Below are 144,179 nucleotides of genomic sequence, written 5' to 3'. Positions count from 1 at the left end.
ACCCTACATCCATTTTGAATTAACTCCCTGTTCCCCCTAACCTCTGCGCTGGGCAGTGTGTACTCTAAATTTCTGTCTCAATGAGCTTGTATATTCATCGACATTTTCTTTGTAGTTATTATGGGACTTAAATTTAACATCTTAAATCTGTAATGGTCTCATATTCTTGATACCAACTTAACTTCAGTAGTATACACAACCATGTTGTTATACCTCTCTATCCCCTCTTGGTGTAGTTCTCATCACAAATTTGCATGTTTATACATTATAAGTATAAAACCACTGATTTCTCATTAAAGTTTATACATTTGCCTTTTAGATCCTATGGAAGTAAAAATGGAGTTATAAATAAAAAATGCAATAGTAATGGCATTTATATTTACCCCAGTCATTACCCTTACAGAGGTCTGTATTTCTTGATGTGGCTTCTATCTGTTGTCCTTTCCTTTCAATCTGAGCAACTCTCTTTATCATCTCTTGTAGTCCTGGCCCCATCATGACAAACTCCCTCAGCTATTTTTAAAATCTGGGAATATCTTAATTGCCTCTTCATTTTTGAAAGACAGTTTTGCCAGATATAGAATTTTTGGTTGGCAGGTTTTTTTTGCTTTCAGCACTTTAAACACATCATCCCAGGGAAGCAGATTTGGCCCAGTGGATAGGGCATCTGCCTACCACATGGGAGGTCCAAGGTTCAAACCCAGGACCTCCTGACCCACGTGGTGAGCTAGTCCACGTGCAGTGCTGATGCGCAAGGAGTGCCGTGCCACACAGGGGTGTCCCCTGCATAGAGGAGCCCCACACGCAAGGAGTGCGCCCCATAAGGAGAGCCACCCAGCATGAAAAAAGTGCAGTCTACCCAGGAATGGCACCACACACATGGAGAGCTGACACAGCAAGATGACACAACAAAATGAGACAGAGATTCCTGGTGCCACTGACAAGAATACAAATGGACACAGAACACACAGTGAATGGACACAGAGAGCAGACAACTTGGAGGGGGCAGGGAAGGGGAGAGAAATAAATAAAAAATAAATCTTAAACACACACACACACACACACACACATATCATCCCACAACCTTCTGGCCTCCATGGTTTTCAATGAGGAATCAGCACTTAATCTTATTGAGGCTTCTTTGTATGTGACATGTTGCTTCTCTCTTGCAGCTTTCAAATTCTCACTATCTTTGGCATTTAGCAGTTTGATTATACTATGCTGTGGTGTGGTTCTATCTGACTTTATCCTGTTTGGAATTCATTGAGCATCTTGGATGTGTATTTTGTCTTTCGTTAAATTTGGAAAGTTTTCAGCCATTATTTCTTTATTTTTTTTTTAAAGATTTATTTATTTATTTATTTATTTTTCTCCCCTTCCCCCCACCCTGGTTGTCTGTTCTCTGTGTCTGTTTGCTGCGTCTTCTTTGTCTGCTTCTGTTGTTGTCAGCAGCACGAGAATCTGTGTTTCTTTTTGTTGCATCATCTTGTTGTGTCAGCTCTCGTGTATGCAGCACCATTCCTGGGCAGGCTGCACTTTTTTTCACACTGGGCAGCTCTCCTTACGGAGTGCACTCCTTGCGTGTGGGGCTCCTCTACGTGGGGGACACCCCTGCGTGGCACGGCACTCCTTGCGCACATCAGCACTGCGCATGGGCCAGCTCCACATGGGTCAAGGAGGCCCGGGGTTTGAACCACAAACCTCCCATATGGTAGACGGACGCCCTGACCACTGGGCCAAGTCTGCCCCCCATTATTTCTTTAAATATCCTCTCTACCTCTTCTTCTGGGACTCCCACAATGTGTATATTGATACACTTGATGGTGTCCCACAGATTCCTCAGCTCTTTTCACTTTTCTTCATTCTTTCTTCCTTCTGTTCCTGAGATTGTATGACTTCAATTGTTTTATCTTAAAGTTCATTGATTATTTCTTCTGTAAGCTCCAATGTACTGTTGAACCCCACTAAGGAATTTTTAATTTCAGTTACTGTGTTATTTAGCTTTGCTTGGTTTCTTTTCATAATTTTCATCTCTTTATTGATATTCTGTCTGTATCATCAGTCATTTTCCTGACTTCCTTTAGTTCTTTGTCCATGTTTACCTTTAGCTCTTTGAGCATTATTAGGATCTTATTTTTTCTCAAGTCTTTGTCTTGTATGTCCCAGATTTGGTTTTCTTTATTGATGGTTTCTAATGCTTTAATATTCTCCTTTGCCTGGGCCACCACTTCCTCTTTCTCTGTATGTATCATAATCTTTTGTTTAATTCTGGACATTTTGATATTATAACGTGTTATCACTGGAATTTGGACTCTGAGGCATCTGTTCCTTAAGCTTGTATCCACTAGCATTAGGACAGAGCATTCCTTGATTGCCAGGAGTTAACAAAAAATAAAAATGGAAAAACAAAACAAAACACATGTTTCCCAGACTTTACAGATTGACTTAATAAGTGCTCTCCTTCAGAGCTTATCCATACAAAGAGCTTAAAGGATATCTCTAGACCAAAATGTAGTGGCCTTCCTGGTCCTCTCTGTGCATGGGTCTTGTCTTACGCATGTGTGTGTGATCCTAGGAATCCTCCTCCTTACATGGATATGAATATCTCCCCTTCCCTAAGAAACAATTTCCTCATGGTCTCAGGCCCTGCACTGTATATCCCACAGCCAACAACCCATTTCCCTAGGCAACATGGCTTATCTACTCTCCAACAGCTGTCTGTAGAAAAGCTCTGTGAGCTGCCTTCTACATGTAGGGTAAGTTCTGGGATAGTGAGTCCCTCAGGCCACCACCAGACAGATTGGGCCAGACAAGGGCTGGACAAAACCAATATGTGCATGAGGGTTGCTCTGCTTCCTCCAGAACTAGAACCAGGGATCAACTCATTGGGACTGCAGACTGGCTCCATGCAGAGCCAATAAGGGGAGAGGGAGGAGCCAGCCAGGGTGTCAGGATATCCTACCACTTTTAAGTAGCCTTTTTCTTGATTTGGTGTTTACCCTGACATTACAGTCTTTTAGCTGTTTTCTGGAGCTTTGAGAAAGATGTTTTGCTAGTTCTTGCTGCTTGTTTAATATTTCTGTGATGGGGCCCTGAAGTGTCTCACTCTGCCATCTTGATCAGGGAGGGCTATAACTCTTTCTGAAGTTTAAGAAATGAACCTGAGTTCTGCATCCAGTAATAAGAATGGATGTTAGAAGGAAGTGGATGTGCCTTAGGCAACTGAGATCCTGCCTACCACATGGGAGGTCTGGGTTTAGTTCCCAGTGCCTCCTGGAGAAGACAAGCAAGATGGCAAGCTGATGCGATAGGCTGGCACAGTGAGCTGATGCAACAAGATGATACAACCAAGAGACAGCAAGGAAACACAATGAGAGATGCAAAAAAAGCAGGGAGCAGAGGTGGCTTGGCAATTAGGTGCCTCCTTCCCACATCAGAGGACCCGGGTTCAGTTTCTGGTGCCTCCTAGAAAGAGAAGACCAGCATACAACACAACAAGTGGACATAACAAATGCTAACAATGAGAGGGTGGGGAGAAATAAATAAATAAAATAAATATTTGGGAAAAAAAAATGGATGTTAGAGACACTGCAATCCTCCTTCATTCAGATCACAACTTAACAATATTGTTCTTGGAAATTAAAAAGAAAATATTATAAAATCTTTGCAAGATAATGTTAAGGACATCCTCTAGAAATCAGAACAAGAATTGCAAGGAAATAGAAAAGAAGATAAGACCAGAGGGTCTTCCCACTGGAGCAAATATGAGTTTCGGGATTTCCAGAAAGAAAAGAGCTGTTAGGATATGAGGAGGAAGGAGCTGAGAGCAACATCCTGTAGTTATATGGGAGGAGGCAGGAGGGAAGGGCCAGATACCTCCTGGTAGATGGAGGCTGAACAGAGCCCACCATAACCCAGGTGGAACAATCTTTCTGCAGGATCCAGTAATGCATTTTAGAACATCATACATTGAAGATAATTTGAACCATTAGCTGCATGAAGATATCACTCTGGCCTGGTGGATACTACAGCTTATGTGCATATTGTTTTGGATTTGGGACTCTTGATTCACAAGTCTTAAGATTGGCTTAATCTGACTGCCCATGAGTATGATCTCAGGCTGTGGTACATTGGTGACTCTCCCACTCTGAAGAATATGATCTCCGTGATTGCGCTTGAGCAAAATAAAAATTTTGAAAACAGAGATGTTTTTTATTGCCATTAGACTGGGACTTCAGATAATGGATCTTTTCCTTATTTCTAGTCATAACAAGAAGGGGATTGCAGATGTCAACATTTATATGGAAGAAAATAATGATGATTATTTGATTGCTCTTCTTTGATTTGTCATCTATGCTGCTTTGCAGCTATTGTTTAGGAATTAGGAGACCTCTCTCTGCTGAGTATGTTATTTAATCACCTAGTGCTCTAGTCATTGATGTTCCCATCTCTATTTTATATATAAAGAAAATAAGAGTCAAACAGGCAACCTGACCTGAGCTCAAGACCCGATAACACAGTGCTGAAGAAGCAGATTGAAGAAAGTCATCAGATTTGGAGGATGAGAATACTCCAAAGAAGGACGAGCTGGATGACCTTAGCTAACATTGACCATGATAAATACAATTTCTTTTCCATGAGCCTTCTACAGATTTCTCTATCCATTCGGGTTTTGTCCTTCACTGTCCTCTTCCTCATTTTAAACAAATAATCATTTTACTTTAGGACAAAACTACCCTCTTTCTCTTAACAAAACTGAAGTGGTATCATAATGGTAAAGCATGTCATGAGTAGGAGAATAGAACAACCAATAGAGTGAGAGTTATCTATGGGATTAAATAATTAAATCAGGGATAAGATCTCAAAGTATCCAGAAAAGGGTTCTGCCTGAATACTCCTTTGCATAATCCCTGTCCAAAGGTGGCCTCCTCTTGCAATCCTAGGTTGAGGAGCCTAGGGAAGTTCCTTGTGCACTCCCCACTAAGAAAACCAAGGAAAAAAGAAGGGGCTTTACAGACGAGCCAAAGAAAAGTCTCTTTCTTTGAAAAAATCAACTCCTTACCATGTTGCAACAAACAAAAGTCAGGAACACTAGATTAAGACTGACTCACTGCCATGGATCCCAACAGGGAAGGACAAAGGGACTGAGAAAGTGATATGAATACCTGAGTGAAGACAGCAGGATCTTAAGGTTGATCCACACTTCAACTGAGATATGGCACCAAAAAACTCAAATAAAAGCAAATCTGGACTAGGCAAGGAGAGACTTTATTCAAAAAGACTATTGCTATAGGGGAAAGAAACTATCATAATAGTGGAAAGGGGACTATTGCAATAGGAAGGATGCCTTGACCACAAGATCAGCAAACATCTCAAAGGTCAGGCAGAAAACAATTTTCTTTTATAAGGAGGAGTAAGCAAAGCTAGAAAAAACTGGGTGTCAGGAGTGGGATGAGTGGGTGACCTCATCAGGCAGCTGATCAGGGAATGTCTTTCTTTGTGGTCAGCCAATTTTTAGGAGGGGTTGTTAAAAAAGGGCTGTTCTGCTTTTGATGCTGGCGTAGGCTGAAGGTGGGCCAAAATTCAGGGGTCTGTCAGGTGAGAGGCCTGACTAAAATTTGGTCAAGTCAAGTTAGAGGTATTTTGTCCAGATTGGTTAGTGAGGACAGACAGTTCAGCTAATCACTTATGAGACAAAGAATGGGAATTTGGAGGGTCTGGGTCTTGTCTTAACCAAGGTAAACAAAGGGTTATTCATGAGTTATTTTTAAGTCATATGGGGAGTGGTTATTCTTTGAAATAAACCATTTCCCAGAAATGATGGGGAGGGGGATTTCTTGACAACTGATGTTTTTCAAGAGCACAGGACTCATGGGAACTTCAACATTGTCATCCCCTGCAACTCCTTTCTCTTCTTCTCCTATTTTTTCTTTGACAGCAAGTTTCTGAGTCACCATTTTCCTAGGAGTGCTCCACCAAATTCATTTATTCCCCATCCTCACTCATAAGGGCTCAGTGAGTGTGAGTTATTGTTTTTATCTTCCTGGTACCAAACTGAGGACAGAGCCTGCCTACATCACCCTATCATTGAAATAACCTGATAAGGTGGGTGGAGGTGTTTTTTTTTCCTTTAGGCAGTGGGGCCGGGGATTGAACCCCAGACCTCACATGTGGGAAGCCAGCGCTCAACCACTGAGCTGCATTGGCTCCCCTGAGTTGCTTTATTAATTTGTTTGTTTATTGATTTGTTTTTCTAGGAGGCTCCAGGGACCAAACCCAGGACCTCCCATGTGGGAAGCAGGCACTCAACTGCTTGAGCCACAGCCACTCCCAGGGTAGAGGTTTTAATCCCCGTTTTATAGATGAATAAACCGAGACACAGGAAGCGTGAATATTACGACCATTTCCACAGAGGTTTGATTCTGAAGCATTCCCCAGGATCTCCAGAGTGGGATGCTCGTTCCCCAGGGACTATAAAGGTGACAAACTGAGTGTAGTATGACAATATTAGAATTTCTATTTCTATTTAATTTTATTTTTAAAAATTTCTGGTTTGTGTTTTATGATATACATATTTCCAATAGTACACGGATAGGATTTATAAATAAAAATACATATGTATTCAGTGGCTACTAAAAAAATTTTTTTTTGAGGTACTGGGGATTGAACCTGGGACCTCGTACATGGGAAGTGGATGCTGAACCACTGAGCTGCATCCCCTCCTCTACTCAAAAATTTTTAACAGGTCTAAGTGTAAGATATTTAACAATTTTGAAAACCCTGAACTCTATCTTCTCTCAACCATCCATTAAACTGGCAGCCGCTGGTTTATTAGTTTCTCTTTTGAACTTTTGCTTCAGCAGAATAACACTCCACTGTGTGAAGTTTACAGCGAGGTGTTTCCCACCCCTCCCCTGGATGTAGTACAACACCTGAGTCAGGTGACAGACAGCTGGGGCCTTAGGAATGAGATGATTTAATAAGCATTTACTCCCTTCAATTTGCATCTTCACATTATTTCAATAACTTTGCCTAATTGTCCATTTTCTTTCAACATTTCAGATAGGCAGATGGGGCCGGTGTTTAACCTAATTTGGGTCTGAACAATTTGAAGTTAAGTTTAGGGGCATCGGGAGGCACAGACTTGGAATTTTTTAAACTTAGTTTTTCAAAAGAGGAACTGGCTACAAGCCAGAAGGCATGATTCCATCTCTGTTCTTACCACCTCAATCCTACAGTTGCCCTCTAATGTATGATACAACCCCAAGGTCCATGGCATTACTCCCTACCCCACCCTCGTGTACGCTTTTCCATGAATTATTTCAATATCCTCAAGGAAGGGAGACCAACATGCTTGCAAGTAAACAAGCTGCGATAGCCTGATAACGTATGTTTAAAAATTCGTTTGTTTACATATTTTAAAAGCAGGGAGAAGTCACAGTAAACAGGGAAATATATATCAATTTGAAGAAGACCCATATAAACATGGAAAAGAATTGTTCAGAAGAACAAAGGATAATATAACACTGAATGAGTCGTGTCATTTTCCAAGAGAATAAAACATTACAGGTAGGTTGAAATTATTTTAAAATTAAAAGTTTAAGGAAAAAGCCCATTAAGATTATTTTTTTGTTAGTCTACTGTTTGACTCTTAAGACATCTGACATAAGGTTCTATTGATTGTGGAGGGGCTGAGCCCCTCCTCTGGGTTATTTGAGCTCCTGTGTGGGTATAAATATCTTTTTGTTATAATTTTTTCCACCTGTGTCTGTCAATTCCTTTCCACTTGCCTCCTCCCGTGACATTCTGTCTCATGTTTCATCACAAAGCTCTAGGCTAGTTATTAATAACAGCCCAGTTAGCCTCCTGATCTATCTAAGAGCATATGGTGTTTTTCACAAAAGTGAGAGATCTGTTGTTCTCATCCCCTTGACTTCGGATTTCGCTTCTTGAACTCCTAAAAGGTAAGTTTTTATTTTAAAACATGGGATATTTTAAAATGTTGATGTAGGAGGAAAGCTTAGTGTGACTCTTGTTTGCTTCCGATAGAAGGGGAATAGAGTAGGTAAAACTTATAGAGACCACAGAGCCTCTTTCCATTCTCTGCAGTTCAGTATCCCTCCAATTTTTATAAAGCTGATTGTAAGCTAGGTTAATGAATTAGAATTTCACTCCTTTCATTTCCTTCCGCCTAAGTAAAGGCAGGGGAAGAAGCAAGGGATTAATAATACATAAATTACTTGACCAAGCCCTGTGGCTGCAGTTTGGTACTCTCATCTCCTTCTGTTTCTTCTCCAAATAGAGTTTCAGTGATTTCAAAGAGAAATTTCACCTGTGGAAATACGTATGCAGGGGAGTGTTGGACAGGACACTTGGGCTCCTGGTAGTTTTCCATGTTTGAGGTTCAGATCAAAGAGGCCACCATCTTGTTTCACAAATCCATTGCTTGCTTGATTTTTAGCCAGAAGCTTTGTCTTTGCAGCTTTCTTTATAATGGTTGCTTCTGAGAGTCCTGCAAAGTAGGTCACTGTGTTTTCTGTCTGGAAAAGGAGGACCCTGAAGCCCAGAAATGCCAATGCCTTGCTCAGTCTGGTGAGCAGACCTGAAACCTGACACTTGAGTCCTTCTTCAGGATTATGGCCTAATACAGCTTCTTGGTTTTCTTGTTGTTGTTTTGGGGGGTATACAAAGTCAATTTTTTTAAAAAAATTTACATTTTTTAATTAAAGAAATTGTAGGGTTACAGAAAAATTATGCAGAAAATAGTTTCTATGTGCTCCCTAGCACCCAGTTTTCCCTATTATTAACACTTTGCATTAGTGTAGTACCTGTGTAACTACTGATGAAACAATATTATCATGATTACGCTATTAACTATAGTCCATAGTTTACATTAGGGTTCTCAGTTTGAGTTGTACAGTCCCATGGTTTTTTAAAAAATTTTATTCTAGTAACATATATACAATCTAAAATTTCCCCTTTTAACCACGTTCACGTATATAATTTCATGGTTTAGTGACATTTACAATGTTGTGCTACCATCACCACCATCCATTACCAAAACTTTTCCATGATCCCAAACAGAAACTCTCTGCCAATTAAACAATAAGTTCCCATTTCCTATCTCCACCTCAGACCCTGGTAACCTCTATTCTAGTTTCTGGCTCTTTGAATTTGCTTATTCCTTCTTACCAGTGAGATTGTATACTGCTATCCTTTTGGGTGTGGTTTATTTCATTCAACATGATGTCGTCAACGTTCATCCATGTTGTTGCATGTACCAAAACTTCATTTCTTTTCACAGTTGAATAATAATATTAAACATATGTCTAACTCTCTAAATGTACATCAGGTCTCTAAATAAAATGTGTAAAGGGGGCATCACAATGCATTGGCAGGGACCAGATGAGGTCCTGGCATGGAGCCTTGGCTTGGACCACTTACAAGTTGTGTCAACTTAAACTACTCAGCTTCTCTGAGCCTCAGTTTCCTCACTTGAGAAATGAGAATAATAACCTGTTTTACAGGGTGGTGGAGCTTACTCACACTGCATATAAATGGTCATGTATAGTGACTGATATTTTAACACTCCTTAAAAGTTCTTCATTTGAGTTTTTCCTGCGTCTTCCTGTCCTCTCTCTGTTTAAATTCAAGTCTATAGCCTCCAATATGGGCTTTGATGGGAAACATTACCCTAAACTTTAGAGACAATACTTGGCTTATTACTAGCTTTTAATAAGTTCATCTTGTGATGGTGTAAGCCAGGCAAATTCTGAGGATGGATGGATGGATTGGAGGATGGCATATAGTTAGCAATTCAGGACATTAAGTCTGCATCTGAAGATCCATGATGATAGGGACCCTCAAAAACAATTTCAAAACATAAGTTATTATTGCTCTATTATGAGCAGAGTTCTAAATTTTTTCTTTTGGTTTTGTGTTCCTATGGCTGCAAAAGACAAGTTTCCCTCCTGGCTACATTAAACTCTATTCTGTGTGTCTGGATAGGACAGAAAAAAGGGTTGTCTGAAAGAGTACCTGATTCCTGAAGTGTGTCATCTGTGTAGAGGGTTGAATTGTATCTCCCCAAAACAAATGTTCAATTCCTAACCCTTTGTACCTGTGAATGTGACCTTCTTTGGAAATAGTATCTTTGCAGAAGCAGTCAAGTTAAGAAGAAGTCATTTTGGATTAAGGGAAGGCCCTATATCCAGTGACTAATGTCCATACATGAAAAGGGAGATGTGGAGACACAGGGAGACATAGAGATTCCCAGTGAAAGCCTGACATGTGAAAATGAAGGCAGAGATGGGAGTGATGCTGCCACAAGCCAAGAAATGTCAGAGATCAACAGAAGCAGGCAGAGGAAAGGAAAGATTCTTCCCTAGCTCCTTCAGAAGGAACATGACCCTGCTGACACCTTGATTATTTTTAGGGGGCCTGAGGATTGAACCTGGGACCTCGTACATAGGAAGCAGGCTCTCAACTACTGAGCTACACGTGCTCCCCTACACCTTGATTTTTGGCCTCCAGAACTCTGAGAGAGTAAATTTCTATTGTGTTAAGTCACTAGTCTGTGCTATTTTGTTTTGGCAGCTCTGGGAAACTAATACACTCTAACTAAAGAGATAAGGTGGGATTTTTTTTTTTTCTTTACAAGCTTTAATTCTGCAAACATTTAATTCTAACTATGTGCAAGACACAGTGCTAGGTTGGCAAGAGGACAATAAGCCAATAAGGGGAAATAAATCATTTCATGAGAAACTCTGACCAAAGGCAGAATGGGTTTGTTCCACAGTCTGTGAGAATACTATAGGTAGACATAACACCCAAAATTTATTATCCATTAGAATTCCTCTTGGATGGTTTTATGTTCTGGGAAAGTGTTCACTTTGTTCCGTACTTTTCAGGGCCCCTTCTTGTGTATCACCTAAGTAATGAGCTTGTGACTCACGGAAGAACAACACTTAAAGGTGCACTCCATTCTTCCCTCCACCCTCTACCCCTGTGTTTATTGAGCACCAACTTTGTTTCAAGTCCTGTGCTAGATGCTGCTGGTATTTGTTTCTGACCCAAAGGAGAGCACAGTCTTTCATTTAACTTGAAATTCTTTTTTCCAAACTACCCACAAATCACACTTCCCTGGCTTCAGAAATCAAAGCTGCACCTTAAAAGAGGATAAAAACTTGCCACCAATGAATTTATGCAGAGGAACATGAGTTGCAGGCTAAAAAAGTAGCTTAAAAGACTTTACCAAATGTTTTATAGAACTCAAACAGGTCCAGAGATTCTCCACTCCCGTGCACTTCCCAATCCCCAACCCGGATGACACTGGTTTGGGTATCTGCGTTCTGCAGTTGAAAACCAAAACCCCAACCCAAAAGCAAACACCTTCAGGCCCCCTTCTGCTTCCTCATCCCACCCGAATGACAAGCATTGGGTGGCGCCACTGAGGTGAGGCGCACTGTGCAAGTACCAGAAAGGCAGTGCTCTGAGCAGTTTACCAGGCCTTGTGAAAGGGCAGCTGTGAATCATGGAGAGGCCTGGGGAACTTGGCAGGGAGAAGGTTGATAGCATCTTGATTATTTTGGTTGCAGAAGATTTCTTAATGTTAAGTGACCATAACTGAGAAATTTATGTCCTCTTCGTGTCAATGCAGTGTCCTGTCTGGGGTATGAAATCTCACTGTCAGGAGTCCTGATAATGGATAACTAAGAGTACATATTTGTCTGTGTGTAGAAAAATAGTTCTTTCTAGGGCTAGAATGTTTACTTAAAATATTTGAGGCACAGGGTGGCTTTGGAGGGCCCAAACTAAACAGGTGTTGACATAGGAAGACAGTATGAGAGGTGCAGCCAAAGAGCAGAAGAGACACAGAGTGACTACCTGCTGGGTCCAGGGCCTCCACGGGTCCTGCAAGTGATCGGGTGGATGCCAGGAGGTTGACAGGCAAGCAAGGTTAACGCCCTGTCACCCGCATGTCTTGGTGTCGGCCTCGGCTTGCCAGGGCATTCCATCTTTTAAGAACCATTTGCTTCCTCTCATCCATCTGAGCCACTCCATCCTTCTTAAGCTTCAGGGAAGTGACTGTCTTTCTGATTCTGCTGTTTCATCGTACTAACCACTATTTATGGAATATTAGGCAGTGCTCTGAGCTCTTGGTTTGCATTTTCACCAATCCTATGATACTGCAGTGGCTAAGGCTAAGGCTCTGAAGCCAAACAGAGCTTCATTCAAATCCCTGGTCACCACTTACGAATTGTGTGACCTTGGACAGCTTATTTAAACTCCTTAGGCTTCAGTCTCTCTGACTAAGGAAATAGCAATATTAATGACAACCTTATAAAGGTTTATGAGATTGAAATCAAAGTGCGTGGAGCAGACATGTCTTGACTTTAGTTACTAATAAAATTCTTTCAGCTCCCTGCAAGAGAGATGCTATTACCTTGTTCTACAAATTAGGTAACACTTAAGGTTAAGTGCCATAGAAATAAGCCAGCCAGAGTCAGGATCTAAAACCTAAACCCCACACCCTCTCTGCACTCCACCTTGCTGACTGATCATCTGTGACAAAGCAGATGTTTTTGGTTTCAAAGTCCATTTTTATTAAGTCCTGTGCCTTGTGAGGGTTACCTGCCAAATATCTGAGTTCTCATTTGTGAGTTCCTGTCTTCTGGACTCTCTAGACTTACATTGGCCGGAAGCAAAGCTGTTGAATGGTGACAAAGATAGAATCTCTTCAAATAGCCATGTCTGGTGAAATACAGAACCCAATTTCTCATAAATGCCAAGATATTACTGAGGCAATTTTGAGACAGGCACTGGGGGAAAAAGTAACCATGTGACCTCAGACAAATTACTGTACCCCTCTGGATGGTATTTGTTGAATGAGAATTACAAAAGCTAAATATCTTTTCCAGTGTCTCCATTTATTTACAATTTCAGAACTTTCACTACTGTGGTTTTCCTTAGTTTGAAAGAGAAAAGCTCCTTGAAATCATGTCCTAATTAAGGAACAAGGCATAATAATCAAGCTGCAATCATTTAAATGTAAAACCATAGGCCCTTTATTACTATTCTTACACAGGAGAACAAGCTTTCTTTCATGGAAGGCTCATGTTATTGATAAATTAATCCCTAGATATATATTAGTAACATTTCCTCCCTTTCATAATTGAACTTTGGTCAGAATCCAATGGGACTTTAATCAGTTTTGTGAATGCAACCTAAACTCAAATCTTAGAAATTTGTAGAATACACAAAATCCATTTGCCATTAAATATGCCTGAGTTTCCAGGTTAGCCTCCCAATGACTCAAGCTTGAGAACTCTTAAGTCTCGCCACACCAGCATCCTTTTCTAGAGTCTGGAGAGAGCAAGTCTCCACTATTCCATGGACACTAGAGGCGTCCCAACAGGACACTCATATCCTTGAACCCTGTAGAAGCTGTGCCAATTTTTGGTTGCCTTCCAACAACTTGACTTAGTTCCCTAATTACAAGCAAAAAGCAATATAAAAGCAAAAACAACAGCAAAGCATAACTTGCACATGATTTCTCAAGTTTCTAAATGATCATTTTATGGAACATAAATTTTACAGCAAAGTGAGACATTTTCCACATGGAGGTAATTAGAAAGCACCTGAATTTGGATTTGATTTGAAAAACATTTACTGAGAAAAATAGAGTTGATTTATATTGCTTCTCTTGCTGTTTTTATCACTGGAACAAAATGAACTTTCAGTCTTCAAAGAAAGCTTCTGCTTTAAGTACACTTATTAAGTTAGCATTTGCTGAGAATTAACTATTGACAAAAATATGAGGTACTGGGATACAGGATAGGTAAGGTTGTCTCCGACCTCTAGTAAGTCAGCAACTACTTATGGGGTGGGACATGTAAAGAAGTAGCCAAAATACAGCATGGTGAGTGGGCAGTATGCTACAGGCAAATGGGGTTTTAATTCTGCCTGTGGAAGTCAGAATGAATCACAGAGGAGGTAAGATTCGGGTGTCGAAGGATGAGTAGGGGTTTGACAGTTCTGCATGTTTTAGGTACTTAAGGAGAACACTGAGAAGAATGATTCATTCAAGGGCTGCAGACTATCAGATAGCATGCTAGCGTGTAATTAATAGTAATAGCTACCACCACTTATTAAATTGATTACTTGCTAGGCACAAATATTGCCTCATTTAATTCTCACCCTCCCCTAGGAAGTAGTTACTATCATCATCCTCATTTTACAGAAGTGCTAATTAAGGCACAGAGAGCTAACCTCATTTGCCCAAGTTCTCATGGTAAGTGACAGACCCGAGATTTATGTCCAACAACCTCTTTCCAGAGCCTGTCCTGCTGGCATTCTTGTTATTTCTCTGTCTAGCTAATGCTAAGGGGGGAAACTTGTTAGCCACAAGTTGATCAATATTTAGAAAACAAAATAACCATAGGTAATAATAAAATAGCAAAAGATAATAAAAATAGATAATTTTTAAAAACTGCGTTTAGCTAACCTAGAAGGTGGGCTCATAATGGCAGTTGAGGAAAAGCCCATTTATAAAGGGCAGGTTGTTTTTATATGACTAAATTAACTAGTCACCTTTGTAAAGATTTTCCAGCAAATTGAAGGTTATCAGGCACGAAACCATCCACCTCATTCTTCAAAGAGCAATTCACAGATACAGAAAGGAGACACCACCGAAGAAGGAGAATGGCCATTTTAAAAAAAATTCCAGGTTGATATTTCCATTTCAGAATAGTCCATTTACATCATAATACAGAGCTTCTTAAAAGCAACTTTTCCTTTGATAGCACTGGTAGATCAGTGTGGTTGAAAGAGCCTGGCATCTGGGGATGAGTTCTGGTTATTCTCCAGGCCTCAGCGTACAATGTCAAGTTCCCTGGGGTGGTTGCTCCGCTGTGCGCGATCAGCACGTTGCAGACCCTCACTCAGTAACAGTGGTCATCGTAATTTACTTAAGGGAACAATTCAGCCAAAATGGACAGATTACAATTAGGCATCATTTTTCAACGTGTGTCTCTAGGGAAGTACTGTCAATATTATTTTGACTCTCAGATACTGATGGAAACAAGGAGTAGTATTAGCAAGTTCTCATGTCAAAAAAGAAAATATGTTTTTGAAATGTGACTCATGTGTTTAAGACTATAAACTTGACTCCAATGAAAACTGTTTTTCTTTTGATTGAAAAAGAGACTTTGCAAAGTATGTTCTGTTCTTGTTTTGGCCGAGAATCCACACCTAATAAGGGGAAATAGTAAGGGTTGAAAGAAATTGAAAAAAGGGAGAAGTCTTAGTACTGGTAATCCCTTTACATAATAGAGGTTTTTTGGTTTGGTTTGGTTTTTGTCAGAGGTCCAACTTACTTAGTGTCTCCACATTTCATAAGGTCCCAGGAGTCAGAGTGGATTTAAGAAACCATGTTTTATATAAAAACAAGATTGTAAGGATTGTGAAAGCAAAGTCTTAGAATCTGATGATGGCAGAATGAAGAACAGAGAACATATCGAGGCCCATGTTCCAGAAACCAAGGATTAGTGCTAATCTCTATTGGTCTAATTTATATTCTGGGATAGTGCTGTTCAACCATCCAATAAATAACTGACAGGTCAACTTGAATTACATTATTTTGACCTAAATCTTGATAGAGTCAAAGGAAAAAAAATAAGACAAGTTTTAAAAATTAGATAAAAGGGTATTCTTTTTATTTTTAGTACCACATTCTATAAAATAATTAATTGACCCCAGTGCCTATCCCCTATGAGGGGGAAAGGAAAGGAAAGAGGCATTTGAATGGCAGGGGGAGTTATTTACTTTCTTCTGAAGATTCAACATGAAAAACATTTGGTTCAAAATAGCCTGGAATATCCTATATCAGAGTTTGGAGGTCATGTCATTTTAGCTATGATTTTAACATACCATATTCAAGATAAGATCAAGGCCTGGACATAGCCACACTCACAGTGTTCTAGCAGACTTTTAGAACTGTGTCCTAACTTGTTTGAAATTTATTTTAATTTTCTTTTTTAAAGATTTATTTCTCTCCCCTTCCCTGCCCCCACCCCATTGTCTTCTTTCTGTGTCCAGTTGCTGTGTGTTCTTCTGTGACAGCTTCTATCCTTATGAGCAGAACCGGAAATCTGTTTTCTTTTTTGTTGCGTCATCTTGTTGTGTCAGCTCTCCGTGTGTGCGGCACCATTCCTGGGCAGGCTGCACTTTCTTTCGCGCTGGGCGGCTCTCCTTATGGGATGCACTCCTTGTGCGTGGGGTTCCCCTACGTGGGGGTCACCCCTGCTTGGCGGGGCACTCCTTGCGCGCATCAGTACTGCGCATGGGCCAGCTCCACACAGGTCAAAGAGGCCCGGGGTTTGAACCACGGACCTCCCATGTGGTAGACGGACACCCTATCCATGGGGCCAAGTCCTCTTCCCAATATGAATTTTTGATGCATGTTTTGTAAGGTAAAGAAACATAGGGACCTTTTCCCCCCTGAAAACTGCTGTTAAATAGCTTTTACCTCAAAGGACTGTTCTAAATCTCAAAGAAAGAATACTTGGTTATCTAGATTCTAGCTGAGTAAGAACTAATTATCAAAATATAAACAAAAGTGATTTGTATTTTAAATAGTCTTGAACCACAGAAAAACCCAGGTATATTAGTAAATTTGTGAGGATACAAATTTGTGGCCTTCCAATGGCTTAGGTCAGAAACAGATGTAACACCCAAGGGGAAGAACCAAACAGGAACCACCTAGGTTCCTGTTTGTCATGAGCATTTTGAAAGAAACAAGAACATGTTCTTTAGCAAATGAGATTTAAATCTTGTTTATCATATGTGTAACATACTTTTATTAAAATGTTTCCCCAATAAAGCTAATTTTCCTTGAGTTCATATTTAACAAAACAATTGGCTTGACAAAAATAAAATTAGTACAAATCATTAAATACACAGAGAGGGGAGATTAGGAGTAATGGAACCTCTTCCTTTAACTTTTTGCAGTTATATAAGAGAATATCCTTTTAAATGAAAATGCAATGCAAAAAACAAAGAAAAAAAAAGTGAACCATACTTTTTCTACCCAAACGCCATCAATATGACTACTCCTGATACTTGCATGTATTTTTCTCTGGTCTTTTACTCTGCATGTTTTATTTTTTAAATACTTCATTTGTTAAGGCTGACACATACAGAAAATGACATCAAATTTCTATATACTTGTTTAACAATGAGTTAAAAGAAATTGTCAGTGTATCTATCACCTAGGACAAGACATGAAACACTGCTAGAAGCTCCTGCTCTCCTTTACACTATCCTCCACTCTCCTGACTTTTCTGGTGGCCAACCCCTTCCTTTTCTGATACATTCACCACTTACACTGTTACTACCCATGTATGCCCCCTAAATTATGCACTTTAACTCTGATCTCAAACATCATATATATAAATGTGCTTACACTGTATGTCTTCTTTTCAGCTATGCTTTTTAAAATTCAACATAATGCTGTAAGTCTACCCTGTTGTTGTATGCAGCTGTATTTTAACTTTTATTGTGGTATACTATTCCACCAAATTAATATGCCACAATTTATTTTTCTATCTATTGGTGGACATTTGGTTTGTTTCCAAAATTGAGGATATTGTGGGTAATGTTGATTATTTGTCATTGTGCAGAAAACCAGGCATTTCTGTAGGGTGCATACCTAGGAATTTAATGAGTGGTCATGGGGTATATGTTGTAATCATATTTAAAGATTTTAAAGGGGAGTGGATGTGGCTCAAGCGGTTGAGCTCCCACCTCCCACATGGGAAGTCCTCAGTTCGATTCCTGGTGCCTCCTGAAAAAACAAAAACAAACAACAAACAAAACAAATGAAAAAACCAACTCAGGAAAGCTGATGTGGCTCAGTGGTAGAGCTCTGGCTTCCCACATACGAGGTCCCGGGTTCAATCCCCAGCACCTGATACCACAAAGAAAAAAAGTTTTAAAAATACTTTTTCAAGTGGTATTACCATTAATTCACAGCTGTAATAACCATCATTTTTAATGGATAAATAATATTCTGTGACTGAATCATAGTTTGTCTTTAACCAGTCTCCTATCATTGCTTCTAATTTTTTTTTTAGTTATAAAAATAACACTGCGGATGTGATTGGTGGTTACATCCATGTGCTTATTTTGTAGAAAATTCAAGTGTATGACTTATTCACTTATGATTTCTCTACTTTTCTGTATGCATAACATATTTCAATAAAAATAAAGTTTACTGGAGAGGAATGATGTGGTGATGGGAGGGAGGAGCAGATAGACTGCAATGAACACCTTTGAGCTTGATTTCTTTATATTTAAAGTAATGCTATTAGCATAGATTACTAGAAGGAAAATTACAGGGTTAAATGGTATAGCAATCATTTTTTATAGCCTGGTCTTTTGTACTCCTTCATTTTCTAATTTGTTCATAAATGTGATATAAGACCTTAAAGTATATAGTATTTGAAAAGCAGACATACAATCTTAGGAGAGAATACTTTTTTTGTCATGGGAGATATTGAAATATTTATACTAAAGGGTATTTAGGGGATCGTTTTTGAAAAGCATGGTGAATGTTTGCCCTACCAGGAAAATCCTAGAGTTCAGTATAACTTTGCTGAAACTTAGGATCAATTTTTAGCTATGAAATTCTGTGCTGACATTAAAGTGTCGTATTTTCCCAATTCTCCACTTTGACATCTCTATTCTGATTCTTTAATTTTAGAGTTTCACTACCTAGGCTTTCTGTTCTTCCACTTCTTCTGCTACCTTACCATCCAATAAAACCTTTCAATGTGCTTTGACACAGGAACCAAGGTTGCTAAGAGACCACCTGTGCTAGTAACAGCAGACGGAAAACTAAGGAGCAGTGCTGTCTACCACTACCTGGGATTAAGTCAGGTGAGAAATGGGTCTCTACTCACTCCTCATTCTTCCTTGCCCTCCACCTTCCCCACCCACCCTTGACTGGTGTCCCCTCACTTTTCAGTCTCTCTCCTACTGTTTCTGGAGATTGCTGAAGGTGCCCTGAGAGCACAGACAAGAAACACAAGCTGGAGGTAGAGGCTATAGGGGGTGTGGTCTTTATCATAAAATCTTTAGGCCAATATTTGCAACTTGAAAGGAAAGGGAAGTCACTTTGCAAACTCATGAATTATTCTTGATCCTTGTTTCTGAAACATAGGCAAAAGCATTGCTGAATCCAGGGAAAATTCCAGGTGTTGACTTTGCCAATGATTGCTGTATAAATGGGGGCAAAATCATTCTCCTCTCTAGGAATGGGGCAACCAATTACAAAAATTAAACAAGATTGCTAAAAGTGGAAGAAGTCACTGGAATAATTCTCATCTATCTCCTCTCTTTTTTTCTCTCTTAAAACTCAGATTGTCTTTTTGGTTTTTGAAAATCAGATGAAATATTTTCCTACTGAAATATTCCCACTTTTTAAAGGTACTGATACTCATTTTAAGTTGAGTGTATATAAGGAATTTGGTGTAAGGCTTTAAAAATTACTTGACTTTCTTTGTCCTTGACCTGTCAAAGGGGTTAGGAATGTTTTTTGTTTTCTTTTTTAGTAGATTTTTATTTATTTATTTCTCCCCCCTCCCTATATTGTCTGCTCTCTGTGTCCATTTGCTATATACTCTTTTGTGCCTGCTTGTTTTCTCATTAGGCAGCTCTGGGAACCGATCCTGGGGCCTTCCAGAGTGGGAGAGAGGCGATCATTCTCTTGAGCTACCTCAGGTCCCTGATATATTGTGTCTCTTATTATCTCTCCTCTGTGTCTCTTTTTGTTGTGTCCTCTTGCTGTGCCAGCTCTCTGCTTGGGCCGGCACTCCTGCACAGGGCAGCACTCCTGCACTGGGCAGTACCCTGAACAGGCCACCACTCTGCATGGGCCAGCTCACCACACAGGCTTGCCTTTACCAGGAGGCCCTGGTTATCAAACCCAGGTAGAGGGGAGCCCAATTGCTTGAGTCACATTCACTTCCCGTGAATGGTTTTAAACTCCCTTCCTAATAGACATCTGGTAAAATATTCCAGCTAATCACAAACGAATACCTTTTTAAATTCCAGTTTATTTTTTTTTCACAGTTTCATTAACACAGAAATGTGGAAGAAATTAAACTATATCTGATTAAGTAATCAAAACATAAGAGAAAAGACCTTGAGGAAAGAGCAAGGAAATGACAAAGGACCTTTTTCCTTTACTTTTTAAAAACTAAAAAAAAATTTTTTATCATTACCCACTTCTCTGATGCCAATAAGAATTATTGTAAATGTTATTTTCAGTCATTGGTTGATTGCAAATAGGTACAGGGTCCTCCCTGGAAGACTTTACTTTGCCTCTATTTCTTTACATTGTAAATATTAGATTAAATTGAAATAATCAGGATTACAAATGGGCTCATTTGAGGATACTTTTCTCTTTTTTCCTAGGGAGCAAAAGCATTCTGGATATGACGTGTAAAAACTGGGTCTTAATATCTACCTCGACTCCCAAAAGTCTGGAAGATGAAATTGTGGGAAGACTTCTGAAAATTTTGTTTGTTATCTTTGTTGACTTAATGTCTATTATGTATGTTGTTATAACTTCGTAGAAAGCCAACTTCCCTTACTTTACATGAAAATTTCATATTGCATACCAGTAAATAAAAATTTGTATTTGAATATGTTGAGTGATTTTAATTTGATCAACAACTTCAATTTATTCTAGAAGCTAACAGGACATCATAATTAAAACAACATAGTATATTGTTTAGCACTTTATGGTTTATAAAGCTGTCACATAAATTGACGTATGAATTATTTTTAAAAAATCTATACCACTGAACCATAAAACTTCTTGATTTTTTATTATAGTTATTATTTGGTTGATTGACTAAAATTAATAGGTAAAATTACAAGTGAAGTTCATTTTAAAGAGAAACTTTATATGATTCCATGTTTAACATACCAAGTTTAAAATATCAGAGGCATACTCTTTACATATAATATACCAATAGTTTATACCCAGTCTCTCATATACATATTTCATATGTTTGTAGGTAGATTCTTTTTTCTAACTCTGGCCTATTAAGAAGTGAGAAATATTTCTGCCATCAAATACTGAACTTGGAACAGGAATACTTAAAAAAGATTATTTTAGTAAACAAGAGCTTACAAGGAAGAAGAGAGAAAATAGGATGTAGTCTGTAAATTGATTTTCTAGTTGTGTCTAAGTGCTCTAAGTATGTTATTTAATGTAAGGCTCACAATAAAGCAGGTGTTAGTTGTTTCCATTTTACAGGTGAAGAAACTGAAACTGAGACCATAACTAGGAAATGGCAGCGCCAGGTCTTGAGCCTTAATATCATGGTGCTCCCCAAAGTAAATAATTATACCTGGATAAGACAAAAGAGGTTAAAAGCCTATTCATAAAACTCAACTGTTTTTTCCCTAGAGTATTGCTTAAATTGCACTTCATTCAAGACCCTAGAGCTATATTTTAATATTGTCCCTGTTTATTTATATTCTTCTTTCACATTTTAAAACCTTTTATCAGAAAGCAAGACTAAGTTTGCCCTTTTCTGATGTCCAATTTGCCAATGCATTCTCTTCCTGTTTCCTTAATTCCTTCATTTTCTGTCAGTGAGTGTTAAAATATAACTGGTGAACTTCTGCTTCTAAGCTGCTAAAAAACAAAGGTCTCTCTGTCCTTTAGACTGTTTGAGGTTTTACATTGGACACACATGACAAACAAAATTCTGATTTCTTCCATGTGATGGCCATCTCCTCAGGTTTGGCTCAATCACTAAGCAATGTTTCATAAGAGAGTTAATGAAGTGTGAAGGAATCTGGGACCTTTGAGACATTACTTAACCGACTCTTAACTTTTTAGTAATGTTGTATATTTAATCATAAACCAAATAGAGTTAAACTAAGAATTTGCTATAACTGAAAATCTTATTCTTTTTCTACAGTATACTGTCAAACCCTTCCTGTGGGTGTAAGGTGGCTCACTTTCTATTGCTGTGATGTGTTTCTCCCTTACCTCCTCTGTGTTAGTCAGCCAAAGAAGTGCTGATGCAAAATACTAGATATTTGTTGGCTTTTATAAAGGGTATTTATTTGGTGTAGGAATTTACAGTTACCAGGCCATAAAGCATAAGTTACGTCTCTCAACAAAGTCTTTTGCCACGCATTGGAGCAAGGTGGCTGCCGACATCTGCCGGGGTTCAGGCTTCCTGGTTCCTCTCTTTCCAGGGTTCATTTCTTTCTGGGATCAGCTCCTCTGTTTTCTTCACAAGGTCAGCTATAGACTCTCAGGAGATCAGCTCTGTCTCTCTCCCCGGGGCTTCTGCTGTGTCTAAGGAGATGTTTCTATTCCTCTGTGTTCTTCTCCTGTGAGTTCACTTCCTGGGTTCCCGCTTAAAAATTCCAAAAGCAAAACTCCAATATCAAAAGTCTCAACTCTGTTCTTTCCCATGCCTTTTATCTGTGAGTCCCTACCCACCAAGAGGTGGGTACTCAACACCCTACTGATGTGGCGTAAAGCCTTTATCATAGTTTATGATTAAGGCAGCAGACTTGGCCCAGTGGTTAGGGGGATCTGTGGTTCAAACCCCGGGCCTTCTTGACCCGTGTGGAGCTGGCCCATGCACAGTGCTGATGCATGCAAGGAGTGCCCTGCCATGCAGGGGTGTCCCCCGCACAGAGGAGTCCCATGCGCAAGGAGTGCGCCCCGTACGGAGAGCCACCCAGCGCAAAAGAAAGTGCAGCCTGTTCAGGAATGGTGCCGCACACATGGAGAGCCGACACAACAAGATGGCACAACAAAAAGAAACACAGATTCCCGTGCCGCTGACAACAACAGAAGTGGACAAAGAAGACGGAGCAAATAGACACAGAGAACAGACAACCAGGGTAAGGGGGAAGGGGAGAGAAATAAATAAATAAATATTTGAAAAAAAATAATTTATGATTAATTATAATCATGCCCAGGTACAGACCAGTTTACAAACATAATCCCATATCTATTTTTGGAATTTATAACTATGTCAAATTGCTACATCCTCTAGCTGAGATTTGTCTGAGTCTATCATCAGGTTACTGACAGAGGAGTAAAGTCACTCCCATCTTCAGGCAATTGTTTCTTTTCCCTGGAAGCTTCCAGGTTGTTGGCAACATGGTTAGAAAAGCATGGACTCTGAAGCCAAACTGCCTGGGTTCAAGTCCTGGCTACCTCGTACAGTTAGATAAGCCTATGCCTCAGTTTCCTTATCTCTAAAAGTAAGGCCTATATCATAGGATTCTAGAGAGGATGAAAGGAAGTGGCTGGTCCTTAGCACAGTGTCTGGCAAATGAAGGGAAACCTTCAATCCATGGTGGATTGCTAGATTGCAGCTCTACACTTCTTCCTGCTCTTAGAACCACATCATATTAACCTATTCCATTGGTCCAAGTGTGTGGCTGTATTCCATTGGAACTCAGGCATAGTTCTATGTGTGTAGGTCTGAATTGGTTGACCATATAGGGTTTTTTATGGCTATGCTATTTTGGGAACTGCAATTACAACAAGGTATCATAATGTGACTCAAGACAGGAAAAGATATATAACAAACACAGATCCTTTTTCAGTAAGTGATAAGTCTTAATATGCTGGTGTTGTGGCTTTGTAATTGGAAAGATGTCATTTTCATTCACTCTTCAAAAATTTACATTCCATTCCTTTTTGCCGGGCATGGTGCCGGGTAACCAGGTCAAAATGGTGAACTAAATACATTTTCTGCTCTCGTAGAGTTCATACTCTAGTAGGGAAAACAAATGAATACCCAAATGCTGCAATTATGATTGGGAGATGTATTAGGAAGAGCACGCCCAGGGTGTTATGAATGGTATGAGTGGAGAGGGGTCATCCAAGGACCACCAGCAGCAGCGATTCCTGGGAACTTGTTAGAAATGCAAACTCCTAGCTCTCACCCAAAGCTTCTGAATTAAAATCTGCACTGAAACAAGATCCCCAGGTGCTTCATTTCCAGTTGTAGTCTAAGAAGCACTGGTGTAGAGGGAAGATCACTTGACAAAGTGATAGAAATGCCTTTCTGCCCTGGCTATGGAAGAGCTATGTGACCTGTGGGCAAGTTTCTTAACCTCTTTGGGTGTCATACTCCTTCTGTGTCAAAACAAAACAAAACAAAACAAAACAAAACAAAACAAAAACAGCTTTAGGTGGCGGACTTGGCCCAGTGGTTAGGGCTTCCGTGTACCACATGGGAGGTCCGCGGTTCAAACCCTGGGCCTCCTTGTCCTGTGTGGAGCTGGCCCATGCACAGTGCTGATACGCGCAAGGAGTGCCCTGCCACGCAGGGGTGTCTCCCGTGTAGGGGAGCCCCACGCGCAAGAAGTGCGCCCCATAAGGAGAGCTGCCCAGCGTGAAAGAAAGTGCAGCCTGCCCAGGAATGGTGCCACACACAGAGAGCTGACACAACAAGATGATGCAACAAAAAGAGACACAGATTCCTGTGCTGCTGACAACAACAGAAACGGACAAAGAAGACACAGCAAATAGACACAGAGAACAGACAACCGGGGTGCGAGAGAAGGGGAGAGAAAAAAAAAAACAGCTTTAATACTACCTGCTTTGCATATCACACAGAAATACTGTGAATATGAAATGAACTGGGCTGAAATTTTTTGTGAAAATGCACAGCAGAAGGGAGTTATGGAAATCTAAGCTGTTGCTGTAAACACCAAGAAAGACAAGGAGCTGTACTGTGAGGTAAGAGACTTGTCACTCCCTTCAGTGGAATTGGAACAAGGCTGTTTCCATAAATTGCAACAACATCCACAGCAGGAATATATGTTATATAAAACATATTTCCAGTGGAGCTCTGTGGACTTTAAGAGAACTTAACGTCCATGGGTACTGTTGTAATTCATTGGATGGTGTTTCTTAACTTGCAACCCATAGATACAAATTATGTGGCCATGCCTGAGCATGGATATCTTTCTAAATGTTGTTAATTCCATGATCTCTTGGTATTAACTCAGGTGGCCCTGCATCCTTCCCAGTTATGTTATTCTTTGAAGAAATTAGCCTGAATTTGAGAATGGAACTCAGAAAATACCTGCTAGAATCCATGGTAATCACAAATGCAATACATGTACAATAGCGTGATCATGTGAAGTGATTTGCATACATTATCTAATTTAATTTCTACCAACAAGGCTAGGAGTTATATACTGCTATTTCCATTTTAGCAATGAGTAAATGCAGAGGAATGAAATAAAATGACCAAATTTACATAGGGTGCCTCAGCTGTGGTGACACAGTTAGGAAGTGACAGAAGCAACACCCCTAACTCAAAACCATCTGACTTTAGAACCCTACTGTTAATCATCCGGTTATTCTGCCTCAAATCAGGCCAGAGATGTTCATCACCTTATTGGTTCCTCATTTGGATGATAAGGAATTTGAAGGACGAGGCATCTTAATCCTACGCTCAAGGTTTCATTGGGTAAAATACAACCTGCTACATCTACCCTAAAGGTGTCATGAAGCCTTGCAGTGTGTTGTCTACCCACTTTACAGGTCACTTTTTTCTTGCAGGTTTTAGTCTGTAATCAAACAGCATAGGTATTCTCCAGTTGCTGCACTTCATTGTTTCATGTTATCAGATATAAAGTCTGGCTTGGTAAGCACACATCTCAAGTCATTGTTCTACATTCAGTATACTTGAAAATTAAGGCTGTGTTCATAAGATAATTTTAGTATGAATTTTTAAATAATTTAAACAATTTTAAAGGCCATTTTTTAGCTATCTGCTTCCAAAGAACTCACAAGCAACATGAAGGCCAATGTACCAATTACTTGGGCTAAATAATAACACCCTGTGTGTGACCAGCACTCTACAATTTATGAAGATCTTCATGACTCATTAAGAGTCTCAGATGGTGGTAACATTTGCGTGACCACTTGAACGAGATGACGTATAAGAAAAATAAGGCAGATATCCTTTTCAATGGGCAACTCCTAACCCTGGGATGAAATGGTGGATGTGTTGGGATGAACTGGTTCTGCAGAGATGGAGCCAGGCATGAGAGATGGTCTTAAATGGGTGGTGTTAGACCCAGGTTGTTTTCCTATGTTGTTCACTGTAGAACTGTTGTTTGCTGACCTTACTGGAAACAGGCCTACTAACTGAGCAAGCTGAGGGCAAGACGCCATATGGGCCAGTCTGGGCTCAGCAATGAGCCCACACTTATTTATAGACCTGCAGGAAAGGCCCCTGAGTGTGCACTCACATCTGACCTGGGACCAGGGTGAGGGAAGATTAGGGTGAGAACACAGGAAGACCTTGGTTGCCAACTGGGTTTCCAGCCTGAGTTGTTTGCCCTTTTGGCCAGGAGGTGGTTACAGTTTGTTCTCTAGATCGTCAGTGTCCCTCAACTCCTGCACAAGGTGTTATCTGAAGATATAAAAACTGACCTTTGGGTGTTCTTTAAGGAAATTAATTATGATTTGTACTATGGAGAGAATTTACTCAATAAATATTTATCAAGCACCTACCACCTATCCAGTAGCATTGGAGGCACAAGGAACTATTGAGAAACAAGGCAGGCAGGGTCCCTGTCTCATTTTCTCTACCTTCTGGTATGCTTACCTTTAGGTGGGGGAGGCAGGTACCAAAGGATTTCAGATAATGCTAAGTGCTGTGGAGAAAATAAAACAACAGTAGGGGAGAGAGAGAGTTGATGTGGAAGAATAATGCTTTAACCAGGAGGATCTGAGGAAGCCTCTCTTGAGAAGGCAATGTTGGAATGGAGAAGTGATTGTTGAGGAACCAACCAGGCAAAGAGCTGGGGGAAGAAGGAGTCCTTCTAATTCAGGCTCTGAGGTGGGCAGAGCTCAGCAAAACATTAGGAAGACGTGTGACTGCAGCTTAGTTAACCGTGGGGGAGTTAGTTTCTCAGGATTAGAAAAAATCAGCATCTACATAACTTTTCTGACATTTGTCCTATAACCTGGACGGCGAGGGAGGCTTTCTCATGGCAGAAGGCCGAGAGAACTTGAGAAATTCTGATGTTCTGTGTCCTTTGACTGATATACATCACCACTTACCTTTAACAATGAACCCTCTCTCTGGGGGTGGGAGTTTTTCATGGTTATTCCGGGCTGATCATATCTGGTCCCTAACTTCTCACAATTTTAGGCAGGACGTCACTGTATTATAAAATGAGTTTAAGAGCTGGGTTTTTAGGAAGTTTTTAAAAATCCACAAACAGATAAAATTGCATCCACTATAGTTTGTTTTTTGCTTTAATTTTATAACAGTGCCGTTGCGATGTAATTCACATATTACACAATTCATTCACTTAAAATGTACAAATTTTTAATATATTCAGAGTTAATCAACCATCACCTCAAAAAACTTTAGAACATTTTCATCATCCCCAAAAGAAGCCCTGCACCCAATGGCAATCACTCTCCATTTCCCCTAATATGTACCCTGCCTGCCCCCACTCTCACCCCCAGCCAAAGGCAGCTATGAATATACTTTCTGTTTCTATAGTTTGCCTATTTTGAACTTTTCATATAAATGGAGTCATACAATATGTGGCCTTTTGTGTCTGCCTTCTGTTACCTAGCATAATTTTTCAAGGTTAATCCCTGTTGTATCATGTATCAGAACTCCATTCCTTTTTATGACTGAATATATTCCATTGTCTGGATATAACATCTTTTGCTTATCTATTCATCAGCTAATAAACATTTGAGTTGATTCCACTTTTTGGCTACTATAAATAATGCTGTGATAAGCAATCATATATAAGATTTTGTTGGACCTAATGTTTTCATTTCTCTTGAGTATATATCTAGGAATGAGGTCATATGGTAACTCTATGCTTAACTTTTTATTTTTAGGTACCCGGGCCAGGGATTGAACCCCAGACCTTGTATGTGGGAAGCCAGCACTCAACCACTGAGCCATATCAGCATCCCTGAGTTGGTTTTTTGTTTGTTTGTTTGCTTGCTGTTTGCTTTTCTTGTTTTTTAAGAGGCAACAGGGACCTGAACCTGGAACTTCCCATGTGGGAAGCAGGCACTCAACTGCTTGAGCCACATCCATTCCCTATGCTTAACTTTTTGAGGAACTGCTACATTATTCTGCAAATCAGCTATCCCATACCTGTAGTTTTTGAAAAGGTTTTCTCCTGATTTCTAGGGGTAAAAATAACTTTTTTATTACTCTGATAATCCTCAGGATCCCAAATGTTAAATGGATAGATTATTAAAGAAAGTGAAAGCATTTGCCCCATTCCTTTGAGTTTTACAATCTTCATTTATTTTCTTTAAATCTCTATTTTATGCCATCTGGCAATCATAGACTATTATTTAGGGTCCTTGTTTCCTATTTCAAGTAACAAAGTTAATTACATAAGAAATTCCTCACATTTCTTTCACATACATTAGATCAAGTAGTGAAGATCTAATTTAACATGAGATACATTTCCACTGATGGTGATTAGATGTATTTAACTAAAATTCACTGGACACTTAATCTATGCCAGGCATCTGTGAGGTGCTGCATATTTTCCTCACTGTTTTCTACTTTAGGAGGTTCACTTTATTAGTTATGTGGCTGGAGTAATATTGCACATTACAAACAATAATTGTAGCTTATTTTGCATAAGCATACCCTATGCAGATTGCATTTTTGCCTTTTGGTATTCATTAGCTGCAGGCTTCTCCTTATAAAATATACAATTTGGGGGAAGCAGATGTGGCTCAAGAGATTGGACTCCCATTTACCATATAGGAGGTCCGGGGTTTGATTCCTGGGGCCTCCTAGTGAAGGGAAGCTGGCCCGTGTGGCAAGCTAGCCCGAGTAGGGAGCTAATACTCAGGGTGTGCTGACCCATGCAGGAGTACTAGCCCATGAAAGCTGGTGTAGCAAGATGATGCAACAAAAAGAGACACAGAGGAGAGACAAGAGACGTAGCAGACAAGGCAGCTGAGGAGGTGCAAGAGATTGAGCACCTCTCTCCCACTCCGGAAGCTTCCAGGATCAGTTCCAGGAAGGTCCCAGTGCCACCTAAAGAGAAGACAAGCAGACACAGAATAACACACAGTGAATGGATACAGAAAGCAGACAGCAAGTGCAAAACAATGAGGGGGTAGGGCAGGGGGAAATAAATAAATCTTTAAATATATATATATATATATATATATATATATATAATTTGAACTGCACTTAGTAAGTCAAACATAGGGCAGAAGATAGTCTGCATGACAGGAATTCCATTAGGTATTTCTTTTCCCACCCCATAACAATACTCATTTTATGACTTGTTTGGTAGCATATTGTAGCACTATTGGCTAAAGAACCCGTTGAAAAAATAATCTTGACCAGCCAAAGAAAAGTTGAACTAACAGCCTTGCCAAATAACACATCTAAGGCAAAGAGCTAAAACTTACATCTTTAGTTCGTTAAGACTGATTGATAGAAATGCACCCAAGTTGTAGAAATATTGGTGTGATATGGAGTTAGTGTGATGATTAGGAGTGTTTCAAGTCAACTTAGTTAAAAGGCTAATTATCAGACTTTGCTTGTAATTGATTCCGGGCACTAATGACCATCCTTGCCTGTCACTCCAGAACACTTCCTTGAAATGAATCTTCAAGAACGCAGATGTCAGTTTATTAAGACACTATTGAAAGATATCATGCATGACATTTATTTCTAGTGAGTGTAAAGTTGTCAATGATTAGAATTTTCCTCTTCTAACTATGTGTAGTTGAGGTAAGATTGGAACTCTGGTTGTAGGAGGGTTCTTCAGTATACTCCCAACAGCAAGCACCCATCTGGCATTTATTAATACTCTGTTAGGCTATTTAAGTTCTTTATATGGTTTAATTCATTTAATTTTCACAAGTGCCATATGAGGTAGCTACTATTATCCCCATTTTATGGATGAAGAAACAGGCACAGAGAAAATAAGGAAAATTATCAAGATTATACCACTACTAGGTAGTTGTGGCTCGAGAGTCTGTGTTCTTGCCTCTCTGCCTTAGCCTCTTTATCATTCAGCCACTGGGGATTTATGTTTCTTCATCTGAAAACTTAGCAGATTAGATCCTGCATTGAATGTGAGGTTGCGCTTGCTCCTCTTCAGGTCCCCTTCCAGTTCTAAGACTCTGATTCGAATTTAACTGGAAAAAAAAAAAAAGTGTTCATGCATGTATGGCTAAGAGAAATCATCAAGATACAAAACATTCTGGGAATGTTAAAAAAATACTTAGAAGCAGACTTGGTGCCTCCAAGGACATGTGGAGGATCAAGTTCCAAGGAACAAAATAGTCATTATGAGCAGTACAGAGAAGCTGAGGCTTTAGCTTGGCACATGCCAGAGTCTATGATCATCCCAAGCATGTGTACTGTGGGTCATACACTCTGTAGACTGACAAATGTAATGATTTTTTCTCCAACATCTAAGGGATGGATTTGAGAATAAGAGCACTGTTGGTGTGCTTCCATCTAAGCTGGCTGCTCCTCCAGGGTTTGACCAGTGTTTGCTTGTAGCTGCCTAAGTATCTTACCCCTTTCTTCCAATGCCTCTTTAACCTAATAATGAACTCCTTATTCTTCCTTGTTAGGACAAAGCTTCTATTATTGGTTAAATTGTGTCTTGCTATATGATATGTTCAAGTTCTAACCCCAGTCCTGTGAATGTGACCTTATTTGGAAAAAGGATCTTTAAAGGTGTAATTAGTTAAGATGATGCCAAACTGGATTACGGTGGTTCCTAATTCAATATGACCAGTGTCCTTATAAGAAGAGGGAGGTTGGACACAAAGACAGAGGGAAGAAGGCTATTCAAAGATGGAGGCAGAAATTAGAGTGATGAATCTCCAGCCAAGGAATGCTGAGGATCGCCAGCAGACACCAGAGGCTGAAGGAGGTAAGGAAAGATTCTCTCCTTTAGATTTCAGAAGGAGCATGGCCCCACTGACAACTTCATTTCAGATTTCTAGACTCTAGAACTGTGAGACAATAAATTACTATGGTTTTGAGCCACCTTGTTTGTGGTACTTTGTTACAGCAACTCTAGGAAATGAAAATAGCCTCTTTCCAGCGAAATCTTAGCATTTACTTTGCGAGGCACAACTACTTTCTATACCGTTATCTAATAAGTTTCTCACTTGTTATTGTTGCATATGATCTACGATCATGTTTTCTAAATCACAAATCAGGAAACAGTCTGATAAAAGAATTCTGTACCACTCACATCTAAGTGTAAAAGGAAAAGTGGGAAATGATTTTTGGATTTAATAATACTGGAGATTTTGGAAATTTTTATTTCCAAAACAGTAAGATATAATATTTAAAATGGGACTATTCTAGAGGACCCAGCAGAATGAGGCAGTTTCCTAATTATCCAGCAACTTTTTTATAAGTTCTAATGAGAAAACTGGAAGCCATCCTAGACTTTTCTCTCTGACTAATCCCTCTCCCCTTCAGTTACATGGTATTTCTTAGCCATTCAATTTGGTCCTCCTATCTTTATTTTATAGCTCCTGCTTTATTAGCCTCCTAATTAGTCTCCCTTACAGGTCATCCTTCAACATGTTTTCTAAGAGCAATCATTTGATTACAAATCCAACTGCACTATTCCCCTTCTGAAAACCCTTTCATGGTTCTCCTTTGCTTCTTGGATAAAACTTTACTATACAATACAGAACCTCTAGGGTCTAAACATTGCAGAGGATGCTTGTTATGCTTGGCTAGTCAGCACTCTGATTTGCTTTTGAGGAATTACCTCTTCCCACCATGTGTACTCTCAACATGCCTTGTATTCCCCTAGGTTAGAGATGGCCACATTGCCCAAGTCATACCAGTCACCTGCTTTCCTCTGGGACTTTGAATCTTGAAGGAAATCCTACAAAGATGGAGAAAAGAATGGAAGCTCATTCATTTCCTGATGAGACTGTGGAGTCCCTGCCAGCTACATCTCCAAATGCACCTGGATCCTTAGGTTCTCCAATCCGGGTGAATTGCTGATGAGATTAGGGCAAACATCAAAATAGGGGGTGCTGATGATAACAAAGTCAGGTGAAAAAAAAACAGAGCATTTATTTTACTAGCAAATTAATTTTAAAATGTTATTTTTTATACAGCTTGACTAAGCAATATAGTGGTTACGAATATGGAATCCAGAGTCAGTCAGCCAGGGTTTAAATTTCATACCTCTGTTTTTTTCACCTATAAAAATGGGGTCCATAGTATCTACCTCAAAAGGTTATTATGAAAATACAAATGAGCTAATATATATAAAGTGCTTAGCACAGGGCTTAGTGCATTTGGCCATTCACCATTTGCCACCCTCTCTACCCCAATCCATTTTCTGCTCTTTTTTTGCCCTTCTCTGTGTCTAGACCTCCTTGTGGATAGCATTTCCTGAGCTCCCTCGGTGCCTGACTTCTTCTGGGGTTTGGCTAACAGAAGGTGTCACCGGGAGATCTGAGAGCAGAGAGAGAGGTGAATGTATTTTCTCCACCCAATGTCTCTGGCAGTAACTGCATCTCTTCCTCCTCTGAGCTCCCTTCAGGTGGTGCTTGCAGTATGGGAGCAGCTCTCCCTGGCCCTGGAAAATGTTATGGTTTTCTTTCATCACTTGAGCCCCAGATGAAGTAATGGCTTCCCATTGGCCCTGGACTTTGGATGCCTCTTGTTTATACCTTTAATCCTGCCCACATCTTGTTAAATTTTTATTTTTTCTGTAAGGCTTATTCACTTGTACTATCCAGGATGAATTTTATTTCTTGCTGGAACTCTGACTAACAGGCTGTACATTTCTTAATAAATTTGAGGTAGTATTGTTATATTGAAACAAATACGGATATTGAGAAGAAGTGAGGTTCACATACTTCTTTTCTTTTTCCTCTCTCTCTTCTCTCCCTCCCTTCCTTCTTGTTAGAGAAGTTATGAGCTTACAAAACAATTCTGCACAATGTGCAGAATTCACATACATCACTCCTCTACCAGCAGCTTACATTGTTGTGGGAACATTTGTTAGATTATGAAAAAACATGATCAGACTATAACTACTAACTATGGTCCATAGAGTACACTTGGTATTTTTTCCATACATTTCCTATTATTAACTACAAGTATTACTATTGTATATTTGTTATAGTTCATGAGAGGATACTCTCATACTTGTACACCCACAGTCCATCTTCCACCACATCGTTTACTGGATTCACATAATTTAAAAAATAAAGCAGGGCACTTCAAACATACATTTCACATCCACAAAAGACTATTTTGCCTATAGTTTGGAGTTACCCACCCCACCCCCCCACCTCCAAGTACTTCAGCAGAAAAGTTTAAGAAGCTCTAAAATGTGGTTAGTGATAGGAGAGAGATGTGAATAATATTTTATGGGAGCACAGAGTGGCAGGGAGGTAAATGGGAAGAATTTGTTCATCATTTTAGATTGGTTCTAGCTGCATCAACTTCAATCTATGTTCAAACTCTTTTGGAAGATGAAATTCCTTGACTACAATTTTATCCCCTCAAGAGTATTTCTTTCCTTTATAATTTTTGTTTCATGGGTTAAGCGCCATCTTATAAATCATATCCAACAAATCTAGACTGCAGTATTTTCAATGCATTTCAGATATCCATATTGTCCAAATAAAAAATTTTCCTTGCTGAAATATGGGGCTAAGCATTTGGATTGTCAACAAATTTGGGGTAATTTGGAGCCTGTAGATAGAGTAGAGGTCATGTGCTTTCTCTTAGCTCAAGTAACGAAGAAGAGAACTAAAACCTAACATTTTGAACTGAAAATTTGTTTGGAGCAGCTGGAAATTTTGTTAAATAATCTAAGACATTTAGGCTGAGGCACATTTTTAAAAAATGGCACAGTTTCATCAAAAGATTCAATTTAATGGTCTTATGTTTATTTTAAATTAATGTTCATCTACTCCACCTGTATTTTCATAAGAAATTGGATCCATTGGTACATTTGAACTCAAAAGTTTACATTTTGGATAAACACTTTTCTTGGAATGGTTAGCACATAGATTGTATAATCTGAATTTGTAGCACACATGATTCCACGAGTGCATTAAAAACATGGGAAATGGTCTTAAACTGTCTTGGACACATGAAGGAATTTTCTCCTCCCCACCTTCAATACACTTATGGAGAACCCATAGTGCCAAATACTATGCTGGACCAATGTAAAACAGTGAACAAGCCGAGCAAGAGGCTGGACAGAGAGTGACTCTGGATTCACACTGCCTGTGGGCAGCACACTTAACCTCATGAGGTCTTAGTTGCTCATCAGTAAAATGGGTAAAAAGTAGTAGCACTTACCTGATGGGATTGAATGAATCAATTCTCATAATTACTTAGAATGGAATAAAGCCTGCAGAGTAGGGTAACAGAAATTTCAATGATCTGTTACAGAAAAACAATTACTGATAGTTCGAGCATACATTCCTTCATTAGCTCATTTGCTCATTCACTTATTCATTCGATAAATGCTCATTGAATGAGGTCCTGTTCTATTCCAGGCACTGTGCTCTAGGGAACTGTAATGAATGGGATAGGTGGCCCCTGCCCTCAGTCTAGCTGTGTAAACAGGCAATAAACACATTTCAGGTGTCATTAGTTCTACATAAGGAGCTGCAGGGGGTGCTAAGGAAACTGGTACACATGAGGGTTGTCTTTGGCCATAACCTTAAGACCATGCAACCCACATCAAAAGGATGCGCCTTGGAAAGTACGTGCACACACATACACACACACACACCTATTCAATTTTATATTTCTGATTTCCACTTTCATGAATATATAGAATGTTGGTTCTGAGCATGCTTCTCTGTAGCCAGATTACCTGGATTCAAATCTCAGCCTCACCATGGATTCAAATCTCAGCCTCACCACTCACAAGCTGTGTGATTTGGGGCAAATTATTTTACTCTCTCTAGTTGATTCTCATCATGTGATGATAATAATAGCAACCACTTTGTAGAGTTACTGTGAGCAGTGGTTAAGCTACTGTATGTGAAATGTCAGTCCTCAGGGCTAGCTCCTACTACCAGTGAGGCATTTTTCTAAGACTGAGTGAAAGGAGCACCAGCTGAGCAATCAGCCTGGCCAGATCCAAGTCCACTCCATCGCTTACTGAATGAGTGGCTCAGACAAACAACAATATCTCTGAACGTATTTCCTCATCTGTAAAGTAGAGATAACAATACTTTACCATAAAACCTTGTTATGAGGACTAAATGAGCTAGCATAGTCCTTGGCAAATACTAGCCACTCAAGGAATAACATTTATCTCTCTTCCCCCTTCTCCTAAGATTAAAAATAATTTGAACCAGTTAGTACGCTGAAAGCTAATGTCAAGAAAAGGATTAAATGATTGATATTCTAGAGAATTTCAAGTAACAGTATGAAATAGTGTATCTTTAAGGTCACTTTTGATATTTGGAAATTCTTCCTTTTAAATAAAAACTATAGGTATGAGAGGGAATAATTTATCTACTTTTAGTATTTTTGATCTTTTATCAACTAGATTGTGAGAGAATGAAATGGAATTAATAACTTTTAAATCTCTGAGCTAACTGCTCTGAAAACACTAAATTATATTTTGTTCGTTTTTTCTTTTTTTTTTTCAGTAATTTCACTTATCTTCTTCTGTTGTTTTTATTTCAAAGTGTAGTGTCCTGTGGAGGCCACCCACCAACAGGAGAACTACTGTACAAAAGAAAAGAAACTTGCAGAGGTGTAATAAGTCAGAAGGGACATCTGGTTCAAGTACTGGACTTGTACCCATCCCAGCCCATTCACTGATGCCTCCCTCTCCCTTAAACATGTCCACCTCCCCTTGGGATGTGGACACCAGAATACTTTCAGGTTAATTAATTTTTCCATCTCATTCCCTAAAGGACTGAGGCTTAGACTGTTTCACAAATTACACAGTTCTTAATAAATACTCCAACACAGTAAGACAAAAAGAAAGAATGGAGTCCTTTGTTCAGAGCACCACTTCCGTCCCAACTTTTCTTTAAATATTTTCTCCCCAGGTTTCTTTTCCTCTCAAGGGAGGTTCACTTATATATAACCTATTCAGTGACCTGCCTTGTTTCCCCTCAGTCCATCTTTGTAGAAAGTATGTTGACATCTGTACTTGTGAGAGACCCAAAGGACAGACACTGCACAGAGCTGTAAAGCCAGAAATATTTAACTTGTTTGAACTTCACCTCACAAACAGATCTTGCATCTTCACTGCACAAGGTAAAATCATTGGAGTGTAGGGAGATGGTCTAGCCGTGTCTCTGCAGCCAGCCACCCTCCTTCCCCTGGGAGATCTGGGGGCACATCCTAGCCTCTCTGGGTCAAATTCCACTCAGTAAAGTTTCACATTGGACTAGATTTCTGAGTTCCTTTGCTTGTTCAAATGCTCCTCTGAGGTGTGACTGGACAACAAGCTTTCACAAGGAGATAGGGGCAACTTTCACATTCCAGTCAGGCAGCAATTCCCTGTGCCAGGCAGCCACTGCTCCCTGAGCCAGATTTCATGCTAAGTTCTCCAGGACTTCTCGTCACTTGACTCATTACATAACAAGCTTGGCCCCCCATCCTCTGACTTTGCAACCCCTGGAATCAAGGCGTGCTTTCAAGCTGGGACCATGCCTGTGGGTGGGGAGGAGCTGGATGTCAGTTCTGAGTTGTTGGGAATGGGCTGACCAGAGGTGACATGGTCACTGGGAGTGCTGGGCACATCTTCTTTTGCAAAGAAATCTGGGAAAATCTGGTGGAGGTGAGAAGGGAGACAGAGCAATTTCAGAAACCAGTTAATGGATATAAAAATTTTTTCAAGCATAGTTTCCTTGTCTTTAAAAATATAACTTCAAATACATTGCTTGACTTAACCAATGTTTAAGATGGCAAGTGCACCACTGGTTAGGAGGTATTTCAATCAAAGAAATCACTTTCCAAAAATAGCTTTTATAGAAACATATACAGAAAAGAACTTGAATCACAAGTGTATAGGTAAATGCACCACCATAAAGTAAACCAGCTATTAATAAAAAGACAAGGTGAGAAACCCCTGGAGCATATATACCATCTCCTCTTCAGAAATAAGTTTTTGACGGTGTTGGCAACATCACGTCTCCATCTTTCTTTACAGAAACCATCCTTGGTACCACCTCCCTCTCTTACTATTAATTTTTCCCCCCTATTCTCTCTCCCTTTTAGGACACAACAAAATGATGTTGTCCAGTAATGGCCACTCTTTCCCCAAAACCTAAGAGTCAGTGAACTGGAGGAGGAGGAGTGGTATAGGGGGAAAAGGATGAACCGGCACCATGTCTGCACTGTGAGCAACCCCCACCGGGGAAGCCAGGTCCTGAGGACTTTTTGACCTCTCATCTCATGTCAACTCCATGATACAGGCAAGACTCTCAGAATCTCATTCTCATTTTCTAGCTCCTTAAGGAAACTGAGGCTCAGGGAGATTGGGCAGCTTAATCTGCACTTCTGAAAGTTTCCTTTTGCAAGGTATACGGTCTTTTTCTAGGTCAGAACTAAGGACATGCAGGGTATAGAAACTACTCATTCTGGTCGGTGGATGGTCCTGGTCCCCTTTGAGAAGCCAGTTGAAGGTAATGATGCCCCTTCCCAGAAAAATGTACATACGCAGGAACCCAGGATGTGCATACCGCTGTCCGAGGTTTCTACACCCAGCGAGCCACTGGTACGTATGGGCAGTCCCTAGGCCCTCTCGGCTCCCATCCCCACACCTTTCACCTGCGGGACAGACTGACGGTCCTTAAATACGTCCTCTCCCCCTCAGTACGCGGTGTGCACTGCGGGGGCGCCCTCCTTTCCCGCGGAGCTGTCACAGAGGGCTGCACTTGGCACCCTCCCTCCTCACTACCCAGGAGCACCGGCTCCACGAAGTTCGGGTGCAAATTTCTCCGGGTTCACTGCCATCCTCTTACTCAGCTCCGACCGGCGGCTTCGCGGTCCACGACGAACCCAGGGATAGGGGAGAACGGAGAGGACTCAGGCACATCTCTAGACCCCAGCTCCCCGCCCCCCACCTCCCCTAAGGATCCCGGTCCTTTGGCCGACCCCGCGGAGGAGCGCGGTGGGCTGCGGCGCTCAGCGGCGTCTGCGGGCGCGTGTGCGCGCGCGGAGGGGCGTCTGGTCGCCGTGGCCAGCTCTCCCGCGGCCTTGGTGGCTCCCGGCCGAGCCGCCGCACGGGCAGCGTCCTCTCTCCGCGTCGCCTGGCCTGGCCCAGCCCGGCCGGGAGCCGCCAGAGCCGGCGCAGCGCCCCTACCGCCCGCTTTTCCGCCTCCATCTCCTCCGCAGCCTCCTCCTCCTCCCCCCAGCCACCCGCGCAGTCACAACCGGTTCAGACTGGCTGGGGTGCCCCGCAAAGAAGACAGAAAGGGGGGAGGGGGAAGCCAAGGAAATAACTTCCCGGGAAAGAGGAGGAGGAAGAGAAGGTGGAGCCCAGAGAGGGGGGCTGGCTGCTTCCCTCCATGTGGCCGCCGCCGCCTGGGGGCTCGGCGGGGGCAGAGGGCGGCTGCTCCCCTGGCAGCGCGTAGCGGGACGATTGCCCAATACTCCGGTCGGGGCCGGGGTTGGGGCCCGGGATAAATAGCCGCCCCGCGGGCCCGGCGGGCCGGGAGCTGCAGGGGGAGAGCGGCGGCCGCGGTCCCCACCGCACCACCCGCCCGGCCAGCCCGGGCCACCCTGCCCGGTGCTGCGCCCCGGAGCCCCCGCGCAGAAGGGCACCCAGGTAAAAGGGCTGGAGCTCCACAGGGAGGGTCCTAGGGTCGGCGGCTTTCCCTGCTGTTCAGCCTCCCGGAGCTGAGAAGTAACTCCTCCGATTCTGGCCAGGAGGTGGAGGAGCAGGCAGCAGCGGAGAAGCTGTCACCCGCCGCGGAGCAGCTCAGAACTGGTTCTTGTTTGGGGTGTGTGCCAGGTGGTGGTGGTGGCACCCCGCGGCGCACCCCTTTATATCCCCTCTTAGTGGGGTGCTTCCCCGCGGTGACCAAGTTTTCCTGGGTGTCGGAGGGCGGCATTTTGCATGGAGTTTGAAAAGAAAGAGGGAAAGGGTCTTGGGGGAGCACGGTGTCCCCGGATAGGGTTTAGAGCTGAGCTATGCTCCGACACTCCTGAGAGAGCTGTGGGAGCGGGGAGGGAGGGTGCCACCCAAGTGGGCCCTAGTTTTCCGGAGAGCCCCAAGGCCTCCACTTCCCTGGCCTGGAGCAAGTGCTTGCAGGTGCTTTCCCAGAAGGATCTAAGATGGGGTGCCAGGAGCGGGTCTGAGGCTGTGATGAAATCTGGCGCTCTGGCCGGTTGGATTCTGCGCCGGCGTGCCAGGTTCAGCACCACCCGGGCAGCCCTGGGCGCAATCAGGAGCCCAGCTTTGGTGCCGGCCGCCGGGGTGCCTGGACACCCAGTGGGAAATGCTGGGACTTTCTTGGTGCTTAAAGCTCCATCTTTGGTTTGCCCGAGGTAACCTATTCTGGGTTCAGCAGTGCCAAGAGACTTTGGAGAGCACTGATAACCATTTAAAAACTTGGTTGTCAAAAGCAAATCAATGTTTTGCCTTGTTCTTGAGATGTCAGGTCTACCAGCACACACTGTCCCGGGAATTTAGGCAGAATTTACAGTAAATATGGTAAATTATTTGATGGAGCCAAAATTTCGTTTTTGGTCAGTTTTCCAGGACACATTAGTTTGGATGTGTTTATTTTTACCTCAAATTACCCGGATAGTAGTCCAGCCTGCGGGTGGATTCCACCCGGCCCCCTTTTCCCAGAGTAGGATTTTCATTCGTTCTGTTAAATTCTGTCAATTTGATATGTCCTAACACAGTTTTTAAAATTTGGGTCGGCCTCAGCTCTGAATTTTGCCTGGTACAGGCTGAGGAAGAAACTAGTTAAGATTCTGAAGTGATTTCAGCTTATTTTAAATAATATGTGCATGCAGATAACAGGTTTAGTAATCACATCATTGCCAAAAACACACACTCTTTGTTTTGTTTTAGGCCCGGGAAAGTAAAATTAGATAAGAAAATAGTTTAACCTGCAATTTTGCAATCACACACTTTTAACACCAGTGACCTCCAAAGAATGTCCTTCTGGGTTTTTCCCCTTTTGTGTGGGTGAAGGTGGAGTAGCAGGGACTCTCAATATGTATAGAATGAATATGGGGAGAGGCAAAGAGCCTGGGAGGTAGGTCAGGAGACTAGAACTCTTTTCTTCCTTTGGGCTTTGAAAAAGTTGTGATGATGGTGTGGTTTAGTTGGCATCTGAATCTTTATCAGGGTGGGTCATGTATGTTTAGGGTGGACTTGGTATATTTAGAGTGGGTTAACACTCTTGGATAACAATAAGACAGAAGTAATCAGACTTTTAAGCTTTACACACTCTCTCTAATGTTAAATCGTCATTTTGAAGTCTTTTTTTAAATTTTAGTGGCAAGAAAGGGTTTGAACTGAATTCATAAAATGCAATTGGGTATGGAAGGTCTATGGGAAGATGCAAAGGAAACAATATCTTGCTTGTATAACTAGAGCTTTCCAAGAATGTCTTTAATTTTAATAAAAGACAGCAAAAAAAAAAAAATATTTTGAGGTAAGTGACCTTTTCCTTGAGAGGTTCTTTGTAGATACCAAAGTATTCCCTGTAGGTAATGAAATTGAACTATACCTTAAAAGAACACATGGCTCCCACCTTCACACAGGTTAGTCTGGTGGGAAAGAGAAGTATGTATTTTATAAGTTTCTTAGGGCTGCTGTAACAAAATAACACCGGCTAGATGGTTTAAAACAAGAGAAATTTATTGTCTCCCAGTTCTGGAAGCTAGAAATCCAAAATTAAGGGGTCGGAAGGGTCCTGCTCTCTCTCATGTCTGTAGGGAAGAATCAGTCCCATGCCTCTCCTTTGGCTTCTGTGGTGGCTGGCAGTTGTGGGCAATCCTTGTCTTGTGGATGCATCTCTGCCTCTGTCTCCACATGGCCTTTCTTCTTATCTCCATCTTCATATGGTATTCTCCCTTGTGTCTTTGTCCGTGTCTTCTCTCCCCTTTTAATAAGGGCACTAGTCATTTAGGATGAGGACCCACCCTCATCCTACTAGCATGTTTAAAAATCCTATTTCCAAGTAAGGTCACACCCATGAGACTTAGGACTGGAACATGTCTTTTGGGAGATGCAATTCAACCAATAACAGCATGCTTATAATATCTACAATGTAAGATGGCATATATTGAGTCATCATGGCAGCAACATCAATGGCATGCTACTGAATGGCAGAGAAAAGGAGAGGTTCATTCAAGGTTAAGAATTGAGAAAAGTTTTGTGGTAGGTGTAGCATTTTAGCTGAGACTTGGAGAAGGAAGGCATGCTGGAACAGGGAAATAACACAAGTTTAGGCAGAGATATGGCAGATTGCTGTGTTCAAGGGAAGCTGAGCAATTTGGAGTGGCTGGAGCTTGAAATTTAAGATAAGTAAGGCTGGGAGATGGAATGATGGAATGTTCTGGAGAACATAGGAAACCATGCTGTGGTGGTTTGAAGCTGTATGTACCCCAGAAAAAAAAATGTTTTCTTAAACTTAATCCATTCTTATGGGTTAAAGTGTGACTAATTCACTCAGGGTGGGTTATAATCCTCTTATCTGGGGTCCTTTATAAATGGAATGAAGAGAAAGAGAGTTTAAGAGAGCGTGAGCTCATCATGGAAGCAAGAAGCTGAACTCAGTGAAACCCAGAAGAGAATGGAGAGACCAGCAGACACTACCAAGTGGCTTGCCAAGTGGCAGAGGAGCCTAGGTTCTCCTGCACCCAGTCTTCGGGAGGAAAGCATTACCTTGCGTTGCCTTGATTTGGACATTTCCTCAGATTCTAACCATAAGCAAATACATTCCCATCGTTTAAGCTGAATCCATTTCATGATTTTGCTTTGCGCACCCTAGGAAACGAAAACACATGCTAAGAAATCAAAATGTGATTGGGCGTTATTATATTTATACTAACAGTATTAACCCCCTGTTGTTTGTGCCAAGTCCAGTTTTGTGAGCTTCTCCCTAAAATAAGTAATTGAATACAATTTTGATGATTTTTGCTCTCCATCAGTGTTACTGAAAAAGAGTAATGTGTTCTAAATAGTCTTAAATGTTTTATTTAAACCCAACAGTCTCTCTACACCCGGACCCTGAAAATCTGCAACCTAAGGGCTTAACAATTCTTAGCTTGATTAAAACTTAGGATAGGAAAATGACTCCACTTTCCTGGGCCAATATAAAGAGTAAAGCCACTTTCTATTCTCCTTTTCAATGGTCAATAATAATAAATAGTAATAATAATAATGTTTATTAAACATTGTATGTGAAGGAAGCCACATATATTATTTTATCTAGAGAGGCATTACTTTTATCTTAGACTAAGAATTTTATCAAGATTCCTCTAAGTAAATGGTGGGATTGGGATTTGAACCTAAGCAGTCTGTCTCTAGAGCCTTCCTGTCCTTTGAACTGTTGCACTATCACAGCACCAAGGCACAATACCTGTTCACTATTACTAATAGTAGTGAAAAATTAGGCCTGGTATCTATAGGAGCAGTGTTTCTCTCTTTTTTTTTTTTTTCCTTTCTTTGAATACTCATTCCCTTCATTTTGGCTAATTTTACTTTGGGACACGTTTCAATATTTTTTTACATATTAATTTTATTATATGCTTTTTTTACTCTTGTGAACACACCCAAAAGAAACTCTTAAGCTCTTTTGAGAAGAGACAGGCTATGGGATGAGAAAAACCTTAGCAAATATGAGGTACAAAATAAGAAGACTGGACTTGCTAGATTCTCTGGAAGATTGTCAGTTGTCAGAATGCTTTTCATTATTCTCAATAGCCCCCTCTCCCCCAAATGTACCAGATCTTGTATTTCAGCATCCCATATGATTCCATGTGTCCTAGTTTTTCATTCTGAAGATGATACAGCAAATGTACTAGTTTGTATATAACAGACGAAATTGTATACTCAGATAACAGATTGGACCCTAACTAATCCTGTATAAATTGTGCAAAACATCTAATCAGTTAAATAACAGATTGAAGCTGATAGCATTGTCTGAGATTTCTTCATCAAAAACACAACTACCCAGGCCAAGGTTTGCAGGATATGGGTTGTGTGGGACAGAGATAAGCTGAAATAAGAAGCTGGCAGCACAAAGACTGATAAGAGTGCAGGACATGGGGAGATGTTTATACCACCTTGTATCTGTATCTGGCCCTTTTACTTCATATTACTGATGTTTAACTCTGATAAATCTTTAGATCATCTCATCTTTTCTCAGTGTCTGAATGGTTTACAAATTCTGCTATTTTCTCTTTTGAGCCTGAAAGCAGGACGTGGAGACAGGTGACCAACTGCTTCGAGTGGTCAAGAAGGGACCTTGATACTAGTCTCTACCTAGCATTACCTCCCTGAACCTCAGTTTCCTCATCTTTAAATTGAGAAGCTGAACTAGATTAGCAGTGGCAGATTCACATGATTTGCTAAGGTGACAGGCATCATAGATAAACAAAGCAAATTGATGGCAGGGGGGAAAGTAGCCCAGGTGAAACTCTAAAGGCAAGTCAACCTTGGTCCTCTGCTAGGGAAATATTAGGAAGTTGAAGGAACTGGAGAAAATATGCCCCGTCCAAAGAAAGCCAAAGTAACTAAATTCCAGCCAGTTATTATGTAAGAACGAAGACCCGGTATTGCCAGATCTTTTGATTTTTGAAGAGAACCCAGAAATTCAGATTTTTATGTGACATCTTACAGTTTTAAAACTTTAGCAACTCATCCAAACTTGATAAACAGACAAACAAAAAACACCAGGTGGGCCAAACAAAGTACATCTAGAGGCCAGATTTGGCCTATGGGCTGCTAGTTCGTGACTAGACAATTGCCAAGGTTTATTCTGGCTTCTGACTTCCATGATCCTAGACTCAATCCATTTTATCTCTAATCCATTTCTTCCCCATTTGCTAAAATATATTGCAGCACTTCCCATATCTGAATTATGATCTCTTTGGAGTCGCTCTTTGGGAGATGCTGGACTATGAGAGATCTACAACATATTTGAGGTCAGGGAATGTCCTTTTGCAATGGCCGTGCTGTAGATATAATTCAGAGGCCCTAGCAGTTAATTCCTCGTGTTAATTATTCCTTTCAGGGTCAATTAGTGTGGTTGAATTCCAGGATCCAGAGCTGTTTCTCTAAACCCTTTCCAGCTCTTCCTTCCCACCTCAGTATAAGATAATAAACAGCTGGGAAATCGATTCTGGTTTGTACCTGGACCAGGTGCATTTATAGGTTATGGTGTTCAAAGAAACAAAGTCTTCAGCCTGGCAATATTTTATCATGTATTCTGTCCCTCTTCTTCAAGAGAGAGCTATCATCTGGCGATGTCCTGCAATTTCAACTAGGTGATAAGTGAGGGGCTTAGCTTTTATGAGTTAATACGGCAGTTTGGATTTTTTTCAAAAGCATCTATATGGATTAAGAAAACAGAAAACAAAAATGAAAACAAAAGTAATGGATTTTCATATGATTCTAAATTATCTTTAACAACTCTGGCTCCTAGGAAAACTATGCAGTTAAATTTTTAAATGCAATCGTATTTTTAAAGCCAGGCTTCTTGGATTTGATTGGCTAGGATGCATTCTTCACTTACGTCAATATGCTGTCTCATAAACAAATGTGCCTGACTCGAACTTAAAAGTTCAAAACAGATATTGACAATAGGAAGGAAGCATCTGAGTAAATAGAACAAGAATGGCATGTTCAGAGATGTGCCTTTTTGTAACTTAGCTGACTGCAAGAGGACAGAGAACTTGGAATGGCAGTTCTGAGCCACAGTTTGTCCTTGTACTGGTCCCAGAAATGAGTCAGTTCCCTCTTGCACTTGAATGTGTTCATCATTGCAGGATGTTTACTACTTAAAAGCAAATCAGGTAGGTTCAGATAATAGTTGTCTGAGTATTAAAGACATACCATCTGATTTATATAGGTAAAAGACTTGGCTTTTAAAAACCCACTTCTTTATTTTTACCCATGTATTTGGCTAGCTGTTCAGATTCAATACTAGAAGCAGACTCTAAGCTCCATGAGGGCGGGGACCATGTCTCCTTTGCTCTGCATTGCCTTCTACATGTACTCAATGGAAGATATTTGGTCAATCATTTTAGTATACAGGGATTTAGTTAGAGGTTTTCCATGCATTCATTTATTCATTTCATAAGATTTGTTGAACCTGTACTAAATCCCAGACATAATACTTAGTGCTATAGATATAGCATAGGCCTGTGGGACAGATTTTTCGACAAATAATGACATATATTGTAATAAATGTTGAAACTGTGTTATCCAAAGTGGTATGGGTCCTCAGAGGAGGACTGACTGCTGGAGAGTTTCAAGAAGAGGAGACATTTGGGCTAAATCCTGAAGGGAAGAGAGGAGTTTGTCAGGTAGTCAAATTGGTGCACGGCATCACAGCCATCTCTAACCTCTCATGGGGACTGAAGAGATAAATGCACAGAGAAAGGAAAGAGCATGACTATGTGCTGAATCGTGAGCAATGGCTTGGGGGGCACAAGTTTGTGGGGAGTCCTAGAGAGAGATGGTTGGGGGCTGTATCACTACAAACCTTTAGATGAAAACTAAAAGTATCGACAATTAGCTGGGTATTTAAAGATCTAAATATCTGATGTTATAGCAGTAGAAACACATGGATTCATAAAGCCAGTTTTTCATTTTTACTTGTAATTTTTGAGTCACATTACACTTTCACTGACGGAAGACTCTAGGCTCCATGATGGTTGGAAAGGTCATCCTTGATTTCATAGTGCACTTATAATAATAAATTAAACAAAAATTTGTGCTTTGCTAAGAGAGAAATTGTGGGTGGTGAGAAACGACTGAAAGATTTGAAAGGCTGGAAGCAGACTTTGAGAGGATCAGATATATTGTCTAGAAAGATCACTGTGGCAGTAGCTTGGCAGATCAACTGCAGGAGGGAAAGATTGGAAACACCGGGATCCATCAGGAGGCAGTGGTGACAGTCCTGGCATTTGCAGAGCTGTTTGTCTGCAGGACCCTGTTCCTGATTGGCATGGGAGGCTGTGCAAGAAGGAACAGGGATGGAATGAAGAGGGGGTTTTCTGTTTGGACAAATGGGGATGTTTAGTTTCCAGACGAATTTCAGGAGGAAGAATTATGGGCCTGCAATCCTTAATTCTTAGTGCCAGGCAGGATGTACTCATATGTGTTCTATTCTAGTCTATTTTATATTATTTTAAACTTCATTTTAAAAGAAAATGCTCTTGCCAGCCACCCACTATTGGCTTCACATTCCATGGTGCGTTGCAGATTTTGAACGGCACTGCTCTAGGCCAACCACTTACTCCCAAAGTATAGTTTAACATCCTTTTTCCATTAAAGTTGACCGATGTTTATTGAGTACCTACTATAAGCAGAGATGTGGAAAGACTATAAAAAATATCAATTATGTGCCTTGACTCCATAATCCTAGGCTTAAAAGGAAAATTTTCAGTGTAATGAAGAGTAACGGAAAAAGGGAGGACAAATAAGTGACTAATTATAATGCATAGCAAAATGATTTAAGAAAACTAGAGGTATAAGCAACATACTGTGGAATCACAGAGGAAGGAGTCATCAGTTTTGGATCTAAAGATATACTGATTTGGCTACTAGGGCTTAGTCTTTGTGCTATTAGAGCATCAAAAAGCTTTTATTTTTTTTAAAAGATTTATTTATTTTATTTTTATTTCTCTCCCCTTCCCCCACCCCCCACCCCACCCTAGTTGTCTGTTCTCTGTGTCTATTCACTGCGTGTTCTTTGTCCGCTTCTGTTGTTGTCAGTGGCACGGGAATGTGTGTTTCTTTTTGTCGAGTCATCTTGTTCTGTCAGCTCCCCGTGTGGGCGGTGGCATTCCTGGGCAGGCTGCACTTTCTTTCGCGCTGGGCGGCTCTCCTTACGGGGCGCACTCCTTGCACGTGGGGCTCCCCTATGTGGGGAACACCCCTGCGTGGCATGGCACTCCTTGCGCGCATCAGCACTGCGCATGGGCCAGCTCCACACGGGTCAAGGAGGCCTGGGGTTTGAACCTCGGAGTTTGAGCCCGGTAAGGAGAGCCGCCCAGCGCAAAAGAAAGTGCAGCCTTTCCAGGAATGGCTCCGCACACACACGGAGAGCTGACACAACAAGATGACGCAACTAAAAGAGACACAGATTCCCGTGCCGCTGACAACAACAGAAGCGGACAAAGAAGACGACACAGCAAATAGACACAGAGAACAGACAGCTGGGGGGAGAGGGGGAAAGGGGAGAGAAATAAATAAAAAATAATAAATCTTTTAAAAAAAAAGCCATTTGTAGCTGTTGTTAACTTGGATACTTAATTCTCACTTGTAGTCTATCAACGAGTACCCTAGAAACTGTACTGTAGCATCCAGAAAAGTTTTGCTAGTTAACTATATAGCTTCCTGAGCTGGGGGGAGGGGGGAAGAAAAAAGAAAGGGAAGAAGAGAGAGGGAGAGGGAGAGAGAGAGAAGGAAAGAAAGAAATTGAAAGCAAACCTTATTTGGACTTCAGTGCCTCTCGGTTTTGTCTTCTCTTGGTAATTGGGACACTAGGGCTTTTGATGATCTAAGCCTCTCCTCCACCACTCTCCCCCAACTGAGAAGTTATTTTGCTACCTTGAACAATTAAGAGGTGACTCTGTCCTCATGAATTCAGCCTTGTTATAATTAGCATCACCACCACCGTGGTTGAAGCTTCTCAGTGTTCTGCTGACTCCATGCCTGCTGTGGAGGCTGGCTGGGGAGTCTGGCGTGGGGCCAGTGAGGCGGGGCCACTGTCTTGACACTGGTGACACTGGCCGTGAGAGAATCTTGGACTGCTCCTCCCTGGGTCTTTTCCTTGGCTGCTCGACAGCAGAAAGGTGGCCTTATTGGTGGTTGAGTAATTCTGTAGAGGCAGCAAGCCCAGGCTTGGCCATTTGGCACAAGGGGAAAGACTGGAAACGACTCTCCTGGCTGGCGCTGGTGTGTACTTGCCTTCTCTGGAACTGCAAGGGTGGAAAACCTCATTTTCTAGCTGAGACCAGTGAGCACATTTTGGGGATTTGCCACATCAAAGTATCAACTCAAGAGGAGTGCCACCACCAGTGGGACTGGAGCCAAATGCCACATGTGGAGAGGGAGCAGGCAACCATACCTTCCCTCTGTTCTCCCTCTGCACTCCAATTTGCTTAGGAAAAAAAATCATGCTCTTCTGCAAATGACCAAGTACTCTTGTTTTGTCAAATTTTGATTCTTGGGAGAGAGACGCGTTTCTATAATGCTACCACTCATTTAGGCTCATTAGCATGTTAGTTGTTAAATTTTTAGAGTCGTTTGATATACTTTCTTACATGACTTTCCTATTTTCACCAAAAAAAGGCTTGCAAATCTGCAGATAAATTAATGTATTCATCTTTAAAATTTTTTCTTACTGACAATGATCATCTCCTGCATTCTCTCAGACATTTTATAGACAATTTAAAAATTAGCTTTTACCACAGCCATCACTCCTATAAGAAGTCTTGCCATTATTTTTATTTGAAACCTAGGTGGGGTGGTCAATGGTAATTTAAGAGAGTAAATGGGTTTTGTCTTTGACAGAGGAGAGAATGAGTTAGAATTAAAAGTAACAGTTGGGGAAGCAGATGTGGCTTAAGCAGTTGGTTGCCTGCCTATCACACGGGAGGTCCCGGGTTTGGTTGTGGTGCCTCCTGGAAAAACAAAAGCAAATAACAAACAACAACAACAACAACAACAACAAAACCCAACTCAGGGAAGCCGATGTAGCTGAGCGTCAGCTTCCCACATGTGAGGTCCAGGGTTCAATCCCCAGCCCCCATACCTCAAATAAATAAATAAATAGAAAAAGTAACAAGTCAACCGCGAGCAGGTATTTGGGTGGGTGGGCTCTGGGGTATGTGCATTTGCTCAGTCCCCTCTCTGTCCTGGCCCACCCCCCAGTTGCCTCTTATCTTCTCTCCTCCCTTGTCTGAGTCCTTCCTCCACTGGCCCCAGAGGTCGGGAGATCGGGTCAGTTGTCCTTTCAGCCCATAGGGCAGTGATTAGAATCACCTGAGAAGCTTTCACAAGCAAACTGTCAGGCTCCAACCCAGAGCAGTTACATCAGAATCACTTGGGGTGGGACCTGGCATTAGGAGTGTTTAAAGCACCCCAGGTGGTTCCAGCCGTGAGAAGCTCTGTGGTTGGGCAAAGTTTTTCAGTCTGTCAGTGGCGAGCTGCTTCAGAATCCATGGTGGCTTTTTAAAGTTACAGATTCTGAAATCTTTAATCTGTACTAAAAAGACTTAGCCTTGAATCTGAAACTGAAAGGAAACCAAATCTTAATGGTAAATACCACTTTCGAATTACAGATAATTGTACTTCTGTCAATATCCAGATCTTGATTTAATGTTCTAAGTATTAAGAAATTGCTAAAGGAATACAAAGCCTTAGAAGTCCTGGATTCTAAAAGATCCAGTAACTAGTTTCTCTAGAACTTGGGGGTGAATACCTAGTAACCTTAGGAAGTGGCTGTGAGATTACCAGAAATTCTTTATGGTTAGGAAAATAATGGCTAACATTTATTAAGCTTTTTTTACTTGATGCCAGGTACTGAGCTTTGCATTTTACATCCACTATTATTCCATATTTTGGTTTTGAAAACTCAGGTTCGGAGAACCTGAGAATTGAGGAATTCGCTCAAAATCACTTGATAGTAGCATAGACTGGGTTGGAGCACAGATAAACATGTTCCTCACCGTTGTTCAATTTCTACCTTTCTGGAACCAGATACTGGAAGCATTTCCTCACTTCCTCTCTACCCCATCTTCATGGTAAAGTTAAGAGGAATAAAGGGAGGCCATCAAGCAATTGAAAATATTGTTAATGTGTTCAGGTCGTTCTCTTTTAAGTTCTTTGATATGTACATAAAGCAGTCAAAGCTCTCTGATGTTTGTTTCGGAAACCCTGAATTTACCTTTTGTTTTCATTGCTTTGATTCCTCCATGATGTTTAGTCATTTTGGCACCTGAGGAAAAACTTTTGTTCTCTGTTCTTCTGTTGTTTGAAGAGCTACAATACAAACGAAATAAGCAACACATAATCTCATGATTTCATTTTCTTAGGACGAACGTGTTTCTAGGTTCGGGCTTGGGTGTGTGTGGGTGTGGCAGGGGAGGAGAGCCATTGGCCTGAGACCGGGCCTGTGTTCCTGAATGGCCTCATGCAGATGCTGTTGGTGCTGTCTCAAATCAGGTCATACATGTGGTCATTTTAACTGTGTGAGTTTATAGCATTTTTTTTAGGAGGTACTGGGGATTGAACCCAGGACCTTGTATATGTGAAGCAGGAGCTCAATCACTGAGCTACACCTACTCCCCTAACTTTTTCTTTTGAAAAATCAGGTTTATTAAAGTATAATTTATATACAATAAAATTCACCAATTTTAAGTGTACAATATGGTGTGTTAACATACATATATAGTCAGGGTTTACATTAATTTTTAAGTAACAGCTTTATTGAGATACCATTCACATACCATTCATTTCTCCCACTTAAAGTGAACATGCGATAGTTTTTAGAATATTCACATAGTTGTGCAACCATCACCACAATAGATTTCATCTACCATAAAAGAAACCTTGTATCCATTAGCATTCATGACCCATTTCTCCTGACCCCCACCTCCAGCCCTAGGCAAGTACTTTATAGATTTGTCTTTTCTGGACATTGTGTATAAATGGACTCACGTGGTCTTATACAACCGACTTCTTTCACTTAGCAAAATGTTTTCAAGATTCATCCATGTTGTCGCATGTAACAGTATTCCTTGCCTTTTTTTTTTTAAAGATTTATTTATTTCTCTCCCCTTCCCCCATCCCCACCCCAGTTGTCTGGTCTCTTTGTCCATTTGCTGCGTGTTCTTCTTTGTCCGCTTCTATTGTTGTCAGCAGCACAGGAATATGTGTTTCTTTTTGTTGTGTCATCTTGCTGTGTCAGCTCTCCATGTGTGTGGCGCCATTCCCAGGCAGGCTACACTTTTTTTTGTGCTGGGTGGTTCTCCTTACAAGGTGCACTCCTTGCGCTTGGGGCTCCCCTACCTGGGGGGCACCCCTGGGTGGCACGGCACTCCTTGTGCGCATCAGTACTGTGCGTAGGCCAACTCCACATGGGTCAAGGAGACCTGGAGTTTGAACCATGGACCTCCCATGTGGTAGATGGATGCCCTATCCACTGGGCCAAGTCTGCTCCCCTCCATTCTTTTTTATGCCTGAATAATATTCCATTGCGTGGATATACCACACTTGGTTTATCCACTCATCCCTTGATGTACATTTGGGTTGTTTCCACTTTTTGGCTTATCACACTAATAGTATTTTTTATTTTGAAATTATTTAAACTTAGAAATAAACATCTTGGAAGAAAAGCAATTAAACAAAAACTCAAAAACATATAGGCAAATTTTACTCCATGAGCTTCTCAAACCCTTGCTTGCCTACCAATCCCCAAGATAAAAAATAGATTCTTCCAAAAAGGTGTCCAGTCATGCACAATGAAGTTATTTATAGGGATATGGATTAGTTTTTCCCAAAAAAGCCAATGAATCCCATTTTAATAAATCCTATCACTGTTGCCATTGCAATCTTCTGGAATTATTTTTCTGTCAGGTTTGGTGCTTCTTTTAAACAGCCGAATTGAGTCCTTACAAACTGCTGACTTGGCTCAACAAACTGCATTACTTGATCCATGATTACCTGCCCCACTGCCAGCCGAGACGGCAGGGACATGGAGCACAGCAGCGGAGGGACCATGGCCTATTGGATGAATTTTTAAAGTATAAACATTTAACAGATAACTTGCTTTTATACCCCTGTATTAGTCCGCCACAGGGGTGCTGATGCAAAATACCAGAAATTGATTGGTTTTTATAAAGGGTATTATTTGGGGTAGGAACTTACAGATAACAGGCCATAAGCATAAGTTACTTCCCTCACCAAAGTCTATTTTTATGTGTTGGAGAAAGATTACTGCTGATGTCTGCAAGGGCTCAGGCTTCCTGGGTTCCTCCCTTCCAGGGTCTTGCTTCTCTCTGGGCTCAGGGTTCCTCTCTTCCCAGGGCTTGCTTCTCTTTCCTCTGTGAGCTTACTTCCTGGGGCTCCAGCTTAAGCATCAAACTCCAACATCAGAACTCTAACATCAAAACCCCTCAGCTCTGTCCTTTGCTGTATCTTTTATCTGCCATACCCACCCTTGGTGGGTGGGGACTCAATGCCCTAATGACATGGCCTCATCAAAGCCCTCATCATAACTTTTTTTTTTAAAGATTTATTTTTATTTCTCTCCCCTTCCCATTCCTTTCCCGCCCCCCCATTGTCTACTCTCTGTGTCCATTCTCTGTGTGTTCTTCTGTGTCCACTTGCATTCTTGTCTGTGGCACCGGGAACCTGTGTCTCTTTTTTGTTGCTTTATCTTGCTGCATCAGCTCTCTGTGTGCGGTGCCTCTTCTGGACAGGCTGTGCTTTTTTCATGCGGGGTGGCTTTCCTTGCAGGGTGCAGTCCTTGTGTGTGGGGTTCCCCTACACGGGGGACACCCCTGTGTGGCACGGCATTCCTTGTGTGCATCAGCACTGCACATGGGCCAGCTCTCCACACGGGTCAGGAGGCCCTGGGTTTGAACCCTGGACCTACCATATAGTAGGCGGACGCTCTACCAGTTGAGCCAAATCGACTTCCCCTAATCATAATTTTAATCATGCCCAGGTACAGACCAGATAACAAACATAATCCAATATCTATTTTTGGAATTCATAACCATATCAAACTGCTTTTTTTCTTCTTTAGTATTTAATATATACCAGGAGTCTAAAACATGAATGTGGTTAAGTCCTCTCTTGACCTTTCAGGCAATCTGATGAGGGTCACCATAGCTGGAGTCACAGTTGCTCCAAAACTATTGTTTAGAGTTTATCCTCGTTTTATAGTTATTTCATATTGGAGAAAATGCTTATAGAATTGTAGATATGGATGGAGTAATGTCTTTTAAAAATATTAACATGACAGTATGATTTTACTAAGAGTTCTACTAATTTATTATTTTTTAAACAAATCAATTTTTTGTACATACTAATAAAGCATATAAGTCATTCAAAGTGTGCAATCAATGATATGTGGTATAATCACATAGTTGTGCATTCATTACTTCAATCATTAATTTTCATTATTTCAATAATAACAAACAAAAAAGTGAAAACAAATATACAAGAAAATTTATTGAATATATCTCAATACAATTGCTAAATAAATAAATAAAAAATTGTGCAATAGCCAGAAATAGCAGCTATGTATAGTAGGGGAAATGGAGAGAGTTTGAAAGTTGAAGAATTTTCTTGTTAATAATTTTTTTAGGGGCACAGTAGGGGAGTTCTTTTTCTTTTCCTCTAAAAAACATTTTGATATAGAACTAATTTTATTTGATTTTAGAAGAGAAATCATAAATTGTGCTGATTATGAAATGTAAGTGTAAAGTGACAAGATTTATTCAAGTGAGGATAATTTTTATAAAGAACTAACATTAGAGTTAATATAACTATGTTCACTAATGTAGAAATTAACAAGTAGGGTTAATTCACTTGAATGTTAATATCTTTGACCCTGAAAGAACTTTTACTATTTCAAAGCTTTATGCTTTTCCTCAATTGTTATGAAAAAAATCATTTGAGTTGGCACTTTTGTAACTGATGACTGCAATTGTTGCATTTTTTATGCTTTCAAACATTATAGAATGAAACTTCTTAAGAAATAGGAAGGTGAATGTGGAATAATAGCTGAGGTAGAAGGCAGACTCAAAAACTAGAAATGAGACCATTAGTTGTACATCTTAATTAACTAACTTTCTTATATTACTTGTTCCCCATAAATAAAATTTAAGTAATTTATATTTAAAATATAAGCTTTATTATGCCTTAAAGTATACTTATTAACCTACATTGTTATTAGAATCCCCAAGAACTGTTTACCTACATTTTGATTATTATAACACCCAAAGAATATTTGTTTGCCTGTATTTTTATTAGAATTCCCATAGAATTATATCCTGATTCCTGGGATCTGCGTTCCCAACTCTCAATGGTGGGAACTAAATGATATATGATGTGGGGAGCGAAAGTCATGGTTTGCGGAAAAGAGCATAATCAATAATGGAATTACATCTGACAGAGCAGACCTGCTCTTTCTTTTTTATTTATTTTATTATTTATTTATTTCTCTCCCCTTTTCCCCCCACCCCCAGTTGTCTGCTCTCTGTGCCCATGCTCTCTGTGTGTTCTTCTGTGTCTGCTTGTATTCTTGTCAGTGGCACTGGGAATCTGTTTCTTTTTTTTTAATGGTTTTATTTATTTATTTTTTAAGTGTTACATTAAAAAAATATGAGGTACCCATATACTCCCCACCTCTCTCTCACCACTTCTCCCACATCAGCAACCTCTTTTATCATCATGCGACGTTTATTGCATTTGGTGAATACATTTTGGAGCACTGCTGCACCGCATGGATAGTGGTTTACATTGTAGTTTACACTCTCCCTCAGTACACCCAGTGGGCCGTGGCAGGAACTATAATGTCCAGCATCTGTCCCTGCAGTACAAACCAGGACAACTCCAGGTCCTGAAAATGCCCTCACATCATATCTCTTCTTTCCTCTCCCTACCCTCAGCAGCTACTGTGGCCACTTTCTCCACATCAATGCTACAATTTCTTCCATTACTAATCACAATAGTTCCATAGTACAATATCAGTAAGTCCACTCTAATCCATATACTATTCCTCCATCCTGTGAACCCTGGGATGGTTATGTCCGCTCCATCTGTATATTGAGAGGAGGCTTAGATTCCACATGGATGATGGATGCAATTCTCCTACTTGCAGTTGTGTCTCTTTTTGTTGCATCATCTTGCTGTGTCAGCCCTCCATGTGTGCAGTGCCATTACTGGGCAGACTGTACTTTTTTCACACAGGGTGGCTCTCCTTACGGGGTGCATTCCTTGCACGTGGGCTCTCCTACACAGGGGACACCCCTGTGTGGTACGCAAGGAGCACTGTGCGTGGGCCAGCTCACCAAATAGGTCAGAAAGCCCTGTACCTCCCATGTGGTAGGCGGATGCTCTATCTGTTGAGCCAAATCTGCTTTGCTGCTCTTTAGTATATGAAACTTATCTAAATTGGAGTCAGAATAAAATAATTCCCAGTAGTATTTGAAGTGGGATTTTAAAAACACCTTTATTGAGATATAGCTTGCATACCATAAAATTAACCTATTTAAATGGTAAAGTTCAGTGGGTTTTAGTGTATTCAGAGTTGTGCACCTACACTGCAATCTTATTTTAGAACATTTTTTATCATCCCCCAAAGAAACCTTGTACCCTTTAGCAGTCATTCCACATTAAAACATCTCAAACTATTTTCAAAAGCAGCTGCAGTATTTTGATCCCCACCAGCAATATAGGAGGGTTCTGATTTTTCCACATTTATCAACACTTGTTATTATCTGTCTTTTTAGTTCTAGCCACCCTAGTGGGTGTGAAGCGCTGTCTCATTTGCTTTGCATCTCTGTAATGACTAATGACATAGACCATCATTTTATGTGTGTATTGGCCACTCATATATCTTCTTTGGAGAACATTTGAACATTTTGCCCATTTTATATATTTTAATTGAGATTTAAGAGTTTTTTTATGTGTTCGGAATACAAGTCCCTTGTTAGATATGTGATTTGCAAAAGTTTTCTCTCATTCTGGGGTTGTTTTTTCATTTTCTTGATAGTGTCCTTTTAAGCACCAAAGTTTTAAATTTTCATGAAGCCCAATTTATCGGTTTATTTTTTTTCTGTTGTTGCTTGTGTTTTCGATATTATGTCTAAGAAACCATTGCCTAATCCAATGTCATGAAGATTTACTCCAGTGTTTCTTCTAGGAGTTATCATTTTATCACTAACATTTAGGTCTCTGATCTACTTTGAGTTAATTTACATGTATGGAGTGAGATAAGGGATCGAATTTGTTCTTTTGTTTTTTATATATATATTTACTTATTTTTATTTTGGTAATATACATGTAACACAAAAATTTTCTATTTAACCATTTTTTCTTTATTTTTAAAGATGCTTTAGATTACATAAATGTTACATTGAAACTATAAGGATTCCCAGATACCCTCCCTTCTCTTCCCCAGACTTTCCCCCATGAACAACATCTTTCATTAGGGTGATACATTTATTAAAATGGATGAAAACATTTTGAAGCATTGCTATTAACCATGGTCTATATTTTACATTGTGGTTTATACTTTGCATTGTACAATTTTACAGGTTTTGACAAAATGTATAATGACCTGTATCTGTCATTGCAATATCATACAGAAGAATTCCAGTGCCCCCAAAATGCCCCATGTTATACCTATTCTTCCCTCTCCCTCCCCTCAGAACCTCTGGTGACCACTGTCTTTATATCAGTGTTATAAGTTCTTTCATTACTAGAATAATAATAAGTCTACTTTGGTCCATGGTTGCATTCCCCTCTTATGGCTGTTCATGCCTCAATCTTGAGGATTTGGGGATGGTATTACCCAGTCTACTTCCATTTGAGAGGGAGCTTAGATCCCATGGGGAAGATGGATGGAACTGTCTTGCTTACAGTGGTAGATATCTCTGTTTTGGGGGGTGGGTGTTGTCCATCATCATCCTTTTGTTAGTTATCCTGGGTGAGTCTGATGAACTGGGGGGTAGGTGTTGGCTACAACTCTGCTGAGATTCAGGGATCAACCAGCATATGAACAGCCAGAAGATTTAAGTCTCTGCGACATATATTTAATAGGTATAGTGCTAATTATAGGTTCAAATAAAAGGGCCTCAAGAGCAATGTATTGGTAAATTATAAATAAGTCTAACTGTTACATTTGGGAGATAGGTTATCATGTATTCCAAGGTAAGGTGCATTGATGGAGTACCGACTTCCTAGGTTGTCTGCCCTACCTATAGTGTCTAGATGTCTCTAGAGCCCTCAGGAGCACCCCTGTTTGAGGCACTGTTGACTGTGGCAGTCAGTGAGATTTTCCTGAGACGTGCATAAGCATAAGCTCTGGAATGACCTCCCGACGCACTTCGAAATCACTTAGCCATAAAAACTCAATTGTATTTAATATTTCCCCCTTTTGGTCTAGGTCTTTTTCCAAATGCATTGCTAGTTGGTGCTTGGTAATAATCCCTCAATGTCAGGGAGTCTCATTCCTGGGAGTCATGTCTCACGCTAGGGGCAAATTCATTCGTTTTCATGTTGACATCCAGTTGTCCCAATACCATTTGTTGAAAGACTATTCTTTATCCATTAAATTTTCTTGGCACATTAATTGAAAATCATTTGACAATAAATATGAGTGTTTGTTTCTGGCCTCTGAGTCCTATTCCACTGGTCTGTGTCTCTATCATTATGCCATTCCCACACTTGTCATTACTGTAGTTTTGTAGTAGGTTCTGAAATTGGGAATTGTGAATTCTCCAATTTTGTTCTTCTGTTTCAAGATGGTGTTTACTTTTCTAGATCCCTTGCACTTCCATATGAATTTTAGGATCAGCTTATCAGTTTCTGCAAATCATCAGTTGGGATTTTGATAGTGATTGCATTATAGCAAAATTAGGGAATATTGCCATCTTTTAAACTTTTTACTTTGAAATAATTTCAAACTTACAGGACAGTTGCAAAAGTAATGCAAAACCCATATAGAGAATTCCAACATACCTCCCACCCAGATACCCAGATCCACCAATTTTAACATGTTGCCACATTTACCATTTTCTTTTCTGTCTCTCTTCATCTATCTATTATCTATCATCTGTCCTCCTTCTATTTTCTAGTTATTGCTCTGATCACCTGAATCTTCCATGTACATTTCCTATGAACAAGAATATTCACTTATGTAACAACCTTCTGTACAGTTATCAAGTTCAGGAAATTTAATATTGATATATAGCTTACAGTCTGTATTTCAATTTTTTATGTGACCCAATAATATCCTTTTGGGAATTTTCTCCTCCATTATTAGATCCAGGCCAGGATCAGGTATTGGATTTGTCATTCTTTTATTTATTTATTTATTTTAAAAATTATTTTATTTTTTTAGCAAAAAAATTTTTATTGTCTTTTTTAAAAGATACATAGATCACACAAAATGTTACATTAAAAAATATAAGAGGTTCCCATATACTCCAGTCCCCACCCCCACCCCTGACTCCTCCGACATCAACAACCTCTTTCATCAGTGTGGCACATTCATTGCATTTGGTGAATACATTTTTGTCATTGTTTCTTTGGTCGCTCTTTTTTTTTCTTTTTACTTGTGGAAACATACAACTGCATTTTGTATATTGATCTAAAAAACTGCTACATTGGTGAACTGGTTTATTAGCTCTAGAAACTTTAATGGATTCCTTAGGATTTTCTATATACGAGATCATGTTATCTGCAAATAGACGTAGTTTTATTTCTTCATTTTCCATTTGGACGCATTTTATTTTTTCTTGGCTGATTGCCTTGACTCCTGTGCAATGTGGAATAGCAGTGGCAAGAGTGGACAACCTTGTTTTATTCCTGACTTCAGATTGAAAGCATTCTGCTTTTCCCCATTAAGTAGGATGTTAGCTGTGGGTTTTTCATAGATAGCCTTTATCAGGTTGAGAAATTTCCCTTCTATTCCTAATGTTCTGAGTGTTTTTTGTTTTTTTTTCAGCATGAAAGGGTATTGGGTTTTGTCAGATGCTGTTTTAAAAAATCAATTTTACTGATTTATATTAATAAAGCATACAATTCATCCAAGGTATACAATCAATGGAATTTGCTGTAATCATATAGTTTTGCACTCATCACTTCAATTATTATTAGAGCATTTTCATTATTTTGATAATAATAATACGCAAAAAAACAGACAAACAGAAAATTCCTACCTCTCAATCTTTCTATGCTTCCCCCACTGTACATAGCTGCTGTTTCTGGCTATTCTATCCAAAATGTATATAATCAATGGCTTTTAGTATAATCACAATGTTGTACATTCATTGTCTTGAAAATTTTAGAATGATTTTATTACTCAAAAAAAAAAAAGACTCCAAACCCCTTAGCATTCCTTCCTCAGACCTACATACAACTAATCTCCTTTCATCTTTATGAATTGATTTATATTTACATTTTATATAAATGGAATCATACAATGTGTAGTACTCTGTATCTGGTCTCCTTAACTTAGTATAATATTTATTTTTGTCTGATATTAACATTGTTTAGTATAAACTTACATTTGTTCAGATTCAAGGAAAAATGGTCTTACATATGCAAATCTACCCATATTCATATTTCATACAATATATTGAGTTTATAAGAGGGAAATCACGTAGAATTTTTCCTTTTGTGTATGGCTTGCTTCAATCAACATAATGTCCTCCAGGTTCATCCATTTTGTCATATGTTTCATGACTTCACTTCTTACTGCTGCATAATATTCCATCATGTGTATTGTCCACAATTAGTTTATCTTTTCATCTAATGGGCACCTGGGTTGTTTCCAACTTTTGGCTATCGTGAATAATGCTGCTGTGAACATCAGTGTGCAGATATCTATTCATGTTACTGCTCTCAATTTTGGGGGATATATACCTAGCAATAGTATTGCCAGGTCCTGTGGCAAGTCTATATGCAACTTCGTTAGGAACTGCCAAACAGTCACTCACAGGGGCTGTACCATTCTACATTCCCACCAACAGTGAATAAGCATCCCTATCTCTTCACATCCAACATTTACAGTTTTCTGGCATTTTTTTTTAAGATTTGTTTATTTTTCCCCCTTCTCTTCCCCTTCCCCTGCCCTGCTGTTTTTGCTGCCTGTGTCCATCCACTGTATGATCTTCTGTATCTATTTCTCTTTTTGCCTTCTCTTCTAATTTTTTCTCCTTTAGGATTCACTGGATTCGATCCTGGGGACCTCTGATGTGGAGAGAATTTCCCTGTCAACTGTGCCACCTCAGTTCCTGGTTTCTGCTGTGTTTCTCCCCTTCGTCTCTCTTTTCTTGTGTCATCATCTTGCTGTGCAGGCACTGGCTCACCATACGGGCATTTGGCTCACTGTGCAGGCACTGGCTTGTCCCACGGGCACTTGTGTGATCACTTACTTTGCCATGCAGGCACTTGGCTTGCTGCATGGGCACTCATGCAGGCACTTGGCTCACTGCATGGGCACTTGGCTCACCATGTGGGCACTAGCTCGCCACACTGGCAGGCAAGCACCCTTTCTCTTCTATTTTTTCATCAGGAGACCCCAGGGATTGAACCTGGGTCCTCCCATATGGTAGGTGGAAGCCCTATCCCTTGAGCCACATCTGCTCCCTTTCCGACATTTTAATAGCAGCCAGTCTAATAGGTATGAAATGATATCTCATTGTAATTTTGATTTGCATTTTCCTAATCACTAGTGATATTGAACATTTTTTCATGTGTTTCTTTGCTATTTGTATTTCTTCTTTAAACAGTTGTCTTTTCAAGTCTTTAGCCTATTTTTTAATTGGATAGTTTGTCTTTTTATTATTGAGTTGTATGATCTCCTATATATCATGGATATTAAACCTTTATTAGATATGTGATTGCCAAATATTTTCTCCCATTGAGTCGGCTGCCTTTCACCCTTTTGACAGAGTCCTTTGAGGTGCAACAGTGTTCAATTTTGAGGAGGTCCCATTTATTTTGTTTTTTCTTTTTTTTGCTCATGCTTTGGGTATGAGGTTTAAGAAACTACTGCCTACCACAGATCTTGAAGATGTTTCACACATTTTCTTCTAGGAGTTTTATGGTTGTTGTTTTTATATTTAATTTACATTGATCCATTTTGAATTAATTTTTGTATAAAGTGTGAGATAGGGGTCCTCTTTCTTTCTTTTGGATATGGCTATCCAGTTCTCCTAGCCCAATTTTTTGAATAGACTGTTCTTGCCCAGCTGAGTGGGCTTAACAGCTTTGTCAAAAATTGCTAGACTGTAGATGTGAGAGTCAATTTCTGAGTTCTTGATCTGGTTCCATTGGTCAGTCTGTCTGTCCTTATGCCAATACCATACTGTTTTTACCACTGTTACTGAGTAATATGTTTTAAAGTCAGGAAGTGAGAGTCCTTCAACTTTGTTCTTGCCTTTTTAAGACATTTTTTACTATTCAAAGTTATTTACCCTTCCAAATAAATTTGATTATTCGCTTTTTGATTTCTGCAAAAAAGGCTGTTGGGGTTTTTATTGGGATTGCACTGAATCTATAAATTAGTTTTGGTAGAATTGATATCTTAACGATATTTAGTACATTTATTGAAATGATTTTATTGCTTTCTGTTAATATGGTTTACTATATTGATTTTTCTTATTTTAAAACAACCTTGCATTCTTGGGATAAATCCCACTTGGTCCTGATGTGTGATTCTTTTTATACAATGTTGGATTTGGTTTGCTTAGTATTTTTTTGAGGATTTGTGTCTATATTTATAAGGGATATTGGTCTTTAGTTTCCTTTTCTTGTGATGTCTTTCTCTGGTTTTGTTATCAGGGTAATACAGCTTCCTAGAGGAAGCTGGGAAAGGTACTCTCTTCATTTATTTTTTATTTTTTGTTTGGGGGGAGAATTTGTGAAGGATTGGTATTACTCTTTAAATGTTTGCTAGAATTCACCAGTTGAAGCCATGTGGGCCAGGCCTTGTTGGAAGCTGGTTTTTCATGTTTTGTTTTGTTTTTTAAATTTCTAATTCAGTCTCTTTACTTGTTGTACGTCTATTCAGTTGATCAATTTCTGTAGTTTCTGTAGTGTCTTTCCTGGGAATTTTTCCATTTCATCAAATTCATCTAATTTGTTGGCATATAATTGTTCATAGTATGTGTTATAATTCTTTTTATTACTGTAAGGTCAGTAGTGGTGCCACCATTTATGGTGTTAATACTATGTTTCCAGGTACATACCCTGACCACTCCATGTCTGGTGAGCCATTGGTACACCTGAGGGCTTTAACAAGCATAGAAATGAATACATTAAATTTGTAGATTTTACAGCTCCTGTAGCATTGTTACTGAGCCTTTTGTATAACATGTACACACACACAAATCACATAGTAACTGATTCTTTTTCTTCTATGTAATGCTCATGGCTTATAGTCTTATTATAAGAGAAACATAAACATAAACTGAAGAAAAGTCTTGGAACCTAGTATGATATAGACTTTTGACATGTCTCACAGATAACTAATTCAAAAAAATCTCAACCTGAAGTCAACCATTTTCCCCCAGAATGTAGTCACATGATCTTTTATTTTTAAAGATTTATTTATTTATTTCCCTCCCCTTCCCCTCACCCCCCACCCTGGTTGTCTGTTCTCTGTGTCTATTTGCTGCGTCTTCTTTGTCCACTTCTGTTGTTGTCAGAGGCACGGGAATCTGTGTTTCTTTTTGTTGCATCATCTTGTGTCAGCTCTCTGTGTGTGCGGCGCCATTCCTGGGCAGGCTGCACTTTCTTTCGCGCTGGGCGGCTCTCCTTATGGGGTGCACTCCTTGCGCGTGGGGCTCCCCTACACGGGGACACCCCTGCGTGGCACAGCACTCCTTGTGCGCATCAGCACTGCGCATGGGCCAGCTCCACACAGGTCAAGGAGGCCCGGGGTTTGAACTGTGGACCCCCATGTGGTAGGTGGACGCCCTAACCACTGGGCCAAGTCCGCCGCCCCACATGATCTTTTTGGATGAAGTATTCTATTCACTTTGACCAGGTATTTTGGTAATGATATTCAAATAAAAATTTTATGTTTTTTACCTCCTTCCATATTTTGTGGGAAAAACTCTTCTGTGAATCTTTAGTGAGATATTTATAGATAAAGTTCAAAAAAGGTATTAGAGAATGATTTTAGTGGGGGTGGGATACCAAAGCAAGAGAGAACTGTCAACTGAATAAGATAAAGTAACGGTAAATCTCTGTATTTGGCAAAAAGTAATATAGTATGTAACTATATATTTCAGGTACAGAATGCTTCTGTGTTAAGCATGTTCAGTATATTAAATGTCCATAAAATGTCAAATATGAAATTTGACATTCCATATCCAGGAGGACTGACATTTTCAGCCAATTCAAAGAATTGAGGACATAACAGGATTGGAATTATTCAAACCAGAACTAAATGCAGGCTAAAGCATTGCAGCTTAAAGCTTTATTGTGAATGAAGTGTAAAAGGGGACCAAGGAGCATGTGAAGGGGTAAAATAAAAAAACTTGAAATTATGGTATTCTCAAAATAGGTCTTAGCAGATTTATTCTTTCACAAGTAAAAGAAACAGATACCAGTTAATGTAACAAAATAAGTTAATAAGGTTATGGGTATTGAGTTAGTTCATAAAATAAAATGGAAATAAATGGAAGGCAGAGAAACCAGGCTTTGGTATCTTCTAGGGATCGAGGTGGCAGGAATAGAGAGGGTCTCGTCAGATTACTACCATTAAGATGAGTCAACTCCAGATAATTTTCTTATAGTATTACATTCAAGATCCATCAGAGTCCTGGAAGATACATCCTACTGACCTCAAGTGGGTCAGGAACCACTCTATGGGTCAAGGTCAAGGAAAATGGATTAACAATCTCACCAACCCTCTAACCATTCCAAAAAGTAATGAAGACTGGCCTATTTGTGAAATCACCTTATAGACTATCTGTAACAGGTGAGAGACGGCTAAGGAATGTAGGAAACTATAGGACATGAAGCAATAAATCACTAAACAGTATTTTTTACCCAGGCTCTAGTGAAACTACATGCATATTCAACTATGAGATAGGACTGATTAGAATCTGTGAGCCAGCTCTTTATAAAAACTTGTTTTTCTAGTTAGAGTTGATACATATAAGAGCTTTGTATTTCAATGGTTTGCTCTGCCCAAACGTTTATTGTGAGAAGAGTTTCTCTGACTCCTGTCCTATATGTTGAAATGTCACCCAAGATAAGAAAAGGCCAAACAAAGCAAAGACATTTCTGTCTACTTACAGTTTTAACATGGCAAGGGAGATATACCACCTTCCCCCCAAAAACGTACTAGTCTTATTCAGAATTCTGGTGCACTGCCTGTGTGTTTTCCCTGAAGTGCTATAATTTGAGGATTTAAATGAAGGCCAAGCTCATATGCATTTGTTTTTACACAATCCTTTAGTCTCATTAGGTGTTGGGCTATTTCTATAATGAATCTAGTTTGAGGAATTAAGACTATTTTCTTTGAAGGGGATTCTGAACAGGAATTACACTAAAATTGGTATTAGTAGGACCAGAATTATATTGTTCACTTTAAAATAGAGTAGATACTAGAGAGAATAAATTTTTGATGGAGGAACAGTTCTGATTACCTCAGTGGATTTTGATATTTAGAAGTTTGAAATATTCTGTTCATACAATCATTGTTTAAGAGCCTGGGTTTTGGACTCCATAGTTATATCTTTCAGTTTTCAGTTATTAAATATTTAAAGTTCATTTATACAAAGGCCTACACAAGCAGTGACATGATTTCTGCTCAGGGCTCTGAATGCTAAAGTGAAGAAATTCAGTAAAGCCCTGGTAAATGATGGGTGTCATGATGAATGACTTAATGTCACTAAATGTCTAGTTATCTACTTAATCACATGCATGAATGGATGGATGTTCTTCCTATTGTCTATTATCTGATGAAATCACAGCCAAGGGAATGAACTTGGCAAAATCCATCAGCCAAGATCTGTTGAACCTAGCGAAAGCCTGGCATCATGAAGAGATGCTGGAGATGTAGATAAAGTAAGAGGTCCTATTTGGGAGAGGGCAGTCAGGCCTTAAGCCCCCAAATCCATTGCCATGTAAGCTGTTTTAGAATTTAGAAAAAGAAGAGAAGTTTCAATTCTTTTTTAAAGTAAATATATTTTGACAGTAAAACCTGGCCACGAGTTGCAAACAGAACAAGAAACCTCATTAATAAATTAAAAATCCTGAAAAAAAAAAAAAGGACTAACATAATCAAAATAGTACATCAACCGAGGAGGAGTTAATGTAATAAATCCAGGATAGCCCAATAGAAGAAAATATAGATTTTTTTTCCATATTAAAAGTCATAAAGAGTAAATCCTCACAGGGCCCACTGGATGGAACGGAGGAGAGTGTGGGCCATGATGTGGACCGTTGACCATGAGGTGCAGAGGTGCCCAGAGATGTACTTACCAAATGCAATGGATGTGTCATGATGATGGGAACGAGTGTTGCTGGGGGGGGGGGGGGGTGGGGTTAAAAAAAAAAAAGTCATAAAGAGAAAAATCATCTCTATACCTATTGAAAATGTATTTGATAAAATGTAACAACCATTCGTTATAACAACACATTTGAAAAATTTAGATGCTTTCTTAACTTTGTAAAAATAAATCTGTCTAAGGCCCAAAGGCAACATCATGACATTTGAAGGCATTTCCACTAAAATTAGAAACTAGACAAAGATATAGGCTCTTATTATTTAACATTACTGTTACATTAATATGTACATTTCAATGCAGAGAGAAGGAATTTGTAAGAATAAATATTAAAAATAACAAGATAAAACTTTAACTGTTTGCATATGATTGTAAAACTGCATTTTATTGGCGGTGGACTTGGCCCAGTGGTTAGTCTACCACGTGAGAGGTCCACGGTTCAAACCCCGGGCCTCCTTGACCCGTGTGGAGCTGGCCCATGTGCAGAGCTGATGTGCGCAAGGAGTGCCGTGCCACGCAGGGGTGTCCCCCGCGTAGGGGAGCCCCACACACAAAGAGTGCACCCTATAAGGAGAGCCGCCCAGTGCAAAAGAAAGTGCAGCCTGCTCAGGAATGGTGCCGCACACACAGAGAGCTGACACAGGAAGATGACGCAACAAAAAGAAACATAGATTCCTGTGCCGCTGACAACAGAAGCGGACAAAGACGACGACACAGCAGATTGACACAGAGAACAGACAACCAGGGTGGAGGGGAAGGGGAGATAAATAAATAAATAAATAAATAAATAAATCTTTAAAAAAAAAAAAACCTACTGCATTTTATTGTATATTGTATATACCCAAGAGAATCATCTGAAAATTTGCAAATAAGAGAATTTAGTAAGGCAGTAGGACATGTAATTATCACATAGATACCAATAGCTTTTACAAATACAATCAGATATTTGAAAAGGTAGATTTATACAAATGGGAAGACACATTGTGTTCTTAGATTCAACATCATAAAAGGGTCAATTCTCCTTGTTAGCTTATAAATATAACTCAGTCCCAATGAAAACACTCTCACGTTTCTTTTAGAACCGGATAAGCTGATTCTGAAGTTCATATTAAAAAGGAAATAAGAATAGACAGGAAAATAATGAAAAAGGAATATAATGATGGAAAGAGGGAAGGAATTAGCCCCAAAGGAGATTAAAATATATTTAAAAATCCTAAAAAAAAAAAAAAGATTAAGCAATTAAACTAACATAATGGTTTGTGAAAGAAAGACAGTGGGACAAAATAGAAAATCTAGAAATACAGCCAAAAATACTTAGGAATTAAAATATTTTTTTAAAAAATGTGATAACATACACACCACAGTTTCCCATTTTAACATTTAAACGTACAATTCAGTGGTATCAAATGGCTTTTAACCTATGAAATAGTGCTCAACAAAATTCATACTGTGGGAAACGCAAGTTAAAACTACAGTGAAACACTGCTTTGAAGCCAAAAATTTGACAAAATTTAAGTTTTATAACATGCAAAATTGCTGGGATCTCTGAAGCCAATTTGGTAGTACATATCACAAGTCCAAATGCACGTACCCCACTGACTCAGCAATTCTACTTTTAGGTTTTATCTAACAGATGTTAGGGGGCTGGCTAACAAGAGGAAAGCCTATACTGAAATGCAGCAGTAAGAAAAGAACAAGAAAATCACTGTGCATTGATGTGAAAGTTCTTCAAGATTTATCTGCAAGTGAAAAAGCAGGGCACATACCACTGTGTATAATATACTCCTTTTGTGTTGTTGGGTTTTTTTTTTTAAGGGAGGAAATCTATATTTGAGTTTGCTTGTGTGGATGTATAAGAAAACTCTGGAAGACTGAAAAAAAAAAAAGAAGCACTGGTCACCTGTGGAGGCTGTAGGCTTTAGGGGGGAAATGGATAGATGGGGGCTGTATACCTTTGGTCCCTTTTTCATTTTTGAACATGGAAATGTTCTGCTTATTTGATAAATAAATGAGTGAACAAAGCATACGTCAATAAGATGAGTAAAAATTAAAGAAGAAAAAAAGGCTAAGAATGCTCTCTGTGTGTCGATATGGAAAGTGAATAAAGCAAGGTGCAGAACAGAATGTACAATAGGCTCTCTTTTAGAAAGAGGAGGAAATCTAAGAATATTTGTTCATTTTTTGCCTCAATATATATGAAGAACCCCTGAAGGGATACCCAAGTGCATGAATATTATGATACATTTCCCGTTCCCCTCCCGGCCCCCTTCAGCAAAGAAAGATTCCTTGCCAGCCGCTGGGAGAGTGGTGGGCAGATTGATTTTAGCAGGCATTTCCTATGGGGGTAGATTGCCCCTCACCTAAGGTCCCACCCCCTTCCTGAGATGGCCAGCGTCCAGTGAATGATCAATACGCTGTGTGACAGGCCAGCCCCTCTCACCAAACTCAGGACAATCCCCGGTAGCTAAGACTGCATCACAGCGTAACTTCTCCCTTGCCCAGTCCTGCTTCCATCCATTCCCTTCCATGAACACTGACCCCAAGAGGATGCCTAATAAACCTCCTCCTTGCTAAGAGTTGACTTCCTAGAGAACCGGAAATGTGAAAGAAACTGAAAACAGTGATTTCCTGTGGCTGAATGAGGGTGGGAATCTGGTGGGTGGGAATAGAGTTTGGAAGGAGACTTTTCACTGTGTGAAAAATTTTTAATTATAATTTTAAAAAATTGTTTTTAACCATATACATTTATTATTATTTTTAAAATTTGTATGTGTTTAGAGAACTTTTTTTTTTGTTTCTTTAGAAAGAGATATTTTTAATCAAACACTATGTCCCACAACACCCTAAATTCGCCTCTCTTTTCTGTTTGTTTTTGTCTAGGATCTGCAGAGAAACATCTCCTCGACTTATCTTACAATGGAATTTAAAAAGCCTCCTGATGGTGGATGGGGCTGGGTAATTGTATTTGTCTCCTTCGTCACTCAGTTTTTGTGCTATGGATCCCCCTTAGCTGTTGGAGTCTTGTACATAGAATGGTTGGATGCTTTTGGTGAAGGAAAAGGAAAAACAGCCTGGGTTGGATCCCTCGCAAGTGGAGTTGGCTTGCTTGCAAGTAAGTGGATAAATATATGCCTTTCCTTATTCATTAATCATTTGATTGCATTTGCTGCATCCTTAATGCTCTACAAGGCACATGGCGCAATTTTTTTTTAAGTTTAAGACATATTTTCCTGACTTTAGTGAGATTGCAGTACCACTTTTTTCACTGTAATTAATCTGGGTGGAAATACAAGGATTCCATAAAATATTCCATCATTCATTCTTTCATTCATGTCTTCAAACATTTATTTGCTAATGTGTGCCAGGCTGTGTGTTAGATGCTGTGGGGGAAAAAATGATGAACAGCAAGCACATGGTTCCTGCCTCTAAGAGATTCACAACCAAGGGGGTGACACACATATAACCATGAGGAAAAATGGTACCTGGACATGAGCACTGATCTAGGTGCGTCTAAGGTGTGGTGGTGGGCAAAGGAACAAATAATGCTCAGAAGTCCTGTAAGCATTTCCTACATGGCTTGTGACTACTTCTCTCTGATTCAGATACGCCATTGTCTTAATTGCGTGTCTAATTTTTGTGACAACCCCAGAAAGAAAAATCGAACATAACAAAGGGTAATTCTGTGTCCACAATGACAAGGCTATTAAGGGTTGTACTGTAGTATTTTATATAGGATAGATGTGATGTATTTTGTGTGGCTGTCATTGCCACACCCACAAGTCACAGACAGCTTAGGTTATCTATTAAGAGACAAAGAGCCTCCCACCCATAGTCCACATCATCATAATGTCTCTAAAAGTAAGATTTTTGAGAAACAGTTTCATAGGATGTGATAGTGATTCCTATCTATAGAGACAACATTAGGGGATTTTCTTTTCTTTTTTATGATTAAAATCATATGCCTCTGAAATCGTAGTTTGAATTCTGCACTAATATTTAGCACTTACTTTGAATTCTTTAAGCACGTAAATGCTAAGACCCTGACCTAGATGGGATCAGAAGCCCTATGATTTCTTCTTGAGTGCTAGGAACTTGCTGTGATTTGTAGAGCAAATCACGATCTCCATGCTTATGAGGAAAAAGCCATTGAATGTGGTGGATTCTAGGTATATTTCAACTCTAAAATGATTTCATGAAAATGTGATTAAAATTCATTACTCATTCCTAGTTTTCAATATATTGTCTTCCTGGGTACTATAGGGGACTCTAAAACAAACAAACAAAAAAAGCAATTGCTGTTAATTGATGTTTTATCTTACTTAATTTTATTAAAAAAAGTCTAGAAAACCAATGCTGATCATCTGGTCATGTCAGATAAGATAACTAAACATAATTAAGCAAATGAAAATAATACTGCCATTATGACCTCAAGAGAAATAGGAAAAGTTTGCCCAGGGTTTGTTTTGAAGAATGTTTCAAGATGTAGGTTGTTTGAAAAGTCAGTGAAAAAACACATGAATGGACATCTTTACATTCTTTTCATAAAGGATGGAGTATATATATGTATAATACATATGTACAGCTTTTTGGTAAGGTAAGTTTTATATACATACATAAATACAGTTGCTCTTAAGTTCAGGTGCATATATGAATTACTTAATCTTGTCTAAAATAAAGCCAATTTCCTGTTTATCAGTTGGTTATGAGGGGTGAGGGGGCTATCCCAGGAATCTGCATTTTAACCAGCTCCCAGATGAATCCGATACAGGCCAGCCATACCATATTTGAGAAACATTATTTTCTTTACCCTGTTTTGTCCAGAGGCAACCTGGTAGGAGTTATCCTTGCTAATTCTGTGATCTGACCTCTGGAGCTTTGTAGTTGAGCAAGGCGCAGCCCAATAAGTACATTTTACAAGCAACATAAAATTTTTGCTTTTCACCTACTTGTTCCTTCAGTTTGCTAAGTGCCCTTTATGTATGTGGCTAGCATCAGCCACTTCTGTGGCTTTATCTTAGTTGATCCTAACAATGCATTGAGGCAGGTGTTAACTGTCTTCAAGGTTGAGTGCCTTGCCCATGATGTCACACACGTTTTCTAAGGAAAAGAGCTCAGGTTTTTCTAATCTGTTAATTCTATTCCTTCATCTTTAAATTAGACATAATAGCACCTACCTTATGATTGTGTAGAATGATTGAGATGTTGCTTGGCATACAGTCAGTGCTCTGTAACTATTACTTATTAGAGAACTAATCACCCATGAATACAATTACTCTCCAAAGCAGTTCCAACCAATCAGTGACTCACAAAAGAAAAAGACCCTTTAGGATGTAAGATAGAGGCACTTCTTGGAGAGATGGTGCCTTAGTTTGCTAGGGCTGCCATAACAAAGTACCACAAACTGGCTTAAAACAAGAGAAAATTGTTGCCTTACAGTTTTGAAGGCTAGAAGTCTGATGTCAAGGTGTTGGCGGGACCAGGCTTCCTTCAAGTCCGTAGGAAAGAATTTGTTTTCTGTCTCTCTTGTGGCTTCTGGCAGTGGCTTGCTAGCAATCCATGGCATTCTCTGCTCCATCTCTGTCTCTCTGCGTCCAAATTTTCTCTTCTTATAAGGAGACTTGTCATATTGGATTAAGGATGCACTCTCCTCCAGTATGACCTCCTTTTAACTTGCCTAATTCCATTGGTAATAACCTGATTTCCAAATGAGTCCATGTGCTGAAGTCCTAAATGTTAGGACTTTTGTGGGCAGATGGTTCAGTCATAAAAGGTAGATAGGAGGAATTTAAAAGCCTGTTCCTTTTCTCTGACAAACCTAGGTTTCCACAGTTGCGTATAATAGTATATAAGAACTATAAGGATATGGAAGTCTGAATGTTATACTATTATTTTAAATCTTAATTCCTTCTCCTCGAAACTTGAATGATTGAGGAGAAAATACTTCTTCTCCTCACCTGAATTGTTTGTCCAGATGATCCACAGGATGCGTCAAGCTGGGTATAAAGGATCCACCAGACCCCTGATTTATACATTATGAGCAAGACCACTTTACCATCATTAAATACTTCCATAGAGACTTCTCTCTTCTGGGGAATGCTGAGATAGAAGGCATAATCCATGCTTATAGGGGGTTTGAAATCTCGGCAAAGAGACAGAAAAAAGGTAACTAACAATGTTCCACTTCACAAATGTCGTGTACCAAGGACAGTAGCAAGGGCAAGGTAATCATTGGGTTTTCTAGATTGGCTGTGAGTTGAGCATGTGGGCCATGTGTGGGTAGACAGGAAAGGAAAGGGCAGGTCACACTGAATTCCCATGTGCAAATGCCTGGGAACTGTACTTCAGATGATGTGTTCTGGTCAAGTGAAATTGGCTGGTGAAAGGGGATTGTGCTGGGAGGTGGGAGGTGAAGGCTTGGCTAGGTTACAGAACCCAGTTATTCAATTGAACACTAATCTAGGTGTTGCTGGGAAGATATTTTGTAAACGTGATTAAAGTTCATAATGAGTTGGCTTTAAGTAAGGGAAATTATCCTAGATAATCTGGGAAAGCCTGATTCAACAAGTTTAAATGGCTTAAGAGAGCAGAGTTATGGCTTCCTTGAAGAAGGCTCAGGGAATAAATTCAGCCTGTGGACAGGGACTCCAGCTCATGCTGAAGACATCCAGCCTGTCCTTCCTGAAGGCCTGATTAAAACTTGTGTAGCCAGTTCACATAATCACATAAGCCAATTCCTTGCAATAAATCTTAAAAAAACAAAACAAAACAAAAAAAACAACTTTCTCCCAGAAAGCTGTAAATCACACATTATACAATTTTGAAAGCTGAGTACTTCACTTGCTTCAATGCACTTAATAAATCTCTTAATATAGGTAATACTGAATTTATTTGTCTGGTTGAATCCTGACTGATACAGGAAGGGCGGAAAGTAAAGGAAGGGTGGAAAGTAACTAGCTAAACTAAACTGGCCTTGCATTAAGGTTAGCCAAGTACCCTTTGGCTAGATGTCTATTGTTAAATCTGACAAGGGTGGGGCCATTTTCCAGACAAATAAGTTGCTGAAGCAGGAGGGAAGACCTTTTGTTCTGTAGCTTTGTATTCAAGGCATATTTAACACCTCCCTCGCCCCCCCCCCCCACTTTTTTCCCTTAATTACTCCAAAGGCCTTCAATTTAATCTCCTAAATCAGGAAGCACATCTCTAGGTTAACAGAGTGCCTCGGCATAGCCAATGGGCTTGCCGACCGTGTTGTGAATGCTTGCAGAGCTGGGTTTGAGCACATACGCATCTGCTTTTTACCTTCAAGCACTGCTAACTCTTCCTGGGGGACTGAATTCCTCAACACCCCTCTAGAAAATGCAGATGAAGTTCATGGTTGTAGCAGGCAGCAAGAACTATTAGTATGGAGGAGCCCATGCTCTGGGATTCCTGCCTGTATTTTCGGTAGAGGGAAGGAAACTCATGGACCCAAATGGTAGACTGTGCTAGGAAATCCTTGCTGCACTGCAGGTATACAACCTTGTAACTCCTATATTTTATTTTCCACTGTACTTTTGGCCTACTTACAGTTTCCATGCAGCAGGCCTGGCCATCCTACCACTCTTAGGAGTCTTTAAAACATTTTGGGAGAGAAGTGCATAGAGATTGAGTTTATATCCCAAAGGAAAAAGTCTGCCCCCAACCCAACCTGCAAATCAATCCTGTAAGAATTACAAACTGGAAACCTACATTATGTTTCTCTTCTATTTATCTGTCCTTTTTTTTTTTTTTTAAAGATTTATTTCATTTATTTCTCTCCCCCACCAGTAGTCTGCTCTGTGTCCATTCACTGTATGTTCTTCTGCATCCTCTTGTATTATCAGGCAGCACTGGGAATCTGCATCTCTTTTTTTGTTGTGTCATCTTGCTGCATCAGCTCTCTGTGTGTGTGGCACCACCTCTGGGCGGGCTGCACTTTTTTCTTGCGGGGCTCACATCTTGCGCATGGAGCACCCCTACGTGGGGGCGTCCCTGTGTGGCACAGCACTCCTTGCGCATGGCAGCACTGCACGTGGGCCAGCTCACCACACAGGTCAGGAGGCCCTGGGGATCGAACCCTGGACCCTCCCTATGGTAGACGGACGCTCTATCAGTTGAGCCACGTCCGCTTCCCAAAAACCATTTTTTGATTAGGGTTTTTATTTTCATTCCCTTCCTCAGCTGAAAAACTGTATCAAGCAGTTTGACTTTTAGATGGCTATTAACAGAGAATTTCGTATTTTTTGTTTTGCTTTGTGTTTAAGAGGTTGCAGTACTCAAAATCCCGATTTCTCTTCCTTTCTTCTCTCCTCACTTTGGTTTATAGGGTCACTTGTTCTCCCTAACATTCAAGTTTTTACCTTTTTTGAGTGAATGTGTCAACTTTGTGCCAAAGATGTGGCAAGGTACAGGACAGTACCTTTTAAGAGCCCTGAGCATAACTAGAAAGGATGGAACTTTTCACTTCCCAGTGCCCCACAAACCATCTGCCATCCTTAGACCATTCTTCTCTGATGACTGTGAGTTCAACCCATGATTTTTATTTCAACCAGCCAGTCAAGACTAATTTCCCCAAAGGAAGGTATCAATGGTAGTAATGACTCCCAAACAGCAATACTGCAAGTTCAAGGAAAATTTTCAACGTGGGCAAAATGAATATAAAGACAATGATGTATGTGATACCCATGTAAGGTTCCTGACTATCTTATGATGTATTCTGAAATTATGACCTCCTCTTGTTTTATTAAAATAGTAATTCTTTTATGAAATTGTTATGATAATAGATGGTTATTACATTCAATAAAAGTCTTTATTTGTTAAAATAAAAAATTAACCAACATATGAGGGAACCCCTTCCTTTTTTTCCCAGAGTAGTATAGGTCCCAAGGTGTGGAATCACTGGTTCATACTAATGGTTTACCAACTTTTGTTCCAGAGATCCCTTCTGCAAAGTGAAAGACCTATAGCATCCTAAGTAATCTCCTCCGAAAGTGGTCCCTTGATTTAATTCATCTCTTGAAACTAATCTAGTACCAGGAGTAATACCTGGCTTATTATCTTGGAGACCTTGCCTGTTATAACAAGGAGGTAAACACACAAATGTGTCATATGTTCTGCAGATTATGACTTGATGGTCACCTCCAGATATACATTGCCTCAATTGTTTTTGCTGAAATATGGGCTATTGTGGTTTAAATCTATACAAATACAGCTCATAGATATTCTAGTTCTAAGTATGGAAAAAAATAATTTGTTCTAAACTTTTAAATACCAGAATGAAAATAAATGTTATGTTTTCATTTGCCATAAACTCATACAACTACTTAATCACTATGATATTAACAAAAATGTATTTATGTTCTCTTCTTACATTTTGATTTCTAGAAAAAAATTAAGGTAGTCTTTTAGTTTGCTAAGCTGCTATCACAGATTACTTGAACTGGGTTGGCTTTTATTTATTTATTTTTTAAAGATTTATTTCTCTTCCCTTCTCCCTCTCCTCCCGCCCCTCCCCCCCCCCAGTTGTCTGCTCTCTGTGTCCATTCGCTGTGTGTTCTTCTGTGACCACTTTTATCCTTACCAGCGGCACCGGGAATCTGTGTTTCTTTTTGTTGCATCATCTTGCTGCGTCTGCTCTCTGGATGTGCGGCACCATTCTTGGGCAGGCTGCACTTTCTTTCGCGCTGGGCGGCTCTCCTTATGGGGCGCACTCCTTGCGCGTGGGGCTCCCCTACGTGGGGGACACCCCTGCATGGCACGGCACTCCTTGCACGCATCAGCGCTGCGCATGGGCCAGCTCCACACAGGTCAAGGAGGCCCGGGGTTTGAACTGCGGACCTCCCATATAGTAGGCGAATGCTGTATCCAATGGGCCACGTTTGCTTCCCTGGGTTCGCTTTTAATGATGGTGTTCTATTAACTTATAAGCTTACAGTTATGAGGCTGAGAAAAATGTCCAAATCAGTGCATCATCAGGCGATGCTTTCTTCCTGAAGACCAACTGCCAGTGATGCTGGACTCCTCTGTCACAGGTCAACGCACATGGCAGCACCTGCTGGTCTCTACCTTCTGTTCTGGGTTTTGTTGTTATCAGTTCTTGCTTTCTTCCATGTCTTCTCTTCCTCTAAATTTCATTCTCTTATAAAGGATTCCAGTAAGAGTATTAAAACCCACCCTGTATGAGGTGGGTCACATCTTAAGATCCTACTGCCTAAAAATCCTACTTACAAATGTACCAAATGTACAGGAATAGATTAACTTTAAGAACATACTGGGGTGCATACAGCTTCAAACCATCGCAGGCACTAATCGAAATACATGTCAATTGGGAAGAATGCCTGGATGACTTTGGCCTTAGCCCTATCATTGATAAACTGTGGGTTCTGCTCAAATCATGTAATCTTTCTGAGCTCCAGTTTCATCATTTTAAAAACTGAGATGTTTGGGTCATTTCCAAGGACCCTTTCTGTTCTACAATTTTTTTTTGTCCTTGATCTCTGGCATCAGGATATTTTTCTCCATGTAACAGCAGACAGCAGTGTGAAAATTTCTCTTCATTTCTTTCTGATGCTTATATTTTTTTCAAAACTTGTGTTAAGCAAAAATGTTTTAAGAATTTATCACATAATTGATAATAATATATGTTTTATAAAACAATGGTTTTGGTTGTATATGCTATGCAAATTACTCTCCAATTCTCACCTCAACCATCTACCCTCTACCCCTGCCCAATCCCTGAGTTTCCTCCTGGAGTTAACATGCATTAAAAAGCATAGATTTCCTACTTTGCAGATGAAACTTGAAACTTTTAAAGTATGCTAGTAATAATCTCTTTGTGTTTCAATTCCATTGCACATTTAAAATTTGTAAACACAGGCTCTCAGTGTCAATGAAATTTGGTAAACAACAGAGAAGGGTCATGTTTTTATGATGTCAGATATTCATGGATAATATTTGACTCTTAAAAAATCATCTCTTTTTTGAATATCTAAATATTTCTCAGTGGGTGTATAAATAGCTCAACTACTGGATGATAATGTCAGCCTTTCAAATGGATTTTCCTTTTAAAACACTGGCCCAGAATATTCCCTCTGTTTGTCATATATCAGGCTGTTCTTCAATACTGACTCGGACAGGAGGGCCTGAAATGGCAGGGGCCAGTTGATGGCCCCACAGGAAAGTGGTCGCACCATAGGCACTGAGAGCTGGATGGTACCTTAGTGGTCAGAACCTGGTCTTAATATGTGCTGATGAGACTCTCTGATGTTGGGAGGAATGTGGGGCTTGAGCAGGATCCTGGCTCTGTTACTACCTGCTAACAGTGAGACTAGATGGATGGCATAATTCCTCTGTTTGAATTTACTTTAAAAATAAATTGAAGTAAAACATAAATGCAGAAAAGTATGTATATCATAAGAGTGTAGCTCAATGAATTTTAACAAACTGAACAACCCATGGAATCAGCACATATGTACACACTGTGAAGCTGAACAGTAGTGGCACCCTGCAAATCCTGCTCTGCTCTTTTGTGGAGCATATAACTTCCCATCCCCCTATCTTGAGATCAAACACCTTAGATTAGTTTGCCTCTTTTTGTACTTTTTATAATTGGAACTCTATAGTATATACTCTTTTGTATTGGGCATCTTGTATTCAGCATGTGTAGCAGTTTGATATTATTGATGAATTCCAAGAGTAAATACTGGATTATGTTTGTAAACTAGTCTTTTCCTCTGGGCATATGAGATTATATTGAATTCAGTGGTTTTCTTGATTACTTTGTTGCAGCAAAGCCAGGAGTTCCAAGTGGCAGAAAAACCCAAAATGGCACTCAGAGAGGCAGAGGAACAGATTTATTACACACGGACCGAGAGGAGAGTCAATCTCCAAATTCTAGGCTCCGTTTTTTAGTTTTCATAGGTTTATATAGGATTTTATGTGGGATCAGCATGACTTTTGCCTATTGGCTAACACATTGCTAGGCGAAATTTTGCAAGTGGAGTTACAGAAGCAGAAGGCAGGAGCAAGGTCGCGGGCTGATTTACAGAAGCGGGGGGCCAGAGTGGTTTGTTAGATTACAGAAGAGGGGGGCAGGAGTCATTCGTTTGATATTCTCCTGCAAGGCCATGTTCTCATGGACTGATTTACAGAAGTGGGGGCAGGAGTGGCTCATTAGATATTTTTTCTGCAAGGTTATGCTTTTTATTTCTCAACAACTTAAGTCAACCTCTTGTGTTAGTAGGGGGTTGAGTCCTGGCCCCTTGGTGGGTGGGGACTCATGGATAAAAGACATGGCAAAGGGCAGAGTTGAGGGTTCTTGATGTTGGAATTTGATGCTGGTCTTAAGCTGGAGCCCTGGGAAGAGAGAAAGCCGTTTACTTGATAGTCTATAGCTGACCTTGTGGAGAAAACAAAGGAGCTGAGACCAGAGTAACCCAGGAAGCCTGAACCCTCATAGATGTTGGCAGCCATCTTGCTCCAGCGTGCAAAAATGGACTTTGGTAAGGGGAGTAACTTATGCTTTGTGGACTGGTATCTGTAAGCGCCTACCCCAAATAAATACTGTTTATAAAAACCAACCAATTTCTGGTATTTTACTTCAGCACCCCTTTGGCTGACTAATACAACATGTTTGTGAGATGCTTTCTTGCTGTGTGTAGATGCGGATCATTCTTTCTCATTTCCATATAATAGCCCATTGTATGAATATACTGAAATTTATTTTTCCATTTTACTGCTAACGAATATTTCTAGGTTTGGGCTATTATGAATAGCTGTGCTATGAAGATTTCTGTAGATAACTTTTTTTAAAAAAAGATTTATTTATTTATTTATTTCTCTCCTCCCCCACCCGTTGTCTGTTCTCAGTGTCTATTTGCTGCATCTTCTTTGTCCGCTTCTGTTGTTGTCAGCAGCATGGGAATCTGTGTTTCTTTTTGTTGCATCATCTTGCTGTGTCAGCTCTCTGTGTGGGTGGCACCATTCTTAGGCAGGCTGCACTTTCTTTCGTGCTGGGCGGCTCTCCTTACGGACGGAGTGCACTCTTTGTGCATGGGGTTCCCCTACGCAGGAGACACCCCTGCATGGCACGGCACTCCTTGCGTGTATCAGCACTGTGCATGGGCCAGCTCCACACGGGTCAAGGAGACCTGGGGTTTGAACTGCAGACCCCCCATGTGGTAGACGGACACCCTAACCACTGGACCAAGTCCGCTGCCCTGTAGATAACTTTTGGTGTAGGCATTTCTACTGCATTACAGAGTGTAGCAACAGTGGAATTTCTGGGTTGCTTAGTGTGTTGTATTCAGCTTTAGTAGGTAATTCCAGCAGGATTTGAGAGTTCCAGTTGTTCCATATTCTTGTTTATACTTGGTATTGTCTGTTATTAGCCATTCTGGAGACTTGCTTTTTAAAAATTTGGGGTAGTAATGTATACGGTGAATGGTTTTTGTCAACTCAATAAAGGCATGCTTCTGTTTGTTTTGGATGCCACATCTTGACCTCTTCTACCTGGCCACTAACCAGCTAGATGTTCAACAGCCTCCCTCAGCTGCAATTTCCTTCCTTGTAAAACAAGACTATTGAATAACCTTTGCCATATGCTAAGGTCTTTTTTTTTTTTAAGATTTATTTTTTTATTTATTTCTTTCCCCTTCTCCCCCATGCCCCCTCCCCCACCCACAGTTGTCTGCTCTCTGTGTCCATTCATTGTGTGTTCTTCTGTGAGTGCGTCTATCCTTATCAGTGGCACTGGGAATCTGTGTTTCTTTTTGTTGCATCAGCTCTCTGTGTGTGTGACGCCATACTTGGGCAGGCTGCACTTTCTTTCGCGCTGGGTGGTTCTCCTTATGGGATGTGCTCCTTGCGTGTGGGGCTCCCCTACGCAGGGGACACCCCTGCGTGGCACGGCACTCCTTGCATGCATCAGCACTGCACATGGGCCAGCTCCACAGGGGTCAAGGAGGCCCAGAGTTTGAACCACAGACCTCCCATGTGGTAGGCGGACGCCCTATCCATTGGGCCAAGTCCGCTTCCCTAAGGTCTTATACAGTTCTGCTGGCTGGGAAGTTCACTATCACTTAAATCTTATCACATGAACAGGTGCCCTCTTATGCATAGAACAGATCTGGGTAGTGGTCACTTCCATTAATCAGCAATGCCTCCCTCTCTGAAATCTAGGTGATGTGTGGAATTTAAGATAGACTTATGGCTCAGTGGGTAGGAATTCTCCCATTTGTCCTCACCTACCAGAATATTGTATATGCAGGGAGTAACCACCTTATCCCAATGCAGGCTTGCTATTCTATCTAGTCATTCACCAAGTTTATTATGATCCTCAGTGATATGACTGGAAAGATGCATGGAACATCCCAGGAGACAAAAAAATTCTCAGAGTAGGATAGTGGTTAAGAGGATGGGTTTGTGGGTCTGGGAGTCAGACTGCCTGCTTGTTTATTTCTTTTATTACTACTACAGTAGTGGCTGTTGATACTGTCATTACTGAGGAGCTAGCACTGATTGGGAACTTTCTTGTACAAGATCTTGTGATAAGCTTTACATTTGTGATATCACGAGGCCTAACAGTAGCACTATGGGCTGGGTACTATTATTATTTCAATTTTCAGATGAAGAAGCTAAGACACAGAAAGATTTAAGTTGCCTGTGATCAAATAGCTAGCAAGTGGTAGAGCATGGTACAGAGTCCCCATTTATGTATTTATTTTTTTATCTATTTATTTTCTTTATTTTTAAAGAAGTGTTAGATTACATAAATGTTACATCAAAAATATAAGGAATTTCCATATACCCCCATACACACTTTCCCCCATTAACATCTTTCATTAATGAGGTACATTTGCTAAAATTGATGAATACACATTGAAGCTTGCAACTAATCATGGTCTATAGTTTACATTGTGGTTTACAGTTTGTGTTGCATAATTTTGTAGGTTTTGTTAAAATGTGTAATGTCCTGTATCCATCATTGCAATACCATGCAGAACAATTCCAGTGTCCCCAAAATGCCCCATGTTACACCTTTACCTCCCTCTCCCTCCCCTCTCAGTACCTCTCATGACCACTGTCTTTATTTATATCAGTGTTATAAGTTCTTCCATTACTAGAATAATAATGTCTACTGTAGTCTATAATGGCAATCCTCTCTTATATTTTGTTCATTCCTCAATCTTGAGAATTCTGGGATGGTGAGGCCCACTCTGCTTCTGATTGAGAGGGACCTTAGATCTCATGGGGCAGATGGATGGAACTGCCTTGCTTGCAAATGTATCTATTCTAGTTTTTGGGTTTTTTTTAAAGATATATTTTATTCTCTCCACCCCCAGTTGTCTGTTCTCTGTGTCCATTTGCTGTGTGTTCTTCTGTGACCACTACTATCCTTATCAGTGGCACCGGGAATCTGCGTTTCTTTTTGTTGCGTCATCTTGCTGTGTCAGCTCTCCATGTGTGCAGCACCATTCCTGGACAGGCTGCACTTTCTTTTGCGCTGGGCAGCTCTCCTTATGGGGCGCACTCCTTGCGCGTGGGGCTCCCCTACGCAGGGGACACCCCTGCGTGGCATGGCACTCCTTGTGGGCATCAGCACTGCGCATGGACCAGCTCCACATGGGTCAAGGAGGCCTGGGATTTGAACCGTGGACCTACCATGTGGTAGGCGGACACCCTATCCATTGGGCCAAGTCTGCTTCCCCTGGTTTTTTTTTTGATGGTCATTGTCCATCATCATCCTTTTGTTAGTTGTTGTGGGTGAATCTGATGAACTGGAGAGTAGGTGTTGGCTACAACTCTGCTGAGAGTCAGGGCTTAACCGGCATATAAACAGCTGGATGATTTAAGCCCAGAGCCCCCATCTTTAAACTACATGATCTTACCACCCTGAAACCTCAATTTCCTCATTAAAAGACAAAGAGCATCTACTTTGGGAGGGCTGCTGTAAGAGTAAAATTAAATGAGATTGTTTCTCTGATGTGCCTACCAGAGTGTCTCACACACAGTAAACGCTTGGTAGTATTTACTGTTATTATTTTTAACTTTGTGCTTGTTATTTATTATCTATTACTGTTGTTGCTTTATGATGGAAAGTGACATCATATTGTGGGAAGGAGGTTACTGTTAAGGAAGTGAAGGTTTCATTTCTCTTTCTAGGTCCTGTGTGCAGCTTCTGTGTCTCATCTTTTGGAGCAAGGCCTGTCACGATCTTCAGTGGCTTCATGGTGGCTGGAGGCCTGATGCTGAGCAGTTTTGCTCCCAATATCTACTTTCTGTTTTTTTCCTATGGCATTGTTGTAGGTAAGGAAACTGGCCACAACAACTTTTCTAACCATCATGAGTTAAATGTCATTTCACTGATGTCAGATTTGTCTAGTTAATAGAAGAAATGAAAATGCTCACTAATCATTCAGCACTTCACCCAAAATTACTATGTTCCGGGCACAGATACTTTTCTACTTTTTGTACCTCTCACTTCTTTGAACTATCTTGTAGATTGTTTTAAAGATAAGGAACTGAAGAATTAGAGAGATCAAATATATTTACCAAAATATATTTCGTAATTGTTGGGGGTTTGAATTCAAACCCACCTAATTTCCAAACCTCTGCTCTTAACCAGCCAAATGCCATATTCAGGGTCCTCATGCTAAGCATGTGAGAGTTTAGGAGCATATTAATGAAAAATCTAGCCAATTGCTTGAACTTTTTAACTTTCCATGCTCATATACACAAACACTACATACATTTGGGTATTCTAAACTTGTCTGTTTCAGCATCCTAAATTGCATGAGCTCAATTTCGTTTCCAGAAGTAGATATTTCTGGAATACTATATGCAATTGCCTATCATAATCTTTGGTCAGGAGAATAAACCATATTGGCTCAGTTATTGTAATAAATTGTCCAAATGCTTATTTCAGAACATAGAGAATTTTGCCAAATAACAAAGAGACAGGTCCTCATTCTAGACTGACCAACTGCCCTGGCTTGCCCAGAACTGAGGAGAAGTTTCCAGGATGCCAAACTTTCAGTGCCCAAACTGGAAAAGCCCTGGGAAAATCTGGATGTATTGGTCACCCCACTGCAAACGAAGTCTGGACTCTGTAGTCCTACCCTTACCGCTTGTTATAAATGCCAGATTAGAGTATATGGTTTCTAAAATATTTCATTTTCATAAAAGTAATACTGCAGGGAGACCTTTTCATATATAACTGTTCATACAGTAAATATGGCGAACACACAATAAATACGGTGAAATCCGATTTTGTGACGAGCTATAGAACAAACACCTGGCCTCTCTGGAAGACATTAAGTACAATGAACTGAGAACTGGTCCTCAGTGGAGGTCCCATCAGCTCTGTCTCCCGTTTAATACCAAGGAAATTCCATTTGATACAATGAGGGTCATTAAAGAGATACAAACTCTATAGTTGGTATTGCTTTCTTCTATTTATTACAGTATTTTCTGTCTTTAGAATTTTGGAGAAAGGTTTTACAAACTTGACAGTTTCTCTAGATCTTTAGAAATCATTTGATCTGAATTCACTGGAATTTACTGACATCTTCCCTATCTTTAGAATAGTAATTAACTCTATTCTAACAAGGAAACCTAGCCAGGTCCTCTTTCACTCTGCTTCTGTTACAGCACAGAGCAAACTAAAAATGTACACCCCACTCTCCCCTTCCATATGTCCCCAGTCCTTCCAGGACAGGTACCTGGTACTTAGTAGGAGCAAAATAGATGTCTGTTCAGTTACACACAGTTACTTGTATCTAAGAAAAGGGTCCTGAAAAATAAATTCGTAGACATTTTTCAAACTATGTGCAATATTTCAAATGTTTATTGCATGTCCCGTTAAAATAAATTAAAATTGCATTTGCATGATTTTATTTATATGCTAATTCCTTAGAAGAGTTTGCTTTTTATATTCTGAATAAGAAACATTTTACAATGTTAGAGCATTGTATTTAAGTTTAATTTTCTCCTTATGACTGTCAGTTTACGTGGTCCAGGTATTTTTCTATCTACAGGTAAGGACTGAGAAAAATGAGGAAATAAGACCGTTGAGCATGTTCTATCCAAAGTGTCACCCTATAATGCATAATTTAAATTAGTTGTACCTCTTCTTCAAATAATATAATTCTTATTCTGTATATCCAATAATGCTATTTTGTGATTTACTGCAAATAAAAAAGAATCTTTTATATTTTTGGGCTAAGATTTAATTTCTGACCTAAGTAAAAAAATCAAGGTCATTTCATTGGAAAGTAGCTATCAATATACTATAAAAATATAGGTGTATATATAACTATAGCTACAGTCTGTGTGTGTTTGTGTGTGGAGGAAATGAGACACTGGGAAGAAGAGAAAAATGCAAGAAAGAGTGACAGCCAGAGTAAAAATAGGTAGGAATGATTGAAATTAGCCAGTGTGACTTAAATGTAGGGGACTCAAATGGGATTTATAGGAAAAAGTAGTAGGGGCTTCTTCTGTGGGGCTGTTCATTCAACAGACATTTTAAAAAATGCTCATTCTGAACCAGGTGCAGAGCTGATTCTTGAATGACAAGCAGGAAGTGGTCAGGAAGATACAGGCTGGGAAGGGTGTGAGGGTGGAGGGAGAACTTCACATGCTCAGTGGCATGAGATAACATGGATAACAGCAGTCTTTTATATTTCCATTTGATGGAATCATACAATATGGAATACTTTGTGTCTATTTCCTTTCACTTAGCATAAGGTTTTTTTTGGTCTGATATTAACATTTTGTAGTATTAACAGAGGTTTGTTCAGATTCAAAGAAAATTGGTCTTACATATGAAATTTTACCCATATTCACATTTCAAATGCAGTTTTACTATGCTACACAGTTCCATCTTACATTTTTTAGCTTTCCTTTTAGTAATACACATAACCTTAGACTTTCCCTTTAAACAACTTTCGTACCTACATAATAGTACTGCTAGTTACAAACATTATGTTAGGCTTTTACCTTTTCTGTTTATTTCCAAAGATTAACACACATCCTTTTTACCAGTTCTGCACAAGTTAACCCTCAGCTTTCCATTCTCTAAACTCATTCTATTTTCTGGTGACCCACATTTAAGTTAGTCACTCCATGAGATTACACAGTATATTTAGTTCTTAGTAGCTCAAACATATAGTATTTGTCCTTTTGTGTCTGACTTGCTTCACTCAACATAAAGTCCTCCAGGTTTGTCCATGTCATTACATGCTTTACAATTTCATTTCTTTTTACTGCTGCATATGTTCCATCCTGTGAATAAACCATAATTTTTCATCCGTCATTGGTTGATGGACATCTAGGTTGTTTACAATTTTTGGCAGTCATGAATAATGCCACTATGTATATTGGTGTGCAGATGTCTGTTCGTGTCACTGTTCTCAGTTCTTTTGGGTAAATACCCAGTAGTGGTATTACCAGGTCACATGGCAAGTACATATTTAAGTTCTGTAGGAACTGACAAACAGTCCTCCACAGTGGCTGTACCATTTCTACAGTCCCACCAACAGTGAATAAACATTCCTATCTCTCCACATCTTCTCCGACACTTGTAGTTCTTTTTTTAATAGTGGCCATTCTGATAGGTAGGAAGTGACATCTCATTATAGTTTTGATTTGCATTTCCCTAATCATTAGTGATGATGAACGTTTTTTCACGTTTGTTTTTTTTCCATTTGTATTTCTTCTTTGGACAAATGTCTTTCAAGTCTTTTGCCCATTTTTAAATCAGATTGTTAGTCTTTTTATCATTGAGTTGTAGCAACTCTTTATATATCATGGGTATTAAACCCTTATCAGACATATGATTTCCAAATATTTTCTCCCATTGAGTTGGCTGCTTTTTCAGCCTCTTTTGACAAAGTACTATGAGGTGCAAAAGTGTTTAATTTTGAGGAAGTCCCATTTGTCTATTTTTTCTTTTGTTGCGTGTAAGGTCCAAGAAACCACCAGCTGCCACAAAGTCTTGAAGATGTTTCCCTACATTTTCTTCTAGTATTTTTATGGTCCTGGCTTTTATATTTAGGTCTTTGATCAATTTTGAGTTGATTCTTATATGGGGAGTGAGATAGGGGTCCTCTTTAATTCTTTTGGTTATAGATATCCAGTTCTCCCAGCATCATTTGTTGAAGAGACTGTTTTTGTCCTGTTGACATGGACTTGGTCGGTTTGCCAAAAACCCAGTTGGCTGTAAAGATGTGGGTTTATTTATGGACTCTCAATTGTATTCCACTGATCAATGTGTTTATCTTTATGCCAGTATCACTGTAGCTTTGTAATATGTTTCAGAGTCAAGCAATTAAATTCCTCCCATGTCGCTCTTCTTTTTTAGAATGCTTTTGACTATTTGGATGTACTTTTCCTTCCAAATGTATTTGATAATTGCCTTTTTATTTCTGTAAAGCTGGCTGTTGGAATTTTGATTGATATTGTATTAAATCTATAAATCAATTTGGGTAAGAATGACATCTTCACAATATTTAGTCTTCCAATTCATGAACATGGAATGTCTTTCCATTTGTTTAGGTCTTTGTTGATTTTTTAAGCATTGTTTGGTAGTTTTCTGCATATAGTTCTTTGGTTAAATTGATTCCTACATATTTGAGTCTTTTTGTTGCTATTGCAAATGGAATTTTCCCCTGATTTCCTTCTCTGATTGTTCAATACTATTGTACAGAAACATTAGTGATTTTTGCATGTTGATCTTGAATCCTGCCTCTTTTCTGAACTCATTTACTAGCTCAAGTAACTTTGTTGTAGACATTTCAGGATTTTCTAAATATAGGCTCATGTCATCCACAAATAGTGAGAGTTTTACTTCCTCTTTTCCTATTTGGATGCCTTTTATTTATTTTTTTCTTGTCTAATTGCTCTAGCTAGAACTTCTAGTGCAATGTCGAGTAACAATGGTGACAGTGGGCATCCTTGTCTTGTTCCTGATCTTAGAGGGAAAGCTTTCAACCTTTCCCCATTGAGTACAATGTTGGCTGAAGGTTTTTCATATATGCCTTTTATCATATTGAGGAATTTTCCTTCTATTCCTACCTTTTGAAGTCTTTTTATCAAGAGTGGATGCTGGGTTTTGTCAAATGCCTTTTCTCCATCAATTGACATGATCATGTGGGTTCTTTCCTTTAATTTGTTAATGTGGTATATTAAGCCGATTGATTTTCTTATGTTGAACCAGCCTTGCATATCAGGAATAAATCCCACTTAGTTGTGATGTGTAAGTCTTTTGATATGTTGTTGGATTCTATTTGCAAGTATGTTGAGAATTTTTTGCATCTATTTTCATTAGCGAGATTGTTCTGTAATTTTCTTTTCTTGTAGTGTCTTTACCTGGCTTTGGTATTAGGATGATGTTGGCTTCATAATATGTGTTAGGTAATTTTTTTTACCCCTTTACTATTTCAGAAAAGTTTAAACAGGATTGGTCTTAATTCTTTTCAAACTGCTTGGCAAAATTCACCTTGAAGCCATCTGGTCCTGGACATGTCTTTGTTGGGAGATTGTTGATGACTGATTTAATCTCTTTAAACCTGATTGGTTTGTTAAGTTCTTGTATTTCTTTTAGTGTCAGTATAGGTCATTGGTGCATTTCTAGGAATTTGTCCATTTCATCTAGATTGTCTAGTGGTTGGCACATAGTTTCTCGTAATATCCTCTTATAATCCTTTTTATTTCTGTGAAGTCAGTCTTAACCTCCCCCCCTTTCATTTCTAAATATATTTATTTGCATCTTCTCTCTTTTTTTCTTTGTTAGTCTAGCTGAGGATTGTCATTTTATTGAGCTCAAAAAGCCAGCTTTTGTTTTTGTTTTTCTCTATTGTTTTTTTGTTCTCGATTTCATTTATTTCTGCTCTAATCTTTATTATTTCTTTCCTTCTGCTTGCTTTGGGAATAGTTTGTTCTTTTTCTAGTTTCTCCAGTTTGATTTTAACTATTCTTTTTAAAAATAGGCATTTAGTCTATGAATTTCCTTCTGAAGACTACCTTCGCTGTATCCATAACTTTTGATAATTTTTTTTCTCATTTTCATTCATCTCAATATATTTACTGCTTTCACTTGCATTTTCTTCTTTGATCCACTGATTGTTTAGGTGTGTTGTTTGTTCTTCACACATTTGTGAATTTACCTCTTTCCTGTCTATTATTGATTTCTAGTTTTATTCCATTATGATCTGAGAAAGTGCTTTGTATAATTTCAATCTTTTTATATTTATTGAGACCTGCATATGGTCTATCCTGGAGAAAGATCTATGGGTATTTGACAAGAAGAATGTATAACCCACTGAGTTTGGGTGCAACATTCTATATATGTCTGTTAGGTCTAGCTCGTTTATCATATTGTTAAAGTTCTCTGTTTCCTTGTTGGTCTTATGTCTAATTATTCTATTTAATGATGTGAGTGGTGTGTTGAAGTCTCCAACTATTATTGTAGAGATGTCGATTTCTTCCTTTAGTTTTGCCAGAAGTCTCATGTATTTTCAGGCCCCCTGGTTAGGTGCACAGATATTTATAAGTGCTATTTCTTCCTGGTAGATTGTCCCTTTTTATTAATATATAATGGCCTCTGTATCTTTTGTAACTTTTTGCATTTAAAGTCTGTTTTTTGTTTGATAGTAGTATAGTTAACCCAGTATCTTTTTTGGTTACTATTTGTATGGAGTATCTTTTTCTAACCTTTCACTTTCAGCTGGTTTGTTTTCCTGGTGAGTCTTTTGTAAGCAGCATATGGATGGCTCATTTTTAAAATCCATTCTTCAAGCCTATTTTTGTTTGGGGAGTTTAATCCATTCACATTCAATGATATTACTGTAAATGCATTATTTACTTCCACCATTTTAGTCTTTGGTTTTTATAGGTCCTATCTTATTTTTGTCTGTCTTTTTACTTTTTTGGTTACTCTTTCTGTTATTCTTTCCTCTATATTCTCCTCCAAGCCTCTCTCTCATCTGTCTTTTTCTTTCTGGTTCTAAGGGTTCTAAGCCTTCCTTTAGTGTTTCCTTCAAAGGTAGACTATTTTTTTATGAACTCTCCTAGTTTCTGCTCATTTGTGAATATTTTAAATTCACTTTCATATTTGAAGGACAAATTTGCTGAATTAAGAATTCTTGGCTGGCAGTTTTTCTCTTTCAGTATCCTACTTGTATCTTAATCTTCTCACCTCGATGGTTTCTGATGAGAAATCTACACTAAGTATTACTGAGCATCCCTTGCATGTGATGGCTTGCTTCTTCTTTGCTGCTCTCAGAATTTTCTCTTTATCTTTGAGGTTTGACATTCTGAATTGTATGTGTCTTGGAGTAGGTCTGTTTGGATTTATTCTATTTGGGTTGCATTGCCCTTCTTGGTCATGTAAGTTTATATCTTTCATGAGAGTTGGGAAATTTTCAGGAATTATTTCCCTTCTCTTCTACTTCTGGAATGCCCATGAAGTGTATGTTGTTGTTTTTTTGTATTACCTTTTAACTCCCTGAGCTCTTCCTCTTTTTTTTCCCATTCTTTTCTCTCTTTGTTCTTTTTTCTCTTCAATTTCAGCTGTTCTGCCTTCAGTATCATTTATTCTTCTATCGTTTCAAGTCTGCTATTGTATGCCTTTAATATATTTTTGATCTCACGTATTATGTCTTTTATTCCCATGACTCTGTTACTTTTTTATTCAGGTTTTCAAATTCTTCTTTGTGCTTGTTCAGTGACTTCCTGATGTCCTTTATCTCTTTAGCCATATTGTCTTTCAACTCATTAATTTGATTTTGTAAATTTGTGTGCATCTTACTGACTAGTTGTCTCAAATCCTGCATCTTTTCTGGGGCTTTGATATATTCCTTTTCTTGAGTCATTTCTTCCATTATCTTAGTATGGCTTGTAATTTTTTGCTGATGTCTAGACATTTGATTAGGGTGGTGAGTTTATAAGATGCTTGATTTTTCTCTCTTTCATATGTTTTTAGTGGTGGGAGGCTATGTGTTATTGCCATTCTTTGATTCTTTGGTTCAACCTGTTCTGGGTCTTTAGAATTGTCCCTGTTAAAGTTGCTTAGATCTGGGCCCTGGACCCAGTAATGGCTTGTATACCTGCTTTGTAGGGCCTTGGTTAGGGACTCTGTAAAGGCCAGAAAAATCCTCTATTTCCTCATGTGCAGTTCTTTGGTCTGCCAGTGGATGGCACTCTTTGGCAGCCCTCTCGGTTTAATGCCTGCAACAAGGACTGGATCAGTGTGACAGAGGTTCCTGCCTGGAGACTAATTGTCTTGTAATTCAAACTTTCTCGGAGGCAGTTCTCCAACATTTGCTGGCAGTCCCCTCCCTTTTCCCATGTAGAAAGTAATTTCCCTCTCCTCTGTGTCCTGAACAACCAGTTCTGGACAGTAGAGAGGGAGATTAGAGGGTCAAATCTCTTTAGTCCCTTGCTAGCTCTGGAGGCAAACAATGGTGCAGTCCCACCTGGCCTGGAAAGGCTCATGGGACACAGCCTTTGTGGGTCAAAATCTGAGTCATTATTAGGCTGTGTCCCTCTCTCTCCCATTTCCTGGGGAGGTAGATCCCTGGGATCCCCTTTGTCTGTAGCTGCCAGCTGGAGGCCTGAGTATTCAAGAGTCTGTAGTGTGGGGGAGGTACTGGCATTTGCAGCTGCAGCTTTTAACTCACAGTTTTGCATCATGATTCTTTTCCTTTGCCTTCCCTTTGTGTCCTAAATCCTAGAAAAAATTTTTCCAGTGGTTTCTGCCTGTCTTCTAGCTATATTTCTGGGAGAGAAAAAAATCCCATGTCTTTCTGGTTATACATCTTTGTTTAAGGGATACTCATATCACTTGGGGAGCTGCAGATATGTCAAAGCATGATGTACTACAGAGGCCAGATGATAAAGGGTTTTATATGGACTTTATTGCAAGAGAGTGATGTAATGAGAATTACTTGATAGCAATTGGGGAGATAGATTAGTGGGAATGATACTGAAGGCTGAGTCAGTGATTAGGAGATAGTTCAGATCAGAGACAATGACGTAGCACTCAAGAAGTGAGAGAAAGATTGATCATTTAGGCAGTGGGTATGATAAGAGCTTGATATCTGACTTGAAGTGAGGAGATGAGAGAAAAGAGGTCTTTAAAGTTGTGGTTTCACCCAGAGGTATGCAAAATGGAACATAGGGCATGGAAAGGAAATGTTAGAACATCTAAATAGATGTAGTTTTACCTATTAAATTACAGGGGAAAAATAGTTTTACTAATGTTTGTGCTTTGACTTGTCAATAGTCAGATATTTAATTTTTAAATTAAATTTAAAATTAAAATTAAAATTAAAATTAATTTTAGTGTATATATAGGAGATTGATGCCCAGAATTTTTTTCACTGGTAGAGGTGGATTTTTGCTTTATTAATATGTAACAATGATCTATTTAAAATAAACATTTGAATGACAGATGTACTTCAAGTGGTTGAGCACCTGCATCCCAAGTACAAGGTCCCAGGTTCGATCCCTGGTACCTCCTAAAAACAAACACATACATGAAAAAAAAAAAAACAACTCTCATTGAAGAAAAGATGTAACTCAGTGGTTGAGCACCTGCTTCCCAAGTATGAGGTCCTGGTACCTACTAAAAAAAATTCCCTGTATATGCATATCTGTTATTGTTTTTATTTAGAGACTAAGTATAGTTTAAGCTGATGTGTATGGTTGCCAAGTTGAAAAGGGATGGACTGTGACGGTTAGGATAATGTGTCAACTTGGCCAGGTAATTGTGCCCAATGGTTTGGTCAAGGAAGCAGTAGGCTAATTGCATAAGCAAGGAATAGTTTAAAGCTGCAGTTCTCAAACTTTTTAGTCTTGGGATCTTTAGAGTCTTAAAAATTATTTAGGACCCCAAGGAGCTTTTGTTTATATGGGATTATACTTACTGATATTTCCTGTATTAAAAATGAAATTTTTAAAAATATTTAATAATTTTAAATGAATAATAAACCTAGTAAACGCTAATAAAAATAAGATATTGATAATGAAAAGTATCTGTTTTCCAAAGCAAACAAAATTTAATTACCAGAGAGACATTGTTTACATTTTTCCAAATCTCTTTAATGTCTGGCTTCATGCAAAACATTTGAATTCTTATAACTTCTTCTGTATTTTATCTGTTGCAATACATTGCTTTAGCTGAAGTTTATGAAGAAAATCTGGTTTCATACAAATAGGTAGTTGGAAAAGAGAGGCATTTTAAATAGCTCTTTAAGATAATTGTAGATATGCTTCTTTGATACTATACCAAAATTTGACATGTGATAGTTTCCTAAAGATTAATTGCAATGTGGAACCTGACACCTCACCAATATACTTTTTGTATTCTGTTACATTAAAACCCATTGGCTTATCCTATCCTTTGCATAGATCTTTATTCAAGCCTGATTTTGTGATACCATGCATTGATTATTTGCAAATATTGGTTCACTAGTTATGCAAGAATTTTCCAATGTTGATGCATTTCATCATACAGCATCAAAAAATTACTTTTATTAATAGCACTCCCAATCTCATCAGAAAATCTTTTATTGGGAAGCTGTCAATCTCATAGTGGCAGATACAAGTTTTCTAAAATTCTTATTTTTGCTGGAAAGCTCAAATTTTTATCATTGGCAACAGTTACTATCTGTTGTTTTCCTCGTAAAGAATTTCACTTAGTTCATTTTTAAAAGAAATGACTCTCAAATACCAAAGTCTGAATGAGCATAGTTTGTTAGGCATTCTTTCAAAGAAAATAGGTTGCATAAAAAAAAGGCTAGTTCAGTTGGTTACTCAAATGATTGCGTAAGTGTTTTTCCTTGCAGCAATCCCTGTCATTCAGATGAAATGTTTTAAAGATATTCTCTTTGTTTTGACAGTTGAGTGTGTGGTGGTAAATCATATAAGGTCTAAAGTTTGGTACTAAAAGCTTGATTTGAACAAACGCTCTGCCAGTTTTACTCAACACTGATGTTTGCAGTATAAATGCAAACACAGTGAAAAAGGCCAAGAACATCTTGGCATTACTATGAAAGTAGTTTTGACTTTATGGAATCTAGGAAAGGTCTTGAGCTCTCTGGGGATCCATAGACCTCTCTTTAACAACTGCAGGTTGAAGGTGGGAAGGCATCATGCCTCCTTCTGGTTTTTGAAAAGTTTAAAGAAAAGTCACCTCAAATTGCTGCTACATTTTTAAAATAGGAGATAATCTTATCTGAAACCCATGGTCTTGAAATAAACAATTTTTCTTTTAGTCTAAGGTTAAAGATTTAGGAGATGCTGTTTCAACTTTTCTGACATTAGCCATCAGAAATGTCTTTTGTTCTTTTCTCCAATGCATAATATTTAACAGCACCCTGACAACCAAATCACAGAGAAATAAATTCATTCCCCCTCCAAGGGTTCAGCAGTATAGTGTAGGGTGACATTTTTTAGCTCCACAAAATTGATTGTCCAAAAACAGCTCTTATTTCATGCCTTACTATGACATGACACTGTATAAATTAATCTAATTCATGCTTTTGTTAGTGAGATAGTATTTTCCCCTTATATCATAAAAAGTGTTTCATGTTAAAAGATATATTTAAACTATAATTAGTTTAATCTATCTCATATTTTAGAAGAGTTTTTATGCAATTCCAGATCATCACTTCAATCCTGGATTGTTTTAAAGAATGCTTTCCTAAAATGTTTATGCAGTGTGTGTATATATATATATATATATATTTATATATATAAATAAATATATATATATATATTTTTTTAATGATTTATTTATTTCTCTTCCCTCCCACTCTCCCCCCATCCCCCCGTTTTCTGCTCTCTGTGTCCATTTGCTGTGTGTTTTTCTGCGTCTGCTTGCATTGTCAGGTGGCACTGGGAAACTGCGTCTCTTTTGTTGCGTCATCTTGCTGTGTCAGCTCTTTGTGTGTGCGGCACCACTCCTGGGCAGGCTGCGCTTTTTTTCACGTGGGGCGGCTCTCCTCGCAGGGCACTCTCCTTGCATGTGGGGCTTCCCTATGTGGGGGTGCCCCTGTGTGGCACAGCTCTCCTTGTACACATCAGCACTGCACATGGACCAGCTCACCACATGGGTCAGGAGGCCCTGGGTTCGAACCCTGGACCCTCCATATGGTAGGTGGATGCTCTGTCAGTTGAGCCAGGTTCGCTTCCCAATGCAGTATATTTATTAAGCCCTTAGTCTAGGAAGGTATAAAACTAATCTTAGTCTAATCTTAGTCTAGGAAGGTATAAATCTTAGTCTAGGAAGGTATAAAACTAATGAAAATGATCTTAATAATTCATCCAGAGCATGGATAATGGACCATAACCTAAGCTCAGTTTTACACTATAATTTATCTAGTGTTTATAGAGTTTCCTCAAGAACAGAATATTGCAGAAGAAAGGCAGAACATAATGAGGAAGAGGAAAATTTAAGATGAACAAACTGGGATTATCAGGTACTTAAGGGAGGGGAAATATTGAGAGAAACAAAAGAGCCTTGGAGATAAGTATGTGGAGATAAATATTGCCCTCAGGTCTCAGGGCATTTATAAATTTTTTTTAATTATAAAAAATTTCAAATTTACAGAAAAGTAAAGAGAATGATATAGCAAACACCATGAGCTCACTACTTAATTTTAACAGTTGTTAATATTTTGTTGTTTTTGGTTCCTCCTCTTCTTTTTGGAAAAAGATTTTTTAACTTAATGATAGACATCATTACATTTTACTCCTAAATTATTAAGTATCAATCTTGAAAAGATAAAAACTTACATATATAAATTTTACTGTGAAGGACTGATCTGAGAACCTTAGTGAACCTCCCTGAGAGTCTTTGTTTTGCAGAATGGATTGTGCAAATCATGGCCAACAAAAATACCTTGGGATGACAAAGGAGACTTTTTTTTTTTTAATGTACAGAAATTGTTTAGGGGACATTTAAGAGAAAGAACACTGGGCAGAAGGCTAGGGCTTAGAAGAGATGCAGAGGAACGTGAAGGGCATATTTGAGTAAATGTTCCTATTTTTGGTGTGCTATTTGCCTGTCTTCTCTATCTCCCACAATATCTTGCTTTAAATGTGCATTGTTCATTAATTCTTTAGAAACTGAATTATTTTTTCTGTGACCCTGATTTCATGGTAGGTGTGGGGTAAAAACCAAAGCTGCCCAAATGTGTCCATCTGGCTGTGCAGCTAGCGTGGAAGGAGTTTAGGAATCTGAGCTCTGAGTAGGGGTGGCCACTCAGTAACAAAATGTCCTGTTGGAGGTATTTACTATTTCTTTTTATTATTTTGCATTGAAGTAATGCCATCTGTTTTAATTTATGCAATGTCTCTTATGTTTAGGTCTTGGATGTGGGTTATTGTACACTGCAACAGTGACCATCACTTGCCAGTATTTTGACAGCCGCCGAGGCCTTGCACTAGGCCTGATTTCAACAGGTACTTGTTCAAAATAAGTACAGGTTGTCACTATTCAGCCTTCCATAAAAGGTTAAAAGTTACCAAGCCAGAGATGGTTAGCCAGCCATTCCCCAGTTAGCACTCAAGTAGCAAAATAATTTAGTCTACTCTCCCAAAAGGAAATTTTATTTTCCCCTGGAATATGGAATAACATTAGAAAAACCCTAAGATATATATACATGAAAACTCTTGGGCATAGACATCCAGTGTTCTATAGGACAAAAATGTTATGGACCCCATAAATTGAGAGCCACATGCTGGTGAGTGAAGACTTTGCTAGAAGCAGAGAACACTTGTGTAAAGACTGGAGACATGGAAGAAAAATGGAGACCCTTGTGGTCCCTGCCAGAAAAACTGATGACTGATCATCTCTGCACTGGTTTATTGTGGAAATTACCATTTTCTGAAGTACTAATTATTGAATATATCTCTGTGGCCTACATGCGTATCCAAATGACCAGTAGTTTTCTCTGTTATTTTATTAATCGAGCGGTGACGATCACTGAGAAAAAAATTTAAATATAAATGCCTTCTGCATTCCCACTGATTTTTCAAAATAGCGTTTTGCTTTTCAGATGGATTTTTTTTTTTAGCTGTTTAGGAACTTGAAAATTTCTGTGACCACAATTTTATGAGCTTATGTAGGAGATAGAGCTACCAAGTTTCCTAATTTTTAATTTTTCAAATGCTAGTTATTGATGTTCAGGTGTGCCTGGGAGGTCAGGCGTTTAGATCCAGCTGAATAACTTCAGAAGTATATCTGGCAACAGGATGCAAAAAAATGTTTTGTTCCTGAGGCCAACACAGTGACAAGTGAGTCCAGGTTGAATTGAATCCTGCTAGATATTTGTCCCAAGTTGTTTAAGGAAGCATTTCCCTATGATAAAGGGCAATCATGGCCTAGGAGGAGAGGAGGCTAAGGCAGAAAAGGAAGAAAGAACCAAAGATCAGAAGAAATGGAATGCAGAGCAGTTGGAATGCAGGTTCAAGGGCTTTCTCTGGTCTCCCCCAAGAGTGGAAGAGAGTGTGGGAGCAGGCATGGCAGCTTAAAAGATACGTGGACTTCCCTGTGCTGTATTTTTTGTAGAGGCAGTAAAGTGTAATTGTAAGCATGGATCCTGGAGCTAGCCCACCGGCTCTTGAAGCCTGCCTCTTTCTGGTGTTGGAAAAGTTACTTAACATTCTGTGCCTCAGTTTTCTGAATTGAATCATGGGGATAATAATAGCCCCCAACATATCAGGTTATTGGGAAGATTAAATGAGTGTATGTGGAAAGCACATGGAAAAGGCTCTGAAGGTGTTAGCCATTATGATTATGACCCAGGTTTCCCTCACTGTCTGAATTTATTTGCACTGAAAGTACTGGAAATTTATGTTGAGAGTTGCTCTGGCTTTTCACTCAGCCCAGAGGGTAGAGCATAGGGACTCAGGCCATGGCACACTGAATACAAAGTAAAACTACTGTGGACCGCAAAGATTTGGCTGAGTTAATGTGTTTTCACACAAGAAATGTAAGGCATATTAATTCCAACTAATGGGGAGCTAGGTGAGGTGAAATTAAGGAGAGGTTTGGATACACCTTTAGGGAAAGAGATGACAAGCAAAACAAAATTCACAAGAGATTTTCTTTTTAACTGAAAAGAAAAAGAACCCCCAAATCAAAATCCTTGAAATATTGTGATCTAATGGAAAGAAAGGAACATGGGCATGATACCAAAGTTTTAGGGAAATGATCTTCCTCTATTGTGAACGAGGCTTGGCAAGGTAATGACTGTGGTCTAAATTCCAACAACGCCCTGTTTTTGTGAATGGCTTTTATATTTTTACTGGTTGAAAATAAATCAAAAGAATAATATTTCACGACACATGAAAATTATGTGAAATTCAAAATTCAGTGACCATAAATAAAGTTTTATTGGAACACAGTCATGCTGATTCCTTTATGAGTGGTCTCTGGCTGCTTTTGTGCTATAGGGGAAGAGCTTAGTACTTGAGATAGAAGCGTTTTGGTCTCTAATGCCTAAAATAGCTATATACTGGTGGCTTATGAAGAAAGTTTATTGACCCTGTTATTAATGAGTTAACCAAAGCATAGTGTAGCTCTTATTGTTTCAGAATCCCTAGACATGGATTCATATTTTCCCTTTATGTAATAATGTACTAATCTAGATAATACATGGAAGCATAAAATAAAAGAGATTTAAATATTAAAGTGTTTTATTTCAATTTGTCCCTTACCCTGATCATTTTGAAATTAGGATTTTCTCTAAAGATGAAAAACTGCATTTTACAGCATAAACAGTTCCACAATAAAGTTCTAAATTACTTCCATTGTCCTGAAAGAATTCCTGCATCTTTCTAAGACCTGGCCACATACTCATGGGATTTAGGCTTGGAGAAAACTATAGAGTCCAATGTGTAATTTGATTTTGCCTGCCTTGTCATGCATTTAGTGTATCATAGGTGTTCAACGAATAACTGCTGAATTGCTTTTATGTTTCCCTTGTTTTTTATGTTGATAGATAAACTTGGTTGATGAGCAATGAAGACATTATATTTTCTCAAAACATAGAACTGAAAAACACCAAGGACATTTAAATACACCTAATAGTGTGGCACTTAGTTAGAATCTGTATGAAGAAATGATATGAGACAAAAATCATGAATCAACGAGTTAATAGGTGCTTTTGCACTACAGATGTACGTGAGATAGCCCTGCTATTTTCAGTTCTTTCTTTTAAAAAGTGGTATATACTTCAAAAGTACAAATACTTCAGAAAACAAACCTAACACATCATTACTTCTCAAGAGTCAACAAAGAGATGTTTACTCTTTAAGTAGCTATAAAAAAGAGACTATTTTAGCAGCTATTATTAACATGAACCATTAATGAATATTTGAATACACAGACATTTTTTTCTTCTGGGATAGAGGAGTTAACTTTTAAAGAATTAGAGATGATCGGTGTCTCAAATAAAAATATTTTCTTACAACTCCAAGATACAGAGCCACTTGGTTATTTGTAAGAATTTTTTTTAGAAGATGGGTTTTTACAGCAAGTGTGTCCATGTCATAAGTCAAATCTCCAAAGCTTGGTCCCACTGGTATCCTATTGCGATTATGATATAACTTGATATAGATCATTTTTAAAACACTACTCAACAACCTATTTAGATCACCTTCTTTACCTTCATGTTAGCTGAGTGGGGTAAGTCCAATAAACCAGAGTGTAGGAGTTGCAAGTCTGTTGAGGCTCAGGGCCTGGCTATCACATGGTCAGTCCAAAGATTCAGGTTCCCTGGGTATACACTATACCCCAGCACCAACTACAGATCCGGTAAAAGTAACAGGAGAGGCTTGTGAACAAAGATCACATCTGAGTCCAGCTCCATCACAGAAACACAAACTCCAAAGTAGGGCCAACTGACATGGCACTGAACTCCATGTGCCATGACCATAGAACCTGTGGGTCTCTGTAGCCCTCAGAAGAACCAATACCTGGGGTTGTATCTACTTTATCTGTCTCTGGAACTCTGCTGAAGTGTGTATAAGGGCAACCCCTCTGATAACCTCCTGGCTCTTTTTGGAGACTCATAGTCATATAAACTCATTTGTCCTTTCCATTTCCCCCTTTTATTCAGGTCAAAGAGCATTTTTAACTCCTGGTATTATATGTAGACTGAGATATTCTGCTCGTCTGAATTGACCCTTTTATTCAAGGTCATTTTCTAGTTACATCATCAGCTGGTGCTTGGTAGTAATCCCTTGGTGCCAGGGAGGCTCATCCCCAGGAGTCATGTCCCATGCTGGGGGGAAAGCAGCACATTTACATGCTAAGTTTGGCTTCAAGACTGGCCACATTTGAGCAACATGGAGACTCTCAGGAGGCAACTCTTATGCACCCTGCAGCTCTAGGCCTTGTTCTTATTTCAGGTGCACAGGCTCACAAGCATAGTCATTAGTATCAAGGGCCCATTGTTGGACCTTCCTTCTTTTTTGGTCTTTGCTGTTGCACTTGGGGGATTGTTGCTGTTCCTTTAGGGAATGTGATAGAGCTCCCTTGAGTAGGAACTCAGCACTCCCTCAGTTTTTAATTGTATCCACTATGAAAATATCCAAACATTTTTATGTACCCTGGATATATGCCCTGTAGAACTCCCTGCTAACCATGTGTCCCCTGTCAATAACATCCCACACCAGTATTCCTCCCTTGCCATTGTTGAACCTCTCTGTGATCCAAAACTTCTTCAAAAATGAAGCCCAATATATTGCCAGGTTCCATTAATAGTAAAATGGAATATAGTGATGAGTTTAAAGGTTAGACATAGAATACATATTATTATTTTTTTTTAAAATTTTTTTAATTGATTTTGTAATAATATTACATTAAAAATATATATGTGAGGTCCCATTCAACCCCACCCCCCCACCCCACCTCTCCCCCCCCTCCCCCCCCAGCAACACTCGTTCCCATCATCATGACACATCCATTGGATTTGGTAAGTACATCTTTGGTCACCTCTGCACCTCATAGTCAATGGTCCACATCATGGCCCATACTCTCCTCCATTCCATCCAGTGGGCCCTGTGAGGATTTACAATGTCTGGTGATTGCCTCTGAAGCACCATCCAGGGCAGCTCCATGTCCCAAAGACACCTCCACCTCTCATCTCTTCCTGCCTTTCCCCATACCCATCAGCCACCATGTCCACTTTTCCCAATCCAATGCCACCTCTTCTATGTGGACATTGGATTGGTTGTGTCCATTGCACCTCTATGTCAAGAGGAGGCTCAGATTCCACATGGATGTTGGATGCAATCCTCCCACTTTCAGTTGTAATCACTCTAGGCTCCATGGTGTGGTGGTTGTCCTTCTTCAACTCCATCTTAGCTGAGTGTGATAAGTCCAATAAATCATATTGTAGGTGCTGGAGTCTGTTGAGGCTCAGGACCTGGCTATCACATTGTCAGTCCAGAGAGAATACATATTAATTTAGAAAAATAAGGTAAAAATAAATTGGGGTATCAAAAAATTAAAAGATGCAAAAGCTTTGTTTTTGATGTTTTGCCTTCCATCACTGCAATAAATGTTGCCTTGTATGCAAATTGGCAAGGCAATTTCTTCCGTCTTTTCCTCAGTGTCTACGTCCTTTCTTTTTCTTTTTTTTTTCCTAATTATTAAGCTTGTCTTCACAAAAGTTTTAGATCACAGTAATTCATATATACAATATACAGTACTCCCACATATCCAACATATAAAACCCTTTTCCCTTCCACAGCAATAATCTTTTTACATATTCATACTATATTTACTGAAACTGATGTACAGATATTGAGACAATAGCTTTCAAACAAGGTAACATTTGGGTTTACATTGTGGTTTATATTTCAGACTATACAATTTTCTAAATTTTTAGTTATCTTATGTTTTACATTATGATTTACATTTTAGCTTATTGGCCCCTATTCATTTTTGGTATAGTTTAACATGTCTTATATCCATCCTTGCATGATCTTGTGGAACACTTCTATTGCCCACACAGTTACATTGATTCCATCTATTCAATACCTCTTTCCCTCTCCCCTCAGGGCCCACAGTGACAGTCAATCTTCATTGCTTAAAGGGGCATTACATATATCTTTATTGCTTTCCTGCTTTTTCATTTTACTTTTCAGTGATATTTAAATTGAGTACTTAATTTTTAAAAAAATAGAACCAAATGAAAACATTTTCAAATTAATTGGGCTGATGTAATTTGCCTTTCCATTGTGTTTTCTCTGATCTATGCTAAAAAAGATGACACATTTATACTGATGCATGGATATACACACCAGTCATACTTCATTATTTAAATACCCCATCAAATTCCACTTAACTCTTCTCATGTTTTTTTTAATGCATTAAGCATATGAATTATTCATTTGGTGATTCACCAATGGATTTGAACTATTGAACCATTATAAATATCCTAAAACTAAAATGTATACTTCATCTCAAAAAATAAAATACAAAAATTTGCTTTACCAAAAGGAGTAAACATATAGCATGGAGCTTGGCACAAAATAAGTGTTGGATTATTATGTTGGTTATGAATTTGTGATCATGAGTTAGACTGAGTAAATTGTATTTCTGCCATTAACGTATGTGATCTGGAGCCAATTTTTCAACTTTTCCATTCCTAGGCCACTTCATCTGTATATTGGCTATAATAATAGGACCTATTCAATAGGATAGTATAAGTATTAAACAAGATCATGAAATGTAAAATGCTTAGCCAGTGTCAGAACTATAAGTACTAATTCTTAAAATAAATGTTCTATCAGTATTACTATTGTTATCATTATCTTCATTATTCTTGTAATTTTAATATGAAGTTATATATGAATGCCAGTGTGAAAATCAATTGAATTGTGGTTACTACTACTGTTTGTCCTAAGGCCCCCAAGTTATAAGACGTTAAGACTGAACATCTCCCTTTTCCATTTTAGGTTCAAGTGTTGGACTTTTTATATATGCAGCCCTGCAGAGGTTGCTAATTGAGCTCTATGGACTGGATGGATGCTTGCTGATTGTGGGTGCTTTAGCATTAAATATACTAGCTTGTGGCAGTCTGATGAGACCCCTCCAGTCCTCTGATTGCCCTTTGCCTGAAAAAACAGCTCTGGAAAATGTTCCAGATAGATACTCTGTTTACAATGAAAAAGAAAATAACCTGGAAGAAAACATAAGCATTCTTGAAAAGAGCTATGGTAATGAGGAAAAATGCAAGAGCACTTTAGCTAATGGTGACTGGACACAGGAAAGTCCACTTCCTAAAAACTCAACAACAATGGCACACAAAGATACTGAAACATATAGAAAGAAAGTTGCAGAACAGACATATTTTTGCAAACAGCTTGCCAAGAGGAAGTGGCAATTATACAAAAACTACTGTGGAGAAACTGTGGTTCTTTTTAAAAACAAAGTATTTTCAGCACTTTTTATCGCCATCTTACTTTTTGACATTGGAGGGTTTCCACCTTCATTACTTATGGAAGATGTAGCAAGAAGTTCTAATGTGAAAGAAGAAGATTTTATTATGCCTCTTATTTCCATTATTGGTATTATGACAGCAGTTGGTAAACTCATTTTAGGAATACTGGCTGACTTCAAGTGGATTAATACCCTCTATCTTTACATTGCTACCTTAATCATCATGGGTCTGGCTTTGTGTGCAATTCCCCTTGCCAAAAGTTATGCCACGTTGGCAATACTTTCTGGGATCTTAGGGTTTCTTACTGGTAACTGGTCTATTTTCCCATATGTGACCACCAAGACTGTGGGAATTGAGAAGTTAGCTCATGCCTATGGAATATTAATGTTCTTTGCTGGACTTGGAAATAGTCTTGGACCACCAATTGTTGGTAAGCTCTTTCTGTGAAAATCAACCCATTTTACTGGCCTCCATTGAACACCTTCAGTTATAGAAATCGTTTGTAATAACGGCACAGATTTGCACAAAATAAATATGTGTGAATATCTCATGCTATTGATTTATTCAAAATAATTTTTGATATACTTGAGAGACCCAGGATACTTGCTCAGGTTTCATGTTCATCCTTTATTTGGCAGCCACTCAAAATGCCTTCTTATTCTTGTCCAAATAATTGACTCTTCTCTTGTAACTCTCAATAGACCATTTGGAAGTAGGTGGGGATAATATATATCCAAATCCTAAGTGCATATAAAATTGAGGAGATTGGGGTATGGGCTTTACCGCTACTGCTTAAGAAACTCACTTTTTTTTCTTACTCTCTTTTCAGGCTGGTTTTATGACTGGACCCAGACCTATGACATTGCATTTTATTTTAGTGGCCTCTGCGTCTTGTTGGGAGGTCTTATTCTGCTGCTGGCAGCCTTGCCCCTTTGGGATACATGCAACAAGCAACTCCCCAAGCCAGCTCCAACAACGTATTTATTCAAAGTTGCCTCTAATGTTTAGAGGAATATTGGAATGTACTATTTTTTGCCATTTTTATACCACATTGCAAAAAAATATACTAATAGATTCTCAAGCAAATTTGCAAGTCAAGACTTTTCTCATAACAAAATTTCATGGTGGCTGACTTTGAAGGAAAAAAATATTTTATATTATCCTCTTCTCCACGTACTGTATGTAGAGCTTCTATCTCCTGTATATTTTCCTCCTTTTTCTTTTTCCAAGAAGTGGGAATATTCTGTTGTCCTGTTATCCATTCATTGTTGAAATTGTAAAAATTTTGGCCAGCCTCAGATAGTTTCCTCTATATAAAGAAGTATAGTTTCTCTACCCTCTCCATTAGTTCTACTGCAAGGCATTCAAAGAGGACTCTTCTCTTTTAAAACTGATACAAGTAGTTTGATGAGAAATATCTGAGCCACTGAGGAATAAATCACTCTCTACCTATGCTAGGCTAACTGGGAAACAGAAAACTTCAGTCAAGCCTCCATTGGTCAAGTCTCCAAAGCTTAGTCCTACTGGCATCCTGTTGAGAGTATGATGCTCAAGACTCTAAAATTTAAATATCATTGAGAAATGACATTGATATCCTTGAGAAGCCAACCAGGAAATGAAAGTGATGACTAAAATAGCATTAAGAATTGTAGTAAAGCAAACTGAAAAAAATGTTTTTAAGATATTTAAATTACAGCTACCAGCTTTTTACTCTGTTTTATTTACCTTGATGTAGCAGCCATGTGTTGTTTGGTGTCCTCTGATCATAACCAGTTTTGGTTCCTAAGGCATTTGCCGAGATGCAGATGAGCACCAAGCAGAGGAACGGTCCCTGTAGCCTTTCTTTGTGGTAGGCCACTAGAACCGCGCACACTTTTGTCAATATCCACTCACTTGATGTCTCCCAGGAAGTGCTGATTTTACCTGCTTCCAAATTGGAAATGCATGTATCAACCATTCCGTTCTGCAAATGGGAAACATCCATTTGCTTTGGGCACAGTGGGGATGGATTGCAAGTCCTTGCATTCCTTCCCAACGAAGCCTTTATTTGCCATGATCAGATTTTTACCACTGTAACATTTAGTTCAAGGGTAGCACTAAAAAGTATCTGTGTGTGGTGTGTGTATGTGTGTGTGTGTTACATTCTGTGTCTGCCTGGGACATGGGAAGGGGAAAGGGCAATAAGAAATTGATACCTGGGATCCAACTTCTTTCTGTCTTCCTGTAGAGCCTTTTTAAAAATGTAGGTGCCTGGGCTTCACCTGAGAGATTTCAGTTCTATAGGTTTAGGCTGTGGCCCAAGCACCTCTGTTTTTAACAAGCTCTTCAAGTGATTCTGATAGCACAGCCTGGGTTAAGAAGGACTGTTATAAGATTGGCAATAGAGAAATATTTATTCTTGTAAATAAAAAACAAAATACAACAATAAACCAAGAGTAAGAGGTTTTATAAATCACCAGGTGTGGTTCTTTAAGTAGGAGGTGCCCTTTCCATTGTGCCAAAATATCTTGTCATTTCTTTTGAAATATTTAAGATTATTTTATTCTTCTACGTTGCCTTTCTTCGAAGGCACCTGAAGCACTTTACAAGCCTGCAAGTTCACAACCCCTCTGTGAGGTCGATAGATAGTACTTTTCTGTGTAGTAAACCTGGGGTATGGAAACCTTATAACCTAGTTAAGCCTACTCGTAATGCAATAATGGGGCTCCAAGGTGCTTTGGGGCTCCTGCCTCACATTCAGTCTTCCGGAATATTTTCTGTACCTCATTCTTTAGTCTCTGTCAAAGGTCATAAATAAGTGACACTAAAAAATACCAACTATATATTTTTGTGTTGAAAGTCCCTTTTTTGCTAATATTATGGTCAGGAAGCTGTACAACCTAAAAATATTTAACCTTTATGGCATCCCCACAGTCATCAATGTTAATAAATGTCCAAGTGTATCTTCACCATGTCTACTATTTTTACCCAATGTGTGCATTATCTATTGTCTGGGGAATGAATTTTAAGTTACAATAAAATATTTTGTTTATTTTGCATCAGCTTGTTTGCTTTTTCTCTTCTGAGCCAGTTGTACCTTACCCCCCAATTACAGTAGCACTTCATTTGAATGTAAATATATTAATTACCTGAGGTTTAGTTCAGGCTGCAGAATTTAGTGATTATACAATATCATATTTAAAAGTCAGTTTGCTAAAATATTTTGACCCTTGTCTTCCAAAATGCTAATATTTCGGTTATATATAATCAGAATCCTCTTGAGGGAAAGAAGACAGATTCCTCTCTGAGAGTCTTAATTACAATCTCAGTAACCATTTACAGAATTCTTATTATGTTTCAAACACATTATACAGTTAAACCTTGTAAGAACCCTGTGAAGTGGGGATTATGATCCTCATTTTATAGCACAAAATATGATTGTCATAATGCTATGGACGGCATGTTATAAAAGTCTACCTAAGTTCCAAAAGCAAAATGAAAAAGGTATCTTCTGAGGACTATGATTTCGAACATGGCCAAGAAATGGAGCCAAGGTGGAGAGGCGTGGTATAAATCCAATCCATTAGTGACTAGAGAGAGAATTATTCCTGATTTGCTCATCTTCCAAGAATTAACATTTTAAAAACACAGCTGGGAGCGGATGTGGCTCAAGCAGTTGAGGGCCCACTTCCCACACGGGAATTCTATGGTTAGGTGTCCCTTACCTTCTGAAAACAACAACAACAAGCAAAACAAAGGGAAAAAGCAACTCAGGGAAGCCAATGTGGCTTCCCAATATGAAGTCCTGGGTTCAATTCCCAGCCCCTGGTACCTCAAAAAACAAAACAAAAACCACAGCTAGTAGAGAGATTATACTGATTAGAATATCATCTTTTGTGACTCAAAAATACTTCTTGACGTTTGAAGGGCCTGGAGCTGAGTTTGGGAAAGCTGTGAAGGAAGAGAGCTTGTTACAGGTCCTCTCCAGGACTTTGGGTTAGGAGTTCCTCACTCCTCCTTTCAACTTCGTGCCCTCTCCCTGCAGTGAGACTCTGGTGAGCCAGGTGGTGAGCTAATTTCTCTAGGGTGACCATCTCATCATGGGATAAGTTCAGCCACCAACTTTGGAAGGCCCCCTGAGGAACAATTCCCAAGAAACAGGAGAGCCAGCATTGTAAGGTTGTGATGTGTTGTTATGCTGCTATGGAAGGCCCGTAACCTCAGTTAACCTCAACTTCTAGAAAACAAAATAGGATTGCCTTAATTCAGGATGTTTCAGGGAAAAAAGCGAGAGGCAGGTGGCAGGGGTAGTGCTATTTGGAGGAAAATAATGCTTCAGTTTTTGCTTAGGAGAATTATATTGAACACATAAAATGCATAATTTACAGTAGCATTGTCACACAATTTCCCATTACCAGTAACAACCTTGGGATCTTTTCACTTTACAGTCAATTATGTTGGAAGGATGTCAGGAGTATGATCCCTCTTTGGATAAGGAGTTTAATCACAATCACTCAAAATGAGAGAGAGCAGTGAATACATGGATAATATTTGGGGATGCAGTTACATACTCATTAAGCTTGTGATTCCACAACCAGGTTACCTGACTTCAAATCTGAGCTCAGTCCTGATGGCTGGGATTGTGAGCAGGTTATTTAGCCTCTCAAAGCCTCAGTTTCCTCATTTGTAAAACATGTCATAAGGCTATTGTGGGAATATAAATGAGATAATCCATATAATTGTCTGGCACATGGTAGGTGTTCAATAAATATTAGCCATTATTATTTGTGTAGTCATATATATATGTAGATATTTTTTTGAGGTACTGGGGTCAGGGATTAAATCCAGGACCTCGTATGTGGGAAGCCAGCGCTCTACCACTGAACCACATCAGCTCCCCAGGGTTGGTTTCTTTGTTTTCTGTTTTTGTCTGTTGCTTTTTTGTTTTTAGAGGGCATCAGGATCTGAACCTGGGACCTCCCATGTGGGAAGCAGATGCTCAACCACTTGAGCCACATCTACTCCCTCTTGCTATTCTTAAGAGTATGGCTACTTAGTAGCTGAGGAGGCTACAAGTGTTCCTGGATACAGATGAATGGTAAATATTTACATTGAAGGACATGATTTAGAGCAGGGGTTACTCCTTTGCCAATCAGGTGAAAACAATGGGCCCCTTATGAAGTCCACACTATACCTTGTATTATGTAATAAATATATCACACCTGCACCAACATGTCCCCACAAGAAAAATGTTTTTTTGAATTTCAGTTCAAGCTAATGGACCCCTTGTTAAGAACCCCCAATTTAGAGGAAGGCTAGTGAGCCTTCTGTTATCCCTAAATTGTACAATTTTCACAGCTTTTGCCCTCCCCCAAGCATGTTCTTGTCCCAATCTTTTGTCCTTAGGGATTCATGACTCAGCACATTTTTCTTGAATTGCCATACAGAAGCTCTGACACAAAACAGAACACATGCTGTTCATCTACAAATCAAATAGAACCCACTTTGTGAATGAAATGCTCTGGAAATTTGAACTTTTGTATTTTCCTTAAGAACTCTCATCCAAGCTGCTTAGGAGGTGGGTCTGAAATTGGGCAGAAAGCAAAATGCTCTGATTTGTTTATCAAGAACTAATTGGCTTCAACTCAGGGCCTTACTTCATTGCCTTCCCAGTATACCTTTGAGATTTAGTCTTTAGGGTGTGCAATTCCTTGTCAGGTCTTCTGGGATTCTATTCCTGGCAGGTTAGAGCCCACATTTGTTGCTTTTTACTGCATGCATTCTTTTTCCTAAAGAATCATTTACTTCTTTCTCCTTGCAAAAAAAAAAAACCATTAAAAAATTTAAACAGTTTTTTTCCTAAGTGGTATCCTAAAACCTTTGGTAGGCAGCATGTTTGCAATAAAGAATAATTAACTGTGGTCAAGGTGCAGTCTTTAAAACTACTTAGCCACAAACACATGTCTGCCTTTATTCCTGGAAAAGTTCCTGATATAGTAAGAAGTCATTACTCCTCCAGCTTATATCTGAACACTCCTTAACATCTACATCATTAATAGGGCATTTCTAAGAGTACCCTGATGACTATAGGGCCCTCACAACAAAGGAGAGTAGGTAGGACTGGCTATTGCAAGCTCTGTATGTATAGATGGGCCAATGTTAGCGGCTTATTTGCATACGGCTACTGGGAGGGTACCATTTTGAGAACTCTAAGGGTGGGATGCATCTCAAGCATAAACAAGGGCTTGGAGAAATCATTTGAGTCCAGTAAGAATGCCAAGCTACACAAAGAGTCAGGGCAACAGCAGATCCCTGGACAGAACTGGAGGGTTGGTTTGTGAAATTAAAAGGGATAATATATCAGAACTTCTTTTGCCAAATGCTGAAAACAACTATAATGTCCAAGGGTCATTTTAGCCATCACTAGCTAAGAACTTCTTCCCCAAGTTCTGGGAAGTGGTGTGAACAAAGAGGGGGTGATAACAGAGGCATCAAGCTGCCTCAGCTGCCAGTTCTAATCTTAAGACTCTTTTCATTGGTAGATATTCCTTCCATTTATTTGTTGAAGAAGTCAGAATATTTGCCCTGTAGTGTTTCTCACATTTTAGATTTTGTTGACTGTACCCCTATGGTATCATTTAACATATTACTTTGTACCCTGCGTTTCCTGGAAACTGGTAGATCTAGAATCTTGATCACATTCAGGTTTTACTATTTTTGTAAGAAAAACTCATTGATGGGGTGTGTATGAACATTGGTATACTTTAAATGTCTGATTGTCTCTTTTTTGTGGTGTTCAGATTGACCAGTGGGTTCAGCCTGATGGTCCATTATAAATTTCCCTATCATATGTTCACCTATTTGCTTTTGAAAGCATTCATGAGCATTATCTAGCTTATTTTATTTCATTGGAGGTTGAAAATGTTGATATTCTGATTCTATAGTCCCTAATCAATTAGCTGACATAGTTATACTTCTGTAAAGAGAAAATTTCCCTCATCAACTATTTATTTCCCCAAAGAACAGTTGGTATAAGAGAAATATTTGATTTTTTCCCTTTTTCTGTTTTTAGAAAAATGAAACATAATTGTTCTTCTGACATCATCAAAATGTGACCAATGAGATTTTTTTCTCCCTTCGGGGCAGGTATTATTATAAACTCATGGATTTTAAGTTTGGGGAGGTTACAAGTAATTGTAGTTTGTTTGGATTTTTTTTTTTTTTTGATGCTCAGAATTAATATAGAACTCAGTTAATTTCTGAGTGCTATTAACTCACCCTCAATAGTCTTCGACAGTTTCTTTACTGTCTGATGTAACAAGATATTTTAGGCTCATCTTGAATATTTTCTGCCCCAGGTATGAAGTCAGCTATTTCTCTAAGGAGTTTTGTACGAAAAGTTTTTTGACTTCGATCTGGGCATTAAGTATTCTCATCTACTGGGTTCGATATTATTTCTACAAAATAGGTATTTTTGTTTTTTAAATAGAAAATGCAAACTGAGTTTGTACTGAAAACCTGAATTTAAATTGAGGATCACATGCTTTTACTTGACTTTATTAATTTTATATTTAAATCTCTTTTTCTTTTAGGCTAAAAAATTTTATTTTCTAATGCATTAACATCATTATTTGCACAATCCCACTCTTTGCATAATACCTTCAAAATGAAAATATTGCTAGTTGTGGTGGATTGAATTGGGTACCCCAGTTTGGACATGTTCTTGGTCTTGGTCCACATTCTGGTGGGTGTGGACCCATTGTAAATAAGATCTCTTCAAAGTGTTACTTCAGTTAAAGTGTGACCTACTTGAATCAGGTTGGGCTTTAATCCAGATTACTAGAATACATTATAAGTAAAGTGAAAGAGAGAAGCCATGCAGAGCAGCCATGTTACAGAAAAGCCAAGGACCAAGAATTGCCAGCAGCCAGCCCTAGAATGCCGCAGTCTTCAGAGAGAAAGCACGGCCTTGCTGATGCCTTCAATTTGGACTTTTCCTAGCCTTCAAACTGTGAGTCAATAAATTCCTATTGTTTAAGCCAACCCATCATATGGTATTTGTTTAAGCATCTGGGAAACTAAAACACTACTAATGCAAATTACGTGACCCCTGAGAACAATTTAATCAGCATGCAATTCTTTTTTCCTTAGGATAACCTATTTGGAATGTGCAATCAGATTTATGATGTTTTAGTCACTTGAACTATATTGCCTTTCTGGGTGATTTAGACACCAACTTGGGAAGTGGACCTGGCTCAACTGATAGTGTCCGCCTACCATATGGGAGGTCCAGGGATCAAACCCAGGGCCTCCTGGCCCTTGTGGTGAGCTGGCCCATGAGTGGTGCTGCCGAGTGCAAGGAATGCCATGCTACGCAGGGGTATCCCCGTGTAGGGGAGCCCCACATAGAAGAAGTGTGCCCTGCATTGAACTGCCCCGTGTGAAAAAAGCGTAGCCTGCCCAGGAGTGGCACCGCACACATGGAGAGCTGATGCATGCAGCAAGATGACTCAACAAAAAGAGACACAGATTCCCAGTGCTGCCAAGAATGCAAGAGGACTCAGAAGAACACGGAGCAAATGAACACAGAGCGTGGACAACAGGGCAGGGGGGAAGGGGAAAGGGAGAGGAAATAAATAAGAAAATAAATCTTTAAGAAAAAAGACACCAACTTGACACTCACTTTAGTTTGTGTAGTTTTAACTTGTATTTCTCCTATTTTGAGCTAGCTTGAGCAGTTTTTCATTTATTTAAGGGATATTTGAGTTCCCTTCTTTATGATCTCTTTTTTTTGTTTTTTCAGGGTTGTGAAAAACCTTTTTCTTCTCTGTTTTTAGAAACCCTTTATATAGTAGGGATATTTACCCTTTATCTGCAATGCAATTTGCAAATGATTTTTCCTAGAGTCTTTTGTCTTTTTACTTTATTTATGGTCTCTTTTGCCATTAAAAGCTTTTTAATTTTATGTTTGACTCATTTTATTGCATATTTTCAAGTGGAGTTTAAATAATAATTTGTGTATCATTTATTTACTTATATATTATTGTTTTTACAATATAAAGTTTACATATTATAGAGTGGATTTTATGAATACTTTCACTTATGCCTTCTAAGTTTTGAGGTTACAACTGTTTTCAAACTCAAGATCACTTTTTTAAAAATTGCATCATTTAGGATACTCTGGTCTGCAAGTTATAGAATATCAAATTAAAAGTTGTAAATAAAACAGGAATTATTATTTCTCATAACAAAAAATATGGGACTGGGAAAGTTAATTTAGTGGCTCACCAATGTTAGCAAGGATCCAGACTCTTTATCTTTTTGTTCTGTAATCATAAGATTAATTTATCCACTCAGGCTAGTTCTCCTCATGGCCTCAAGATAGCTGCCACTATTCCAGGCATCTCATGCAGATAGTTACACGTATAGAAAATGGATGTTTCCCTTCTGACTTTAGGTTTTGAGAGCATGGAAAACCTTTCTCAGAAGTCCCTCGACAAATTTCACAGGTCCAAATTGTGGCCCATGTCCATCTCCAATGCAGCCACTGGCATTGAAGATAACATTGCCAAGAATAGTTGATGAAGATTTCATCCTTGAACTTGGGAAGAGTCTGAAGCAAATGATTACCATATATCTGAGCATAATCTGGGTTTCATTAGCAAGAAAGAAGAAAGCAATGAGGGCAACAAGCAGTGTCTGCCATCAGACTTCTACAGATTTATACTTTACATATAAACATTTGATCCACCTGGAATTTATGTTGGTACAAACAGTGAACTAGGAATCTAACTTGTTTTTTTTCTAAACAACTAGCTAAATGTCCTATTTGTTAAATAATTTAACTTTTTAAATTAAATCTCTTGGGAAGCGGACTTGGCCCAGTGGATAGGGTGTCGGCCTACCACATAGGAGGTCCGCGGTTCAAATCCTGGACCTCCTTGGCCCATGTGGAGCTGGCCCACGTGCAGTGCTGATGCACACAAGGAGTGCTGTGCCATGCAGGGGTGCCCCCGCGTAGGAGAGCCCCATGCACAAGGAGTGCACCCCATAAGGAGAGCCACCCAGCACGAAAGAAAGTGCAGCCTGCCTAAGAATCGTGCTGCACACATGGAGAGCTGGCACAGCAAGATGACGCAACAAAAAGAAACACAGATTCCCAGTGCCACTGATAAGGACAGAAGCAGTCACAGAAGAACACAAAGCGAATGAACACAGAGAACAGACAACTGGGGCAGGGTGGGGGGCGGGGAGGAAGAAACAAATGAAAAATAGATCTTTAAATTAAAAAAAAATTTAAATCTCTTCTGACACTTTCTAAAAGAAAGCATTTTAGAAAAATACAGTGGGAACTTTTGACCAAGTCTTTTAAGTTCATAATCTCTTATAACTCCTGTAAAACAGCTTCTTCAAATCATATTTTTTCACATCATACCAAATCCACAATAAAAGAACCTAATATATGATGCTCAATCTCTGTCTAAGCCCCAGTCTGCCTCTGCACCTCATACCATGGGACTGAGGTTTTGTACTCTGATTTTGAAATTGAATGCTTAACTGCAACTCTAATTTATTACAAAAATAACAGAAAGAAATTATATAAATTCTCTTCTATCTCCAAGAACATTCTAGAGCTAATTTTAGAGAGTGAAATTCACACCTTACTGTTCCTAGTAAAAACAACTGAAACATGTCTGTAAGTTTTGCTTGGATGGGAAGGAATTAAAAGGGAGATATGGAAATGAGATGATGAAAATGCTGAGGCTGATTTTTTTCTGAAAGCTGATCATTCTTCTTCTGAGATGTTATAATGGCTGTAAAAAGTCAGTGTGGTAAGATTGCTAGTATCCTCAGATATCAAACATGTTTTGAGTATCTGGAGTCTGCAAAACGTGAGACATTGGTCTGTTTACTGATTACCGAGTAAGGTGCATTTACATATGCCAGCTTTCATTATTAGAGGTCAACTTCCAGGTTTCCAGCTCTAGACACTTAATGAACATGTTGAATTCAGAGAGAAGAGAGGACAGATGGAAATTCTTCCACTAATCACTTGATACGCTTTGAGGGCTAAATATCATTAGAGTCTAGATTAGAGAAACGAAGAACGTGGAAAGAATGGGTAAAGTCATACATAGACTAGCAGTGGTCTTCTTTCAATCCAGTAATGAGACTCAATCCATAGGAGGCATGTGGAGGGAGAATAATAGAAAGATAAGTAGATTGTACATGCTTGGAAGCCCTTAAAAGAAACAGGTTGCCTTAAAAGTAGTAAGCATGGGGAATTAATTCTTAATTGGTACTGAATTTCTGTTTGGGGTGGTGGAAAAGTTTTGAAACGGATGGTGGTGATGGTAGCACAACATTGTGGACATAATTAACACCACTGAATATGGTTAAAAGGGGGGGAATTTTGGATTGTATGTATATATTACTAAAACAAAAATTTTTTAAAAACCACATAGGATTGTACAACACAATGAACTCTAATATATTGTGGACAATAGCTAATAGTACAATTATAATAATATTCTTTCACCAGTTGTAACAACATTACCACACCAATTCAAGGTGTTAATAATAGTGGGGTATATGGCAACTCTGTATCTTCTACATGATTTTTCCATAAACCTACAATTTCCCTAAAAAAAAAATTTATATTAAGAAAAAGATTTTAAGTGGGGAAAAAGTAGTGAGCATGTATTTGGTGAATATGTAGTGCTATAGGCACATTCATATGCTCAAGATGACAGAGTAAACTGTTCACAGACAACTTGGCAATATCTATCAAAATTAAAATGCATCTACCCTTTGTTCCATCAATTCTACTCATTCTTAAGAATATATACTAGTCTTGCAGATGTGTGCAAACATTACATATATGCTCATTGCAGAATTTTTTGTGACAGCAAAGCTGGAAACAATTTCAATGTCTAACAATAGGGGACACTGATAAATACATTATATTATAATGATACAGTCATTATTGTACAACCATTCAAGAGAATGAGAAATACTCACATGTGCTGATATGGAATGACTTCAAAACATATGAAATGAAGTGAAGGGGTGTGTGTGATATTTGTATATAATATATCTATCAGTCAGCATCCCAACAAGAAACAAAATTTGTCCCAGATAGTTCAAATGTTGAGACTTTAATGAGTAGACTGTGTCCAGAGGTGTGGTAAGGGCATGTTGAGGCACTTGGACATGGAATCAGTGGGAAGCCATTGCCACCCTGGAGTAGACACGGTAGTGCTCCACCCAGGTCTCCTTTTCAAGATTGTGCTCCCACCTGGAGGTATACCAGCTGTCCTTGGCTCACTGGGAATTGTTTGCAGCCACCACAGGGGGCAGACTCATCCAGGTTATGCCTCCTCTTGGGGTTAGGGGATGTAGGGGGCAGAGCAGTGGCCAAAGACTGGCTGATGCAGGGATATAAAAGCCCAGTCTCCGTGCTCAATTTGGGACAACTTTGAGGGTCATTCCAGGCCATTGTACAAACTGTATATGAAAGAGACTTGTCCTTCATTCATTCTCTTCTGACCATTTGAATATTTTTTATATAAGGTCATATTTAGTATCATAATTAAAAACTGTTAAAATGGAAATTTTGAGCTTTTAGAAAGGGGATGTAGGAGAGAGGTTGGAATGAATAACATTTCCTTCATTTATGAATGATTCCTGGATGCCTTGAATTGTGCTGCAGGAATACGAAGAGAAAAGGTCTCTGCCTTCCAGGAATTTACTGTTTGGTGAGGTGCAGATGTAGCTCAATTTATAATCTGGGGGAATTTGTAGCAAGAAGAGAACAAATTGTACTTGTAATTTAGCAAACACTTTCCAATAGGCATAAAATTTCTATAGAAGAGCATATAGCCTTGTCAAGTTTAATATTAACTAGACCCTTTACTTCTTACTTTATAAAAAAAAGTCTCTTTTCTTATAACCATGAAACTTAGAGGCACCAGGCACATTATGTATCTTATAAATTAACCAGAGCAGAAAACTGGCAAAACTCCACAACCCCTTCAAAGAAATGCTGAGTCTGTGATTAATTTGCTTTGTTTCAAATTATACCTGTGATTAATTTTTTTTGTTTCAAACCTGTGTAAAAGCTGTTAGAAAAATCTCTTGATGGGGAGGCAGTTTTGAGATTGCTTAGATCTCCTGTCCTTCCGGCTAGTTCGGCGCGTCTGTCTAACCTGACGGCCGGCGCGGGCCCTCCTCCGCTTGGACCCATCGTGGTGCAGGCGTCGTGGTGAGAACGTGCTGCTCCATGGATTGCTGTTTCCTCAAGGTAAGCCGATCGTGGGTCCGGCTCTGCGGCCAGGAGTGTTTTACTCGGAGAGTGGGAACAGGAGCGTCTTGGCCTGGGCATCTAGATAAGAGGGAAAACAGGTTCTGTTCTGTGTGTTGTATGTGAGGGGGGTTTTGTTTTTCTTCTCAGCAGCACAGTAACTCCTGCCAAAGCTGTAAGCGGCAAAGGCCACTTGGTTTTTTGGTTTGGAGTAGGAGAGGGGGCAGCCCTGGCTTAAGGAGGGCTTGCTGAGACTGGTTGCCTTGGCCTTGGTTTCTTGGTACTTGTTTGATTAAATGGGAAATAACCAGGGTTCAGAAGTAAAGGGAAAGAGCAATCCCCTAGGTTGCATTCTTAACAATTTGGGTATGAACTTATGACTAAGAACAGAATGATCTATCTTTGTAAGGAAGTCTGGCCTCAATATGCACTGGATAATGAACAAATGTGGCCAGGCCAAGGATCCTTAGAATACGATACTGGGGAGCAGATGTAGCTCAGAGGCTTCAGAGCCTGCTTTCCACGTACCAGGTCCTGGTTTCAATCCCCAGTACCACCTAAAATATATGTATATTGCTATTTTACAATTAGACTTGTTCTGAAGGAGATTTAAGTAAATGGGATGAAATTCCTTATAGCCAATGTTTTATGGCACTAGGCTAAAATGAAAAACTTCAGAGGAAATGTTTGGACATGGTATATTGTCAGTTAGGCCCCAAGCTTCCAATGTTCAAAAGCTAGAGATGACAAGGGCTCATTATCTCAACCAGCTAAGGAACTGGTTAATCAACTCTCTTCTCCAAAGCAAGAGTGAGGTTGTTGTAAAAATGAGGGAAGCAAAAATCAGGAAAAAATTTCTTTCTGATTCTAACCCCACTAATGATGACTGAAGATTTAGATAATATCACTGTTTCAAATACGTCTAGGCTTGAAATTGCCATAGCCCCAGTATCTCCTCCACTCCCTTATCAGGGGATAATGCAATGGACATGCTCTACTGTGAGGTAGATTGCAAGGTACAATGGGCCAGAGAAGAAAGGGGGTCTAAATCTCTCTGGAGGGACCCAGCAAGTCTTTAGCTTACAGGAGAGAGAGCCTGGGCTAAGGTTGAAATGACGATTAAGTTTCACCTCACCTGGCCAGGGGGACTCAAGAAAGATAATGGAAGGACTGGAAGACCTATGGGCTAATAATGGCCTATATGCTATACTTAAGAGTTGAAGTTTTAAGAATCCATGGAAGATTATTGTTTTTCAAAAAAAATTTTAGGTAAAACTAAGTGCACAAGTCAAAGAATTTTGTTAACTGTGTATACCTATGTAAGTACAACACCAAATGGGTAACATTTCTATCATCCAAGAAGTTTCCCTTAGGTCCCCTCCATTCAATCCCCACAATACTGTTCTAATTTCTATCACCAAGTATTAGCTTCACCAGCTCACGAACTTTTTATAAATGGAATCATTCAGGATGTTCTCTTTTTGCGTCTGATGTCATTTAAATTAGCAAAATTTCTTTGAGATTCATCCATGTGAAGGTTGCCATGTTAAGAAGAACAGGACACCTAGTTAAATTTGAATTTCAGATAAATAACAAATAATTTTCGGTAAAGGCATGTCTCATGAATATTTGTATTTTTATTGGCTAAATCTGGCAACCTTAATCCATATTGTTGTGCTTTTCAATAGTTTTTAAAAAATGATGAGTATTATTCTATAGTATGAATATACCACAATTTATCTCTTTTTCTATTGAGGGTTATTTGTTCTTCTCTTGATGGCTATTATGAATAAAGCTGCCTGAATAATCTTGTAAAGGCTTTTTGTGGATATGTTTGTATTTCTATTGGGGGAAATACCTAAAAGTAATTGCTAGTCATGGGGTACATATGCTTTTTGTTTTTGTTAAAAGAAACTTCCAGTTTTTCAAAGTGGCTGTATGTTTTACAATCCAGGGAAGAATTTTGAGTAGGGGAACCACAGAGCCAACTTTGCATTTCACAATATCTGATAGCAATCTTGAAGAAATGTGGGGTGGCAATGGCAAGACTGGAGGTAGGGAGGCCGTAGGGGGCCATTTAAAAGTTCCAGATGAGTGATGAATACTAGAATCGTGGTTAGGTAGGGGATGATAGGAGAGCAATTTAGGAGGCAGACTCACGAAGGCTTCTTGATGAGTGGTCAGTGAAAGTTCTGGGCATCTGTCCCCCTTCCAGACCATTGCCTAGAATGGCTGATGTCTGCTTTATCTACCAAACTCTATTTAGTGCTGTGTCTGAACATAAGAGGCTACACATCTACATTTGTTGCCTGGCTCTTGTGTCTCATGACTCTAAGGAGAAAAGACTCCCGAGCCTTTGGATTATTATTATTATTTACTGATGCAAAATATTTATTACAAGTTAGCTTTTTCATGTAGTAATTTCCCCCTCATAACAGACCTGTGTTAACCACATCTTTTCAATCTGTAAATAATGCCATCAAAATAAACTTAATCTCTGAAATCTCACAAAATTTATATTTTATAATCATGAATTTCAAGGCTGCAAGAATAATATAGCATTTCCTATATCCGATTATTTTACAGCTGTTCCCAAAAAGGAAGAAAAAAAAAAAGAAAGCCACACATGCTTGGTTAAGAGCTTAAGTTACCCAAGCAGCCAAAACTAAATGAAAATATCAAAATTGGGGAAGTGGCTATGGCTCAATTAGTTGGGCTCCCGTCTACCATTTGGGAGGCCCTGGGTTCACGTCCCAGGGCCTCCTTGTGAAGGCAGCCTGGCCTGCGCCTGCGGAGAGCTGATGGCCCATGCCTGCAGAGAACTGGAGCAGCAAGATGATGCAACAAAGGGAGACAAGCAGACACAGAAGAATGCACAGCAAATGGACACAGAGAGCAGACAGCAAGCAAGCTGCAAGGGGGGGTAACAAACAAATGAATAAATAATAAGTAAATAAATATTTAAAAAAATATCCAAATTAGCATTAATGTATTAAGATTTTAACTTCCTTGGTCACTTTGTCATTGACAATGCTTGCTTGAGCACAGGGGTGAGTGCCCCAAGAACAGGAAGTAGAAGCTGTTGCTGTAGACCAGTGTCTCTTCTCTGCACTGTCAGTGCCCACTTGTGCATTGCCCATATATTCTGTGTGTGTGGTGTATTTATATTTTTAAAAATCTTTCTCACCACACAAACTTCTATAAGCAGATTAACAGGGAAGAACAGTAACAACAAAAGCTAAACATCTCTCTTTGGGATATGATGTCCTTTTTTTTTTTTTAAGATTTATTTTATTTATTTATCTCACCCTCCTCCCTTGTTGTTTACACTTGCTGTGTCTGTCTGTCTTGTCACCAGGAACTCAACCTGGGGCCTCGGATGTGGGAGGGAGGCGTCTAATTACTTAAGCCACCTCCATTCCCTGCTTTGTTGTCTCTTGTTATGTTTTTCCTCTTGTGTCTCTTATTGTGTCATCTTGTCCTGTCAGCTCACCATCCTGCTCATCCTCTTTAGGAGACACTGGAAACCTCTGCTCCCTGCTTTGTTGTATCTCTCATTATGCTTTTCTTCTTGTATCTCTTGTTGTGTGGTCTTATATCAGCTTGCTGCACCTGCCCATTGTGCCAGCTTGCGGTCGTCTTTAGGAGGTACCAGGAACCAAACAAACCACAGACCTCCCATGTGGTAGGCGGGAGCCCAATCACTTAAGCCACATCCACTTCCCATTTATTTCCCTTATGCATGAAGTATTCAACAACAACTTAAGAAAAGGAAAAAGAAAAGAATCATTTTTTTTAATACTCCCTAAACACACAAGCTGAGTTTACTGGGTCAGATTTAACTGTGAGCATTTATATGTCTACTTGCAGTCATCGTCACCTGTTGTTTCATTGCTACTGGTTTCCGTGTCTGAGTACTCAAACTCCACTTTACAAGTGTTTCTCCAGGAGGAGAGTACAGTCTGCTCTGTAAGAATCCATTCTTGCCAAACCTTTTCTTCTCAGCTGCTCTGTCTTCACGTGGAACTCTCTGAGCTCACAGTAGTGTAAGAGAATCGTATAGTATTTTAACCATATATATAAACTTTCTCTCTGTCAGTAATAGGTGAACACAGGCTGTGTTCTTTTCACACAAAATTGACAGTTACTATGCTCATCCAGCTGGCCACTTCAGTCCAAAGAAGAGTCATCAGGTGTGAGTTTATGGCCATAGACCGGCAGAAGCTATCTTCCCCCTCTCTCAGTAATAGCCAGTATAAATAGAATGCAAGCTGCAAATGTAATCTTAAAAATTTTAGGAGTCACAATTTAAAAAGACAAAAGAAACAGGTGAAATAAACTTTAATCATTTTATTTTACCCAACACATCCAAATGTTATCGTTTCAACATGTAATCAGTATACATCCTTATTTATGAGATATTTTACATGTTTTGTTTGAAGTCTTTGAAATCCAGTGTGTATTTTATACCTGCTGCCCTCTCAATTCAGATATTGCTCATTAGTCAAATGCAGCTCATGGTTACAATGTGCACAGCGCAGGTCTGGGGGCGCTGGTGGGGAATTCTGTCCCCTCGCTCAGATCCCTGGAGTCTGGGGAGGTGAATTCCCAGGTGTCTGGAATTTCCTATAGGGTCTGCCTGGGGTTTTTTTTTCTACTTGGCCCACCTGTACAGACAGACACAGCCCTTAACAGGTGGAGAATTTACCACCAGGACACAACGGCTCTTTTGGCTCTGAGCTCAATTACATTAATTATCTGGCCTATTGCTTGAAACTGCCTTCATTGCCAAACCAGAGGACTACTTAATTGCTCTTTTAAGTTCCTTTGCATTTTCAGATTTAATTTACCTGCAGCCTCCAGCTTCTGAAACTCAGGTACCCGTGGGCTTACTAGGGATAAGTGGGGTTTTGCTGTGTGCCCTCCCTTTCAGGCCTGCATTTTTCTTTTCTATTCTTTTTCTTTTCTTTTCTATTCAGCCACAGGAGAAAAAGATTCCTTTTCCTTCCTCAAGGCAGGGGACACCAGCAACCTTTGGAAGCATTTTCTGTACGTTAGCACCACCTTGTGGTGCAAGAGGGAAATTCCAGGAATGAGTTGCATCCATTTCGGGACCATTGAGCCTAATTAACATCCTTGAAGGGCCATCTGGCTTTTGTTGTCTCCTTTGGTCTGAGAGGAAATGAGATTTGTTACTGAATATGGAATGTCTCCTACAGGCTAAACTGCCTGCTGAGAAATCAGGCAATTTAGCGGGTCCAATTTGAACTAAGCAGCGAATCATGCGGAAACATAAATCCTGCTACTGTTCTATTATTTATATTGAATTGTGTCCACATTTCACAGATGACTCAGCTCAGCCAAAGAACTTGGCATCACTGACTGCTGTTACTGTAAAATGTTGAGCTCATGATTCCAGTTGATCCAAGTTTAGGAATCAGCTCCTGGTCTTTGGTGAAACACCTTGGAAACTAAACTCACCTCATGGATCCACAGCTCAAAAGGCAGTTGAATTTTACCAACAGCCATGTTAATTTGGCCAGCATAGGTTTAAAATAAATGGAATTAGAAAACCGTTAGAGTGGAAGTTTTCCCAGTATCTATAACCCCGCATACCATATTTCTCTCTTATCTTACACCCTTACTCCTTACTTCTTTTATCATTTGCTTCTGCCTTGAAGGCATATGAATTTGCAATTTCCTTACTGGTACAGGGAGGTCAGTTGATTTGTCTGTGCTCACAGGGTTAGTCACTGGCAGAACCTTATTGACTAACTTAACACTACTGTTTGACTATTTCATCCTACCGGTTCCCAACTACAAATAAGACATCAGAATTTGGCAGAGATTTGCTTGCACTCAGAGTGATGTATACAGGCAATATCCCATGGCAGGCCCTGTTCTGCAAGCATCAGAACTGTATGGGGCTCATTTAACTATCATCACCAGATCAAATCCAAGTGCCATCCTTCATTAGCTGTATAATTTGGGCAAATTGTCTATTGGCGAGATTTCTGTGGCTCAGTTTCCCCATCTGATTAAATGATTTAAAAACATATAAAGCTCACAAAACAAGGCCTGGGACCTGCTAAGCATTCAGTGCTAGTGATAATCAGAGCTGGGACGTGAGGAGAGAACAATGTAACTCTGAAAGTTAGTGCCCCAGGAGCCTCAACTCACCTCACTCTAGTCGTGGTCCTGAAGATAATGATATGAGGATATATAACACTTATTTCATTCAAAGTGTTAAGGCCATTCTTTTGTCTACAGTAGGTCAAGGAGACATTCTAAGAAGTAGCTCCACTGCCCTCATCTAATCATCCAATTTCACCACAAAGGCTTCCTTCCTAAAGTAAGACAGTGTGCTCTGAGCCCATGAGAATACCAGGAGAAGCAAAACATTAAGCTCGTATTGTTGTAGAATTTGAGAGAGGTTCAATTACTTGCGTATAGAGAGGCCAGGACTCAGAAATGATTTTGAGAAGGAAAAATGGTTTATTGATGGCCGGCCGGACTCGGGAGCTTTCTGTTTTAAACCCGAGCCCTGAACAAGATTTTTGAGTCCCTTTTATACAGAGAGGAAAGGCCAAATGGTCCTTTTGTTTCAGTTCTCAATATGCTTGAATTAGCATATATCTTCCACATCCTAGGTAAGCTTTTAGCATGGACTTCATATATTCTAGATAAGCTTTTAGCACATTTGGTTTGCATTTCCCCTGAATATTTAAAGTTTATAGAGTTTGCATTGATAAACTGTTTCCTGGGACTGGAGTCGTTGCCATGGTTACCAAAGGCTGGACTACAGCCTGTCACCATCCCACACCCACAAGTCAGGACAGACAGCTTAGGTTAAGGTTATCTCCGAAGAGACAAAGAGCCACCCACCCATAGCCCACATCATTTCCCCCACTTATGTTGAAGCTTAACTTGCTAAGCTTTGGCATAATTATTGTTGGAGCTATGAGGTTGGTGGCTGTTTGTTGTTTTGGTTGATTATTTTACTTATCAATTTCTTGTGTAGCATCCAGGACTTTGTTTTTAGAAGTTTAGAAGTTTTCATTCTGGACAGCAGAATCCTGGGGCGGGGCCCCCCTGCAGTCATCCTGGGGCCACTGACACTCACGTGGATTTCCAGTCAGGCTCCAGATCCATCTATCAATCCTGTTCTACTCTTAAAGAGTTTATACCTTTAATCTTTTTTTTTTTAAGATTTATTTATTTATTTGTTTGTTTGTTTGTTTATTTATTTATTTATTTATTTATTTATTTCTCTCCCCTCTGCCTCACCCCAGTTGTTTGTTCTCTGTGTCTATTTGCTGCATCTTGTTTCTTTGTTCGCTTCTGTTGTCGTCAGTGGCACGGGAATCTGTGTCTCTTTTTGCTGCGTCTTCTTGTTGTGTCAGCTCTCCGTGTGGGTGGCACCATTCTTAGGCAGGCTGCACTTTCTTTCGCGAAGGGAGATGATCTCTTTTCTGTAACTGCTTCCTTTTGGCCATGGGCTGTAGTCATTGCCTGACAAGGTGTAAACCTCTATTTTATTTTAACTGGAGGAAGATGGATCTGGCATTCTGTACGAAGTTGGATGAAGGTTTCATATGGTTAATAAGATGTTCATTCTGAAAGAAACAAACTTAATTAAAATTTTGAAATACTCTGTTTTAAAAGAGGACATTGGATTACAGAGGTAGGCAAGGTTAGGTGCCTATAAAGATGGCACCCCTTTTTAAAAGCTGGTGGGAACAGTATATATATATATATTTTTTTCTAAGTTATTTATTTGCAGAGAGAAATTGCTGTAGATGCTTAGCTTTGTTTGAAGACACATTTCAAGCTGTTTAATGATTGGCACTCATGTGCTCTGTCAGATGCTCCTGGTGAACTGGCACCCTTTGGGCAATTGGTTTCATTCAAGATTAGTATACCAAGTGGGAAATTTTCTTAGTTTTTAGCTGTGGGAGTGATCAGAACTACAGAATAAAGGTTTTTTTACATTTTGGTTTTAATTGTACAATTTCTGGTAATTTTGACTGTTTAATAGGTGACTTATTATTATCAAGCAAGCCTCATTTTTGCTACACATTAGAGTACACTAGAATAGTAAGTTGGCTGAGCCTGGCTAAGACTGTTGCCTTATTTTATAGACATATTTATTAATTATTTAGAAAATAAAGTTACCAGGAATTTAACATGTCCAATATACTTTTGTACTTGATCCAGAATAGAAAATATAACGTTATAATTATTAGGCATATATTTAGTACAGGATAAAAGTACAGCACTTTAATATTAATTAATATATTAGGATTCTGAGTTGCAATTAATAGTTTTAAATTTCAGGATTGTAATATTTTACATGTTATCTCTTCATGGAAGCAGGCCATAATGCCAACTGTGTTTAAGTTTTACATACAGTATCCTGGTATCAGGGCTCCAGTTAGCATGTTTTTCACACTGAGCAAGTCGCAGCATCATTGATCTTAGAGAGAGTTTCCAGTATTCTACCAGCCTGGGGCATAGTGCTCTCTGGCACTATGGAACAATGCCAGTCTGGAGGCGATATCCATTGTACACTTGGCTGTACTGAGTCATCATTGGCTGCTGCAGGAGCTTGAAACTGCAACGTAGTTTCCATCGACTTCAGGAGCAGAACCAGAGGCTGATATAGCAAATATTGCTAATTGAGGGGTCAGTGACCAGTCTAGCCAATGCACATGGAGAGGCAACCTGCAATGTATTCAAGGCCTGGTTTGAATGCACAAAAGAGTTTGACGATATTAAAGTTTATTCCTTGTTTTTATATATATTTTAAACAATTTAATACAACATATCATATATCAATTGACTGTTTACTTATACAATTTTACCATTAAGATAACAGTAGGTATTTTACTTTGGTAATAGAGGGAAAAAATTATATTTCATTGTTAATTTGAAAACAGAAGATTCTCAGTAGAATCAAGATAACTTTTTATTACCACTTACTTAAATATGCACCTTGCAGTGGCCTTCAGACAGGTTTTATTATCATGAAGTTATTCTTTGCCACCAATACCAATCCAAGTTTTTAGTTAACAATTACTTCTAGAACTAGAACTATTTAAACATTTTCAGTTTGGAAGATGTTTTACAAACTCTTTATAATTACTACAACCACACTTACTAGTTACTTTATGTTTAAATAAACTTATTAAATTACAGTTACTAGCCAAAGAAATTTATTTATATATGAGAGCATATCTACAATCTTTCTTCTTTAGCTTAATTTCGTTAATGTGAACCTACAATTTTTATTACTCTATAGATTTTGTACATATAATGTTAATTTATTTAATGGGCATTTTATAAACTAAGGGAGATTACACCCAAGCTAAATAAAATAGAAACTATTATAGTTTATGCAAGAATGTTCTCTTTTTCTTTACAGGAAGCTAAAAATGTCTTTTCTTTGTTTAAGTTATGAAAATGAATAATTTTTAAAAGCATATTGACTACCAGGTTTCAAAACACTTTCCACAATTACCTAATTTGTTTAATCATAATCCAGGAAAGATTTCTCCATAGTTTTTATGGACTTTACTTACTAAAATTTGTCAACAGAGCCACTAATTACCTTTATTTTATGGCTGACAACAGGTTTAAACTGGGAAATTACAGGGCAAACTGATTCTTAATTCCCCAGCCTAATAGATAGGTTTAATCTGCCACACCTAGTCTTGCCTTCAAAGCTCTTGCAAAGAGAAGGCCCTTTCCCAATAGTTTCTATAATTTGATTTCTATAAGACCTTTCCATCCTGCTTAGTCTAATTTGGGCTCTAAGAATATTTATTCACATATACCTGCATATTTAATTTTTAACAATTTGAATAGAGCTCTTTTAGGAATTTTTACTTGTTAATTTGATATTATCATCCTGATGTATGAAGACATACACTGAGCAAATGGGCAGACACAAATAGAGTTAGACACAGAAACACAACTCATTGATGTTACTTATAATTTGCATTATTTTATACACTGTTTAGCTTAATTTGGATTCCAGAAATATATATTACTTATGTAACTGCATATTTAACTTCAACAATTTGAGCAAATAGGCAGACATAAATAGTTTGACACAAAAACATAACTTTAGTTACTTAAAACATCTATTTTTTTACAAAATAAATGTGACTGCAAAACATTTCAAAGACTCCTGAAATTTTTCTTAATTTGCACTATGACTGTGCAGTTTTACACTATGACCATGCAGTTTTACACAAGAATTTTGTTTCTTAACTAATGGATTGTAACCAAAATGTTCCTAATGTTTTAACACAATTCATTTTTGTTTCAAAACTTTACATTTTATCTTGAATTTAGCAGACTTTTGGATAAGCAACAAGAGTAATTCTATGCACATTTACTGAGGCTATTTGAAGCCTCAGGGAGACAAGACTGGTTTCTCTCATGAATTGCCACTCTTAGGAACACTGACAGTTAAAGCAGGAGACTTCCTTTATTTTCTTCAGTCCTTGGATTTAATAAAACTCCAGTGGTCGTTTAACCCTAAGGGCTAAGAATTCCACCAGGCAGCAATTTAGTTTACACAAGGATTCTTGAGAGAAAGCAGGGTTACTAATACCAGGACAGGAGACAGGGATGTCCCAGCTTTTCTCTGGACTGTAGGGGCAGAAGCTATTATGAAATAACCATAGGCAAAGGCAAGGGGTGAGGTTAGGCTTGAAGTAACCATAAATGAAGGAAAGGTTAGTTTAGAATTTACACTTACAATAATAGTTTCAGGCTAAATTCACTCAGTTATAATTTCAGTTATTATTTTTCTGCTGTTTTATAATATAAATGCATCTATAAATGATCTTTTTCTTTTTTTAAAGATTTTTATTTATTTATTTATTTCTCTCCCCTTCTCCCCCCCCCCCCCCCCCCCCCCCGGTTGTCTGTTCTCTGTGTCTGTTTGCTGTGTCTTCTTTGTCTGCTTCTGTTGTTGTCAGCAGCACGGGAATCTGTGTTTCTTTTTGTTGCATCATCTTGTTATGTCAGCTCTCCGTGTGGGTGGCGCCATTCTTGGGTCGGCTGCACTTTCTTTCACGCTGGGCGGCTCTCCTTATGGGGTGCACTCCTAGCGTGTGGGGCTCCCCTACATGGGGGACACCCCTGCGTGGCACGGCACTCCTTGCGTGCATCAGCACTGCGCATGGGCCAGCTCCATATGGGTCAAGGAGGCCCGGGGTTTGAACCGCAGACCTCCCATGTAGTAGATGGACGCCCTAACCACTGGGCCAAGTCTGCCGCCCTATAAATGATCTTAACTCTTAGTTACAGTTTTCATTAAGTTTTAATGTTAAGGTGAATTGGATACTTTTATTAATTAAGCTACAAGAATTTTATTAGTAACAATTCTGTGAAGTTCTGTATTTTCTTAGTAATAGAACAAATTCTTATCAGCAAGTTATGCATTTAATTCACCAGCAAGAGAGTATTGGCATTTAAAGATTCATTTTAAACTACGTTTTTACCTTTTTACTGTGAATTCTTAGGTGCCAGCAACTGACAAAAGCTAAACATAGATTTCAAAGGGGCATTTCATTCCTTTTTTTCTTTTCCCTCTGTAGTCTCACAACCCTGAAGTTCCCAGCCAGACCATTGAAAAGGCTATCAAGTGATTAGAGGTCTATTGTTTCAAGTGATAGCCTCCTTTTTTCAGATGAGTTTATAGTTCTAAAACATTTCAAAGTATTTCTACAGTCTTACAGAGAGAGAGAGATTCGGAAAAGTAAAGAACCTGGGCAGAATGCAAATGTATTCTGGGTTTTGACACCCTAGGGAGGGAACTTTACTGCATTTATTTTGATTCTGCTTTTCATCCCCTTCACCTTCCCCCTTCCAGGCAGTTGGATGCACAACAATCAAATAGGAATGCGGCTTATGAATAGAAAGTGTGGACTCACCCGAAAGGGGCAAGCCGCTCCCCCCTTTCCAGCTTTCTGCCAAAATGGGCAGACAGAACTTACTCAAATTCAGCATCCCTCCCGGGGACCCAGCCACCCTGACTGGGGCAGCCACAACAAACCCGGGTGTGTGGAACGGACATAGATGGCCTCCAAGCCCTGGCAAAGGGGCGGACCAGAGACGAGGCAGCAGCGCATGCGCAAATATCCAGACTCCACAGTTTTGCCCCATAATCAATTCACCCCCTTGCCAATGGCAAGGGAGAGCTCCAGCTCAAATAAATTCTACTTTACATAAACACACAACTCCAACACTAGCATTGAGCTGACACAGACAGAAGCACATAGGTCACTAATCTGACCCACAAGTTTTATATATATATTTTTCCAGCATGGCTGCCTCCACAGCCATCACAAACCTTAGAGAGAACACTTAACATTAACATCTGGTATAAAGACAATTCATTCGCAATTCAGCACCATAACAACAGATTCCAGCTAGACCTTTTTCACTGTTTAACTTTACACCCAGACCAAGCTTCACTAGAAAACCTGATCCATTTTCCTGTAACCAAGTTTTTAAAAATCCAGACCAATTTCCAAGACGTTAGGACTCAAACCTATAAACAACCCTTCCTATTATAATCAAGCCTCCACTCTTTCAGTGGATATAAGACCAGTACCAGATTCTAACATGCAGAGTGCAAGGCTCCCGTAGACAAATGGGCTTGTAACTAAGAGGAGAGGGGAGACAGCAAAAAGGGGCAGCTTGCAGAGTCTTGGAGAAAAGCTTCCCAACTTTTTTTGAGCACTGGCCTTGCTGACCATTTCTGATCTGATAAGTGAGCTGGAGTGAAGATCCTTCCATATCAAGAAATGTATAGGATTTTACAGGATTTTAACCACACATTTCAACAAATGCAAGGAACAGTAATTGCAATTAACAAGGCCCAACAAATTAAGTCTCCCCTTCCCAGCCTCCCAAGTTAATTGTTTTCAGTGTTGCAGCTTTTTCCTTTTCAAATGGAATCAGGAGACATCTGCAATTTCAGATACACGATAGAAACAGACACAGCACCTGACTTTGAAGCCTCCTTGGATAGAAGGCAACACTATGGAGTCCTGTCTGCTCTTGACCTCACTGTTGAAATTCTGCTAAGGTGCCTAGACTGCCTCATGAGACTTTGGGCTGAAAGGTGGGACGGATATAGATGGTGCAGGAAAAGAACCTAAGAACTAAAAATTCCTTCCTACCAGTTGGCCTCAGCACCTATATAGTTCCTGTATGAGTCTCCCTTTTGTGTTAAGGAATTTCCTTACTGGTATTGTAAGTCCTTAAATTATGTACTAGTCAGCCAAAGGGGTGCTGATGCAAAGTACCAGAAATCTGTTGGCTTTTATAAAGGGTATTTATTTGGGATAAAAGCTTCCAGTCATAAGGCCCTAAGAGTCCAACTCAGGGCTGCTTTCTCACCAAAGTCAGCTGCCAGGTATTGAAGCGAGATGGAGGGCAATCTCTGCCTGGTCTCTCCTTTCTTCCTCTTAGGGTTCCAGGGGCCCAGCTTCTTCCAATCTCAGCTGTAGGCTGGCATAGGGGTCATCTCTCAGGGCTTCCTATACCAATCTGGCATAGGGCTTGTTTCTTTCTAGGCTTTCTTAGCTACTCAGCTGCAAACTATCAGGCAAATGACTCAGCTCTCTCCAGGGCCTCAGGACCGCACAGGACAGAGCTGACTGCTCTTCCGTGTTCTTCTGTGTGTCTTCTTGAGTGAGTGTCCCTTTATTTAGGCCAAACGGGGCAGGAACTTAACTTGAGCTACACCTTACTAGTGACTTAGCCCAATCAGAAGCCCTAAATTGATTTTATCGAGTAAACTTAATCAGAGAGCCCTCACTGAATCTAATACAATCAAAGGGCATCACACCCAGAGGAACAGACCAGTTTACAAACATAATCCTTCTCATTTTGGGGGGATTCACAAAAATAATCTCAAACTGTCACAAATGAGCAATGTACAGTTCTTTTAAGTGAACAATATAAGCCTTTATCTGCCAATTTAATCTTAACATCATAGTATGTATTACATGTATTCTATGCAAAGTAGATCCTTTCCATATACAAGGAAGGAAAGAAACAGGAAAATACTTGTTTGGAAACCATAATGAAAATATTGATTCAGGCATACATGATCAATTTGTGTTAAAAACTATTAGCTAAGTGGCTAAAGGAGGACTGAGTATTCCTATAGTGCCAAAGTAACACCACACAGACACACTCCCTAGATGCAAGAGTGGAAGCTTTATTGTACAATGTGACATCAACCTGTCATTACACCAATTCAGGGTGCAGGCCTTGCATCACCAATGTTGTGCTAAGATATTGTCTTCTGATATGATGCAACTTGAATCCAACAAGCTTTTTGATTTAACTTCTGTTGTACAGGGACAGCTAAACACTGCATGACAAATCCAATCCAGAATGTGGGATATTCTAGTGGATAATTGGGGCCATCAATTTGACAAGTCAGGAAGGACTGAATTAGATTGAAAGAGACTTATGGGGGAAAAATCGTACTGCAATCACCATCCTAAATTGGATGTTGGTTTGAACAAACCAGCTAAAGGACATTTGGGGACCAATTAGGAATATGGTCTGGATATTAGATGGATGAATGATGTAGAAATCATTGAAAAGATAAGTAATAAAATAGTATATTAATCTCTCAGTAACACATACATATACACTTAGAAAAAGATGTTAGTGGTGGTGATCTTCCTGGTAGGAATATGACATTTGTATTTTATAAATATACATTTAATTTGTTTGCACTTATGTTCTATAATGAGTATGTCCTATTTCTGTAATAACAGGTTTTTTTTTTAAGATTTATTTTACTTATTATTCCCCCCACCCTACCCCCCACCCTGGTTGTCTATTCTCTGTGTGAATTTGCTGCATGTTCTTTTGTCTGCTTCTGTTGTTGTCAGCAGCACAGGAATCTGTGTTTCTTTTTGTTGCGTCATCTTGTTGTGTCAGCTCTCCATGTATGTGGTGCCATTCCTGGCCAGGCTGAACTTTCTTTCGCGCTGGGCGGCTCTCCTTACGGGGTGCACTCCTTGTGCGTGGGGCTCCCCTATGCGGGGGACACCCCTGCGTGGCAGGGCACCCCTTGCACGCATCAGCACTGCACATGGACCAGCTCCTCAGGGTCAAGGAAGCCCTGGGTTTGAACTGCAGACCTCCCATGTGGTGGATGGACGCCCTATCCACTGGGCCAAGTCTGCTTCCTGATAACAGGTTGTTTATAAAAGTAAAAAAAAAAAATTAAACCAAACAAAGGAGGGAGAAACTGGAAAAGCAGAGACAATTTTACTGACCTCTGGCTCAGCCTAGAGGAATAGTTACACTGTTTATTCCCACTTTCCCTTTCATCTCAGGAACAGTTGTTGAAGCGGATGGAAGTGGTAGACTAAATGTTTTCTGTGACTGTTGCACAATTGTAATCAAAATGGCCACTTCCACCTTGCATTGGCATTTTCTCAGTAGGGTTTCTGGAACATTTTTTAAAGCGCTAAGAAAGTTCAGTACAAAGTATATAGCATGTTTTTGCTTTTAAACAGTTGGAATGAAACACCTCTCTCTACTCCTGCCTGTGAAAAACCAAGACCAAGAGTCAGATTTCCCAAGGCAGACTGTTAGAGGACAGGAACATAGGTCTTCTGATGCTTGATTCTGGGTTTCTTTTTATCCAGTTAATTAATTCATCAAATACTTATTCATCATCTATTATACATGGTGTGGCAGTTTGAAGTTCTTTTATGAATTCCCGAAAGAAAAAGATTATGCTTTTGAACTAGTCCGTTCCTGTGGGTGTGAGATCCTTTTGATTGGACTGAGTCAGGAGTGAGGCGTGAATCAGTTAAGTCTCCACCCTCTTGTTGGGTCTGATATAAACGCAGACAAAGAGAGAAACACACATATGAAAAGGGAGTTCTGCCATGTGAGAGGACTGCAAGAAAACAGAGGAGCCTCCAGGGCTGGGAGAGGTTCTGGAGACTGGAACCCGTAGAACACAGAGGGACAGAAAGAGGGGGCTGGGCCCACGAGGCAGCTCCAGAGGAGATGAGCCTTACGGGTGATATTTCACAACTGAACTCAGGAAGAAAATAGAGCAGCTGAGGCTGAGAGAGGACACCTGGTAAGAGACAAGCCCTATGCCTGGTGGCTCACAGCTGAGCTTCTGGAGATGGTAGATTCTGGAGGGGAAGGCAGATATCGGTGGCCATCTTACTTTACCACGTGGCAACACGCCAGGACCAACGGTAGCTGACTTTGGTGAGAAAGTATTTCTGCTGTTGCCTTGATTTGAACATTTCACAGCCTCAGAAATGTAAGCTTTTACCCTAAATAAAATCTCTATTGTAAAAGCCCATTCATTTCTGGTACTTTGCATCGGCAGCCCTTTGGCAAACTAAAACACGTCGGTACTGAGGGGATATGATGAAACAGGTGCTATTGCCACCCACCATGCCCGATTCCATCTTAGAGGATTGCCCCTGTCTCCCTGGGAACGCCTTCCACTGGGTTCAAGAGACCCTCTTCTAACTACCTTTTTAGGTAATTAATTCAAAATGCAGATATGCTTATATGGACTTTTCCTACGGCATGTGAGAGATTCTTAGTTCAAGAGCAAAGTTCAATTACAAGGGCAAAAAAGTACCTTCCCTCCCTCTTTTGGGAAAGTCAGTAATCATTGGTTGCATTTGGGAAAATAAAAGAGAAAGAACTCTATGTAAAGACTAGGAATCAGGGCTTCTGTCTGAACCACAGAGCCTCTTAGGGAAAATGTTCTTTACCATATTCTCTGACACTCAAACAGCTCTCTTAAAAGATTTAGGGATTCATCCTTTTGCAAATATTTTCAAAATGAGTATTGCAGGCAGAACCCATAGTCAGGTGTGTCTGGAATGAGAAAGATTGGGCTCAGCATTTAGCTTTTAATCATTTCTATTTTCCACAGCAGGAGAACCATTCCCAGAGGGACAGAGGCCAACCTTGAAACAGATTGTTCCAATAAACAGCATCGATTATTTCAGCTGCGCAGGCGGGCCTGTGTCTTTGCTCCTGTTTTCCTCTGGAACATTGTATTTTAGAGCTTTGTAAAAGTGCATTCTATTATAACACAAAGTACAAGATAAATATCCATAAGTTCATACTGATATAAATAAATAAGGGAATAAACAAATAAATGGGGGAGACGAGACAAATCTCCTATGCAGAAGAATTTCAAATACTTTGTGTAGGCACTCCACCCCCCAGAAGGGGAACATAGCCTCCCACTCACTCCTTAAAGTGTGGGTTGTGCCTACTGACTTCCTTCCAGTAGGGAAAGGGGAGATAAAGAACAACTGTACAGTGTAGACACCTGACCAACACTACCTCAGCCAGCAAGCAAGGTTAACATCAACATTCATAAATCATGTTGGGACTATGTGCCCTTCATATGATGCAATAAAAGTGTCACTTGACCTCTATGAACTTCCTCCCCCAAACCGATAAGCCCGAGCTTATCATGGGGAAAATAAAATATTTGACTCTTTGGCCTCAAAACTGTCAAGTTCATAAAAAAAAAGAGAGTCTAAGAAAATGTCCCAGTCAAGGGAAGACTAAGGAGACAAAATAAGTTCGATGTAATGTGGTGTTCTGGATGGGATCCCTGAATAGAAAAAGGGCATAAGGTTTAACGAAAGAAATCTGAATATACTATGGTCTTTAATATCTATATTGGTTCATTAGTTGTAACAACGGTACCAAAGGACTAATGTAAGATGTTAATAATAGGGGAAACTGTGTTCAGGGAAGAAGGGGTGTATGTGGCCTCTCTATACTCCATCTTCCATTTTTTTTTTCTTTATTATCTGAAATTGTTCTAAAAAAATAAGGTGTCCTAAAAAAATACCATCTGCACCACAGAGGGCTGGGGAGCTCTTGCATTAGATTTTATAGTTGAACCCCAGGGACAACTGTTCTCAGAGAAACACTAAATAGTTAAGTGGCCCTGAAACACTGAACATGACACTGAACATGACACCAGAGTCACTTAATTGTTATTTCTTTAGAAGATTAGTTTTGTTGGACGATATATATATATATATAACTTTCACATGCACTGGTTAGATGGGAAAATGTGCTTTTTGTATAATTTATCACTTTTTTCTGATAAAAATTAACATATTTATATATATATAATCAAAATTTTGAAAAATATAAAATAGCTCCAAGAAGAAAGACACTTCAAAAAAAAAAAAACCAACCACAGTACCTAAGACAATGAAGATGTTTGGTAGGAAGCTACATCTCTTTCCCCAGGCAACTTCCATCTAAAGTAGCTGTCACTCTTGGCTTTTGTCAAAGATCTGGGCTGACAGGGCAGCCTGCAGCCACCAGGGTGTGAGAAGGTCCCTGTTTCCCCTGTCCTCCACTCTCCTTGCATCTTCCCTAGCATTGGCGGAAGAGCTGCTAGTTAAATGATCTGTTAATTTTATTCCACATCTGAAAAGGCTGGGAATTAATAATGGTGATTGACACTCACCCTTTAGAGCGAATATGTGAAAATGTATAGTAAATAGGTTATTTTCATACATTGTCCAAAAGCCCTGTGCATATTTGGATTTTAAAAAGTATTTTTTCCTTATGGGTTACCATTGGAAAACCAAAGAGGGTATATTGAGAGGATCAAATGGGTTTATGTATATGAAAGGAAGCTGTAGAAAGCTGAGTACAGAATATGCAATTTTATTTTCATTTTCTTAACTTTATTCTCTATAGCAGGGGTCAGCAAACTTTTTCTGTAAAGGGCCCAAGAGTAAATATTTTAGGCTTTGTGGGCCATGTGGTCTTTATCACAACTACTCAATTCTGCCTATGTAGCATGAAAACACAGACTATACAAATGGCAACATGCCAATAAAGTTTATTTATAAAAACAGGTAGTGTACCAGATTTGGCTGGAGGCCCATAGTTTCCCTGGCCCTGATCTCTATAGTTAGGTCTTGGTCTATAGCCAAGTGAGCATGAGCATGATCTTCTGAACAGATTGACTTCGGTGGCTTTAATGGATGTAGTGAAGCCTGGGAAAGTGAATGATCTCAGAAGTACTACCAGAGGTGGAAGAAGTGAGATGAACTTCATGGTCACCAGAGTAATGCTGAGGTAATGCTCTGGTAACTTAATAAAAACAATACCCCAAACCTTCAAGACTGCTCTGTAAAGAGAATCTCCTGGTGGTGGAGGGTGGAATGGCAAGAGCATGTGACCCCAACTCTTCCCAAAGGCTTACTTTCCTCTTGGGAGCTCTTCTAATCCCCACTCCTACTCCACTCTCTCCATGTTCTCTTTAGAATTCTGACCCACCAAGCACAATTGTTCCTTCCCTTTTTTTCTCAGATTACCTGGAAGACAAAGCTGGGAGGAAGACTTTGCTAAAGCCTGGGGGAAAACAAACTATGCCAAGCACCTTAAATCTGAATTCTGTGGTATGTATGATAGTGTTTAATTGGGTATTTTGCACCCAGTCCCAAATGTGGGGTTGTTGTAGAATTTGAGAGAGGTTCAATTATTTGCATATAGAGAGGCCAGGATTCAGGAATGATTTTGAGAAGGAAAAATGGTTTATTGACGGCTGGCTGGACTAGGGAGCTTTCTGTTTCAATCCCAAGCCCCAAACAAGACTTTCAAATTTCTTTTATACAGAGAGGAAAGGTTAAATGGTTCCTTTGTTTCAGTTCTCAATAGGCTTGAATTAGCATATATATCTTCCACAGCTTAGGTAAGCTTTTAGCATGGACTTCATACATTCTCGATAAGATTTTAGCATATTTGGTTTGCATTTCCCCTAAATACTTAAAGTTTATAGACCTTGCATTGTTAAACTGTTTCCTGGGACTGGAGTCATTGCCTTGGTCACCAAGGGCAGGACTGCAGCCTCTTACCATTTCACACCCACAAGTCAGACAACTTAGGTTATCTCTGAAGAGACAAAGAGCCTCCCACCCATAGCCCACATCATTTCCCCCCTTTGCCAAAGTTTAACTTGCTAAGCTTTGGCATAATTATTGGAGCTATGAGGTAGATGGCTGTTTGTTGTTTTGATTGATTATTTAGCAATCTTTAGTGTAGCATCCAGGACTGTTTTTAGAAGTTTAGAAGTTTTTATTCTGGACAGCAGAATCCTGGGGCGGGGCCCCCTTGCAGTCATCCTGGGGCCACCGGCGCTCACGTGGATTTCCAGTCAGGTTCCAGATCCAGCTATTGATTTTGTTTTACCCTTAAAGAGTTTACACCTTTAATCTAAAAGGGGTGCTGAAGGGAGGTGATCTCTTTTCTGTAACTCCTTCCTGCTGGCCATGGGCTGTAGTCATTGCTTAACAAAGTGTAAACCTCTTATTTTATTTTAACTGGAGGAAGATGGATCTGGCATTCTGTATGAAGTTGGAGGAAGTTTTCATATGGTTAATAAGATGTTCACTCTGAAAGAAACAAACTTAATTAAAAATTTGGAATACCCATTTTTAAAAGAGGACATTGGATTACAGAGGTAGACAAGGTTAGGTGCCTATAAAGATGGCACTCCTTCTTAAAAGCTGGTAGGAACAGCATATATATTCTTTTTTAAGTTATTTATCTTTAGAGAGAAATTGCAACATACACTTAGCTCTGTCTGAAGACACATTCCAAGCTGTTCAATGATTGGCACTCATTTACTCTGTCAGATGCTCCTGGTGAACTGGCACTCCCTGGGCAACTGGCTTCATTCAGGGTTAGAACACCAAGTTGGAAATTCTCTTAGTTTTCAGCTGTGGGAGTGATCAGAACTACAGAATAAAGGTTTTTTACACCTTGGTTTTCATTGTACAATTTCTAGCAATTTTGACTTGTTCAATAGGTGACTCACCATCAGCAAGCAAGCCTCACCTTTGCTACACAGTAGAATACAGTAGAATATAGTAAGTTGACTGAGCCTGGCTGAGACTGCTACCTCATTCTATAGACATGTTTATTAACTGTTTAGAAAATGAATTCACTAGGAATTTAACATGTCCAATATGCTTTTGCACTTGATCCAAAACAGAAAAGATAATGTTATAATTATTAAGCATACATTTAGCACAGGATGGGAGTACAGCACTTAATATTAATTAATGTATTATTACTTAATGCAAAGGATTTAGAGTTGCAATTAATAGTTTTAAGTTTCAGGTTTGTAATACTTTACATGTTATCCCTCCATGAGAGCAGGCCATAATGCCAATTGTGTTTAAGTTTTACTTAGAGTATCCTGGTGTTATGGCTCCACTTAGCATGTTCTTCACACAGTGAGCAAGTTGCAGCATCCTTGATCTTAGAGAGATTTTCCAGTATTCTACCAGCCTGAGGCATAGTGCTCTTTGGCACTATGGAACAGTGCCAGTCGGAGGCAATAACCATTGTACACTTGGCTGTACTGAGTCAGTATTGGCTGCTGCAGGAACTTGAAACTGCAACGTAGTTTCCATCGACTTCAGGAGCAGAACCAGAGGCTAAGATAGCAAATATTTTTAATTGAGGGGTCAGTGACCAGCCTGGCCAGTAACTCACATGGAGAGGCCACCTGTAATGTATTCAAGGCTTGGTTTGAATGCACAAAAGAGTTTGACGATGTTAAAGTTTATTCCTTGTTTTTTTATATATATTTTAAACAATTTAATGCAACACATTTATCAAATGACTGTTTACTTACACAATTTTACTATGAAGATAACAGTAGGTACTTTACTTTAGTAATAAAGGGAAAAAATTATTTTTCATTGTTAAGATGAAAACAGAAGATTTCCAATAGAATCAAGATAACTTTTTATTACCATTTACTTATATATGTACTTTGCAGTGGCCTTCAGACAGGTTTTATTATCATGAAGTTATTTTTGCAACCAATACCAATCTAAGTTTTTAATTAACAATGACTTCTAGAACTAGAACTATTTAAACGTTTTCAGTTTGGAAGATGTTTTACAAACTCTTTATAATTGACTATAACCACATTGACTAGCCACCTCATGTTTAAATAAACTTATTAAATTACAATTACCAACTAAAGAAATTTACTTTATTTATTTAAGAGAGCATATCTACAATCTTTTTCCTTTAGCCTAATTTCACCAATGTGAACTTACAATTTTCATTACTCTAAAGATTTCGTACATATAATGTTAATTTAGTTTATAAATTAACTATGGGAGATTACACTCAAGTTAAATAAAATTGAGACCATTATAGTTTATGCAAGGAATGTTCTTTTTTTTCCTTACAGGAAGCTAAAAACTTTTTTTCTTTGTTTAAGTTATGAAAATGGATAATTTAAAAGCATACTGACTACCAGGTTTTAAAACACATTACACAATTACTTAATTTGTTTAATCATAATCCAGGAAAGATCTCTCCATAGTTTTTATGGACTTTTCTTTACTTACTGAAATTTGTTAATAGAGCCACTAATTACCTTTATTTTGTTGGCAAGAAATCTTCTGGAAGAAAATAAGGCTCACCAGATTGTGGAGAAGAAAAGAATTTATTCTCAATCTTGCAAGAAGGGGCGCAGAGCCAGATATGGCTGGTGCCCCGAACAAAGAAAAATGACACAATCTTTACCCTAAGCCTAGCACACAAGTTCTTCTTCTGTTTCTCCATAGATTCGATAATTCAGAAATTACAGCTTATCTGAGAAGAACTAATTTTCCCCCGCAGAAGTTTGTGATTTAACTGCTTCCTCTATCACATTCCAATCATTTAATTTTTACCTGCTCCCCTTTGTTAAATAAGGAATAGAATTTAGTGCTGAAATGGCACCGACCTAGCTCCTTCTTGGGCATCCTTCCACTGCCCATAGGACTGGCCTAAGCTGGTCTCCTCCACTGCTGTCCAACCCGGGATTGGGAGACTGAGGCAGCAGGCTGCCAGGTTACACCAATCAACATTTTTTTTCCCTTATGTGGAAAACTAACCTAATCTTTGTTTTTCACATTTTATGGCTGACAAAAGGTTTAAACTGGGAAATTACAGGGCAAACTGATTCTTAATTTCCTAGCCTAGTAGATAGGTTTAATCTGCCACACCTAGTCTTGCCTTTAAAGCTCTTGCAAAGAGGAGACCCTTTCCCAATTGTTTCTATAACCAGATTTCTATATGACTTTTTTATCCTGCTTAGTTTAATTTGGGCTTTAAGAATATTTATTTACATACATAATTGCATATTTAATTTTTAACAATTTGAATAGGGCTCTTTTAAGAATTTTCATTTGTTAATTTGATACTATTATCCTGATGTATGAAGACATACACTGAGCAAATGGGCAGACACAAAGAGTTAGACATAGAAACACAACTCATTGATATTACTTATAATTTGCACTATTTTATATACTGTTTAGCTTAATTTGGGGTCCAGAAATATATATTACTTATATAACTGCATATTTAACCTCAACAATTTGAGCAAATAGGCAGACATGAATAGTTCGACAGAAAAACATAATTTTTAGTTACTTTAAACTTATAATTTTTACAAAACAAGTGTAACTGCAAAACATTTCAAAGACTCTTGAAACTTTTCTTAATTTGCACTATGACTGTGCAGTTTTACACTATGACCATGCAGTTTTACACAAGAATTTTTTTTCTTAATTAATGGATTGTAACCAAAATGTTCTCAATGCTTTAGCACCATTTTTTGTTTCAGAACTTTATATTTTACTTTGAATTTAGCAGAATTTTGGATAAGCAACAAGATAAATTATATATATATATTTACTGAAGCTATTTGAAGCCTCAGGGAGACAGACTGGTTTCTCTCATGAATTGCTACTCTTAGGAACACTGACCATCAGGGAAGGAGACTTCTCCCTCTCTGCCCCCCCCTTTTTTTTTTATTTTGGAGATAATAAAACTTCAGTGGTCGTTTAACTCTATTCCATTAGGCAGCAATTTATTTAGTTTACACTTGAATTCATGAGAGAAAGGGTTACTAATACCAGGACAGGAGACAGTGATGTCCCAGCTCTTCTCTGGCATGTAGGGGCAGAAGCTATTATGAAATAACCATAGGCAAAGGCAAGGGGTGAGGTCAGGCTTGACGTAACCATAAACAAAGGAAAGGTTAGTTTAGAATTTACACTTAAATAATAGTTTCAGGCTAAATTCATCCAGCTTTAATTTCAGTTATTATCTTTTCACTGTTTTATAATATAAATGCACTTATAAATGATTTTAACTTTTAGTTACAGTTTTTAATTTTTTAAAAACCTGTTAATTTTATAACACCTTTATACACCTTTCATTCGACTTATGACATATTAAATGAACTTAACTATTACTTTAATTTTTCTTTTAAGGTAAAAGAATAAATCTCTTGCAGTTAGTTTGAAATAAAAAGCTACTTTTCAGGATTTGATTTCTAGAACATAATGTTCTTTTAGAAGAGATAAGACCCTTCTTCAAACACTGAGGAAATGATGAGGTTAAAGCACAAGAAGCTATTTTGATAAAACAGATTTTCTTTGTATATTGATCTTACTCAATTTTAATCATAAAAATTTTCCTTCCACAAACCTTCTACACTTTCAGTATTCATTCAGGTTTTGCCCTACACTCTACTCTTTCCAAAAATCAATCATTTTATCTTAGGACAAAATCATCGTCTGTTTCCTTAACAATAAAAACACATTCCATATATCCCACATACTAAGTTACCAGACAAATTTCTTACAACGTATAATTGCCATTAATACTAAACAAGCTTGTTAAAATAGTGAACTTTTCTTCACTTTAAATACCTAGTAGCATGTAATACCAGAAACAGTTTTTTGGAAGCAAGTTGGCAGGGGAGACTGGCTGCCGACAAGTTTTCTTGTTATAAAATTACCTTTTATTATTATTATTATCAATTCAGTTTTTGTTTAATAATGACTTTCTGTAATTCGCCATTTAAATACTTTAATTTAAACAATGCTTTGTTAAACTTTTGTAATTATTTATACTTTTAAGACAAATTTTACCTTCAGAGACACATTCTCTTACTTAAAGTTACTACAATACCTTCTAAGAACCTGGGCAGAATGCAAAAGTATTTTGGCTTTGACACCCTAGGGAGGGAACTTGACTGCACTTATTTTGATTCTGCTTTTCACCCTCTTCACTTTCCCCCCTTCCAGACAGTTGGGTGCACAACAATCAAATAGGAATGCAGCTTATGAATAGAAGGTGTAGACTCACTGGAAAGGGGCAAGCTGCTCTCCCCTTTCCAGTTTTCAGGCCAAAATGGGCAGACAGAACCTACTCACATTTGGCAACTCTCCCAGGGACCCAGCCACCCTGACTGGGGCAGCCCCAACAAACTTGGGTGCATGGCGCGGACACAGATGGCCTTCAAGCCCCAGCAAAGGGGCAGACCAGAGACAAGACAGCAGAGCATGCACAAACGTCTAGACTCCGCAAACATCCAGACTCCTCAGTTTTGCTCCATAATCATTTTACCCCCTTGCCAATGGCAAGGAAGGGTTCTAGCTCTACTGTATTCTACTTTACATAAGGACACAACTCACTAGCATTGAGCTGACACAGACAGAAGCACAAAGGTCACTAATCTGAAACACAAGTTCTATACATATTTTTTCAGCGTGGTTGCCCCCACAGCCATCACAAACTTTAGAACACTTAACATTTGGTATAAAGTGAATTCATTCACAATTTAGCACCATAATAAAAGATTTCAGCTAGACTTTTTCCACTGTTTAACTTTACACCTAGACCAAACTCCACTAGAAAAGCTGATCCATTTTCCTGTAACCAAGTTTTTTGTTTTGTTTTGTTTCATTTTTAAATCTAGACCAATTTCCAGGACTTTAGGACTCAAACCTATAAATAGCCCTTCCTATTAAAATCAAGTCTCCACTCCTTTAGTGGATATAAGACCAGTACCAGATTCTAACATGCAGTTAGACAAACCAAAACACCAGGGCTTTTTCCCGGTTTTTCTCCTTTTTCCAGACCTAGAGAGAACAGCTTCCCCCCAATTTTCTGGGGCTACTAGGGTTCTCTTGGGAGGTGATCAGCTTCCCCTTCCTAGCAATTAAAGCTAGGGCTTTCCAGACTGTGCTCACCCGGGGAGTCTTACCTTCTTCCATGTGCAGAGTTCTTTTTCGTTTCCAGAATCTTTCTCTTCAGACCTTCCATTGCCCTCGATTTTTGTCGGGAAGATTCTGGTGGAGCCCACATCTTTTCTGGATTAAATTTAATCCAGGGGCGCCCAGATTTGGGGTTCACCCGAGTCCTCCCAGCTTCCTCGGGGATTTGGAAGGGGCAGCAAAATGCTACCATCTCTGGCCTCCATTTGCTATCCCTTCGTGGTTGCCAAAAATGTTGTAGAATTTGAGAGAGGTTCAATTATTTGCATATAGAGAGGCCAGCACTCAGGAATGATTTTGAGAAGGAAAAATGGTTTATTGACAGCCGCCCAGACTAGGGAGCTTTCTGTTTCAATCCCAAGCCCTGAACAAGACTTTCAAATTTATTTTATACAGAGAGGAAAGGTTAAATGGTTCCTTTGTTTCAGTTCTCAATAGGCAAGCTTTTAGCATGGACTTCGTATATCTAGATAAGCTTTTAGCATATTTTGTTTGCATTTCCCCTAAATACTTAAAGTTTATAGACCTTGCATTGTTAAACTGTTTCCTAGGACTGGAGTTGTTGCCATTGTCACCTAGGGCAGGCCTGCAGCCTCTTACCATTTCACACTCACAAGTCAGACAACTTAGGTTATCTCTGAAGAGACAAAGCGCCTCCCACCCGTAGCCCACATCGGGGTCTCCAGAAAAGTGATAATGCTAGGGAAGTATTTTCTTTTACTTATTTACTTACCCAGTTCTACTCCTGCAGACCCAGATCTAGGTCATTATTTTGAGATGATGATGGGGGAACCGTGGTGCACTGATGAGAGGAGGATTACTCAAGAAGCACCAGAAGGTCTAATATAAACATCTCCCCTATTAATGCTTCCCACTTTATTCTTCATCCCATAAAATGATGAGACCTTCATTGAAGCCTACACTAAAGAATTAAAGAATCCCAAATAGTCCCTGGCTCACATGGGGGATTCAATGTCATGGAAACACCTGTGTGCTTATTTATTTACTTATTTAATTTCTTATGCAAATAACCTTTTAAGATGGTGATAATTCTTTGCTACTTATTGTCTGACAAGGACATAGCCTCTTGAGTAAGTTCTTTTTCTTTGTACTGGCTACTTCAAAATTTTTAACTAAAACTACATTAGGTACATGTTGACTCAAAGGTCTGATTCCCTCTATGAGGATAAATTTAAAATGTTGCCCAATTATGTGATCCTCTACAATCTGTTTTGATCTTCAAATTTTATTTTAAAGATCACTTCGTATCTCATATTTCTTATGTCTTAAAATGGTATTTGGTCAAATTCAGAACTTTTCTCATCTTAAAGAATATTTGCTACCAACTATCTTCATCACAACCTTCTCTTGGAGCAATAATCCAAAAAGATTTCTCCCAGATGCTTTTTCCATGCCTTTACTAAGAGGACCATCCCCTCTTCCAAAGTTCCCTTAGGGCCTTCCTGCTTTAAAGCCATACACAAGGCATTTTGGGGGTGGGGACTCACATTATAATGTGCTCTCTTCAAGATTCCAGCATTCAGGACTCAAATTCAAGAGGAATAAAAGAGCGTCAGTCTAATATGTATTAGAATGTGAACACAACTAAAGTAATTGGCATTTTAAAGCTCATAACCTTCTTTTCAGGATATAAACCAAAGACAAAGAAAGAAAACCTCTGATCATGTTTCATGGAGAGGCCAAGTCTGCCTGTGACTCTAGGCTGTTTTAATTCTACTATGCTTTTTAGAAATGTATAGTTAAGTCAATATACTCCACTAGTAAATGTTCTGCTAATAACATAGTTATTTGGGATAAATATGAGTTTTATTTTGGCTGAAGAAGGTGTGAGTTATGAGGAAAGTCTGTTGTACTAAGTTATTAGCAATGTGTTAACAGTCTGAGGTCTGCCAGCAGATCCAAGACGTATTGGCTTAAGGACATTTTTGCCCTCTGATTAAATGTCTAAAGTTTTATGAATACAGACTGAGCCTCTCCATCCATTTGTTTAAAAAAATTCCAAAAAGTTGGGTCATGGTATATGAGCTCACTAGGAGAAATATGAGAAAAATTGTCCTTGCCTGCTTTAAGTTAGCAGTATACTTTGAGAATATTCAGTAAAGAGGTTCGAAGACATTTCAAATACTGATGCTTGGGATTAAATCATGTCCCCTAGAAACACATATTCAAGTCTTAATTCTTGGTCCTGTGGGTATGAACTCATTTGTAAATAGGATCTTTGAAGATTCTATTTGAATGAGGACAAACTGAATCAGGGTGGACCTTAACCTAGTGTGACTTTATAAACGAAGGAAATTTGGGCACAGAAGTAGAAGCCAGAGAGGGAAACAGAAAGAGACAAACCCCTATGTAACGGGGGCAGAGGTGAATTATGGATTGCTGGCTAGCTACCATCAGAAGTCTACATTCTTTAGAGAAAGACTGGTCTAGCCAACACCCTGATTTTGGACATCTACCTTGCAAACTATGAGTCAAGAAATTCCTGTTGCTTAAGCCAACTGGTTTGTAGTATTTGTCATAGCAGCCTCTACAAACTAAGACACTGATATTTTTAAGAAAATAATATTTTTGTTGTATTATTAATAAAGCCTGGCTTAGGCTAGAAAGAAGGAAGCCAGAAATAGCTCTAGAACCTAAGGCTCCTAACTACTAGGACAGTATCCTATCCACTACACCCTGCTGACATGTTAGATATGAAAAATTAAAAGCTCTTGCTGGAGACCAAGTATGCTTT

At 39.2% G+C, this 144,179-nt stretch overlaps 1 protein-coding gene and 1 long non-coding RNA gene across 2 annotated transcripts; both read left to right on the top strand.

The window, feature by feature from the left end:
- Window positions 1-7,803: 7,803 nt before the first annotated feature.
- Window positions 7,804-20,498, top strand: LOC139439109 (uncharacterized). The gene is made up of 3 exons (XR_011648943.1): window positions 7,804-7,964; window positions 18,848-18,939; window positions 20,479-20,498. It is a non-coding gene; the product is annotated as an uncharacterized lncRNA (long non-coding RNA).
- Window positions 20,499-38,742: 18,244 nt separating this feature from the next.
- On the top strand, window positions 38,743-105,015 carry SLC16A9 (solute carrier family 16 member 9). Its single transcript, XM_004476331.5, has 6 exons — window positions 38,743-38,856; window positions 68,379-68,610; window positions 81,678-81,821; window positions 94,887-94,982; window positions 101,493-102,407; window positions 102,807-105,015. The coding sequence occupies exons 2-6, from the start codon at window positions 68,415-68,417 to the stop codon at window positions 102,983-102,985; spliced, it is 1,530 nt and encodes a 509-aa protein (XP_004476388.1). The 5' UTR covers window positions 38,743-38,856; window positions 68,379-68,414; the 3' UTR covers window positions 102,986-105,015.
- The last annotated feature ends 39,164 nt before the right edge of the window (window positions 105,016-144,179 follow it).

This window comes from Dasypus novemcinctus, chromosome 6 (assembly GCF_030445035.2).
Source record: "Dasypus novemcinctus isolate mDasNov1 chromosome 6, mDasNov1.1.hap2, whole genome shotgun sequence".
Lineage (NCBI taxonomy): Eukaryota > Metazoa > Chordata > Mammalia > Cingulata > Dasypodidae > Dasypus > Dasypus novemcinctus.
The sequence above is the reverse complement of the archived record's forward strand: the minus strand, read 5'-3'. Positions and strand labels throughout refer to the sequence as shown.

What these genes read in the sequence shown, in the direction of transcription:
- SLC16A9 (XM_004476331.5), top strand. Translation starts at nt 68,415, where the DNA reads ATGGAATTTAAAAAGCCTCCTGATGGTGGATGGGGCTGGGTAATTGTA. An exon ending in TTCCTATGGCATTGTTGTAG is followed by an intron (nt 81,822 to 94,886) that starts GTAAGGAAACTG and finishes TCTTATGTTTAG; the next exon opens with GTCTTGGATGTGGGTTATTG. An exon ending in ACTAGGCCTGATTTCAACAG is followed by an intron (nt 94,983 to 101,492) that starts GTACTTGTTCAA and finishes TTTCCATTTTAG; the next exon opens with GTTCAAGTGTTGGACTTTTT.